The sequence below is a fragment of the Vigna angularis genome, chromosome 11 (genome assembly GCF_016808095.1).
Source record: "Vigna angularis cultivar LongXiaoDou No.4 chromosome 11, ASM1680809v1, whole genome shotgun sequence".
Taxonomy (NCBI): domain Eukaryota; kingdom Viridiplantae; phylum Streptophyta; class Magnoliopsida; order Fabales; family Fabaceae; genus Vigna; species Vigna angularis.
The window spans coordinates 23,157,333-23,301,511 of record NC_068980.1 but is presented as its reverse complement, the minus strand read 5'-3'; the positions used below and the strand labels follow the sequence as shown (position 1 = coordinate 23,301,511).

Sequence of the window (144,179 nt, the reverse complement as noted above, 5' to 3'; positions counted from 1 at the left end):
AAAATTGACTTGTGTATTACACAAAATAAATATAACGTTCATCTCTTATCGCTTATGTGGTACACAATATTCTATTACCCCATACAAAACTTCCTTATAAACGACACAAAAATAATGATTATTATAGTCACCAAACAATCTATTGTTCTTTTCAATAAATCAGACGCTCGTTCATATAATTAGACCATCTACTAATTAGACTAAAAACACCTAAGTTTAAAAATGTGACCATGGTACGGCTAAAAGGCAGTGAATTAAAGTAGCAAGTGTTTGTCTCAAAAGATACAACATTGGGCAATCATATTTTACATTCACATGGCAAAAATGGGTTAAGATGATAAGTTCATAGAAGTAAGCTAGTTTTGTATAAATGACAGTGTATAAATCCTTATTCTATGTTGTGGAGATGTCCACCATTTCTATCTACCAAATAGATTCGTTTAGAAAAATGATAACTAATATTAAGAATATGAGATAAAAGGCTAAAACGTTTTTTCTTAGACAAAATTTCTAAACTAAACATTCTCAACTTTGGAAGAATTGTCTACTCAATATGATACTACAATTTAAACAAACCAATAAAAAAATTGTTCAAAAAGAAGATAAGTAAGACTAACCCTTGGACTAAAATGAGAATGTCTTCGTGAGGTGATAATCTATTATGTGTATATTTTGTTAGTTAAGCCCTTGTGTTGTCAGATTTTTTTTATGCTTTAGGGTTCAAAAAATCCATACAACTTTGATTGGTTTAGGATCACACTCATTGTGTACATAAATCTAAGACAATGAGTTATTGTTAAGTACAATAATTTCACTATAGTAAATATAAAGACACATTAGATGGATGATATAAATGTTTAACATGTCTTTACCATACACCTCCAATGCATAAAAAACGACAATGTAAAATGGGACATGACATTCATTTCCAAATACTTGAAATTCTCACTATATATCTATTGGTCTTTCAATTCAACTTAGGAAATGTGTTTACAATTCTTGAAAGAGGATTATCCCCTAGTTTTATCATTTCGTCATCTTTATCAATATTAGGGTCGTGCACCTTCGTTTAACAATAGGGGAATTGAAATAAATATATGAAAAAGTTTAGCTTATGTATCTATAAATTATAAAAAAGGTATATGTTAAAGAGTACTTCCTATTATTGTGCAACCAATGGAATTGTTAATCTTCTAGACCAAACAACAAATGTGCATAAGACCTCTCCTACAAATTCCTAAGTATAGACATAAGCTTTTCTTAAAACTTCTACTCTAGAGATGTATTTATTTCACTCATTCTTTGTTCTAGCTTTTCTTCAATTTGCATCTCCATCTTTCTCAAGACATCCTGACTTAAGAATTCTACAGTCTATTATGGTAGACCAGAGTAATCACGAAGTCCGCATAACTAGTAGTGTCATGTACACGAACTAGGTGCTTAAGTCTTCCAATGGTCACATTAAGTATATCGTAGAGGCCATTTGGAACAAACAAACCTTGGGTGTCATGCTCAACTTAGGAATCCTACAAACACATATTCAAGTTTAATCATAAACATATTCATAATGAAATTTGATTTTGGGTTTAGGGTTTGTAATTCAAATTTTTTCAGCTATGACTTGAGAGAAATGTGAACTAATATGCCCATCATATACCTAATTTGAGTACCCTTCCACAACTTGTAGTGAAGAGGTGAATCTACTAGCTTGGGAGATTTCAACCTTGTAGCCTATGCTTTAGACTTCCTAAAATGTTTCTCAAACAAGTGGGGGCATCATTAAGTCTTTTTCTTTGTTGGGATGATTCCCTTTTTTCAACAACACAAAAGAACACAAGATAATAGTTAATAACAATGTATGATTTTAAAATTTGACTACATAAAGCTTATTCCAGACCTCCTTGGTCATCTAGTACTTCAAGCATGAATTATGATTTCTTTCCTACCAAACACATATTATCATGTCAAGTCAATCTTGAAGTCTTTCCAACACTTGACTAGGGCAAACAGAACCTTCTTGAGGATGACCTCAATGTTCAAATGAAGGTCAAAATTTTTTTGCAAAGAAAAAACTTATGACATATTAATAACTTAAGTAAACATATGAAACATGCGATGTTAACATAAAATACATAATTATCAAAATATCTTGCCATAGCAAGTTCTTTTTTACCTCGTCCCATGAGTTAATGAGAATAGAAACATGTTGTTTAGTTAACATACCCACATAGCTACTAAATTTAGTAGCATGTGGGCCAAACAGTTTACCACGTCGAGGATTTATCTCAACCACTATCCTCACACTACCAATTTGTCCAGTAGTGACTTCATGCACCTGGGTCATATATCCATTGGGTTCAATCTTTCCACTTCCTAATTTAGAGCCAAGTATACCTAAAAAATAACATTGTTAGTAAATCACTTTAAAAATCAATCATAACTTACACTATGATTATAAAAAAGGAAAATATAGTAATAAAATCAAGACCTACTAGGATGTTGCTATGTCCTCCCATATCATTTCATATATCATGATTACTCTAAATGGCATGCATGTCGTCAACTATGCTATTGACATCCACTTGGGTTGTTCTTGATGAAAAGGACGTCGTCTCAACTATATCTAGAGAGTCATCATCATGAGTTTCATGTATGGTTCTTCCTCCCAAGACAACTGATCATTTATGATTAGAGAGATTAGTGACAAAATATTTGTCTTGCTTGGTATGTCATAACAAATGGTTCATCTGTGTAACCCTACTTGTTAAGATCAACCAAAGTAAACCCAAACTCATTAGTCTTAATTAACACCCATATTGAAATCAACTCATTTACACTAAAAGACCACACTTTAAATGTCACATAGTAAATTTCTCAAATGTCTTATATCATTCCAAAGTAACTCAGAGTTGTTATTGAAATTTTATCTTTTGAACTAGCAAAATCCATAACATCATTTTGAATGGTAACCTCACTACTTTGAACTCTAATTTTGTCATCTATTTTTAATAGAAATATAAGTTGTTTGAACCAAAATGAAAGTATGTTATTTTAAAAAAGTCTACACTACATAGAAGAATTGAACGTTATAATAACTGCACAACAAAAGTGGAAGAAGCCAATAAAACCACTTCGCATTACTAAAACTACATGTTTAGTATGAGTAGATAAAAATACTTTCAGACCATAAATAAGTCACATTGCTACACATGTGGTCATGCCATCACAGAAAGAAGGACAAAGTCGTCAGTCCTTACCTCTATTCAAGAAATATTCTTCAACCCCTATGTGTCTCCAACACCACAACACACGTTCAACTCCTTTTATGTTTTTTAAAATCTTTTGAAACATAAAATGAAAATCACTTGAATCAACAGTGAATTTTTAAACACTATATTCTAGTAATATTATTCTTTTAACATTAATTTAGTTTTAATATCAAACTAGATATATCAAGAAAGCAAATTATATGCACCAAAAACAAATGCAATATTTTGAGTCCCGATTGATTAATATTCAGAATCAAAACTTTTAAAGATATAGTATATTTTCCTATTCAAAAATTTAAAAGAACAAGAAGGAAAAAAATGTTGTACATTCAGTTTTTATATCGATTCACTTCTCACAAAGTTGCATCCAATTTTCCAATCAACACTAGCTAAGCTTCCACTAAACTCAGTTTTACTAACATGTTGAACCAAGAAATAAACAAGGATACCTTCTTGCAACCTACATGAATTATTCTAACAAGTTATTGATCCACTCTCGAAAACTTTATCCCAAAATAGCTAAACACACCAACAAACAAAGAAAAACTAGAACAATCACACTATAGTAATTTATCACTTGTTGACTTTACACAACAACAAACTTTGACGAACGGTGCAAAGCAAAATTAAGAACCATACTATGACGTCCTAAGCTTAAAGTCAGAAGATAATTTGTGTAAGAAGACTTAATCGACTCCACAAACCAAAACATATATTTTTATAATTATAAATAATGATTTTATTATTTTTTGTTATTAAAATAATAAACACACGTATACAAGGTGCATATGTTTTATGCAGTAAATATAAATCATATTCAATTATAATAGAAACTTAATACTAACTTACAATATTATTAGATATATAAACTTTCAAAGCTAAAAATATTTAGAGTTGGATATTATGGACTTTAAACCCGATGAGTTTATATAATTTTATCTTTAAAGCACATCCTACTAAGTTAAAAGAAAAAAAGAATTATATATATATATATATATATATATATATATATATATATATATATATATATAAACAAATTTTAGTTCCCCTCTAAGTAATATTAAACTTTGGGCATATCGAAACAATCCTATCGTATTCTTTGTTTTGCTTCAAAATCAAATCTGATTTTCCAGGTTGAAAATAAAGCAACACAACGTCGTTTCTACTTCATATGTCGCAACATAATTTGGATTATTCACCTAGCACCAACGCACTTTCGTAGGGGACAACCATGGAAAAAGACAACGCGTACTGTGTTTTAAACTCTTTGCTTGAATTGTTACTCACAATAACGTTAATCACCATAACAACCCTCAAGTAACTAAACTTCAATTTTTTAATACAAACGCTTGACGCGCTTTTGAATCATCAAATCATATATAGTGACACATTTTCTTGGAAGGTACCCATGAAATAGCATCACATGGCATTGTGCATCATGCTTCATCGCCAACTATCATGATAGTGAGTCATGATGGAAACTCTCAATCAGAATTTTCTAGGTCATGTTTTTGCTTCTTTTGTTGTATTTTAAAATTAAAAGAAAATAAAAGAAACTTTCCCTCTTGTAACATTGTTTCTATATACATCCCAACTTTTGTTTTTTTATTTCCTTGCTTCGCTATCTATTCTAAATTAACAATGGGTCTAGGTCACACCTATATAAATCGTTGATAGATATAACTTTAATTACTCGTTCTGGATATTAGAAATGGCTAAATTTCGATTAACATTAACCTTAAATAATATTTGATTCTAATTAAGAGTGTTAAAAGGAGTCAATTCATTTCATATTAAACTAAATCATTACGATTTCATAGAAATGAATAAATCCAATTTGATTCAAGTGAATGAAAAATTCCATAACTTGACTTGATGCATCAGTGTTTATCAGTGTATTAGTGTTTTTCTATGTGTTTTATTTATGTTAGTAAATATATATTATATTAAAAGATACCTAAAGGTTAGGAAAAGACATAGTAAATACTTTTAAGTTTATAATTAATATTTTAGTATAATCAATGTGAAAAATAATTATAGATTTAGAAAACTCGATGTTTAGTGAAAAATTTCAGAAAGACCTTAAGTAACATATTAGCACAATTTTAAATCTGAGTCCTTCCAATAACTTGTCTTATCACCTCTTCCTGCATGTCAACCAAGCTATCAATCCTATGCTTCTTTCCCAGAATATTTTATTCTCAAGAAAAATAAAATCTTTTCTCGAATCTAAGTCATACAATGAGCATTAAATAGATAAGACAAATGATCACCGGCTATGACCAATATTCTTCCCTATTTAAGTTGAGTCGATCCCCCTATTCTCTTACATTTTCACTCTTTCGAGATCTCTCAATCCTCTTCTCTCTTGTAATCTCTCCAATACTCATTGACTCTTCAAGTTCTTAATCATCCAAACAAATGAAACCACATCCTAAACCTCTAGATAAACACAACCATTTTATCCTACTTCTGGATCAAGATGCATATGCCAACAAACACTTCATCTTATCTGATATTAACTTACTTGCCTTATGCGAGTAGTTCTCCTACCAAACCTACAACTTTCACGGTCGGACCTTGCCTTACCACACCACTATTTCCTTCCTTTTTCCTTCAATCTCACCCATTCTTTTCAGACAAATCCTTCCTTGTTTTTCTCATCCATCACTCAACTCTTCCATTTCCATGTCTACCTTTTCTCTTCTAATCCTTCTCCTTTCCTCAACCTTCTCCTCCTCTAACCTTATCATCGCCAAGTTCTAATATGATCTAGCAGCCGAGATGATGATACCCTTCTTCTTCCCCGTCTCTAACTCCGACCGAGTGATGATGTTCTCTTTCTCCTTTGATATCTTTGATGTTTATAAAATAAGGGGGAGAAGAGATAAACGTCAACATCCCTAGGAGCATGTACTTAGGGGGAGTACACTAGACGATAGGCTAGAATAGGATAACATAAAATAAGAGAGAGTCTTTAGGTTCGTAGAAGTCCTCATGCATAATATTGTATACATTTATGTCAATGTATTCTGATAAGTTTAAAGTGTTTGAATATATGTTTTTACATGTGTTTACCATTATTACTTATATATGCTATGATTACTTGTTATATATGCTCTGATTAATTATTACATATGCTTTGATTGATTAATTATTGTTGATAGGGGAGCAAAACCTACCTCTTTATATCTTTGTTTTTTATGATGAACAATAGAATGGTTTTATGGTTTCTTGCACGACATAACAATTGTTTTATATTGATCATGTTTGTGAATTCATTATTGATGAATCAATCATACTTAAAATAGATTGATAATCTCTTTTCTGGTTGAAATAATTGATTAAACATGGTATATAATATGTTAGATATAACCAAATCACTTAGTAAGCTTAACAAGGGCAAATTGTTTTGTAGTAATTGATTATACAGGGTATATAACCGATTAAAATAGAGTATAGGACATAATTTCTTTCATAGGTGAGATAATTTGTTAGAATGAAAATTGGATAGACAATATGTTTAAGTGTTGGAATAATAGATTACATAAGTTTCCCAATCGATTAAATCAGAAAACAGAGTATAATCCTTTGCATTTGTAGCCTGATTTGTTATAACAGTCAAATGAATCAATAATTGGCTTAAGTGTTTAGATAATCGATTATATGCTCAGGATAATATGTTAAAACAGAAGCAAAAGCTTAACAGATTACATAAAAATCCTAATCGATTATAATGCGTCAAGATTTGAAAAATCCTATATATATATATATATATATATATATATATATATATATATATATATATATATATATATATATATATATATATGTATGTATGTGTGTGTGTGTGTCTTGAAACCTGTTTCAAAACAAGAATACATTATCATTTTCAAATACTAATATTTTCATTGAGTTGTGATTACAGGGGCTTTCAAGAAATTTTCTTGGAGAATCAAAGCTTCATTGGTTGATTACCCATCAAGATTCTATCAAGATTGTGTGCTAAAGTTGTTCTTATTCAATCTGTACTAGAGGAGTGTATCTTAAAGATTAGGTTCTTCATAGACAATTTATGTATTGTGTTCCTATGCGGGTTTGCCAAGGGTTATGAGTGTTCTTGTATTGTAAGAGATTGAGGTTGTTCATTTCTGAGGTTGCTGTATTGATTTTGAGTGGTGAGAGGAGAACATTAAGAGGAGTGTCTCTGTATTTTTGTGTATTTTTGTATACTCAATCAATTATAGTGGATTCCCTTCAACTCAAGTTGTTGAAGGAGGACTGAACGTAAGCTTGTGATAGTTGAACCAGTATAGATTGTCTGTGTTGATCTTTCTCTACTCTTTTTCTTTTGTTGATTCATTATTTTTTTATTTATTAATTTCAAGAAAGCAAAAGAAATTAAAAAGATTTTGGAAAGATCATTTAAAAGGGCTAATCCAATTCACCCCCTCTTGGCTTAAGATATAATAAGACCTTATTTTTCTTACAATTATATATGCTTTGATTTTTTGAAAACTAATCCTCATCCATATAAAACTTTGATATTGAATATAAACTAGAAAAGTGTTCAAACGATGTCTGAAAATCATGCTAAAAGCTTTTAAAAAGATTTTCAAATACGAATGCACTTTTGCATTGATTGAAACTATATTGTTTATATGTGTATCTTTTAAACATTAAAAAGGGAAAGATTGTTAAAACAAGATCGTTTATAAGACTAAACTGTCTAAACGTCCTCGTATGTTTTGAAGTTTAACAAACTACAATAAACAAAATGAACATATGACAAAGTGTTATCTTTGTAAAATAATATATAATTGAAAGATAATGGAATCTAAATGTGTTAATGAAAAACATCTCACTAAATGTGCTCTTTAACCAAACGAATAATCACTAGACAAGGTGTTGTTAGGAAAAGTCTTGCAAAGGTTAAATGATACCTTGAGTTGAACGATGTTTTCATCCAACAATGAAACTTTCATAAACCGCTTGGTATCTCTAGTAGCATGCTTAAACGATAAAATCTTGCTCGAGCAGTAGAAAATATTAAAAGCTTATAGTTGTTTTGAACACATATTAAAAAGGATTAAATGCAAAACATTTCAAAACAACAAAAGTGATAAGAAAAGAGACATATTTTCCTACATGCATATCTACTCTACTCTATGTGGATTAGCCATCCACCTGCTCCATTATATACAAGTCAGAAGTAGACATTAGAGACAAAGAAGGAAATCACGAAATGTTCTCTCTATCAAAAGTCGTGCCAAAAATGTTTGAACTATCAACTTTTGATAAACTACTAAAAAAGCATATTGTTTTGACAAGTTTACTTTAACCTATAGCTGCTATCTACGACAAGACAAAGAAAATTCAAAGATCAAAGCAAGTACAATCTAACAAACATTTTCTTGAAGCCTATAAATTAAAGATCTCTCAAGAAAAGAGCAAAAGAACAAGTACATGTATACGAAAAAAATATGAGAAGAAAAGCAAACTCAAAAGAAAACAAAAATGCTATCAAGCTTCATAACTTATTTTTGTAAAAAGAAAGAAAATTCAAAGAGTCTATAAGATCAAATTGTATTTTAAACATATCCTTTCTATGAGAGTAATCATCTAAAGACTTGCAAGTGATCTATTTGACTACATATTCTGAAGAGAATATAAACACTTAACTCAATGGGATTAAACATTAGTTAGATTAGTTTAACTAGTGAAAAGCAAGAGTGAATAAAACTCAACTAAACAGTGTATCAGAAAGATATCAAGACAATCTAAGAATACCAAAAGTGGTGAAAAATATTAGACAACCAAGAATAAGTAAAACTCAACTCTAATCAAAATAAAAATATTACTAAGATTTACTAAGTGATATCAAAAATAGTGCAAATACCAGTTGTAATTTTATTAAAAATTATAGTAAAATCCTATAAGAAATCTTAAAGAAAAACTGAACATAATTCAATAAAATAAACCAATATAAAAATAACTGTATATTTATTACTTTAATTTTACTAAATACAATCACTTATTATCTTAATCATATATCAACACTCTTGTCATCAAACTCTATAATCGGTTACTATCTTAATCACCCAGAACAATTTTAAATAACCAGATAAAGATAAACACACCGCAAGAGAGTATAAAAGAAATTATGCGCTGAATACTTCGAAGGAAAACAAGCCACACAACAGTTCCATTTCCCCATTCTGTATTTCATGAATGTTTTAATATCTTGGTGCCATATTTTACAAGATGAAAGTAGATCAGAAACAAGGATAGCCAATCACAATCACACAAGTCTCTTATATAATAAGACATCGTACAAGAATTAATTATTAAATAGAGAGACCAGAAACTATAACACCGTGGAATCAGTAGGCTCCCATTACTAATTCCACGATACTCCCAAGGAAATTCATATGCCATATCAACAAAATCTCAAACGACGCTACTACTTGTTAGCAAGAATGAGTTTGCTCTAGCAGCCAAGTCCTCTTTTGAATTATAGACTGAATCCCACTTAATAAACGAAGAGGAGTTTAATCACAGAATGGCACAACTCATCACAAGAGACCAATCAAATTCTCTTAAACAGCCATTTACTGAAATCTGAATGCATCATCGTTTTAGACTAGAATCATTGATGAGACCGTTTTGGATGACTCCATTCTCGTTCAGAAATTCCACAAATTCATCAATTAGATATGGCCAGGCACCTTCAGCATCATAATCAGATAAATTTGAACCAACAGTCTGCAAAGAACATGACAAGTATTAGTGGGTATAAAACTGAACAACTTACTATGATAAAAGCACCAGCGTTGTAACTTCCAAAAACAGTACAAGCAAAAAGGAGTTCCTCTAAATCAAGTGGTGGGCGACCAGGAAAAATGAAGATAAAGTTAACACTTAAATGGCTTATAATAATACTAATTTCTCAGCAGTAAAAACTAAACTCAATAGTGGTCATTTATATCCTTCCTACTCTTTCAGGGCTGGGAGTAGAAAGAAGAAGCATTTGTAATACTATTGGAAACATATTTCTGCATATTGGAGTAGAAAAACTCACGTTTCACATTCAACATCTTTACTAAAGAAAACAGATTCCCCATGTATAACTTATCAGATACTAAGAAAAAACTGACATTTGACATTCATTATCTTTCTGTTTTTCAAAAAATTGCAGCAAAACCAAGGATCAACACCAGAAAAATAAAATTTCAACATCGTAGACTTCTTCATGTGGATATTACTACAGCAACAATTGATGTAAAATGCAATAAGATCAGGGTTTCGTTTGAAAAAGTATCGTGAGAACTTTTTGATTTGCCAGTAAAAGAGTTTAACCCTAATAATATTCATCGGAATATTTCATATTCCAGTTTACTTCCTGTTTGCCCCACATTTCCACTTTATTCCCAAAACAAATTAAAACAGGCAATAACCCAGAATAAACCCCCGCAGTCACACTAGAAGAAATAATTTAATGATTCAAGATAAAGTAGCTCGAATACTATGATGTCACCGGAAAATGATCAAACAGACAATGAGAAAGAAGTGCAAAAGACACACCAGATTTCCTTTTCCTTGCCATCATTCTAGACAATTAGTCTAGCTCGGGCAAGCATGATCAACAGTACACAAGTAGAGAGCATTCATTGATATATTCATGCGACAATAAATCCATATCAAGATAAGAAGTTGACATTCACATCATGAGAGCACCTTATAGGTATAACAGTCTATTAGTTTACAGTTTACTTCCTGTTTGCCCCACATGTCCACTTTATTCCCAAAACAATTTAAAAAAAGCAATAACCCTAGAATAAACCCCAGCAATCACACTAGAAGAAATAACTTAATGATTCAAGGTAAAGTAGCTCGAATACAATGATGTCACCGGAAAATGACCAAACAGACAATGAGAAAAAAGTGTAAAAGACACACCAGATTTCCTTTTCCTTGCTATCATTCTAGATAATTAGTCTAGCTCAGGCAAGCATGATCAACAGTACACAAGTAGAGAGCCTTCATTGATATATTCAGGCGACAATAAATCCATATCAAGATAGGAAGTTGACATTCACATCATGAGAGCACGGTATAGGTATAATAGTCTATTAGTTTACCTTAGCAAACTCCAAAAGCTGAGACCATGTGTCCCTAGATATTGCTTTGTTATGTCGAGCCTAAGTAGTATCAAAATTTTCAATTGAAGTAAATGAACAATTATTAGCAGATATTTGATCTACCATAAAAAAAAATAAAAAAAAATAAAAAAGCTTCGAACATACTCAAAAAAGTTAAAATGGTGTATCCATAAAAATTAATTATATTACCTGCAAGAACTGGCACCAATGATCAACCAGTGGCCACTGCTTCTCAGCAAATAATAATTGCCACATACCAATAGCTGTATCCAATGCAAGAGACTTTTGACCCTGCATAAAAGTAACTCGAATATTACTGTTTCCCAGTATTACACATTCAAAAGGAAAGAATCAAAACAGTACTAAATTGAACATTGACTTTACACCCAACCCCGGATGCTCAAGTGTCAGTCATGGGTCTCACATTTGCCAAGGTATAGCAAAGATCATTGGAGGCAAATAGATCATTTGCATCCTACTTTAATGTCCCTTCCTTTCAAGAGTCAGAACATGATGAGATCCAGCCCATAATGAAAAAGGGAAATGCACAGAACACTAGTTGTTAGGCTTTCTGTAATCATAGAAGGAAAAAAGGGCTTTAATCGTCCGAGTTTATTGGATTGCAAAAGAAAAACTCGTACACAGAGGAGTCTACTCCTTTCACACTGGGAATTGTCCAGTTTGATACTATTCAAAATCTTCCCTCCTTTCTAACAAAGGCCAAATTTAAGGGAGACAGATTACAAAACACTAACTAACTAACTATTACAGAAAACCTAACTGACATGTCAAGGGATTAAAAAAGGTTTAATTCCTATTTTTACCCCCTACCTATAATACACTCTTTAAAGTTCTATTTGTATTCTGTTGTCTAACAATAGTTGTGAGGGAATTGACCTAGTTACAGGAAATAGAATATGTATACATGAGTTTGTTATAAGAGAGGAGATATTCATGTGGGGGTCAAGAGTATCATGCTCTAAACTTGCCTTTCAGCCATTCTCTTCTCAATTTGTGCTTGTAGCTACTATTTTTGTTCATTTATAGCTGAGACCTATTATTGATGCTTTCACTGAGAATTCTTGTGATTCCACATGCACACGGGGATGACAACATACCTCAGTACCTTGAATCCATGATCTATGTCATTGAAATCCCATGACCAGATTTTTAAGGACTACTCCACCCAAATGTGCAATGTAGTACCTGGCATTGGTTACCTCCCAAAATCCGTGGTTGATCTCTGTGTTGAGATGCATGAAGGTTGTTAAAGTAGTGAAAACTAGGTGTAGGTTTAATTCCACTTGTGTAGAAAGAAAATACACATATGGGGATATATTTATAATGAAGAAAATATAGGCTAAGCCCAGGTACACATAATATTGTAACTAATGATATCTTAACAATATCTAACACTCCCCTCAAGCTGGTGCATATAAATTATAGTATCAAGCTTGTTACAAATATAATCAATTATAGGTCCCTGTAAAAACTTAGTAAAAATATTTGCTAACTCATCACTTGAGTTAACAAACTCAATTTTGCAAACAAACAAGATCTTTGGTAAAAGAAATAACACAATCAATGGAATGGGGTAGACAACTAATGGATAAGTTAAATGGAGGACATAAAGAACATTATCAATGGACAAAGAAGGAAAAAGATTATCAGTACCAACACCACGGGATAAGACCTTAAATCCATCTGCCATGGTAACCGAAGGCAAATAACCCATAGAACATAGAGAAGAAAAAAGATTTATGACCCATAATATGATCGATGGCACCTGAATCAAGAACCCAAGATCCAAGGATAGTAGTTTGATTTAGGCCAACAAAAGATGTACCCCTGTATGCAACAAAAGTAGTAGAACTAGGTTTCTAACGATCCTTATACCGTTTGTGAAATTCAATGAGAATAGAAGAGTGTACTACAGATGAAATAGGATCCACATTGTTAGTTGAGAGCGAAACAACTTGGACCATGGTTATCAAACTCTCAAGTTAACTCGAGTTTACGTTCCCAGACATGGCTTCCAACTTAACTCGGAAGTAAACTCGTTCTCTGTGTAAACTCGGTAGAATCGACTGTGAAATCGGTAGGATCATGCGGAATCGCGAGTTTGGAGCGATTCTGCAAGCTTGAAAGGGGAAAAAATTAAGAAAAATGAGGTCGTTTGGGGTTTAGGGTTTCATGACCTGATTGTCACTATCTCTCCCCTCTGTCTCTCCACGGTCATCACCATCGCCTCGCCTCCTTCAGGTCGTCATCGCCTCGCCTTCTTCAGGTTGTTGTCGCGTGCGCTCGATTGCACTCTATTCACGCTTCATCTGTGCTCCGTTCATGGTTGTCGTCATGTCTGTTTCGAGCTCGTCGTTGGCCTACCGTCACACTCACCACCGCACATATTGGTCTCGCCTCCTTCCCACTGCGTCACTCACTGTTGTGTGAAGTTTTTTTTTTCTATTATTGGTAATCCAAACTACCAAGCTAATTTGGGGGAGCTTGCCTCTCATTTGTCAACATTTCTTTTCCTATTATGTGCAAGTTACTATTAATTTTTCATTCATTGATAACAAAGACCAATTAGAATACTAACCCAGTTTGCACCTTCACTTCCAAGATCTTGTACAATCAAGTAGAGAATGTTAACATCATTTCTATTATTGGTAGTGGATGAAATAAAAATCCCATGGTCCTCGAACTATTAAGTCATTAATATAGCCTATTCAACATGAAATACATTCTAGAACATGTATATTTCCAGGTAACTAAGTATTCAAAGTTCCTAATACTTGACACGGTAAGTGGGTCCACCAAAAGAATGAAATGCTAAGCTATTAATCATAAACAATAATAATAATAATAAATACTTCAATATTAGTGAAGAACACCAAGCAACCCCAGCATATCCACAACAATTGGATAGGTTTTCATCACTATTAAAAAAAATTCTGCTAATGAATATAACTAATTCCAGTCACCATAAAATGAGCAACGTTGAAAATTTAAATTAAAAATTAGACCTTGCATTTGATACACATTTTTTTTGTTTTGGTCCCAATAATAAAAAATTCTACAATTCAGTTCTTACATGAGAATACATGTTTAAAAATCAGTCCTTTATTAAAATTGTGACAGAAAAGATAGATGTGCTACTGGCTATTTATGTATGACTCACATGAAAAAAACAATATAGTTTGGAGGGACCAAATTTTTATTTTAACAAAAAAAAATCATGTACCAGAGAAGCAGAAAATCTGAGGGGAAATCATAGAAATAAACATTAGACAGCATCTAAAACCTCAGAAGCAAGAAAGAATATCTAAAACCTCAGAAGCAAGAAAGAAGAAAAGGGATCACTAAATAAGTGTGGTTGACTACATAAGAAAGCCTCAAGCCGTGTTCCAAAACTTTGAATGCCATTCAACATACAGCATTTTTAAAAATCTAGACCACGAATTTTAATATAAAGGAACACAAAAAACCAATTTTGAACAACTCAAATTTGTTAATCAATGAATCAAATTTGTTATAATTTGACTCAGTTTCCCAAGATCTTCCCTGTTTCATTACAGTGGTTATCTTAAGTATGATATTGTATTTCGCCCAAAAGCAATTAAGCTAGATTACAGAGTAGAAGAGGGGCCAAGAACACGTCAATCCATACCTTCTCTTTTGCCCATCCAAAAGCAAAGTTATAGATCTCACGGAATTTCTCTGGACAGTGAAAAACAGTGATAATATTTCAGAGACCTTTTAAAAATTGCTGGAGATAATTTCTAGTGACAAATGAATTATAAATTATATGACTAAAACCAATTTTGAAGGGTAAGTTATAGATCTGACAAAATTTCTCTGGAAAGTGAAAAACAGTGATAATATTTCAGGGACTTTTTAAAAATTGCTGGAGATAATTTCTAGTGACAAATGAATTATAAATTATGACTAAAACCAGTTTTGAACGGTGATAAGAATACTATTGCCCATACGTTCATCTTTCAGCTCTGAGCGCATATATGGTATCTTTTCTTGGAACTTCTCCAGAGAATCAATCCTGCAACAAATTTTTAAGGTCTTCAACTGAGACAGGTCTCTTCAGAAAAAAAAAATCATTACAAAATCATAAAACATACATACCCCAAAGATTGTAATCCTTCAATAAACTCCTTCTTCGAAAACTCACACATGGTGCCAGCCTTCATGTGCCATGAAAGAACTAACTGAAAATTTTCAACATTCCTAGTTACCTAACGCATTCTCAAACCATCTACATACACTCATTGTGCAACCAAGTTTGCTTTAACAAATTTAATTCTATTTTCAATAAATATTCATTTTAATTATAAAATTTTCATTTACATGTATTGTATATTTAGTTTCCATCGTACAGGAACCAATCATCACCCAGTTACACAGATCAGCCAGCATTATTATTCTTTGCTTTCTTTCCTTGAAACAGTCTTACCTTGTTCTAGCTAATATTTGTCAGCTCTTAAATTTAGAGCTTTTACATGATGGAAAATAACTGATGGTGAAACAAAACGTAGACATCTCTGCAGAATTTGGATTCTCCTGTGTTTTTGGTGTTGTTCCTCTGTTGTGCCTTCAAAATACACTGATGTACATTGAATTTGATATTTTAAAATATATTAAAAACATTTTTTTATATACTAAACAAAATCTTGATGGGGCAGCAGAGGGACGGCGTCCAAAAACCAGTAGAGAATCTATACTCCATCTCTGCATTCCATCTATCATAACTTATTAGCCATGCACATATAACTAGCAAGAAAATAAAAACCTTGAATAACCATAATTACTTGCAATATTTTCACAATAATCATCCTCATTAAATGAGTGTTTGTAATTTCGATAATCACTCACTATTTAAATAGCAGTCTTTTACAGTTTACATACGATTACAGGAAAAAAACCCAAACAATAAACATGATGCAGAAATGAAATAATGTTTGAATCATATCCATACCATTACTATATCTTGAGGATCCACCTGCAAAGGAAAATTAGACTCAAATATCAATTAGACTTCAAACAAAAACTATCTTAACCTAGTGAATGAATCAAAACTCAAGAACGCTGGAAATTGATAAATCAAGACATTGATAAAATTAATGTGCATTCAGAGGCAGATAACCTGGATATCATTGCACAGGAGAGTGATGCCATCTACCAAAATCATATCAACATATGGATCTGTACAGAAATTAGTGCAGTAAAGGATTAGAAGACAGTCATAATATACAATGCTCTAATAATTGGTAACCATATGCATTTTGGCCAAAATATAAACTGTGTTGACCAAATTCTTTAATGTAAGCTCACGTGCAAAATTTATTGGATCTCATATCCCAATATACTTTATGCTCAGGTAAGGGAACAGCAACATTGGGCAATTGACTCTAATTTCCATTATATACTCTATGAATGCTTCCAAGTTTAATTAAAAACAAGTAATTAACTTTAAATAGGGAGGAAACATTCATGCTTCTCAAAATAACAACAAACTATGTAGCCTAATTTACTTGTTACTCACTAGGTGAAACCTCAAGTAAGAGAAAAATTCTTCATGGTTGATAAGAATTTTATACAAAATACACCATTTTTAGTCATCTTTCATGTTTCCAAACCAAAGGTTGTTGTGCTCTACCAGACTATTTAAAAGCTATCAATGTCTCAAATTTATTTCCGCGTCCATTACTAACCTTTATATCTATTGTATAGCTCCTCTAAGTGTCTAGAATCAGTAAATGTTTTAAGCTGGGGTTGGCTATAAAAGAAATCAAATGCTCCTTCAATATGCCAATCACTAGCCTTGAGAGCCTGCAATGCTGTTTTCTCACTGAAAATGAAAAAGAAAATAGTTCTCAAATATGTTAGAAGTTAGGGATGCAATTGACTTGCATCATATAAATTTCAAAAAGCAATGCCCACAAATAAAAAAAAGTTCATGCTGAAGCAAGAAACAAATAAAGTATAATTGATATAAAACTATGCCCAGAATGATCACAGCTTCCCTGTCAACATCAGACAAAGTAATCAAGCCAAAGAACTTGAAACATTTTCAGATCAAAAACAGAAACATACATATGCCCACTTAGTGTGCTCAAACAAAGATTGAATGCCTATAAGTATGTTTCTGTTTTTTATCTAGAAATGTTTTAGGTTCCTTGGATTGAAAAACCATCACCTACTCCCTAAGGACACATGATATTAAAAGAAGCATAGTTCAATTACACACTAATTCTAAAATCACATCCCAATTGCAATTTAAATTTTTTGAATGAAATAAAAAAAATAAAAAAAAATAAAAAATAAAAAACTGATTGGCAGCTCTAAGATCACCTGGCTCCAGTTATTGTTATGAACTGCTGGAGTTTGTCGCGATGACCTCTCCCCAATTTGTGCTGTAGTTCAAATAAGAACAAATTAGCCTATATTATCATGACCCATATCACAATACATATCATAAACAAGTTCAAATCTAATATCTAAAAGGCAAGAAACAATTTCTACATGAATATATAACCAAAAATAATCATAAACCATGGATAGAGAATTTGTGTAACTATATAGCTAAAAACAAATTGAGACGCAAAAAAACAGAAATCGGAGAAGATAAGGAAAATAGACCATTGCCGATGGTGGAGAAAATCCCAAAACGAAAAGATCTCAGGAGCCCGAGAGAGAAGAAATTAGGGTTTTGGTGGAATTGAAATTTGGTTCGGAATGGGATTTGAAAGAGATGAATGTCAAATGTGAGTTTTGGTTCTCCCTCAGTCAGGAGTGGACCCTACTAACCCCGCGGAGGAGAGAGAATAATGTTGCTAATTGGTGTCCACGGGGTTCCTTCTGAATACAAAGTTTGGAAAATTTTACCCAAATAATACCTTTTCCTAGAAAATTTATATGAAAATACTTGCAGTAATTACCATTTACCTATAATAGAAATTTACCATTTAAAGTATCAACCATTAGTAATCAGAATTTATCATCTATAATAATTAATAATGAAAATCTAAATTTGGAATTATTGTTTGGAATAAAAAATTATCTTCTTTTTACTTTTATATTTATTAATTAAACTTTTAGTTTTTATTACATTAAAAAAAACTACCTAGCAAAATAAAAAGTGTTGTTCATAAGATTTAATAATATAAATAGAATAATTTAACTATTGTTTGATGGACATGTTTTTTACTTTTTTTACTGTTTTGTGCATTTTTGATTTTTTAACAAACACTTTTTATTATTTAAAGAGCCTACCTTAAAAATTTGAAAGTGTTTTTGTTAAATAGTTATAATCATGGTATGTAAAACAAAAAATAAATTATTTATAACTAATATATCATAACTTTATAATTTATTTGGATAAAAATTTATAAATGTTACTATAGCATAATTATAACATTACAAAAATTAATAAAAAATTATATGTATTTTATATATATATATATATATATTATAATTAATATAAATGTTATTGATAGATAGTTTTATTATAAAAATTAATAGTTTATTATATTTTTGTTATCTATATTTATTAATAAAGAGGATTGATTTTTTAAGTGTTTTATAACTATTTTTAGTGTACATATTTTTTTACCAATTTTACTTTTACTAGTATAAAATATTTTACTATTTTATTTTTTAAATTCTATAATTATTTGTTAAAATTTTATTAACTACCTACAAAAAAAACCATATATAATAAAGTAATAAAAATTATTTATTTATTTATTTGTAATAATTATGATAAATTAATTTTGTATTATCATAGTAAAAAAACACATATATACTAATAAAAGATTATTATAAGAAAAGTGATGTAATCCCCTTATTTCTATCTTGATTTTTAAATATATTTTGAAAACAATAATACAAGTATGACATGATTAACACCTTGTAATATATCAATATTTAAAACAATAAGAATTAAAAAAAAATATGATGTTCTGTGCATGGTTCTCCACTTGTAGTAATATTTTGATTTGTCACACATAAGAATTAATGTTTAAAAATAATAATAATAATAATAATTAAACATGAAGTATTGTAATCTCCATGACCACTTACTAATTTCTTTTATTTGTCCCTTATACCAAGTTTTCTAAAGGAAAACAGTAAACATTGTTACCACCTACTAATAATATCAAAAGAGAAAGTTAATAATGAAAATTCAAAAGAAAACAAAAAATTTATAACTTACTTTTCTTTTTCCTTCTCGTACTCACACTATTCTTTTTTCTTTTTTTCTCTTTACACTTGCAATCACCTCCCATCTTTATCTATTTTTAGAAACTAATCCCACCATAGAGACATTATAAACCTATGGAGCATTTTGGACATATCAGTTTGAAGAATAGAGTCACTATTTTAGGGGTGACAATTTTTTTAACAAAGAGAATTGTGAACAAACTGTTTTGAGTTAAGAGAAGTTAAAAATATTAGTTGATACGTATTTAGGTTTTTTTTGGCCTGTTTTGATATATTTGATATATGTATAATAATTAGTATTAATATGGTGTGAAATATCATAGTGTAAATCTTATTTTTATTATATATCTTTTATATTGTATAAATATTTTCATTATCTAAAGTTATGAATTATTTTGAGAACAAAATGTGATAGTAAAATATGTTTAAATATTCGGATGAGTTATTGAGATGAGATCTTAAATATTTAAATCTATGTGATCTTGGTAAAATCTTATATCTTTTATTTTAATAGTTGGATAGAGTTGAATTTTTTACACATAGTCCACAACACATATTTTCTCAATCTGACCATTGCCATTAATAATTAGAGGTTTGTTGTTATGGAAATAACCTTTGCAATCTTGAGAGAAATTTGAATGTCACTTTGTTTCTATTTGTTTTGAATTATCTCGATAAAACTTTGTGTTCTACTTGATTAACCATTGGATTGACTTGAAACTTTTACACATAGTTTACAAGTCATGTTTCTTCAACCCGACCATTGGGATATTCTCTTAGAGGTTTGTGTTTAAAGAAATTGAACATCATATTGAAAAACCTAGATTCCAATTTATTTAACCGTTGGATCGGACTGAAATTTTTCTACATAGTTGTTTACTTTAACCGTTGGGATTGTAAGTTATAGGTCTTTGGTTGGAGATATTTGTCTCGTAATCTTAAGAAATTTTTTGTCAAAACTTAAACGAAGAACTTTTGTTATAAATATTGTGGTAAAGTAAATTATGTGAATCCTTGTTCGGCTATTGATGTGTTAATCTAAGAATGGATGATGAATGTTATTTGTGAAGTAAAGTTAATTGTTTTATTGATTGTGTAAGCTATGAAGATGGTATAATATGTTGGATATTAATTAAAATCGTTGAATCTTTTATTGTTGGAATTATGGACTTTATTCACTATCTTACCCTTGCATGTTTATGGATGTGATTTCTACCTATAATAATCATATAATTTTTATACGTGAGCAGAGAACCAAGTTGAGGTTTCTACAAAAAATCTTGAGAAAGGGTAATGGGACAGTGAAAATAATTTTTATATCATTTTGTAAACATGTATTATGTTGTAAAAATTGGAAATATGTTTATGTATTGAGTGTTAAGACTAACTTGGTTATAAAAGTTATAGATTGGATGTGAAAACTTTCATATGTATTATAAATAGAATGTGTGCTAAGATTTATAAAATGATGTTATTAGTATTATCTACTAATTTGAGTTGTTATAAGTGAAGTATATGTAAGATCTATGTTTTTTTACTAATAAAAGAATAAAAAGGATGTAAGAGAAGAGTGAGTTTAAAAATTAACAAATAAAGATTTAATTAATTTTAAGTTTATGATAATGTAGAACTTTGATTTGATTTTTTTATTAAACTTTTATATTTATTGAGTACTTAAAAAGTTATATTTTCAATTGAGTCCTTGTCTTTTACTTTTTCTGTTAAATGAGTTATGTGATTGTTATTCATGGAAGCAAATGACCTATTGGGAATTATCCATAATTAACGGCGTAAGAACATTATGACTTGTGTGGTATAATGGTAGTGTTTAGCAAGTGAAAAAAGAAATACTTAAATTATGATTATTTCATGACCATCTGATTGAGCTTGCATCTTTAATCGATGTGGAATGTGATTGGAGTGGTGGAAGCACGAGGTTGAAAGGAGAAGATGAAGGTTTGGTTCGGTGGTGTTGATGTCTCAAAGATATGTGAGACCGCCTCTTAAGGAAGGAAGCCTAGAGTAATCTAGAGAGGACATTAGTCTAGAGTGACTCAAGAAAAAGTAATAATGCAATTTCTACAACATTTATTAACTAATTCAAAAGTGATGTTTAAAAGAGGTGATATAATTTATTTATAGGTTTCATGACCAATGCTAGGCTGTAAAAAAGAGAAAAGAAATTTAAATTTGGCTTCTGTGTTTGGCTCTAAAGAAAGTAATGCTTTGGCTCTAAAGAAAGTAATGCCTCAAGTGTGACTACGTCACGTGACACACTCATGCCTTTCACAATAAAGTGAGTAAGCTATTATTCACGCTCTGATACACATAATTGTCTTTGTTGTTCATATTCTTATAAACATGTTTTGCATAAAAGAGTTATATTTTTGTTGTGATACATATGTTGTACACAAATGATTTATGACTTATGGAATTCCTATTTTATGTTAAAATCTTGAATAAAGTGATAATCATATGATTGTACAAATCACATTTGTTGATAATATGTTACTTTGATTATGTTAAACGATATACTTTGATACATGAAAAAGAAAATCTAATGATATATTCTTTTGCTCTGATAAATATCCAATAATTATGTTTCGCTCTAATACTTCTACGCTCTAATATACATCGTGCTTTGATATAATTGTTAAATATTTACACTTTATGCTCTGATATAAATCGTGTCATATAAATGTATAGAATATAGTAAAAAGGAAAATTTTTGATTCATATTTGTTCTCGTACCTTTTACAAAATATTTTGGTAATTTGACACAACATTTTGAAATTCTTTTAGCATGTCTATTTGTTAAACATAAAGAAGGGAGAGATTGTTAAGACAAAATTGTCTAGAGAATAGACTGTCTAAGCAACTCGGGTTTTGAAGTTTAACAAAAAGCATTAAAAGAAATATTGCTTTATATGAAAAGTTATTTTAAAGAAATAGTGTCTAAGAAAGAAATATTTTGTAACATCTGATTTAAATGAAGCCAAGCTTATGAAGAATGTTTTCTAGACCAAATTGTCTAATGAACAAAAGTTATGAACAGTGTCTAAGAAACCTATACTATTCCAATCTATGCTCCATGATGGCTCCAAAGGTGGTCCAAAAGATAAAGTTTAGACCATCTTCATAAATGATTTCAACTCTTATTGTAGATGTTTGACCATGGCTAGGAGTTATGTCATCATCCTCTCCCTCTTGAAAAGGATTTACCCTCAAATCTTCAAATTAAGTTAAAAGGCAAACTTCCCATCTTCTTTGGAGTCGTTATGTCTCTTTTCCACTGGTGTCAAATATGACATTTAATGTTTGCTTAGAATAACAAAGTGTTTTTGAATTTCCTACCATTGAGGTAGCTTTTGACAACTAAGCTTTCCTTTTAAAGATACCAATCGTTAAGTAAATATTTCATTGTTTGGACGAAGTAATGTTTTAGCTTGTGGTATCGTTTAGACAGTATAAACACATCTTGTGATTTTTCCTGTTTAGATAGAAAGCGTTTAACATTGTTTGTGTTATATTTGGTGTTTTAAGTTTTTGTCTTTTAGTGTGTTTTGTCAATGATATTGTCTTTACATTGTTTTTGTTTTTTCCAGAGTTAAACTAAATACCTATAATAAGTTTTATGCATTTAGCTTCAACTCTTTTAAACACTTTTGACTTAATAGTCATTTAGGATTGCATCTAGATGTTTTGACTTAATTGTTTTTCTGTTTCCTTAAATCCTAAATATTTTTCTAAGGTTTTTTGTGTTGGAGATTTTAGTTCTAAGTCTTGTGTTTTCATCCTATGTTGTTTTCAGATTATTATTCCATTTAATGTTATTTGATTAAACTTCAACAGATGAGAGCGTTTAGGCACATAAACGATTTTGTCTTAACAATATTTTGCACAAATGGTTGTGGTTTTAGGTTCTACTTTGTTTTTCATTGGTAATCTTAGCTATGTAGGCAAGGTTAAGAAAGTAAGTGTAATCCTCTTTTGGGTATTTTGTTTTGTACTTGAGTGATTATAAATACAAATTAAGTGTTATGTTTTGTATTCTTAACTCAAATTTTTCATTAGTGAATTTTCTTCGACTAAGATTATTATAGAAGGAAAAGTGAATGTAAACTCATTAAAGAGTTGAACTATGTGTGTTTCTATTATTTACATTTCATCTTACTTTATTCAATTACTTTTATCTAGTGATTTTTAAAATTAAAACTATTTTCAAAACCCAATTCACCCCTGATAACTTGAGGTATAGGACCTGATTTTTAACAAGAATATTAATATATAACAGGATTATTTTTTCAATATTTAAATTAGTGAAAACAGGTTAGTTTGTGTTTGTGTCTCAATTTTAAAAAATGAATCATTACTAAATATTATAATTACAAAATTATAAAAAGAAAAAATTGAGATATATTTTTACTTATATTTTTACTTATATTTTTTATTTATTTGATATCTGAGATATTAAAAATTAAAACTAAATGGATTTTACATTATTCATATGTGCCTCTAACTTGCGGAACAAAACAATATTCAGTTAAGGTTAATATTCATTACCAAAACTATATTTATGTGAACATTTAAAACTAATTAATAAAAAAATTGAATTATTATTAAATATTTTAATTAAATTATAAAATTAAAAATTATTTTAATAAACTTTTATTTATCTTTTCTATTTATTTGATATATGAGATATTCAAAATAAAAACTAAATCAACCTGTTGCAGAAAAATTACAAATTTGAATCTTTATATATATATATATATATATATATATATATATATATATATATATATATATATATATATAATTATTAGAAGTTACTTTTGAAAAAAAAAGAGTTATGTAATTTGGAGAATTTTATCATAGATACATGTGGAAACACATGCACAAGTGTTCACCCTATTTGAATGATAAAAGAAATAAAATATATTAAATTTATTAAAACATTATTTTTATAAAAAATCATTTTTATAAAAAAATCATTTTTATAGTTTTACTATGTATAGTCTTTTTAGTGTGAGTAATTAATTGAATAAAGATTTATATAAACTAAATAAAAAAGAATAATTTCCTTATTAATGTTCTTAATAGATTTTATAAATAAAAAAATAAAAAAATTATTAATAATCTAATAAGAATAGACTAAATATACTCTTATAAGAGATAAGATCTCATCAGGATGATAATTCACCAACTACCCTACATATGCACATATATTCAAATTTGTTTTGTCGCTTGTTAACAGATGAATTTATAAATCTGAATTTATTATGGAATGTTAAAATACTAATAAGAACCATTTTTCTTTTATTTAAATACTGAATAAAGTGATATATACATATATACATACATTATTTTATATATATATATATATATATATATATATATATATATATATATATATATATATATATATATATATATATCTGTGTGTGTGTTTTTTTCAAGTAATCCATGAGAAGGTGTGATGTTTGATTCCTTAAGAAAATAAGTCTTATGAAATAATAACATGAACTTCTAAGTTATTCCCTATGAGGAGAAAGAAATCGTTTAGTAAAAACTGACTCTTAATGAGAACAATTCAGAATGGTGCATAGGATTTATACAAGGAAAACGTATTTTTTATAAAAAAAAATTTGTAACCGTCTATGTAATTATGATTGATTTGTTTGAAATACATGAACTAATAAAATAATAATTCTGTTAAAAAAAGTTGTCAAAAAATAATTATTGAAAAAAGTTGTTAAAATACTGTATTCGTTTATCTAATACACATATTCAGTTCTCCTATTTAAGTACTTCTTGTCACTCTGAGATAAAATCAAGGAAAACGAGGTGGGTCTAAGTGTTGCCACGCGTGCTCTGTAAACTTTTCATCATTATATATCACCGATCTTTTCTTCCTTTCCTATTTCTGTGTAAAACGGTTATCACTCACATTGCATTAACCCAAACCAAAACAGACTCTCAGATAAAGGAATATGGAGGAGAGTGGTGGCGGACCCCGCCCAAGGGAACCGCTTCTGGAGGCGGCGGAGGAAGAGGTTGCAAAAGCTTCGTGGAGACTTAACTTGAAAGAGTTTCGTTTGCCAAGCCAAATAGATGATCATCAACACAAACCATGCTTCACTTTTCAGAGTCTTCTTCGTAAACCAAGTGAGACCATTCTTTCTTCGTGTGGTTTGCTAATGATGGTGTCGTGTTGGATTGTGATGACTCTGGTTTTGTACACTCACTATCTTGCGTGTTGGACTTGTTTTTCTCTCTACTGTTACCATGCATGTATTGAATTCTGCAAATTGAGGCTGTTTTTTTGCTGAGTATGTTTTGTTTTCTATGATGTTTTTGAATTGTGAAAATCGAGGTAGTTTGAGAAGTGGTTTTTGTAATTATTTTTTGTTGGTTATTTATTTTAGGCCATGGTGGGAATCTTTCGATAAAGACACGGTTTTTTCATTGTGAATGTGCATCTTTGGTAGTGCTTGTGTTTGATATCTTTGGCGGTGCTTGTGTTTGATTACTTTGGTGAAATTCCATTTTTTTTATAATAAGTCAAGAGTACTCATGTATTTTTTATTGATAACTATTATTATTATTAGAGATAGATACTCCATTTATCATATCACGTATAATTACTTTCTGATTAGAATATATTTACTTGATTATATCGATAAAAATTACTATTATTAGATATAAATTAGATATAGATACTCCATTCATCATATCTTTTATAATTTCTTTCATGTTAGAATCTCTTGTACTTGATTATTCCACACCTAATCGAAAGTTTCCAAACCAAAAGCAATCATGAATCTTCCTCTCCTTAATGTCTTCTCAAATGACATGAAACTGCTTTCTGTTTGGATTTCAGATCATTCTTTTATACCCTCTGTATTATCTTTTCCCCAAATATTAAATAAGAGTTGAGTTAAATAATTGACAAAAGTTGAAATGTTCACATAATGTTTAAAATTTTAAATCTTTAATTAAAAAGGGCTTAGTAAATGGTGATTTGAAAATGTTGTGACATTATTAAGTTCAGAGAGAATTCATCATCAACATCTTTCAGTTAAATCCATATTCTCTAGTTTATGGATTTGCGAACATACTCCCTAATCTCTCTGTTAATTTGTGTGTTTCAGGGAAGACACGCAGAGTGGCAGAATATTACAAGAAGCAGGAGAGACTCCTTGAAGGATTTACTGAGATGGAGACTATGACTGAAACGGGTGGTTTCCCTGGAGCTCTCTCTCAGGTTTGATTCTTCCATCACTACTATTGATCATTCATTATGTTTTATACATAGAACAGAACTAACCATTTTTTACTATAATCTCAGTGAGTTTATGACTTTCCATTAAACTTGATCATCGCAAACACTTGCTGATAGATTTGGTAAAATATTGGAAGAGAACTCTACTAAATGTGCATTCCAAATGTTTGTCAGGATGAAATGAAGCAACTAGCAAAGAGTGAGAGGATGGCAGTTCATGTCTCAAATATGTGTAACTTGGTGCTGTTTGCAGCAAAGGTTTACGCCTCAATTGCTAGCAGATCATTAGCAGTCATTGCCTCAACCATGGATTCTCTCTTGGATCTCTTGTCAGGGTTCATACTGTGGTTTACTGCTCATGCCATGAAAAACCCAAACCAATATCACTATCCAATTGGAAAGAAACGCATGCAACCATTGGTAACATCTTATTTAAACTGTTTTTCATTAACTGCAACCTTTTATGTATAGTACCATGATATGAAAATAGTGAGAATAGCAATAATTGGTTATATAAGATACTTTGAAAATAGTCCTTGCATGGTTTGTTGATGCAACTACATGCTGATATGATTTCCTGTGCAGGGTATCATTGTCTTTGCATCAGTGATGGCTACCTTGGGGTTGCAGATTTTGATTGAATCTGCCCGGGAACTTATTTCCAAGGTAATTGATATAAATTTTTGTTCTTGTTTGTTCCCAATAATTATTATATCTGACACAATTTTAATTTCCGGTGTCATTCTTGTTCTTAAAGTCTAAGCCTGACATGGATCCAACAAAAGTCCATTGGATGATCGGGATTATGGTGGGTGTGACTATAGTGAAGTTCATTCTGATGGTCTACTGCCGAAGATTTAAAAATGAAATCGTTAGAGCGTATGCACAAGATCACTTTTTTGATGTCATTACTAATTCTGTTGGATTAGCTGCTGCTGTTTTAGCTGTTAAGTTCTACTGGTGGATTGATCCAACAGGAGCTATTATTGTGAGTTTATAACTACATCCTAGTGCTTCTCTTCAGTTTTTATTTTGTTTGGTACTTGGAGCCAACTGCGTGATTGAACTACTAATGATACCATGAATGTGTGTTAACGCAGATAGCATTGTATACAATTAACACATGGGCCAGGACAGTGATTGAGAATGTTTGGTCACTCATTGGAAGGACAGCACCACCTGATTTTCTTGCCAAGTTAACTTACCTCATATGGAATCACCATGAGCAGATCAAGCACATAGATACTGTTAGAGCATACACCTTTGGTGCACATTACTTTGTGGAAGTTGACATTGTCTTGCCAGAAGACATGGTTCTTCATCTAGCACACAACATTGGTGAGACACTCCAAGAGAAGCTAGAGCAACTTCCAGATGTTGAAAGGGCTTTTGTGCACATAGATTTTGAGTTCACTCACAGGCCAGAGCACAAGACCATGGTGTGATGATATGCCATTGAACAATGATGGCATAGCTTAGATTTTCCAAATCTCTTGGTTATTTTATTTTAAGTCAAATAGCATAGTTTTTCTTTCTGATGTTTATAGTTTCTGATTCCTCTAAATCATACTTCCTATGTGGTTCACTCAAAATAACGTAATAACATGTATTTAGTCCTTATACTTGGTCGACTCAAAATAATTAAGAATTTTTTTCACACCACAACTTTTTAGGTGTATGTACAGGTAGGGTGTAGGAATATATAATTTTGAAATATAAATAAAATTAGTGTTGTTAAAATGAATTAGAATCTATGAGCCAATTTGGTCAGGTTCAGATTGGGTTAAGTTTGAAAAAATTAAAAGTTTTTATATAGGTCAATTTTCAATTTGGTTCATGCGGATTGAATTTGTGATGGGTCAGGTCGGGTTCGAATTTTTTTGATTCGCTAAGAAATGAGTCAGACTGCATTAACTCACTAATTCATTGTGGATCAGGCTGAGTGACTTGTTTTAACAACACTAAATAAATCACATTGGTAGTTTGTAGTCAAATGACTTAGTTAATGAATGATTTATTTTCTCTTTTGGAAGATTATTGTTTCTCATACTTAAATTGGCTATCTTATAGGAAACATAGAAAGAACAGAAAGAAAAAGGAAATAATACTTAAACGTAAAGATAAGTTTGAAGAGAGAAATAAACACTAAATAAATCACATTGGTAGTTTGTAGTCAAATGACTTAGTTAATGAATGATTTGTTTTCTCTTTTGGAAGATTATTATTTCTCATACTTAAATTGGCTATATCTTATAGGAAACATAGAAAGAACAAAAAGAAAAAAGAAATAATACTTAAACGTAAAGATAAGTTTGAAGAGAGAAATAAACCGGAGTGTAAGGTTGGATGCAGAAATTAAAATATAAAAGAGTTGTGAAAAGATTTAAATCCTCTAATAAGTTTAATTTAACGAATACATAAATTAAAAAGTAATATAAAATATACTTTAGTTCAAATTAATAATAAATATATCCTAATTTTTGCATACTAAATGAAAATAATAACCTTTTCATCCAAAATCGAATTTTAGCAACGGAGTGCACTGTTTGGTCAAATGTATGGATCATTTTCCGTACACATATGATTCCGTAATAAAGGTGAAATTAATTGATACCTAATGTATTCTGTCATAAAGGGAAATTAATTGATAGCTAAGGTATTCTAAGGTAGTCTGTTATAAAGGTGAAATAACTGATACCTAAAGTATTCTTTTTTTTTTATAAGAGGGCATACGGAAAATACAAACAAAAGAATGTAAACCTTGATAACAGCGTCCTCAGGATTGAAACCTTAATTATAGCATTAGATGAATCGAATTTCTTGTTCTTTTCATATAGAAAATAAACTACATTGAATGTTAAATAATTTTTTTTATAATAAATTATAGTATAATATAGTTAAATTTCTTAATCAAGTTCATATTGAAATATAACACGTGTCATTTTTAACGTTTTGTTAATTCAAACCTCTTCAATTAATTACATATATTATTTGTAGTTTTAAATATTTTTTTTACTACATTTTTGGATTATCACTTTAATTGACTGAACTCTGCATATATTTTATAATTTCAACATCTGTTTTTCTGATTTTCTGTTTTTAAGAATATCTCGATTTTAATTTATATTTTATGTTTTGTACTGCTTTAACAAGCTGACGGTTATATATATTAAAATTAAATAATATTGTTACTTATTCATTGACTCAAATAAGATTAAAAATTGAAAGTTGATATTCAAATATTTATTTATTACTTAACCTCATTAACCAAAAATAAAAAGTTTATAAATGCAAACTAATATAAAAGAAATACTCATTCAATACTTAATTATTTATTAAAAGTACTGAAAAGTATTTTATAAGTGAATTTCTCATCTATCTTTAGAATAAGTCAAAGTTCATTCACAAAACTTTTATTTTTCTTGTGTTGCTCTTCATTAATTGGTTTGGTTTATGATTTCTTTTATTTTAGTTACTTTTATTTTGAAATAACTATTTATTCTTGAGGTTATGGAGTGTATTTGTGACAAGTCCTTTATGTTTTGAATCATTCTTGACAGGAAAGAATTAATGCATGTTTATGTTAGAAGTGTAACATATGCTTGTGTTAGAAGTATTTTACGAAAAAATATATATTTAAGTCATAACTATCTTGTTGAAAGAATACTGAGATAAGTCAAAAGTGGTTGAGTGCTGAAATAATACTTAAATGAGATAAGTCAAAAGTGGTTTAGTGCGGAAAGAATACTTAAGTTAAATCATGAGTGATTTGTTCAAAAAATATCTTAGTTAAACTAAGAATAGCTTGTGAAAGAACACTTGATTGAATTATAAGTTGATTGATTACCAAGGAGTGGCTATGAATCCACATAATACTTACATTGTACTTTTTAGTGTTAACTTACTTAGTGGAACTTAATCAATCGATTGAGAACTGGACCTAACGTGCTTGGTTAGACAAACTACTATAAAAATATAGCGTGTATTATCTCATCTTTCTTTGTTGGAATTTTGTGACTCAAACAACATTTGGTTGAAGGAGTCAAAGCAGTTAAATAAAAATATATTTGTATCTTATTTTTAGGAAGATTTTATGCATTATTTAATTAATTACTTTAGGAGATATTTTTCAAAGTTAGTTACGTAGTATAAATATTTACTGCTTATGCTAAAAAAAAATATTAGTTTTCCTTTCATTCTTTTGCCTCTTATACTTTAAAACCACAACATCTAGTATCAGAGTCCATGGTTCAGGTCAGGTGACCGAAAAAAAAAAAACAAAAAAACTTCACCTATAGGGAGGTAGAAGAACATAACCCTTTGTTTGAGGGAAAGATGTTGGGTACAAACAAAAGTCTCACATCGGATAAAATATAAAATATACATGGGTTTATATACACATAAGATACATCCCTTACTAAGAAAGTTTTTTGGAGTGATACTAAAAACAAATCTGTGAGGGGCTTAACCCAAAGCGGACAACATCTTACCCGTGTGAAGATCTATGGATACATGTGTATATTGAACCTACACAACATCATCCTTGTCTTTTTTTGTTTTATGTTATTTTTATCTATTCTAAAGTTAAAAGGTGAGTCTTCTATACAATCAAAATATTTTATAACAACCAAATAAGTTAAGTTCTAAAGCTTTATTTGATACATTTTATTAGACGGTGTAGACCCTCTATCTACCATCTAACTTCTTCTAATAGTAATGACATGTAATGGGAAATACAACAACCCCAATTAAAAAAATTTATTCAACATGTTGGATATTCTTTAAACATTCACCACCTTCCATGACATATGTTAATATAGTTTTCAACTATATCCTTGTAATCACCGTCATAATATGATTTTACAATCTTCATACTAACAAGTTCCTTACACTTATATTATTTTCCAACTCACCCAATTTTTTTTTCCACATCAAACATGTTTTCCACTTCTAAAAAGACACTTCTCTCATGTCATCTATGAATTATTTTAGATCCATAATACCTCGGCATATGTTTGACACTACTAAAAACTAGGGCATTACCGAAGGCCAGAAGCCCTCGGTAAATGCCACAGGCCGTCGATAATGGGTGTTTACCGAAGGATTATCGACGGCCAAAAATCCTTCGGTAAATCCCTTGTCGCTAACAATTACCGAGGGCTTTTGCCCTTCGGTAATTACCGAGGGCCAAAAGCCTTCGGTAATTACCGAGGGTCAAAAGCCTTCGGTAATTACCGAGGGCCGGAAGCCTTCGGTAATTACCGAAGGGTAGAAGCCCTCGGTAATTACCGAAGGGCAGAAGCCTTCGGTAATGACCTACAGTGGGCATTTACCGAAGGGCAGAAGCCTTCGGTAAATTGCAGTGCAGGTTTCAGAGAAATGGCATTTCTTGTGCAACCCAGACCTGTATATCAAATTTTAATTACAAACAGACCTGCATATCAGTTTTCAAGCACATACAAACATGCATAATGTGCATCTCAAAGATGCAATCAATTATCAATATCCATTGAACATCAATTAATCCATAGAACATCCATTAATGTATAGATAATGTAATTATAGTTCAAATATAGAACAATGTAACAAAAGGATGTTCTAACATCCAAAGTCTGGAAGTAGATCAAATTAACACTGAAATGATATCAAGTCCAAAATGTTCTAATATCTAAATGTTTGTCTAAGTTCTAATAACAAAATGAAACTAATAATGTACATAACTATCATCAGAATGATCTTCATCATCCTGCTCCTCTACTGATGGTTGGACTGGTGTGGGTTGGACTGATGAGGGTTGGACTGATGAGGGTTGGACTGATGTGGGCTGCTGAGTGGCAGCAGGTGATGAGGAGGGTCGTGACTGGGTCGGAGGGATATTTTGTACGTCCTGTGAGGTTTGAGGCAAGACTCTCATGACCAGGGCCTTAAAGTTTGTAAACTCTGCTCTGAGATCAATGATCTCCTGGTCACGTTGATGGAGTTCCTGCCTGAGTTGAAGAACGACCTCGTCAGGAGTACTGGTGGAAGAAGAAGGCTGGTGCTTCAGAGTACCTCCTCTGGATGCTGTATAGTTTGCAGCAAGCTGTCTCGCACCATACACTCGTCCTTTTTTCTTTCCACCAACGATGTCGATCCAGCATTGTGTCCTACGGATGTCATCATCTGCATTACTGGCATCATCCGGTGTAGGAGCTGACTCATGTTCAGATCTAACCTGTGAAAGTCTCGTAGAAAAGTCTTCCTGTTGAAACATTAAAAGCAATGTTAGGGAACGATAGTATAACATAAATGAACAATTAGTAATAGTAATAGTGTTATTTGCTTACATGAGTCTTCCGAGATCTTTCATCAACAAATTCATTAGTTCCCTTCCGAACATGAGTCTGTGCAAAGACCTCATCAACATGGACCGCCCGTCCTAGAGCCTGTGCCTGTAACATAATTAAGAATTACAAGCGTACATATGAAATAGAATATACATAACTTATGTATGAAAGAAAAAGTTATGTAATGAGATTATACCATACGAATGGCATGCTCATGAATGGTGATCGACCCACCAGTATGCAGGGTGCCACCCCTTTCAGACGCTCTGTTCCGCTGGGCTTTGACACACTTATTGCGGAACTCTACTGTATTCCAATGGGCCAGTAAAGAGTTCCAAATGTGTTCACCCAGCCAGTTAGGGCGCTGTCCTGCATTGCGGGCATCCCTAAACATCTCTGACAACCGATGAGATGCTTTCATGTGGAAATTTCTGTGTATCTGACTTTCATGTTCAGGTTTCCACTGCACCTTCATCTGTAACATTAAAGAGAACAAACATTGATTACAAAACATACTAAAATAAGACGGACATTAGTGTAATATATTGGTCACCTGAAAGCGCTGCCAGAATGACTTTCTGTCGTCATCAGGTATTGCTCCCCAAGTAGGCCATGGACTTAAAAACTGTTGCTTAATTGAACGTGTGATGGCCTGGGAAGCAACCCTAGATGGAATAAACCTGCATAACAAAAGTCAGTTCAATTACAATATGGTTTAAACATCAAATGATATCAACAGATTATAAACTTACCCTTTACCATAGGGCTCAATCCATGGTCGATCATGGAGGGGCGGGTCCAGACCTTCACCATCACCACTTGAATATGGATCAGCAAGTGGTGTACCAGTCTCAAAAGGAGGTACAGAAGATGAGGAAGGTATAGAAGTAGGGTCAGGGAGAGGAGTGGGGGTAATAATAATAGGGGGAGGAGCGGGGGTGGCAATAACAGGAGGAGGAAGAGGGTCTGCTGCAGGGATAGTAGAAGGGTGTGCTGCAGGAGGAGGAGAAGGGTCTACTGCACGGGTAGTAGAAGGGTGTGCTGCAGGAGGAGGAGAAGGGTCTGCTGCAGGTGTAGGAGGCTGTATAATAGGGGTAGGAGGAGGCCCCACAGATGATGTACTACCTGCAGCAGTGGTAGGTAGTCTAGCAGGCACCCTAAGTACATACTTTGGTGCCTGCCGTTGCCTCTTTGTAGGCCTTGCTACCCCTTTTCCTTTATCAGGACGCTCTGAACCTTGTCCTGTCATTACTGCATTCAAATGGTTACAAATAAAGCGAAAAATATAAATAAATAAAGAAGGATCAATTGAGGATCAAAGTCAATATATAAGTAATTGCATACAACTTAAAGATGGTATTTTAGATAATGGTAATGAAATGATAGTCCTCTCCCTTGTTAATTGACTTCATTTTTGAACTTTAGGTCCTTTTTTAAGTCCAAGGTGCCCAACCCTACTATTATATGAAGAACACTTTCACTCTTTGGCAGCAAGAAAGCACACACTACATTAAAGACAGCGTCTTCAAATCCGAATATGGAAGGTGAATTCATCTTCCAATTGGTATAATAAGGTAATGTATCTTTATGGATGTCAAAGCAAAGAACCTAACAAGGAAACAACTTAGGTATGCTAGGGTGCAAGGGTCCTATTAGCTGAATGAAATTACTATTTCAAGTGTTTGTTTTACACACAACATATGACCATAATTACTATTTCAATGTCTACCATTTATAGACAACATATGAGCAGAATTAAAGCTAAAAATAGGAAGAACAGTAAAATTTTAAAATATGACATCCAACTAATATTTTCCATGGTTAAATGGTTTAGAACAAGTTCAGAACAAATTCACAAAGCTAAAAATTTAAGCAAAACAGTGAAAACAATATGAAAAATAGCAAAAATGAGGAGTAAAGAGACTTACATATCGACGCGAGACAAATCCAACAGCTGGGTTTTCTTCGATTGTTGCCTCCTTCACGCACCACGAAGCCCCTCCTCACCGTTGTGCCCTCCTCCACGAAGCCCTCCTGACGCACCCACAACAAATTTGTGACGCAGCCCCTGCAACCACAGAACGTTGGGGAATGTTGGTGACTGAGACGACCTCCGACAACAAAACCTCCCAAATTTGGGCAATGTTGGTGACGGTTTGATGGCTGGAAGAAACGAGAAAGCTGGTGAGGGTTTGATGTCTCCGACAAAGGGGGAATGCTGGTGAGGGTTCGAAGAAAGAAACGCAATATTTTGGCTCGAAAAATGAAAGTTAGCAGAGGGAAACCAAGTCCGCTGGGGTTAATTACACGAGCACCTTACCGAGGGTCATATATCCTTCGGTAAGTTAATTCACTAAAGCCAATACCGACGGCCTAAAGACCTTCGAAAAAAAAATCTTCGGTAATGAGTGCATTTCACCATGGCCTTCGGTAATCATCTATGTGACCGTTAGAAACGCATTTTTACCGAAGGGCAAAAGGCCGTCTGTAAAAACCCTTCGGTAATGCCTGAATTTCTTGTAGTGTGATCATGAAAAAAAGAAGGCGAAAAACAAAAATAAAATAAAATAAAGATGATAACAATGATTATGACAATTTTCAAATACAAATTCATACCTAGGTCAAGTCACATAAATGAAAACCTAAAAGTCATGTTGGAACTTGGCAACTAAGGAATTGAAACCCTCACTCGAAGTCCATAAGTACAAAAATAAAGGAGAGGAAGATGGTTAAAAAACTAACTCTTCAAGCCATAACTAGTCATAAAGAAAGAAGTTTGGTCAGAAGAAGGAAAAGAAATTGGCCATAGGAAAGATGGAAATCTCAAGATTTTAAGGACAATAATCAAAAGGGAAATTCCAACTCTAATATTGATAAAGAGTAGAAGTTTGACAAAAAGGAAGGTTAAGTGCTACAATTGTAAAAAGTGGGTCATTATTCCTGAGAGTACTAGGAAAGTAATGGAGCCAAAAACATGAAAGTTCAAGCTCATATTGCACAAGATGAGGAGATATTTTATTATGAGATTGTGATCTTAATGGCGCAAACAGATGCAAAATGTATTGATGATGCATTATGGTATCTTGATTCGAGTTTCTCAACTCACATGATAGGAAAGAAAGATATTGGTTTGTAAGAATTCAAAAAGCTTTGCATGGGAAGACCATGTTTGCTGACAATAGTAGTTTGCAACAAAATGAGTTGGAAGAGTTGTTTTGAGAGCTCTTAATAGTAGGGAAAATATTATTGAGGACGTGTTGTATGTGAAAGAAGATAAGTGATCAGTTCATCCAACAAAAAACATATACCAATTCACAAACATATAGTTAAAAGCAAGCATTCATAAATAAAACAATACCAAATAAAAGAGAGTTTCAAAGGAGTTACATCTCACTTCAACACTTAGAAGATTTAGCTCCTCTTGATAGATGGAAAGAAGGTAATACAAGGAAGGAAATCCATCTCCTAACCCTTTAATAATATTCTTTAAAGTACAAATAATGTATGCGAGAAAACTCTCTAAAACCTCTCTCAAAATTTGTATAGAAGTCCCTTAAAATAGATGAGCAATAATGTTTTTATAAATATTCTAGAGTCTGACTTTAGCAGTAACATCATGGCTCCAATTGCAAGGTTTCCTACCAAGGTGGGTTTCCTCTATGGCTCACGCATTGGGCCTCGCCCTTTTGTGCTAGAGCTCTTGAGATAACTTTTAGGAAAATGATTCTTTATGGCTTCAGACTTAGGTCTAGTTCTTGAGGTTTCCCTCCAAGATGGATTTCTTCATGTGGCTCTAGCTCAAGAGTCACGCTTTAGCCGCACCAAAGTCAATTTGCTAGAATTTGTTTAGAATTCTTCTATTTTCTCCATTTTTGTCCTTTGACTCTATATTCATCAAAATCTACAAAACAAATAAAATTGTGGTGATTTATTTAAATATTTAACAAAATCAAAACAAGATAAGTGTCAAATTGATATCAAAATTAACTCATATTGGACATTTATCATATATGCACCAATTAGAGGTGAAGTTTGCTTTCTTGAATGGATCTCTTAAGGAGGAATATTGTGTTGCAGCCACATGGTTTTGAGATTAAAGGGCAAGAACACAAGGTCTACAAACTCAAGAAAGCCTTGTAAGGCCTAAAGCAAGCTCCAAGAGCTTGGAATCACAGGATTGACAATTTTTTTTATCTGGTAGGCTTTCTAAAGTGTACATTTGAACTTAGGGTATATGTAAAGAAATTAAACAATGGTGAGCAAGCATAAAAATGATTGTTTTATTGTATGTAGATTATCTTCTTGTGAATGGAAGCAGTAAGGAAATGATCATGGAGTTTAAATCTCAAATGTTGAGTGAATTTGGGATGAGTGATATAGGAAAGCTAACTTACTTCCTAGGCATTGAATTTGTAAGAACAAAGCATGAACAATTATGAAACAATCTAAGTATGCTCATGATTTGCTAGATAGGTTTCATATGAGTCTGAGTAACTTTATTGAAACCCTCTCTAAAGTTTTTTTGAGATTGGAGAAGAATTCTATAGGGGAGTTGGTTGATCCTACTACTTATAAGAAAATGGTATGAAGCTTGCATTATTTGTGTCAGACTATGTTTATAGTGTTAGACTAGCATATTCATGCAAGAGCCTAGGCAGTCACACATGATTGCAACTAAAAGGATTTTTAGATATCCACAAGGCATAATTGGTTATGGAATTTTTTTTCCAAAGGATATCTCTGAACATAGCCTAATGTTAATAGGTTATTCAAACTCTAATTGGTGAGAAGATAAGGATGATTATAAGTGCACAATTGAATACATCTTCTTCCTTGGAGGAGCACCAATTTTTTGGAGTTCCATAAAGAACCTATTGTTGCTCTTTTATCATGCCATGCCAAATATATTGTGGCATCATATGCGACATGCAAAGCTGCATGGTTAGGAAATCTAATTAGTGAATTGAAGATTGAAGTTAAAGGAAGACAAAGGTTTTAATGGACCATAAATCAACAATTGATTTGGCTAAACATCTAACTTGTTATGGAAAAAGTAAACACATAGAAACTCAGTTTGCATGAACAAGTAAACATTGAGAAACTAGAAGTTGAATACTACAAATTTAAAGTTCAACTTGCAAATATGTTTACTAAAACCTTAAAATATGTAAGATTTTGAGAGAGTTAATTGGTGTTGTACATATAAACATAAATTTTACTTAAGGATGAGTGTTAAAGCTTTAAGTTAAAGTTTAATATGCTTGTTATTTCAATTTGTTCTGATTTTTCGATACATTATTACATTGATATAGCATTTAAGAAATAAAATGTTGAAATGCTCTTTTTGTGTATGTATGTTCTTCTCTCCTTAGTTTCTATAAGTTAAAAGGAAGTAACAAACTTTTAATACTAACATGCATAATATAATTTATTTTCTCAATTATTTTTATTAAAATCTTATTATTATTTTTTATTTCTCAAATTATATTTAACTAACATCATTAATTTAATTAATTAACCATATGTAAAAGATGGTGTATGTGCTTATAAAGTAAATACAAAACGAAATTAAAAACTACAATCTTATTTTTAATTTTTTGAATAAACAAAACAGCATATTTTTAAATAAAAAAGTGAAAAATAAAAAAATAAAGAGAGAATGTGCTTGTAAGAATGATTTTTTTTTTAAATACAGATAAAGATATACTTTAAAACACGCTTTCATTAGCAAGGAAAAAAATGTTTATAAGCATGATTAAAAACTCGTACGTGAAACTTCTCTTTAAAAAACATGATTTCTTTACTTTTAAATTTAAACTTGTAATTGTTTTTAAAATGTGACGATAAATTGCACTTCTTAAAAACTTAAAATTTCACAATAATTCCATGTTAACTAATTAACACTACTTTTATTGAATTTTTAATAGAAATTTTTCTTACTTAGAATGTGAGTGGCCAAATTTCACAATATGAACAAATCTCTTCTAAGTATTGAAAATGATGTCTTATATTTTGGTTAAACTCCTTCGAAAGTCTCTATTTACGTGGGTTTTTTCTAGTTAGATCCTCGTTTTATTAGTTTTGTCAATTTAGTCTTTAAAAATGAAAAATTGACTCAATTGGATTCCTGTCGTCATTAAATTGATTTAAGAGGATTACATTTTTGATGACCTGGCACGTTGACATGATAAGTTTTTTATATGTGGCACCTTATTAAAACAATAAAGTTTCTAATAAGGTGACTTCACGGTTGCGGCGCAATAAGGTGGTGACAACGAGACTGAAGGCTTCACAGCCATGACGATAGGATTTTTCTTGCGGTGGCTAGGGTTTCATGCTTGAGAGAAATTAGAGTTTTTGCTGAGAAATATGACGCTGACGTGACAGGAATGATGTGATAAAAACTCGCCACGTCAACATCTCAACTCATCAAAAACTTAACTTCGTTAAGCCAATTTAGCTTTAGGGACCCAATTGAATTAATTTTTCATTTTTAAGGTCTAAATTAGCGAAACCAATAAGACGTGAATCTAATTAGGAAAACTCCACGAGACTTCGAGAAGTTTAACCTTTAGATTCTATATAAGAAAAAGTTATGTTATGCCTAAATTGCTTTAACTTATAAAAAAATTATTTTACATTTTTCTCTCGTGAAAGTTTTCCTAGAAATCCTCAGACTCAAACAATCACTATCTTTTTTTAACTAAAAAAACAATTTTATATTTCAACGTTCATTTAGCATTTTCAACTACCTATTTTCTTAGTTGAAGAATTAAAATAAGTGCTAATAAACAATAACATCATCGGTCACCCTTACCTAGATGCAAGCTACTTCTTCTATTTGTTTTTCTTATTCAACCTTAGTAAACCAATCATTTTCGAATCCAAATTATACTTGTGATGTATTTATTTATGTTTTTATTCAGGTAAAGCCTGGGAACTTTCGTTGATAGTCCTATAGGAAAATATTATTTAATAATTAAACAATTAATGAATATTTTTTTCTTTCCTTTTTTGTTCAACAATATTCCATATAAAAATAATTTTTAAAAGAGACTAAATAAGAATATATTTACCTTTAATTCAAAATAATTAAATAGTAAATTATTCATTTTAATTAATAATACATATTCTTGCCTTTTCATGTTCAGCTAACTTTCTAAACTGAAAAATTATACCTTTTTTTTGTCTTTCTTCAAATTTTATTATTCAAATTACATTTTATGTTATGGTATTTTTCGATCTTATCAATATTATTCTTATAGATTAAGTTAACATTGTCTCTTTTTTCAATTTTTGTTAAAATTAAAATGTTCAATGGAGTGTTTTAATTTAACAAGTTTATGTAACGTCAGCTTATTCTGCTTTTTACTCACCAAAAAGTAAGCTTGCCTACATACACTCCACAAACTGAGGGTCCCCCACAAGCTCTGTTCTTTTCCTCTTCCAGGGTGACCCTGTAAACTACGGAAGGCTCTTAACCTTTCATGTTCCAGACAACCACCATGACGGAGAGTTGCGGTGGAAACCGCCGGGGGGAACCACTGCTGGAAACGCAGGAGGAAGAGGTTGCAAAAGCTCCATGGAGACTTAACGTGGAGGAGTTTCGTTTGCCAAACCAAACGCATGATCATCACCATCATCGTTTTTTCTCTTTTGGTGGACTTCTCCGCAAACCCAGTGAGATATCCTCTTTTTTTCCTTTTGTTCTGTTCTAACGCTCCTTTTTTTTTTTGTGATAGTTCGTATATGTGCATTCAGGTGTGCAAACCCAGTAAGCCATTTGCCCCCTCTTCATCTTTATCTTTCCTTGAATGTCGGAAGTTTCTGTTTTGTGCAAGAGTTGTGGTTTGTTTAGAATGATTGTATGTTGAATTATGTGGGTCTAAGAAGTGCCATTGTTGATGCCTTCAATGAGTCTTTTACTGGGTGCACAGTTTAATAAGCGAGTTATTGTAAGCCTTAAAAGGTGGCGTGTGGAATTTTAGGAAACCTGTGTTAGTGTGATTATGTTTTTTCTCTGGACCTTTTGATGTGTCTAGTTTTGTTGTAACTTTGGGAGGGATGGTTGGTCTGTTGGTTTGTGCAAACCCAGTGGTGTGCCTTTGTTTACTCTTTGATGCTAAACGTAGTAATGCATCTATCTCGTGTAGTGGGCCTGTGTTGAAATCGACGAATTCAGACTTCCCTTGTACTTTGAAGTGTTTGATTTGTTTGATGGGTACTTGTTTTTCTCTTCGTGGTAATGCTTTGAATTTTGAAAACTAAAGAAGTTGGAGAGGTGTTGTTATTAGTTTGTTTTATGTTTATCGTAGACCATGCTGGGAATCTTTGCACACAGGCAGATTTTGTGTTGAATGCGGACCATTGGTTCTTGTATTTGATTGATTATGTCGATTTTATTACTTTCTCTCTAATAGTCCCAGTGCTATTCTTTTGATTCAGGGAAGCAACGGAAAGTGGCAGAATATTACAAGCAGCAAGAGAGCCTACTTGAAGGATTTACTGAGATGGAGACTATGACTGAAACGGGTGGTTTCCCAGGAGCTCTCACCGAGGTCATTGTTCTAAGACCATGGAGTAGAAGTAACCAGTTTTGACTTTAATTTCAACTTTATCTTTTCAAACATGGGAAGAAAAAGTATTTGGTCAAATATAGTCTTATGGGAGTAGATTTTAAATCTAACATAATCTCAGGTCTAAAATGATATTTGCACTCATTTATATAATATAATTTGGTCATCTATAGTTTGTGTGAAATCTTCAATATGAGTTAGACTTAAATCTACTTTCTAAGTTGGTATTGAAATTTATTCTAACAAGATTTGTTGGGTTTATTGTGTTATGACCGTCTATAAAGATCATATAATATTGAGATATTCAATTATCCGCATGGAAAGGTATGTTAGAAATTTCACATGGACTAAATATATGATCAAATATAATTACAAGTGAGTTTAAACCTTATCATGTAGAATATAAAAATAGAACTCTACTAAATGTACATGTCAAATCTTTATCAGGATGAAATGAAGCAGCTAGCAAAGAGTGAGAGGATGGCTATTCACGTGTCAAATATATGTAACGTAGTGCTGTTTGCAGCAAAGGTTTATGCCTCAATTGCAAGCAGATCATTAGCAGTCATTGCCTCAACCATGGATTCTCTCTTGGATCTCTTGTCAGGGTTCATATTATGGTTTACTGCACATGCCATGAAAAAGCCAAACCAATATCACTATCCAATTGGAAAGAAACGCATGCAACCGGTGGTAAGAAGTGATTTAAACTGCTTTTCAGGAAAATCAAATCTTTTAGATATTGTGTGATAATGTCCAGGTAGTGAAAATAGCAACAATTGGTTGAATAAGATAGTTGCCAAATAGACATTGCATGATATGACTTGCTGTGCAGGGTATCGTTGTTTTTGCATCAGTCATGGCAACCTTGGGGTTACAGATTTTGATTGAATCTGCCCGGGAACTTATTTCCAAGGTAATTGAGATAAACTTTTGTTCTTGTTTGTTCCTAATAATTATTATATCTGACACAAATTTAACTTCTGGTGTCATTCTTGTTCTTACAGTCTAAGCCTGACATGGATCCAACAAAACTTCATTGGATGATCGGGATTATGGTGGGTGTGACTATAGTGAAATTCATTCTTATGGTCTACTGCCGAAGATTTAAAAATGAAATCGTTAGAGCCTATGCACAAGATCACTTTTTTGATGTCATTACTAATTCTGTTGGATTAGCTGCTGCTGTTTTAGCTGTTAAGTTCTACTGGTGGATTGATCCAACAGGAGCTATTATTGTGAGTTTATAACTACATCCTAATGCTTCTCTTTAGTTTTTATTTGCTTGCTACTGGAGCCAACTGCGTGATTGAACTACTAATGATACCATGAATGTGTGTTAATGCAGATAGCATTGTATACAATTAACACATGGGCCAAGACTGTGATTGAGAATGTTGGTTCACTCATTGGAAGAACAGCACCACCTGATTTTCTGGCCAAGTTAACTTATCTGATATGGAATCACCATGAGCAGATCAAGCACATAGATACTGTTAAAGCATACACCTTAGGTGCAGATTACTTTGTGGAGGTCGACATTGTGTTGCCAGAAGACATGGTTCTCCACGAAGCACACAACATTGGTGAGACACTCCAAGAGAAGCTAGAGCAACTTCCGGAAGTTGAGAGGGCTTTTGTGCACATAGATTTTGAGTTCACCCACAGGCCAGAACACAAGACCACGGTGTGATATGTCACGGAACAATGCTGTCATAGCTTAGTTTTGGTAATTCTCTTGTTTATTTTATGTAAGCCTAATAACGTAATTTCCTTTAGTAGTTTCTGATTCTTCTGAATGATAGATACTTCCTATGTGGTTGATTCAGAGTAATATGGGTTTAGTCCTAAATTTAGTTGTCAAATAGCATCGTTTTGTTATGTCATGGGACAATAATTGTATACCTATCGTGCTTTCTTCTTAGTTATTTTAAACCGAATAGCATAAGATATTTCTACTTGCTATCTCTGAAAAATACTTGCTATGTGTTAATTATTTTTTTAAGGTTTCAACCCTCTGTTGGTCCTCATATTTGTTGGTGAATCTTAAGTGGGTCATTGTTTTTTTTTTGTCTCAATTGGGTCCATATACTTGTAAAATTGAGTTAATTGGATTCATATATTTGAAAAATTAAACCAATTAAGTCCTGTCCGTTAAATTTTCACAAACAGCGTCAGTTTGCTAACGTGGTGCACATATAATATGCTGATTTATAAGAGTTATATTATGTGGAATTTGTTATTTAAATCATTTGTGTTTGACGTGTCACAAGATAAAACCTTTTGATCTTACACCATCGACGCTTCCATCGTCTATGGCCTCTTTGTCGTCGCTCTCCTGCTTCTAAGCCAGGTTGTCTTCTCATTTACTAAACTATCCAGCAGATTATAAAACAAAAGAGATGTAAAGTCAAGGTTCCCTATCACATTCTGATCAACATCCGCTCTCTTGGATAAATTAAAAATTGTTAAGATTGGAAATTGTTTGATTTTTTGTTTGGGCTTTGGGGCTTAGCCGAATCTTGGAGTGGAAGGGGGAAACGATGTGGGAGATATTGGATTCGTTAACGAGGTCGAGATGATGTCTGATGATGCAGGTGGAGAAGCGTTCAAGTCGCGGCTATCGATGGATGCGTTGGAAGAGGAGAAGGGCGTTGTTGGCGGCGGTGGAAGCGGATGTTGGGGGGGTTTTGACGGTGTGCATGTTGTAGGACCAGAGTAGGAATGACCTGAGGGTCTATTAAACTCTTTGGCAAGTGCACCAAATCGTTCATGTAATAAACCGTGGTAAGACCAGGTATCGTTTTCCCAAGAGACTCGTAATACTAGAAAATTGTGCGATTAACAACTCATCTAGACTCAAGAACAACTCATCATTTAAGAATATGTGCAAAAAGATAAATTCACAAGTAATTACAAGGTTGGACTTTGGTATTGAAGGCACTTGGAAATGGAAAAGACTAGAAATGGTATGAAATGACATTGCTAAGGTTAGTTTTCACCAATGCACTCTTGTGTATAACCAATTTCATCTCCTCTCTATCAATTTACTAAAGTCAATCCACTAAAAAACTCTAGCCCTAATCTCTTAGGTGAAAGAGCCTAGGTTTTCCTTATCAAACTCCAATCCCTTGGACAATCTAACAAGCAAACCCGCATTAAGAACTAGGATCTAAGACAACATGTGAATCATATCCCATCCCTAGCTCAATGACCCACAAGGACTCTTGTTTTAGTTCAAGATTTCATATCCCATCCCTGGCTCAATGAAACCCCAAAATCAAGTCATGAACGTCCCCATTACATGCAAGCTTTAAGATCGAAAACAAGAATACTAGTAATAGATAGAAAAGGCATTTATAAATATGAAACAATCATTCATTACACAAGAGTTCATAGGCTACATCTAACCCTAACAAGATGAATTTGCTTCTCCATATCCATGGAGAACCCTAAAGCTTACAAACATGGAAGATGGAAGAAGAAGGAGACCTAAAAGAAGAGGAGGAGATGTTCCCACAAGCTCCTCGCACCCTCCATGAGCTCTAGACGTGAAATCGCGCCTCCAAAGAACCAAAGACCCTTTTTCTTTCTGCCTCGTGAGTATATATACAGCACGAATTCTCGCTTAAGCTAAATTATTCTCGCTTAAGCGAGAATAAACTTCTTGGAGAAGATAGTCATTCTCGCTTAAGCTAAATTATTCTCGCTTAAGCGAAAATGACTTTTAAATCAATGACTTCCTGGATCACCGAGGCTCTTCAATGTAATGGAGGATCTTCCTAACATCGAAATAGATCAAAAAAACAAGGGATTAAAGTATTATTTACGTAATGTAGCTCAAAATATAGATAAATACTAAAACTAAATAAAAGAGAGGATTTAAGTAAGTAATAAGCTAAAGAAGAGTTGATTTTGCTACTAAAATGATGCTTAGATAATGGTAAGAATTAGCATTATTAAACTCCCCAAAACTTACAACTTTGCTTGTCCTCAAGCAAAAGTACTTCACGTAGTAAACGATTCAATCATGACAGTCTAGCAACTCAAGCACAATTTCAATCAAATAAACAAAATCAATCATGCTTGCTCAACTCGGAAATTACATTCAGGAGATAAAATGGCCTTAGCAAGCTAAACTTCAATCATGGTGCTCACAATTTAAAATCACAAGATAGATGTAATTGATAGATCAACAAACGTGGCAAGATGATTTCATTGAATGCATGAAATCATCCTTCACCATAGAAAATGTTTCACTCAAGCACAATGGTGTATAAGGATGTGTGTCTAACTCTCAACTATCACAGTGTTATACAAATTAAATTTGTCGTTCGTTTCATAATATCAAACATATTCACAAGCAAGTTAGCATCACAAGGACTTTTTAAGGCTTGTAATGTGACTGGGCTAAGAAGAAAAATTAGTTTTTCTGGACAACAAAGCACCTTGAGCTAAGAGATAAAACAATTTACTTCATGATATAACATTAGTCTCTCTCTTTGCTTCACAATTGGATAAACCACTTCTCAACTTATTTCCCAATTCTTTTTCAATGAATTCATTTTTCTTTCTCTTCTTCTTCTTTCTTCTTTTTCTTGCTTTTTGACTCATTTTGCTATTTTCTCAATGCTTCCTTATTTCAAAAACTCCCCCAAACTTAAACCATTATCCTCATCCTAACATATATGTTCATCTCAACTCAAGGTAAGGAGGTTAAGGATTTTTCAATAAGCTTAAGGTTCCAGGGGTGAGAAAGTTTTTCTTCAAGGTTCAAGTGTTTTGCATTGGCTTTTAGGCTCAAAAATGTAGAAGAGGTTGAAGAACAAGATGGGCCTTGATCATTTGTAACAAGCAAGCAAATAGTTCAAATAGAGAAACTCAGGCAAAATCAACTGTGATTTCAAAGTGATAACACTCAACAATAAACTCTGGACACAACATCTCACAGGTTTACTCAGGGTTCCAAAGTTTGATAAACATCATGCCAAGAATATTGATCACAATTAAAACCAAGCATCCATCTAACATATACAAGCAACCACAACCTCTATTCAACATACTTAACCACATAATCTCAATTAAATTTTCAAAGAAATTTTCATAGATAAATAGCAAGCACAAAAGATTTGTATTCAATTCAAGCATAACATATAATTCACTCGAATCACCAAACCAATTGCAAAAGAACTATCCACTAGGCAAGTCAAAAAGAAATCAAAAACACAAAAACTGAAAGTAAATAAGAATTGGAAATTAAAACTGAAAAACCGATCAAAATGGACTCTTTGCAGCTCCAACAGTGTAGAACACTAGCTTCACTTTTCATATGTAACATCTTCCTCCTCCAGTAGCTTATACTCCGCAACTGCTCCACCTCCCCCCATCAGTAGGGGCCTGGCTCCCAGGCCATGCTACACGAGCAGCAAAATCTTCAAGCCATACATTGCTCAACTCATGCATGCCTCAAAGGATGACCACTGGTGGTTTTGACACCTTTAAAGTTCTAAGAAAGATGTTATCTTGCACAAAGTGAGCTCAAAGTGAAATTAGTATTCCATAGTCAACAACTGAATAGAAAGGTCCAAAAGCACACTAAAAGGAATGTGTGAAAGAGTGCAAAGAAAAGGAAGCTTAGAATCAACAACAAAAATTAGGTGCAGAATCAGTTTTTAAGGTGTTGGGCGTCATATCAGTTTTTCGCTTAAGCTAAAAATTTTTAGCTTAAGCTAAATTTACAGAAGAATTTTTCGCCCAGGCTAGAAAGTTTTAGCTTAAGTGAAAATGTTCTAGTGGCACCCCAACTTTCAACCTAAATCTCGCCCAAGTGACTTAGTTTTAGCTTAAGCGAAAATATTCCAGATAGCGCTTGAATTTGAAATTCGCTTCTCGCCCAAGCGAGTTAGGTTTCGCCTAAGCTAAAATATCAGCAAAACTTATTTTTTCAGTTTTCTGCATATCTCGCCCAAGCGAGAAAGTTTAGCCTAGACGAAAATAATGCAGATTCTTGTGAGATTGGCCATTCAATCTGTGATTTTTGGTTCCATACCTTCATTCAATGCACTTACACACAAACCAAGCTACAAATAACATAATATACTTATACAAACCACAAAAACAACATTACAACTCAAAAATCACAAACATGCAATAAAATACAAACATGCATAACACAAGTCACTAATTGAAATTGAAACACATATAAGCACATGACACTAAAACAACACAAACACAAGTAAAAAGGGTAAGAAAATTGGGTTGCCTCCCAAAAGCGCTTGTTTAACGTCATTAGCTTGACAGGTGAAACCAATGAAGTGCAGATATTGTTGTTGGTGTGCTCCTTTCACCAACTTTTCTTAAATCACTTTCTAGTCACCAAATCAACTCTCATAGCATAAGAATCTTCATTGTAGCCCTTCCACTACCTTGACATCTTTAAATACTCATCAAATAGTGGTGGTGACTAGTCTTTCTCTTTTGTTTCTCCCTTTCTTCTTCTACTTTCACTTAGTACTTGGAGCATACACAAGAAAGAGAGAATTTGGGGCAGTTTGTGATGCTCAAGCTAGTTGTCTCCTTATGTCCTATAGTTCCTTCACCCTCAGGGTCTACATGATGCTTTGGAGGTTGCAGTCCTTCTTATGTGAACATCTCCCTGCATACACTTAGACACAACTAGGCTAAAGCCACAAATTAGCCCAAATAAAAGTGAAAATCTATTTACAACAAAAGAGTTAGTTCCATATACAAAATCAAGTCTACATAAGTTAGAAACCTCACAAAAGTCTAGTATTGACACGAGTCCCCGACAACGACGCCAAAAACTTGTTAAACTCTTTGGCAAGTGTACCAAATCGTTCAAGTAATAAATCGTGGTAAGACCAGGTATCATTTTCCCAAGACACTTGTAACACTAGAAAATTGTGCGATTAACAACTCATCTAGACTCAAGAACAACTCATCATTTAAGAATATGTGCAAAATTGTCACACAAATGTGTACTACACCAACAAATAGGGGAATAAAACACACAAGGAGTTAAACTTCATGGCACTATTCTCTAACCAATTGTTGGTGTAGTTGGCTTGAGGAGCATTCCACCTTTAATAGACTAATATGTTATTGTCAAATTTGTAAGAGTAGATCAATTTTTGTGAGCAAACATAACTCTAAATTACTATATAAAAATCAATTTTTTATGAGATGTTTTATATATATTTTTCCATAAAACTATAATTTATTTTTAAAGGGAAATATTTATTTTTTAAAATATCGAAATGTTTAAACTTGAAAAAAAAGGATTATCTGGAAAACAAATTTTGAGTTATTAATTAGACTATCACATAGTAATATAACAAATGTACCCGCAAAGTTTCATTATCATTGGTCACATAACTGAAGTTTGATAAATTTTTGTTTTAAAAGGGCACATTTAAAAAATTGAAAACAACTTCAAGATGGGTTGTTTTTGTGCTAGTATCATTTACGTTTGAACTTGTTTTGCATCAAGAGGCCTAAAAATACTTGAATGCAAATGTTTCTTTTTCATGATACCAAAACCAACTAGTCATGACAAACACAAAAAATGATTAATTGGATCAACCTATTTAAGATGGGTAAGTTTTAACTCCAAACTTTTCTAATATAATTAAAAGTCCATTTGAAGTTCTTTAACATCAAGACTACTAAAAGCACAAAAATGACCACTTAGTGAATCAATTCAAGATGCATTGAATTTGACTTCACTCTTTTTCAATAATATTGTGAGTATATTTAATGTTATTTAACATGAAGAGGGCTAGAAACACTAAGTATAAAATTTTGGTGACTTATGACACAAAAAGTGACTTTTTGCGACAAAAACAAAAAATGATTCATGAGATCAATTCACTCGAAATGAGTTAGATTTTGTCATCTAAACCTTCCCAACATAAATAGGGATCAAATTTTTGTAACTCATAAAACAAAACTAACTAGCCAAGACAAAAAATTACTGGATCAACTCATTCAAGTTGGGTTAATTTAACCCCTAAATCTTCCTGTTATCATTGAAAATTCATTTAAAAATGTAAAAAATACTCATTGTATCAACCATCCTAATATCATTAGGGGACTATTTGAGTTTGTTTAATATAAAAAAAAATTAAAACATATATAAAATTTTGCGAATCAACATACATAATCACTAATGACAATAAAAAAAATGAATGAGTGAATCAACCAATCCAAAATTAGTTAGTTTTGCCTCAAACTTCCCATCATTATTTGGAAGCATTTTAAGTGTTTTAACATCAAGAGGGATAAAAAATACTCTAATGCAAAAACTTATAGGTGATTAGCCATAATAAACACAAAAAAACGACTGAATGAAACAATCAACTCATATGTAACTTTAAGATTTAACCGATTATAAAGGCGAAAATGGTTGAAATAAGTTGGTGGAGTGAGCAAGTAATTGCGTAGGGACTGTGCGGGCCGAAAAAAGAGGGCCTATTTTTTGGCCCAAAATAGCGGAAGGACCCATAATGTAATTTCCATCATACTAGAAATTAGGGTTTCACCGTTATTCTCTTCGTTCGCCAACCTCACTACCTATTTAATCCCCCCATCATCTCCACCCTTCAACAGTTCAGATCACAGCTTTCAGTTTTTCGCATATTCGTATTCCGAAGCGCGTCTTTTCCTTATACTCCTTTCGATTTTCTTGTTCAAAGTTTTAATTGTTCGTTGATTTCATCAGTTTTGAGGCAGTGATGACTATTTTATATACCATCAAACTGTGAAAGCTTAATTGAGCTTGTTGATGCCATTTATTTTCTCTGAGCCTTTTCTTTTTCAAAAGTTTTGTTTTCAAACGATTTTCAATGCTTTGTTTATTGCTATTGATTTGAATTTTTGGTGGAAAACGAAGCAAGGCAACAAATTAGAGTCTCTGATTCGCCTAATCCATGACGCTATCAGTGCTGTACGTTGCCGACAACGATTTGGAGCTAATATTCTGGCATTGGCCGTTAACTTTTCCATAGGCTTATGCATTCAAATGTTCCTACATCTTATTTTCTTTTTATTTATTAATTTTTGTTAGGGTTTATTTTGCCATTTCTTGTAGGTTTGGTTCATAGTTTGAATTAGTAATTTTAGTAGGATTTATTTTGCTACTTTTGGTTGGTTTTGTTAAGATAATTTCTATTATTTTTAAAACATTCTTGAATTCGATAAGATATTTTAGTTTAAATTCTTATAATTTATTTTAGTTTTAAGTTATATGGATTAGAGATTTTTAGTTTTATGCTTAATTCATATTAAAACAAATTTATGCGCGTATAAAATATAATAACTAATTTTACTTTTCTCAATTTAATTTAGTGGATTATATATATATATATATATATATATATATATATATATTTCATTTTATAAGTCTAAAATAAATAAAAATTCTTATAAAATAATCATTATTAAATAAAATAATTTATTTACATATCTCAATGAAAAGAATATATAATGAACATCGTGTGAGGTTAAAAGTTGGTGTCACTTAAAATTAAATACGAGGGAGGTCAAAAATACATTTTCTGAAGTCAATCTCTGTCTCATGACAAACATGTTGAATACTAACTTTTCTAAATTACACTTCATTGTTTAAGCATACAATGTTATTGTCAAACTCCTAAAGATTATTAGTAGGTTTTCAACAAATGTGAAAACAAAACAAATTTTTTTTCAAAAGAAAGTAATATTTTGAAAAATGAAATGATAATGGAAATCTTTACAAAAAATAATTAGTCAATTGGAAGGAAAGCTAATCTTTTTAAAAGAGAAAATGAAAATCTTTTTAACAAAATAGGACCCAATGTGTAACACCCAAATATTTTAAAGGGTATTACTGATAGTAGAGACTAAATTAATTTAATATCTCATATAAACAATCAAACTTTATTTCAATTACTCTAAAGTACAATACCAAACATACAAACTTTAAACAATATAGTCTTCACCATTGAAATTTATTCTTTTTACAAAAATTCCTGAAAGTTTTTCCCCGCATCTCTCTCATCTCTAAGCTTTTTCAACCGCATCTGCAACATTATCTAATCACATATAACATGAGTTATATGATCATAGTACAAACAAATAAGGGTAAGGCAACCATATCATAAAATCATTAAACTTGTAATAAAAATATTATAATCATGTATTTTTGCAATTGATAAAATATCATTATTCCGATGTCATTAATTCATCATTATCAAGATCATCTTCCTCATTCCCATAAATCTTACAAGTGTACCATGCTTACTCATGAAGCCTTATGGTCAGACCGCTCTCTGCCTGCTTCCTTAAGTCTCACTTATATACTATGTCTTACTTTCTGAAGCCTTATGGTCAGACCCCTCTCTGTCTGCTTCTATAAACATCAACGTTACTTTGTTCATACCAAACTCTCATGGTATAACTCGATCATACTACTCCCGGTAGTAACATCATTTCATAAGTAATGAATTTCTCATATCCACTCCAACATTTCATAAAACCAACAATTCATACCCTCTTATCCACCTAACTCAATCATGTTCATTCTTTAATCATGAATTCATAATAACTCGTTTTGGTATCAATAAATTAAACATATTGCCAAATATCATGCTTCATATTATAAACTCATTTTGCCCATAACGAGTATAACTCAACATATTTTCACCAAACAAAGATTATGGATCAACAAAAATATATCAACATATCTTAGGAACCACATAATAAAGTCTGGGCTCAATGTAATAACAAATAAAATATATATGAAGTTTTTACCATGATAACGTTATGCATCTACAATTGACTTATTTTATTCTATTTTCATCCTATTAGAGATCTTTCTTTACCCCAATTGGTCACCGGAGAGGACCCAGATGTCTGAACGCATCAAACTCACCTTCGACGCCAGCACATATGACTAGTCACAACTGACTGGACCAGGCCAGGGCTGCTCTATGATCAGGGATGTGCCAACTCAGGTTTTTAAGGTTCCTCTATCCTACCAACAAAGGAAGGCCCTTAATAATTTACAATTTATTTATTTAATTTATCTACCTTGTTCTCTTATGCTCTAAATCTAAAATACCTAATTTTAATATTTTACTTTCTCTCACAACAACCTCAAACAGTATCTGTATATTTAATACCCATATACAAGTTATTACAAAACCCTTTCTCCAAACCTTCCAACAAGATCAATTTCAGCCAACAAACTCATTCAATAAATTCATCACAATAAACATCCATAATAGAATTCATACAAGATAATTATAAATAATTAACAATAATAAAATATTACTATAAATGGTCATAGAAGAATACAATATTTGACAATCATAAAAATAATCTTAATATAAAATTTTATGGGGAAACAAGAAGTTGAATTTGGCAGAGCCGGTTAGACAACTTCTAATCCATCCAACAATACAATATAATTAAATAACAAGAACAATACATGTTTGGGGAAATAAGAAGTTGAATCTGGCAGAGCCGGTTAGACAACTTCTAATCCATCCAACAATACGATATAATTAAATAACAAGAACAATACATGTCTGGGAAATAAGAAGTTGAATCTGGCAGAGCCGGTTAGACAACTTCTAATCCTTCCAAAAATTGCAATAAAGTAAATAAGTAAAGCAATAAATAGTTTGGGGAAACAAGAAGTTGAATCTGGCAGAGCCGGTTAGACAACTTCTAATCCTTCCAAAAATGTAATAAAATAAGTAAGGAAAGAAATAAAAAAAAATTTGGGGAATCAAGAAATTGAATCTGGCAGAGCCGGTTAGATAATTTCTAATCCTTCCAAACTACAATGAAAATAAATAAGGAAAACAATAAAATGTTTGGGGAAACAAGAAATTGAATCTGGCAGAGCCGGTTAGACAATTTCTAATCCTTCCAAATTACAAAAATAAACAACTAATAACATACAAATGGCATAACATATTCAACATCACAATTTACAACTATCATACTCGGATATCAACACAAAAACATACTCTCATTTAAATTCAAGATCATACATAAACAAAATATTCCATATTCAAGATTTAAGATCAAACAAAAGCAAAATATAGCATATTCAAGACTCAAGATAATATAAAAGGAATTACTCAAAGTTAGCTCCCCTTACCTCTATTCCAGACTTAATTTCCTCTTCTCAAACCGTTCTCCGGAAACTTCCAGAATTTCCCCTCTTCAACTAGAATTTCCTCCAACTCTCTTCTCTCAATTTCTCTAGAATTTTGGTGTAAATCTTCAGCCTCCCCCCTTGGCTATTTATAGCCAAAAATTTTACTATTCATTTTTACTATTCATTTTTACTATTCACTTATACTATTCATTTTTACTATTCAAAAATTATTTTTTATTCACCATTCTTATCTCTGAATGATTAATTCTACGTGGAGTGTTCTCTTCCACAATTTATTTTAATAATTTTTTTTTAACCATTCACTATTCACTATTCACTATTTACTATTTACTATTTACTATTTACTATTTACTATTCACTATTCACTTTTCTAAAAAAATCCTAAATAAGTTATCAAAATTTTGAAGCTCTCCCTCTAGAATTACTATAATTTTATATCCAAAAATTTACATTTTTCTATCCATTAAAATTATTATTACTAATAAAATGCTAAAAATTACTATTAGAAATATATATATATTTTTTATGGGTCTTACACAATGCAATGTGGGTACCTCAAGATAAAATTACTTCTCTCGTAGCATGCTTAATCACCACAAGGAAATCCCTATCATGGTACCTGGACAGAGACAAGATAATAGGAGTTGGAAGGATAGGTTTAAGTTCTTCCCCCTCTATTGATAATGATGACCTAAAACATAATATGCTTAGCATAAGTCAATTGTGTGATATCGTATACTATGTTATTTTTTAAAAAGGTCAATGCAAAGTCTTAAATGACCAAGGTCTATTAGTATTTTTTACTAGTAGACAAGGTATCTTGTACAAAATAGATCTAAATTAATTTGCTGCTCAAAGCATTTCATGTTTAGTATCTATAAAAGACGAGGCAATCTTATGGCATAGCAAATGTGGACATGCAAATATGAGATTAATCTCAAAGATTCAATGTCATGACCTAGTAGATGGTTGCCTAAAATATCATTCAATGATACAATCTTTTGTAGTACTTGCATTAAAAGAAAAATTGTGGTTTCTACTGAAAGTCCTCTTGAGCTGCTTCATATAGATTTATTTGGACCTACAAGAATCGCGTCTGTAAGTGGTAAACGCTATGGACTTGTGGTAGTCAATGACTTTTCTAGATGGACATGGGGTATGTTCTTAGTCCATAAGGATGAAGCATTTTGATGCTTTTTATAAACTCTCTAAGAAGATAGAAAATGAAAAAGGCTGTAAGATTATATCAATCAGAAGTGATCATGGTGGAGAATTTGAAAATGAATTTTTTCAAAAATTTCGCGAAAACTTTGACATTAATAAAAAAATTTCTCAACTCCAAGGACACTATAACAAAATGGGGTCATTGGGAGGAAAAATAGATTTTACAAGAAATGGTCAGAATCATGTTAAATGATTTTAATACTCCCAAACACTTATGGGCAGAAGCCGTTAATACAACATGCTATCTTCATAATAGAATTTGTGTAATGCCTATCTTATGCAAAACTCCATATGAATTATGGAAGAACAGGAAACCCAACATTTCATACTTTATCCATTTGGATGTCAATGTTTCATCCTCGATGTTAAGGAAAATTTTTTAAGAGTGATGAGGGAATCATGTTTGATTATTCTAAATATTCTAAAGTGTAAGACCCGTAAAAGAAAAATATATATATATATATATATATATATATATATATATATATATTATATTTATTTATATTAAGATAATTTATTATGATTGTGTTTTTGTGGGTTAAAAAGTGCGGAAGGAGTAAATAAAAAATTAATTATAATTGTTTTAATTAATTTTGTAAAATGTGTGAAGTATATTAAATATTGGTTTAAACCCTCATTTGGTCCTCGTATTTGTGTGACAATCTCAAGTGGGTCATCATTTATCAGTAACGTCGTTTGTTTGTGCTGAGTTGTAATTTGTTTTAGTTGACGAGGCATTGTGTATTAAATTAGATTGGTGTTCTATTGTGTAATTACCTTGCCACGTGTGATGTTGTTAGCCCTAAAACTTAATATTTAAAGCAACCCTGATTTCCAAAGTGTTTAACATGTTCGTGTTGGGGAGGAAGAGTTCTGGAATCACTGTTCAACTCATGAAATGTCTGCTTCATCTTCTTCTTGCAAATGCATGGGTTGGGGCTTTCAACATAGTTCTGCCTGTGGGAGCAGGTTGGGTGTAAAACCCACTTGCTTTTGTGGTCGGCCTGCAGTCTTCCGCATTGCCAGAACCCCTAAAAACAAGGGCAAAAGATTTTGGGGTTGCCCTAATTTCATGGTAAGTTTAATGGAAGCATAATTGTGAGTTTTTGTTTGGTTTTGATTTCCACAGGGTGGGAGTTTTGATTTCGTTGACGAGGGAGTGTGTTTTCTTCTTCCACAGGTTGAAAGTGAAGATTTCGTTGGATGCAACTTCTTTGAGTGGTGCAGTGAAGAAGTAATTCATTCTTGAAATGTGGTGAATGTAGAAGACAGTAGTGCAAGTGCAAGAATTGAAGAAGTAGGTGAAAGTTTGATAAAGATGGAACAAAGTGTGATGAAGATGGAAGAAAAAGATGTTGAAAAGCTGAAAATAGGTTGTTAGGAGAAAAGTGTAGTTATTTTGGAGAAAAGGATGAAGGTTTTAATGGGGATGGTGTTTGTTACATTTGCTTGTAATGTAATTGTGATATCAATGTGGATGAAACTAGGATGAAACTAGGTTGATATCAATGTAATTTGATATTTGGAATGTTATTGTATGTTTTATTTATAAAGGTTACTTCTAATGATGTTTAATACTGTCTTATTTGATTTATTTAATTTCATATGGGCAACATAAGTTAAAGAAAGTGCAAATGTAACATCATAAAGCAATGGTCAATAAAACCTGATAGCAACTTTGTCTTACTCAGTGCATAACATAACAAAAGAAACCTGATATTACTTCATCAGTACAAATTACAGCAAAAGGAAACCTCATAGCAACTTTGTCTTACTCATTGCATAACATAACAAAAGAAACCTCATATTACTTCATTAGTACAAATTACAGCAAAAGAAAACCTCATATGTCTTCATCAATACACATTACATAAAAAAAAGTGATATTACATTCTTCCTTCATCAGTACAGATTACAAGACATTTAAATATGACTTCATTCATCAGAAGGAGACTCAGCAAACTCCTGAGTAATAGGCACTTCTGCTGGCGGAGGTATTGTGAGTTGTGTTTTTTGACTAGGTTGGTCAGCAGGCACATTTGTTGTTGGTGGAGGCACATCTGGTGTTGTAGGTCGTTGTGGACATGATTTTTTGTTGTGTCCAAGTTCTTTGTAGAGAGCATATGTTTTTTTGTTCCCACCCTTTCTTATTTCAGTGTGATTCTTCATCAACTCCCAAGCCTCTAGTCTTCGTTTTTTCTTGGGTCTTCCTGGCATTGTCCTCTTCTTTGGGTATAATACATCAGAATATGAAGTTATGTCCCAGACAAGTTGACCATTAATAGGATAAATGATGGTGTTGTAGGTCTCTTCATAAGTAGACTTCCTAAACCAATGGCCAATGTAGTCTTCTGCATTTAAATTCAAGAATTTCATTGCAGTTATGGCGTGAGTGCAAGGAATGCTAGTAATTAACCACTTTCTACAACTGCACTCCTTGTTTTCAAGATTCACAACAAATTGCTCCCCAAATTGTGAAATGTGTAGGACTTCAAATAATTGATGTGATGACCATCTATCATGAGTACAAAATGACAACACAAATTAATGATGAATAAGCTCTTCTTAATGATGAACACAAATTAATTGTAGGTTTAAAGTTACCTTGGTAACCAATATCTGGTTAACCATGACTGCTTTTGAAATCTGTTCAGAACCTTAGGGCACACAGAACCTTGATATAATGCCATCTTTGTCCTGTTCGTAGCTCATCTCACTAGTGCAGAATTAGCCTTTAAAGTCACCCTGTAGACGTCGATCCCCCAAACAACCAACGTAAATTATTGACCGGTGGCATTTTCGTAAATAAGCGGGCATATAAACGTTCGTTAGGAGGGGCACCGACGTCTATAATATTATAGACGTCGGGGCCCCTCCTAGCGGACGTCTAGATGGCTGAAAAAATAACTTATAAACGTTGGTTAGGTGGGACCCCGACGTCTATAATATTATAGACGTCGGTGCCCCTGCTGACGAACGTCTATATGACTGACAAGGTAGGTGTGAAGTTATTTTTTCAGCCATCTAGACGTCCGTTAGGAGGGGCCCCGACGTCTATAATATTATAGACGTCGGGGCCCCTCCTACCGGACGTCTAGATGTCTGACAAGGTAGGTGAAACGTTCACTTAGACGTCGGGGCCCCTCTAAACCGACGCCTATAATCCCCGTGAATATGAATTTTTAAATAAGAAAAATGTCATATTAGTTAGGGCCCGGACGTCTATACCATTATAGACGGCGGACTCCCTCAGCAACCGACGTCTATAGCCATTTATTATGCAAAACGCGAACCCGTGAGGAGTTACTCTCATTGTTCATCGTCTTCCCCACGTTTTCTCTCTGAGACAATGCATTTGAAGGTGCGTTTCCTCTCTTTTGGACCGTTTAAATTTACTTTTACTCCGACTAAATTACTCTTTGATGAAATATCTTCCATTTGAATCGATTAAAATTCGTTCTCGTTACGTTTTGGTGCAGTTTCTGGCTTGTGCTTGAGCGGCGCTTTTGACTATTTTTGGCCTACGTTATTGGGCCGCGTTACTTCATTTTCCTGCATTGCTTGTTTAATCTGCTAAAAAGGTTAGCTTCTTTATTGATAACTTTTGTTGTATGCATGTTATTGGCTTTTGTGTATGCATGTTATTGGCTTTTGCGATGCATGGTTTTGACGATTAAGTATGCATGTGTTATTGGTTTGAATATGCATGTGATAGTTGTGTTATTATAATTGCCATGTTAGATTATAAGTATCAAATCATTGAGTGAAACTTAGTTCCCGTTTGAAATTTAACACAAACGATTAATCTTTTAATCGTTTGTATTAAATTTTGAATTGTCCGATTGGACATTTGCTGTCCAAGGTAGGGACGACATTCTAACAACGACCATTGGAAAGTCCGAGCACCCAGGACGTGTACGTGGAGTTCCTGGGGCAATTGGTCTTCGTGACTACTTTGGCCCTACACAGAAAAAAAACTCAATCAATGAGTCAGGAGGCACTGAGGTAGATGGATCTTCAGTGGGAGGAAAGACTCAACCAAAGCATGAGATCAATGGAGCAACGATTCATGGAGCAGCTACAAGAACAAAAAGAAATACAAAGAGTGCTTGAAGAGAAGCTGCATTCCATGACGTAAAGCACCATGGGGCCCGCTGAAGCTCCCACACCACCTCGTGTCAGCACTAGAGGATCATGCTCTGCTGTAGAACCTAGTCAGTATAGCGGTCAATATGAGCTGTTGGTTGATGGGGATCCCCCACGCATTGTGGCTGTCGGACGAGTGCTTGAGGGAGGGCAGACTATTCATGGTGTTCCCATATTACCCCACCACGTGCGTGTGATGATTGACGAGGTTCGGGATCCCTAGGCTCAGGTGCCTGTACCCACTCCAGAAATTCATTTTGTGGGGGAGGCCATAGGATCATTTATAGCCTGGCCTAGAGCATTGATCATGTCACACATCGCTACTCCACAGGTATAATGTCTTTGTTATTAGTATTTCTATGTTAAATTTAAAAATATTTGTTGATAACTTTGAAATTCTTATCTTCAGTTCACACGTCCTCAAAAGCAGCCGATTCATGATACAATCATACATGAAGATGGTGACATGGCTGAAGCAGAGGATGATCCTCTATCAAAGCTAATGACAAGATTACCCAGGTTGAAGAGAGCACCATTAGAACTATAATGGGATTTGAGAGTATTTGGTCTCCCACCCCATGTGCCAGTATATATCACATTGACTGATGCATTGGAGGTAATTGGGGAAGACAGGATATTGAATATTTCCATCATTCAACTGTGGTGCATGTAAGATAGTTAATTTTGTCTTCCATGTTAGTTTTATTTAGATTCCTAGTTTCTAACAACTTAACTTTGTTGTTTTAGGTACATGGACACAATCATTGTAGACCAAGGACGGTCTTCCGTGTACGGATTTGTTGAACCTCAGACCATTCAACCTTCTGGTAACACACTTCAAAGCAAACAACATTATTTGCAAACATGGATGGATGAGTCAAAAAGAGACGTATACATTGTGCCATACATTGATGGGTAGGTGTTGTTATATGTAAAAGTTCATTAAAGTTTACTTAATTAGTTAACTAACTATTTGTGATTCGTGATAGGTCGCACTGGCAGTTGATGGTCATCATTCCCAAACAATATAAAATTATATGGTTTTGTTCGCTGCACAGGAAGATGAAAACTGACTTGAGAACCATGCTTCAAGGGTAAGTGTTTCTACACCCTTAATGACTTTGAATTTGATGTTCACCTTAAACTTTTATGATCAATATAGTTATATTAATTTTACTTTGTGTTTTCAATCTAAATAGAGTTATTGGTAAATCTCGAGGTCAACTAGTTCAAATTTTGTATCCAAAGGTTGTAACTCATTTATACTTCTAATTCATTTTCTATGTTATTGAATGATCTAAATTCATGACTATTTAGTTTGTCATTTTAGTGTAACCAGCAGCTAGATTCATGGGAATGAGGCTTCTATGTCATGTGTTGGATTAAGACCATCATTCGAGCTGTCATTACAGATGACTGGAATGAGGTAATGATGCATACCTTGAATACATTACAAATCAAATTCATCTTTAAACATATATGAAACCATAATGAATCTTTCTTCATTTTACAATGCTTCAAGAGTACATCTCCTATACCAGAGGACACAATTAGGCAGATAAGGCAGGAGTGGACAGCTAATCTTCTGCAAAGATGGAGCTAGGATCACTTATATTTCTTGTTGAACATTAGTTTAGTTTAAGTTTATATTTTTATAGTTTTGGTATTTGATTGTTTTTTACATTAAGTAGAACTTTCTTTATATGAAACACACACACACACACACACACACACATATATATATATATATATATCTTATAGTATATTGTTCTGGGACAATTTTCTGTTTTTCAGGTGTGGTTTTATTGCAAAAATAAATCAATTTAAAAAAAAAACACCCAGTAGACGTTGGTTAATGTACTGCCCGACGTCTATAAACGTCTGTCAATGCACACACCGACGTCCAATGAGTTATAGTGAACAAAACGTTTCAGGGCCTATAGACGTCCGATATTCCTACATCCGATGTCTCTATAGACGTTGGATATATCCAATCCGACGTCTATATCGACGTCGTGTATGCCACCTCCAACGTCTACATAGACGTCGGGTATACACTGCCCGACGTCTTATTAACGTCACCCACAAAGACATCGGATACATATCCGACGTTAAAAGACCAAAATAACAGACGTCTAAAGCTCTTTCTGCACTAGTGTCTCTTCATGATGTAAACCCTAATGTCTTCTAACATAGTGATAATTGGCTTACACCTAGTACGAACTAGCACACTGTTGAAGCCCTAACACATGTTGTTGACAAGAGTGTCAGATTGTGATCTAGGGGTGAATCTAGATCTCGACCAAAACTCGGGAGATTTAAATGTCAGTAAATATAACTGTCAAAGTAAATATAACAATAAAATAACAATAACGTTTGGAGATAAGTGAATACATACCTAGGTGGAATTGCAATCAAGTATTTAAATGCCTCTACATTGATCTCTTTAATTTTCCTCATTTCAGCCTCCCATAGTTATGGACATGTGGTTGTTGCTGCCCTCCACATCAGACGTTTAAGGTCTTTTCCAGGATATTTCTTTCTGAAGTTAGAATACAAGTGTCTAACGTAAAATCTTTGCTCTACACTAGGTAGAAGATCTTGAATATCTGGCAGAAGACCCTACAATTTAAAATACTGAAGTCAGTTGAGTTATTTCTGAAGTAGGTTGTAATTAACATTTCTTTTCAGTTACTGACCTTTTGTTGGTCTGAAATAAATGTACATGCTCCACAAACAGCTTCCCCACCAAGGTCTGCAATGAGAAGCTCCAAGAACCAAGTCCACGAGTCTTTGTTTTCTACCTCAACAACAGCATATGCAATGGGCATAATTTGTTCATTTCCATCTCTTCCAACTGCTGTTAGTAACTCCCCTCCATACTTTCCTTTCAAAAAGCATTCATCCAACCCAATGATGGGTCTACAACTAATGAAGCTATCTTTGCATGCTTTCAAGCATACATAAATTCTATTGAATATACACTCATCATTACTATTTTCAACCTTTATTTTGACTGTTGAACCTGGATTTGCTCTGAGAAGCTCATGACCATAATCATAGATTCTTCTATATTGTTCATTGAATGACCCCTCAATATTATCTTTTGCCATGGCTCTTGCCCTAAAAGCCATATTTCTAGAGATTCCTACATTCCATTTCCTACTTACTTTGTCCCTAATGTCCATGACCTTCATATTAGGGTTCTCTCTGACAGATGTTTCCATCCTTTGACTCAACCACTTAGAAGTCATCAACTTCACATTGAAATTTGTACTACAGTTGTGATCATCAATCACTTTTCTTAGCTGCCATGACTTCACACCAGACCTATAGGCACAATAAGCATACCATTTGCATTTCCCCTTGCCCCCCAAACATTTTACAGCAACCCTCTTCTTGTTATTCTTCATGAATTTTCAAATTTCTACCATTACTAAGTGCATAAGTCCTAATGTCCTCTGTGAATTCCTTTTTCTCAGTGAAATAGGTTCCTACTTCCCATTTATAATCCGTCAAACTTTTAGGCATGCTAAATGTGGGAAACAAAGTTCTACAAATGGAATCATCATCCTCGTCACTATTTAGACCACTATCCAACTCATTTGACACCCACTCAATGTTAGACAAGTCACGAACATCATGCATGGATTCATTATCAGTTGTCCTTGAAGACTCACCTACTGGACTGAAAGGTTGTTCTTCCCTCACATTTCCTTTCGAAGTACCAATGTCACACTCAATGGTGACATCAACTAGACTTTCTTCACTCACAGACTCGTCTACATCTTCATCCTGACCATCATCTCCAGCCTCATCCTCAGCCTCATCCTCAACCTCATCCTCAGCCTCATATACATGATCATCCTCATTCTCATCCTCTTCTACATCTTATAGCTCAAAAATCATTTACATCATGTACCTCAACCTCCTCTACATCATATACTTCACCATCCTCAACATGTTCAATCTGTTTAGCAACTTCACTCTCACCCTGCTACATTTCTGCTCCAACTTCAGCCTCACCTTCAACCTCACCCTCATAGTGACCCTCCTCCATTTCTGTTCCAACTTCAACCTAACCCTCATCCTCACCTCAACCTCACCCTGAACCTCACCCTCATCCTCACCGTGAACCTCACCCTCAGCCTCACCCTCCACTTGTCTTCCAACATCACCTTCATCATTAACATCACCATCAACCCAATCAATCATTTCTATTATTTGTGGTTCCATGGTATTATGAACCACGTACAAATGAACTTCATCATTTAACCTTGCAATATTCAGCATATGCATAACACCCCTATCATCAGTCAACAATTCTAACCTATCTGGCACCACTGACTGACCTCCTAAACTGTACCAAAGTTCTTTTATGTCTATATAACCTAAGTCTTTCACTGAAGCTAATATTACAAAATAGCACCACAGGTCTGGATCACAAGACCATTCTGCTATCTCGCCATCAAATTTTAAATTTCCATTGTCATCACTTTTGATAGTGCGATGTAAATGATTTTATGTGATGTTATGTAAAGATGTGTGTAGGTGTATGATGATATGTACTATTCAGAAATACTATTCTAAGTTGATGTTTAATACTTATGTATGTTATATGACTTGTTTCTGTTAGCTCACCCTTGCATGTTGTGGTTTTCACCTGCGATGATCGTACTTGTACGGGAGTAGATATTGTTACAGGTGTAGGTAAAGCGAAGTTGAGCGACGAGATACGTGGGAGAACTATGGGATTTGAATTTCTACACTAATAGTTTTGTAATGAAATTTTATAAACACTTTATAGTTACGTTTGATTTATGAAGTTTTCTAAATTCAGTTAAATAAATAGAAGTTTTTGTACAATCGGTATTTCACAATGGTATCAGAGTTAAGTTTTCAAAAGTTTTTGTAAACTCGTGGCATCTCAGAATTTGGGATGTTACATAAAGCGTTTAAGGGTTTATACTTTGCGGTGAGATTTGGGGTTAAGTGGTTTGACTTCGCAAATATGTGACTGGGTTTTTCTATAGCAGCACGAAGATAGTTGACGGAGGAAGATGGGGTTCTACTAATTTGGGGTTTTTGGGTTTGGAGTTAGGGTTTTCATGATGGTGAAGATCGCAATTGGGTTTTCAGGTTTCGTGATTTTGGTCTCTGGTTTTGGTTGGTGCTTGCAGGTTGTGTCCATGGCAGCACGAATGTCTTGTGGTGGAGGATGATGATTGAACAACAATTTTACAAAAACAATTTTAATTTACCATTGTCACGTCATTTTCACTTAACTTACCACATATATCCAAAGCTGATAGCTCATACAATATTGGCTTAGGTGGACATGACGCCATTAGTGATTTAAATGTCGTCAGCGAAAAAGATCAAAATGAACCCAATTTTACAAAAAATGGACCACTTTGAACGTTTTAAAAACTTGAGAACCACTTTTAACAAAAATGGCTAATATAAAGACCAAAATAAATATTAAATCTAAATAAAACATATTATCTTTAATTAATAAATACTTAATATAATTCCATTATTAAATTTTTCCAAGCCTACTAACCCCTTTCTTCTTTCTTGAGTTATTGATTGATTTTAAGAAAAAAAACATCAATTATTAAAATAATTATTAATCTATTTGAAAAAGTTTCATCATGGTCAAAATCCTCATAAATTTTAGAATATTTTAATTATTTGATAGATTTTACTATGAAATAGTTAAAGTCTAAGCCAAAACTTTAATATCCATTTTACCAACGAAACTTATTGATAAAAACATCCATCAATAACAAAAACTTTAAATATAAATAAATTTTAAATAAATGCATTATCAATGAATATTTTTATCAATGATAATACAAAATCTGTTACTAATAAATATTTCTATCAATAAATAAAATTCTATAATCCATCAATAAAATTTTGTTTTATCAATAATTTTTTTTCTGTGGTTGATAATTTATAGTATAACTATAATTTTACTATTATAAATTATATTATTCTGTCATTATTTTCTGGTCACCATTAAAGAACAATAAAGTACAGTCTGTATATAACCAATAAATATATTATTTAGTATGCAGTACCTAGAAAAGGAATGTGCTCTTTCAATGGAGAAAAGATGCTATTATAGTACGTAGTATATAGAAAACAAATGTGCTCCCTCTTGCTATTGGCTCTTGAAGAAAAATCAAACCTTTGAAGAATATTCTTGTGAGAATTCCTCTTGGGGAAGATCCTCTTTGTATTGTTTCCTCTACTTTACCATTTTATTTTCAACTCCAAGAGCTTTATATAAAGAGGTATAATACTATGACACATTTTTACGTTCATTTAACACAAAATATAAAGATAAAATAGTCATAAAAATGGATAAAATAGTCATAAAAGTATAACAGAATAAAATAAATCCAGAATAATTTTAAGAGATAAAAGAAAGAAGAGAAACTAAAGGATAACAATAGATTAAGAGAAAGAGAAGAGTGCCTAAGTCTGTGTTTGAAATGGATGAAAGCTCTATTTATAGAGCTGGAAAATGAGTGATCCAAGGAAAAATAATTTTGCGGAAGCAGCTGTCCGAAATTGATTCTGTGACTTGCGTGAGGGGATTTGACGGAAGATGTTATTCAAAACCTAACTCCAAGCCTTTCAAGATGGTAACAGTGATAAACAAATATCCCGAGACTTGTGGAATGATATTTGACCCTTATTAGTACAACATGTTTCAATTTCTCTGGTACGATTCTTTTGCAAAATAACAAGTTTTACAATAATTACTATATTCAAAGTCAATTTCCTCACTACCTGATTTTAAATAATTTTGAATTACTTTGGAAATGGTAACAAATAGACTTTTTGTTATCCAAAAGAACCGTTGCCTTGTTAATCAATAGGTTTCAGTAGAAATAAGAACCAAAACATATGATTAAGAACAGGTTTCGGTTATTGTAACAATCAAAACATATTCCTCTACTACTTGGCTTTTAATAATTTTGAATTATTCTTGAAATGGTAATAAAGAGGTTCTTATTCTCTTGTTTCCTGTTTTTAAATAGGCTTCAAATGTCTTGATAACTAAAACATATAATTCAGTTATAAATTTCACTTTTTTTTTTGCTAGAATCCGTACCTATTTTCTTATATTTTTTATTTTAAATATTTTATAAATGTTTTGGACTTTGGTTGTTTTACCAATTTAAGTTAATTTTTGAAATATAGGCTTTTATTAGGAATCAAAACCTAGAACCGGGATGTAACGTACAAAAAACAATGCTAAAGAGCTTTCTCGCATCATTGTCTTCTTCTCTTCTTCTTTTTCTCTTGATGTTTTTCTCTTTTTTTCTCTTTTGTTTCTGTCTTAGAATTTTAATCATATAATTTCACTTAATTAGATCTAGAGTTAAAATTTATGGATTCCTATTTTTCTTAAATATTATTTTATAAATTGTGATAAACTTTATATGAATCCACTCCAATGGTACAAAAACACCTCTTTGGACCTTCCATTTCAATCTTAAGATATCATTTACTTCATTAAGGTAAAGGGTATCAATCACAATCACAATCACTAACTCATTATAGTTTATTACATTTTTCTTTAAATATACAATATGTCCATTTTTACTCAGTATTTATACATACACAATTTGAATTTTTAGAATTAAAAATAAATTCTTTGAGTACGAAAACCTAGGGTTAGGTTCAAAAATCTCCTCATTTAAAATTTTATGCAAAAAGTTATAAATAAAACAAATTTACTGTTCTACTATAAAATATTTAAACAAAAGTTGTAATTTTTTTATTGTTGTTCTAGTTTCAATTTCCTGTACTTACGTTATTTTTTTTACAGAAGCCTTATATGATATTTTAAATTAAGTAAACATGCGAAGGATTCAAATGCATAAGTAAAACACTAAAATATATCGTATATATAATTTGTATTGGTTCTCTTGTAATTTTGATGTTTTAAAATTTTGAGAAACTAAAAATATAGTCGTGATGTCACCAAAATTTTATGAAAAAAATTTAATTTCAAGAATTGTATTGAAATTATTTTTAAAATAATGATTGCATAATAAATAAAATTAAAGATGGAAAAAATAATGTTCATATTTCTTCCATTTTTCAAAAGAAAAAAAATATAACCTACTCTAAGGATAAGGATTAGTGTAAAAACAAATCCTTATAGTCTTTAGGCAATGAGAATATGTATGTAAGAAATTTTATAATGACATGATTATAGCAAGTTAATTTTTTCTTTTCCAAATTTTAAAGTTTTCAAGATGGTAAATTCTAGGTAAACGATAATATTTCATAAAAAAAATTAACATAATTGTAAGAAAAATATATTAGGTAAAGTTAATGTGAATTTTATCCATGTGGTACTTGGTCTTAAAACTAGCAGGATTCTCATGATCTAACATTTGAATAATATTTTTATATTCATAGGTCTTTTACATTGTTTAAGAAAAATAGCTATGAAAGTGTTGAATTTGACCATTTCCAATTCATTTGGCTAAGAAAAAGAAGATAAACAAAACCCTATGTATGTGGGAATGGGATATTAACTTTTTTGGGAAAAAAATATTTTTTTAACAACTTTTTTTAATAATTATTTTACGATATTAACGTGATAGTTTGTAATTGGTGAAATATTTTTTTTAAAATAAATTTAAATAAATCAATAAAATAATGATACATTATTTATTGTAAAAAAATTGTTATAAAAAAATATCAACATAATAACATGAAATTCATATGTCTTGATTTAGACTTAAAAAAGTGGCAATTATGTTTGATGATGTGTATCAACTTTACAACAAAATTGTGTGCTTCAAAATTTATTTCCACCTCTCCTCATTGATTTGTTTATCCACACAACACGAAACCATTAGATTTGAAACAATCGAATTATTTTAATTTCTAAGCGCAAAAGTATCAAAGTCAAGAAATCTAATTGGTCACCTTTGAATAGGAGTGAATAAAATACAAAAAGACTATAAAATAGAAAAGAACTTAAAAATAACTCAAAAGTATTTGTAGTCGGTGGTTTTGACGATTATAGCAAAATATCATCCGTTTTATTTATTATTTTATTAATTTTATTTATCTTAGTCTTCTTTTATTACTATTGTTATTTTATTAAATAACTTTTTATATATTTTTTTTATAAAAACCAATTTATTAAGAATAAATTATATGTTTGTTGGAAGATGATTTTGTATTATCTTATTTATACTAATATCTTTTGTTGCTATATCTTAATAATACTAATAATGTTAATTTGATTGTGTCAACAATGTTATTAATTATTTTAGTGCTTATAATATTTGAAAGGATAAATAATGAAATCATAAATCTACAAAAAAAATTAAAAAAAAAAGTTTTAGAATTTTTTTTAAGAAAATGGTAATTTCTATAAAATTAAACTTGATTAATAAAAAATTCATTTATAATATAGTATTTTAAATAATCAAATTTTATTATTTATTAAAATCACTCCTATTCTTAAATAAAAGAGCACCAAAATTGTGATCTAAATTACAACTTAACCTGAATTTTGAAATAAAATCGACTCATAAAATTATTAAATAAGGTAAGAATGTATATAACTCCGTAGAACAATGCATTTCTAACAAACATTTTTTATTAATTAAAATGTATTAAAAGCTATAAGATTCATGGAGCTAAAACGATGTGAACTCAAATGTATAAATTCATAAATATAATAAATAAGGTGTCAATACTCCCGTACCATTGCAATATATTCTTTTTGAAATAAATTATGAAAAATGTCTTTTTAACAATTTTGTTTAACAAATTGTTTACAACAATTTTACTGGACACTTTATGATTGATCCATGACCAATAAAATAATAACTAATAATTTATAATAAAAAAAAGTTATTATCGTATCATAGTACATAAATTATTACGTTATTACAAAATACGAGGGTGAAAGCGCAAAATCGGCAACATTTGTATTCATCTAAATTTCATGGCTACGTTGGAAGCCACAAACTCCAAAGCAAACTTCGAAATCAACAACAGCCTCAATTTGCAACATCAAACTCACACAAACACAAAAATTTCTCTTCTTTCTCACACACAGCTCACACACAGCTCACACACAGAGAGACAAATGAAAAGCTAATAATATCTTTAGCAACAAAAGCATTGAGAATAACTGAAAGCCATGGCTTTTCTCCTTCCCAACCTTCAACCTTCCCTCTTAGCCCAATCCAAATCCAAAGACAAATCAAACCTTCACCAAAACCAAACCCTTTCACCTCCAAAACCCACTTCTCACTTCCCCTTATCTTCTTCCTCTCTCCATGCTTCCACTGCACAAGTTGCACAGCTCACCACACCACAAGACAATAAGCAGCCAAAGGATGAATTCTACCTCAACCTTGGCCTTGCTGTCAGGACCATACGTGAGGACCTTCCTTTGATCTTCATCAAAGACCTCAACTATGACATTTATAGGTATCTTTCTCACCCCCATCTGCCCTTCTCTTCAATTTCTTTGCTCTCTGTGCTGCTTTTTTCCCCCACTTTCAGACAAGATTCTAATAGAGTATCTCATCCCTTTGTAAATATAATTTTCAATTGAAATTTTCATTCTTTCTTGATATTTATTGTCTTTATATTGCCAGCTAAATTTGGTTTTGGTTAGCCACTTAAAATGCTAAATTTGAAGGATTCTTGAGAGAGGATGAAAGAAGTAATCTCAGTTGCTATAAAAGAATCAGCATCTAATTTTGTGTGGATGTATATAACAAATCCTAAATGCTTTTTTATAAACATTGGAAAGACAACCATGCTTGTTTACTCAGTTTTTTCAGTTTTTAAAATTGGATACAATTATTGTGGTTTTCTTCTCTTGTTTTTTATATATTGAGTAGTTTGTTAGAGCAGGGGTTAAAACTGACCAGTGAAGCGTTTTGCAATGAGTTGAAGGGCAAAGGGTCCAACAAAATGTATACATTAGAAAAGTTATCACAATTATATATATTGCATGCTTGGAAGGGGGAGTTCCTTGTCCAAACTTTTACGGAATTCCCATAGGAATCCAAATATATAGCTAAAATTGTTATAGATGTAATATGGTGTATCTGAGTTATATCCTTTTTCTTCTATTAAATGTTATTACTAATTTAAGGAGGCTTCCACTAAAATTTGATAATTTCAGGGATGACATAACATTCATGGACCCCATGAACAGATTTACAGGGATTGAAAATTATAAATTGATCTTCTGGGCATTGAGGTTTCATGGCAAAATCTTGTTTCGTGAGATTGCACTTGATGTGTACAGGGTGTGGCAGCCTTCAGAGAATGTGATATTGGTGAGGTGGAACCTTAAGGGAGTGCCAAGGGTTCCATGGGAAGCCAAAGGAGAGTTTCAGGGCACTTCAAGGTACAAATTGGACAGAAATGGCAAAATTTATGAACACAAAGTTGATAACTTGGCATTCAATTTCCCACAGAATATTAGACCAGTTTCAGTTTTGGATTTGGTAAGGGCAAGCCCTGCAAGTCCAAATCCTACATATTTGTGGGGTCCTGTTGACGCCTACTCTTCTTCATGGATAGCCTTTTACAAGGCAGTTAGGGAGACATTGGATCAAGAAGGAAGTTTGGTCCTACAAGATGGTCTAGCTACATGCTCATAGCTACGTATGAGCTAGCATTTGATGTTTTATTGGTAATTATGTATACATTAGAGTTTAATAAGTTAGGTATAAATACGATGAATGTGTTCCGCTGCATAAAATGGTTTATCTTCAAGGACAAGAGTGTATATAGATAGGCAGGGATGGAAAAATGAAAACATTGTTGTTTGGAGGAAATGGGGATTCCTATGTTTTCTGAGCTTATACAAATGATGACATATATCTATTGCAGTAATCTTCCGAAATTCTATTTTGTTTTGGACTATTATTGGTCTGATGCATACAGCAGACTTCATTCTCCACGTGAACATAGATCACACTCAGTTCCTTTCACTTGATAAAGAACTCATACACCTACTTTTGACAGTAATATAACCTAAAGCAGTATCCACATTTTTGCAATTGTGTGTTTTCATCTCTGTTGATAACATAATTGTCTATAAGCATATAATTTTACATAACCCATGGCACCAATTTCGTAAATTTTATCTAATGTGCTTCTATCAGCCACTTGCTTCATCATTTCTCGAGCTGTCGTCAAATGAAATTTAATTACTTTCAACATCTGTTTTCTTTTATTCAATTTCATAAGGTGTAGGCTTGATAGTCGTGTGATATGATGTATTATATCACCATTCTGCCAGGGGAAGCCACTTCCCCCATTTGTAAGGTGATTCATTACACATACATCTCAGATAGGTTTCTAGACATCTATTCATAACCTTCTTTTGCCATAGATTTGGAGGCGATAACCTGTGGACAATTAGACCTGCACCCCTTGTATCGCCATAAATTCCTGCCAAAATTGGTTAACAAGCACTAGTTATAGTTTCAGGAAATTCATGTTATTAAAGTTGTGTAATTGGACAAAACTAAAAGGAGTGAATTAGTTTCTTAATAAAAATTGAACTTTTAAAAATTTTCTCTTTCTAAAATTTGACTTCTCTAAAAAAATTTAAGATAACAGTAGATAAATAAAGAGTATAAAAAAAAGAGTTTTGTACAAGTAAACAGTTAATGTTTCTGATGAAAGTTGTCGTTGACGCAATCAAATTAATACTACTAAATTATAACAATTTCAGTATTGCTAAGATAATAGCAAACAAAATAGAAAGAGTAAATTTAACCATAAGTCGTCTCCCAATAAACACAAAATTTATTATTAACAATTTAACAAAATTTATTATTAACAATTTAGTTCTTATAAAAACTATACAAAATAGTTAGTAAAATAATAAAGAAGATAAAGATAAAGAAAAGATTAAAGAACAAAGTAACAAAAGATACAAAGAAAGAAATTTATAAAAAGATTTAAAAAGATAAAAATAATGATAAAGAAAATAAGTTGATTTCAATACTTTTCAAAATAGGGTTCATTGGTTATCTAAATATTATTGTTCAATTAATTGTCTTAGATTTTCAAATTAATCAATGTAAATTCTCAATCAATAAGTAATTAAAAGCAAGAACTTTATAAATTAATCATAGTAAATTTAACCAAAGTATATTTTCAATTAAATATTATTATGTCTAAACTCTTTATATCAAGTAAAAAGCTAATCAACCAAAGTATATTCTTGATTAATTCTTGTAAAGTTTCCACCTCTAATCAAAGTACATTCTCAGTTATTAGAGAAAACTCATCCAATCATGTGAAGGTTTGTAACATTAATCAAAGTACATTCTCAATTAAAATTAAAAACCTTTGGACTCACATGTCTTATGTAGACTTAAAACCATGCTTACTTGCTACAATGTAAAAATCATTACTTTTACTTGATCGAGAAGCAAAAGATATAGATAAAAATAAATCACAACAAGAATAAAAAAGAACAAACAAATTTATTAATCTAACCTCAATCCTGTTAAGAAATTACAACATAATCAACTCCAAAGGCTTAACACTCCACGGAAAGTAAAAATAACATGAAAACAAAATAAGAGAGGGTGGAGAACATGAGAGAAGAGAGAGGACGAAATTTGAACCCCCAAAGGGTTCCTAAGCTCCCATAATATGTTTTCCTAAGTCTTTTTATATAGAAATGGGATTGAGCTTTTTTTCACTCTTTTCTGTTGTTGTAATCTTCTTTATGATAATGTAATCTCATCGAATTATCTTCTAAATAATCCAATATCTTCAAGATATATTTGATTGTTGTGGAGATCTTAAAATATGTGAGAAGATATATGCTAAATTAAAAAAGATTTGGTAAATTTTATCTTTTTATATTTATTGATATAATTAAATAAGGTAATTATTTAAAAATATGAAATAAAATATCTTAAGATATCTTTTCCCTAAATTGTCTTTGATCATAGACATTTATCAATTATCAAAGCCCTTTTAGTAGAAAAAATAGAGAAAACTGCAAGATCTAGTTTTTGTTGCATGTTCCTCTTCTTAGCCAAATTTCTTCACTTTTTCATGTTATACTTGGATTGACTTCTTGTGATCTTGATTAGTTGCTATTATTGGATTTATCTTTAAGGTGTCATGACATTTTACCCAATTTATTTTTATACCTCAACGAACTCAATTTAGTTGCAACTATACTAACACACATCAAAATATCCAAAAAAAACATTCATGCAACTAGAAAACTATTTTTAACATATTTTTGTATCTCATGCTAAATAAACCAAATTATAAATCATAATGTCTACATAGGTGATGTGATGGTGCAGATGAGAAGTGTACATCTTTATTAGAGGTGGAGGGCTTTAGGAGCTATCCCTAAGGGAGCTTTGGGAGAGTAACGAGAAGTGGTGCATCTTGGCCAGAGGTGAGGGGACTTTGGGAGCTGACTCTAAGGGGGCTCTGGGAGTTTATCCAAAGTACTCCAATTGTGGTCTCTAAGAGAGGAACTAAGAATGGTGGACTCAACACATAACTATACGATAGGTGAACTTCGTCGGGGAAACTCTATAGAAGAGTGGTGGAAGTGGCACATGTGTACTTCGCAGTAAGGATCAGGGAGGAGTAGAGGAAGTAAACTTTGTCTATAGACTCTTAGGAAGTAGGAAAGAAGAGTGGTTTTAGCTCTAGAGGTGAGCTGGTTTTGGATGGTAAGCTACATGCGAGGGTTATGTTGATGATTGAACCTCTTGGGCTATGTTTACACGTGAATTCATTATTGTTAGATGGTACAATAATAATTTTTATTTGATTATGTATTATTGTATAAATTAACAAAAGATTGAATTAAGCATGTCATGATATGTTGTTATTATATATTTAATTATTATGTTTTTTTTAAGTAGTTCATTCTTACATGTACGTGGTTGTAGTTTTTACTTAGAATGATCGTATGACTTATGTTATATGTGAACAATAATATTGCATACGATGGTTCAAATACACATCAATGAAAAGCTTGAAGATTGTTTTGAGAATTCATTTTTTTTTCTTTTAAATATATTTTTGATAAATTTTAATTATTGACTATTTTTAAATATTTTTTTATTATTTGAAAATAACTTTAATTGAATGGAACATTTACTTGATCAAATAAATATTTTAATTTTATTTTATGATACAAAATAAATATGTTTAGAATATGTGAAAAAAAAATAACTTTTTAGTAGCATGCTGAAGAGAGGTTACACAGGCTAACAGTGATGTCTTCTCATAAAAGTTGGGTCAAAACAAATTACAAGAAAGTGAAAACAAAAAAAATAAAGACAATGACCTAAAAATACAATGTCCAACACGTGAAAATCCTATACACATTTCTACAATTATTTATGTAGTTAAAAACAAGAGAAAAAAAAAAGCCTTGTCATTAGCCCATGTTGCAACCTCAAAGTGATTTCAATATAGTACTTAACTTTCTTGTTTTTACTTAAGGTGAAAGTTAAACTCACATTTAAATTTCTAACATTATTTAAAATATATAAAATGAAAAAGAAATATAGAAAAATAAAAAATGGATAAATATGGTGAAACAAAATAACATTAGCAAATTCTCTTAAAGTAGAATACGCCTAAAACTAATTTTTCACAACCTTTTAGTAATTACAAAAATATTTATCCTCACTTTCATATCAACCAGAATGGACCAAAAAATTGACATGAAACAACCCGAAACAAGAAATCCGAGTTGTATTCCACTAATAAAACTGCCAAGGAGAATGGTAATTCTAAGAAAGATTAGTTGAAAATGGAAAAAAGAAAGTGCCACGATGTCTACAATAACTTTATTTTTTCTTTAACTGAATAATCAAATCACTAGTTGAAGAAGCTTTATGTAATGGGCAAGAAGCTGAAGTCTTGGAATTGCAAAGACATAATATCGACATAATAGCCAAATTAAGACAAAGAATGAGCGAAATACTAGGTAAATCACACGTAGTAAGGGGTTTGCATGACCACATGTTGTCAACACAAGTTCATATATTATTTTTTAGGTAAGACATCTTTTCCCACTATGGATGCACGTCATTCCATTCTATGAGCTCATTTTTGCTTTTCTGACTCCATCTCTATCTTCATATCGAATGACCTAAATACCCTTTGGTACCATAAAGTGCTTTTGCCATGCCATCCAAAACCACTACAAACTATTCAAATTAGTAATTTCCAACCTGCATAAATTCTCAATCCAGATTGCAGTATCTTTTTGCAGAAATAAAAATTCTTCATAAGGGTAGCGAAATTCGACCCCTTTGGAACAAATTGCATCCATCCCTCTGTGTTTTCTTTGTAAATAAAAGAATTCTGGAAATACCATTTTTGTACAATGTTTGTATATCAATTAATTAGTATTTAATTGTGAAAACATCCAGATCCGGTGTTATTTTACTGTTTTATGTACTGATCATTAATTTCAAATTGTGAGAAGAGAATAGAGATTTTATGATACGATATATTAAAATCATTTTTTATTATTTTAAGTTTGAGAGAAAAAATATAAAATAAATAGTTATTCTTTTAAAGTTTTTTGTAATTTTTAAGGAAGATTGATTTTATTTTTTTCTTAGAGTTAGGGAGAATGGTATTGTAATTTTATCCTTTAATAAAGTTACATTATTATTTATTATTTGTTTTGTTCACTTTTTCATATGTATTTTTTTTTAATTCTCAATTTATTACTCTAGTATCTAATAGTGCTATCACAATTTGGATTTTGATTGTATTTCGTTGTAACTCTTTTAGAATGGTATTGTTGAAAAATCTTAATATCTTGAAAATGAAAAACTTGACCTTTAGTAACTCACGTATCTTTCCTAGGAATCGACTTAAAACACTGGTTCACTATTTATCATTTTTGTTTTAGTAGACAATATTATTATAGTGAAAAATACATAAGTTGATTTTAAAGACACATGTTAACAAAATATGAAATAGAGAAATCGTGAAAATAAAAAAATTAAAACAATTTTTAGAACAAACAATTATGTAGAATATTGATATTGTTATTGCAAATTTGTGTTTAGATATGTCAAATGTGATTTTATATAGCATTATAGATAAGACTACTATGAAGGATACTTGGAACACTCTCATTAAATTGAGGTTAAATCACTTCACATAAGAATATTCACAAAGAGAAAACTCTATATTTTTAAAATGAGTGAGTTCACATCAATGATGGACCACATCCACAATCTAGATACACTATTTGTCCAACTTTCAACAACAAATTTCAACATAATTGAAAATGAATATACAAAATTCAAAGTTTATTTTATTTATATGATCAACCCATCACTAATATTATTGGTGGACACTTACACATTGAGGATTTTGTTGGAACTATTATTGAAGAATAATCCAAACAAAAGTAAGGTAGAAAGGGTGAAAAGTTAAAAGCAAGAAATGACTTTGACAATAAATGCTAGATTAATAGAGTGTAACTCTAGTGAGAATCAAACTCATGGTAGATCAAAGTCTCTAAATAAGAAACATCTCAAATGCTATAATATGGTTAACAGAGAGTTTGCAAAGAAACATTATTGACTTAAGAAAAATAAAAGAAACAAGGTTGTGTAGCAACTACCTTAGAAGATAGAGATATTCTCTGGTGAACAAATAGTAATTAGCTTTAATGATGTAAAACAATTACATTACATATTGATAGTGGATTCAATTGTAACTTAATGCATAAATTCATGTAAAAAATAGGTAGAATACACAAGAAAAGAAAGTTAAATATTGTACCTAATATTTTTGCAATTTTCACAAGATTGATATTTAGTTAAGATAGTCAAACGCAATTTTAAGTAGACAAATGCACTATCAAGATATTTTTATTAATATAGTTTAACAAACTCTCATTCTATAAAGTTAGTTGAGAATCTAGTAACATGCAATCTAAAAGTATTGCAAATCCTTTTCTAGTTCATGTTACATTTGTCTTTGTATACGTTGAGGATTCTATTAAATTCTCTCCATGAAGCACTAAATGCATACATTTACTTGAAAAAATATTTTGATATACTTAACATAGCTTATCAAACATTAGAGTAAAAGAAAGATCATATGATGTGGATGTGTTTCTCATAGGTGTCAGATTTCCTTTCAGTTAGTAAAATAATGTTGTAAATTTTTCTTTTAATAAAATTATCTCTTTTTTTCTTTTTTTTTTATTTTTATTATCAAATCTTATGTTGTTAGTAAAATAATGTTGTGAATTTTTCTTTTAATAAAATTATCTCTTTTTCTTTTTCTGCCATAATTTATTGTATTGCTTACTTTTCTTTGTAAAATATACCAAAATTACTTCATTTTATTTCTAATGTTTTAATGTTTTAAAGAAATAATAATAATTGTTCTTTCAAGGTTCTTCTTGTAGTTGTTTTTTCTATTATTAAAATAAATATTGTTATTTTCTCCTTGGAATTAAAGACAAGAATGTTGTAAATTTTTCTTTTAATAAAATTATATTATCATCTATTGTTTCTCTTTTTTCTTTCTTTTTTTTTATTATCAAATCTTATGTTGTTACTTCATACCTAATACAAAGATGAGTTTGAACAAAAGTTATTAATAAATACATCTTATCAAAATATAATTGAATACAAATTAGTAGTTGAAGACTTTACATATTAAAATATAATCTAATAAGTACAAACTATATTTTTTTGTGTGAATGTGAATTTCATATAGGAGAAAAAAAATATGAGACAATCATATCCGAAGCATAATTAAGCAAGGAAACTCCGAGTTAAAACTGAACACTCCAACCTGCGAGCCATTAATTTTTTTTCAACTGGCTTACTTGTTGGTTCCAATAATTATACTCGCCAAATGATTACAATAACTAAATACAGTTTTTGTCATCTATCATTGCTTAATCCGTAAATTTTGTTTTTTCTTCTTAAAATAGATACATTTAATTTTCTATTTTAAAAAAATGTATAACTTTTGTCAAATTCTTAATTTTGTCTCTTTATTTCTTAAATTTCAATCGATGAAATGCTTTATATAAATATGCTACGTCTGAGGTTCAATTAAATAAGAACAGAATAAATAAAACATTAATAATAATAACTATTATTATTATTATTACTGTAACAATATTGATAATGTCAATAATAATAATAATAATAATAAAACTAATAATAAAAGAAAAATAATACTAATAATAATAATTATTATTATTATTATAATAATAACAATTACATTTGATTATTTTATATTAATTTTAATGATAGAGGTAAAACTGTAATCTAGTCATGGTATCTATTAAATATTTTTTATCTATGAGATCCATCAAATCATTCTTAAATTTTATTTTTAAACACTTTCATTTCTCTATCTTAAAGTAAACAATTTCATATTTTTAGGAGATTCCAAGATTCTCATCTCTATGAATGAAGAGATTAGGAAGAAAAGACAAGTTATAACATGTATTTTTATATGTTTTCTATAACTTTTACATGAATGTCTCCTACTTTTTTTCTTTAATTTTACATATGTTTTCACTGTACTTTTACAAGTGTTATATTATGATGTGTAACCGTTAATTATAATTAGTATTGGCAAATAGTCTGACCCACCACAAATTGGTCATTAAGTAAGTCAATTCAATCCAATTCACTTATTAACAACTCCACAAAATTTTGAATTTGGTCTGACTCACTATGAATTGGTGGATTAAACGAATTGATTCATTCGCTCACTTAATTACAAGTATTTTTTTAATCCCAAAAATATAACAATTGTTTCTAATTGAAATCTAACTAAAGTTTAATCTAAATGATTGTTAATAATATAACTTAAAAATAACAAATTAGGTAAGTTGACTCACCAACCAGACGTGGATTGGTAATCTAAAAAGGTAACAAATTTTGTAATATAATAATATAACAAAAAAAAAATTGGGTGACCAATCCGGTTCACCATGAATTCAATCCAAATTAAACTCAAGTTCTTAATGGGTCGAACTCAAAATTAACTCTATCAAAATTTTGATTTTTTTTAAATCCAATCCAATCTGAACTCGTAGTGAATCGAATGGATTTACGAATTTGAACTTATTTTAACAACACTAATTATAATTATAATAAACAATATTAGTAATCGATAATAATAATTAATAATATAAATTATATTAAAAATAGTAATAATAATAATACTAAAAATAACATCATCAATAGTAATCTTAAATAGTAATGTTAAATTTACAATTAAAACTCTAAAATAATTAATAATAATAACAATATTATTATTATTATTATAACTATGTTGATAATAAGGATAGTGATAATAATACTCAAATTAACAATAATTACTTATTATAATAATAATAATAACATAACATTTGATTTTATATTAATTTTAATTATAAGGATAAGCTATAATAATAATATGAGTAAAATTTGTAAAAGTTAATTAATAATTTGGTGGAGGATGGATAAAAAAAATGTTTTATTAAGTAAAATAGTCAAATTACTTTTTATAGTTAAAATTAATATAAAAGCACACGTATCATCTAAAATCTGTTTATTCATGAAGGGATATGAATGTTGTCTTTAAATTTATGCAGCTAAATCAGTTTAAATCTCTTAAAGAAAAAAAGTAGGCGTTCACCATATTTGTGTTTGACATATTGTGTAATTGGCTGTTCAAGATGCTCACGTTTTTTAGCCTCTGAGAGTGGCTTTTATTTTCTCTCCTTTTGTCTTTTATATACATGCTCAATCTTAGATCCCATCATAATATCACTTTTTCTTGTTTTAAATAAGAATCATTAAAACATCTCAAAGCACCACTGCTTCTTCTTACACTATACCCTCTCTCTTCTTTCAATCCCAATTTCTTTCAAATGATAACTTTTCAACCTTCTTCTTCAACCACCATCTCAAACTTGTTCTTAGTTTCCTGTGCTTTTCTCTTGCCAACCCTGGTTTTAGGAGATTGCACATGTGAGAGAGATGACGCTAAAAGGAGTGACTCAACTGAAGTTCTTCACTACAAACTTGGCTCAATTGCTTCTGTTCTTGTTGCTGGGGCTCTTGGGGTCAGTCTTCCATTGCTGAGCAAGAGAATTCCTGCTCTTAATCCCAAGAATGACATATTCTTCATGGTTAAGGCCTTTGCTGCAGGGGTCATTCTTGCAACTGGGTTTGTCCACATACTTCCTGATGCGTATGAAAGCTTGACTTCACCTTGCCTAAAGGAAAATCCATGGGGAAAGTTTCCCTTCACTGGCTTTGTTGCCATGATCTCTTCAATTGGGACCTTAATGCTCGACTCGTTTGCCACAGGCTTCTACCACAGGCAACATTTTAACCCCTCAAAGCAGGTTCCTGCTGATGAAGAAATTGCCGATGAACATGCTGGTCACATACATGTTCACACTCATGCCACTCATGGCCATGCTCATGGAGCACCTCTGTCCTCTCATGATTCAGAAACATCTGAAGTAATTAGGCAGCGCATCATATCACAAGTAAGATCAACTAGTACATGTTTAAAATTGAATGAGTTTTCATTTTATGAACTGATGAGTTTTGCTGAGATAACTTTCTTTTCAAACTAAGGTTGGAAACAATCTCGATTCACCAGAACATGTCCTTAGTTGTTGATATGCATCCTGTTTTTGTTTGTATATGTTGATTTGGATTGTTGTTTTGTTGAAAATATTGATTATTGGATTGTGTCTCAGGTGTTGGAAATAGGAATTGTGGTCCATTCGGTGATAATTGGATTATCATTGGGAACTGCAGGGAGCATTGATACCGTAAAACCTCTTCTGGTGGCCTTGTCTTTCCATCAATTTTTTGAGGGGATGGGTCTCGGTGGTTGCATATCTCAGGTATTGCAATTTGCTTCATAAATCTTACATGCTCCTTACAAAATGATTAAGACCCTCTTGTCATTTTTTTCTCCCTCTGTTTAAGATTAATCACAAAAATACTGACAAATAAGTATTTTTCTGAGAAAAATGAAACTAGCTGTAAAATGGATTATTTCATGGGGTTTAAGAAAATAAACAGCCGAAAAGAAGCTGAATTGATGAACTGATATGAGAAAATTTTGAAGCAGCAGAGAAAGTGAGTTGCGTGTGGGTTCTTTTGAGTTTGGAAGTTGTAAAATGTTGCCATGATGACAACATCCTCATATTTTCATCTAACCTTTTTAGTTAAAAGAAAAAGAGAAGGACAAAACAGTCACAAGTGAATTAGAGACATGCTTTTAGTTTATCATAACATTAAAGTATTCACGTAGCTTTAAAGTTGGTAACTAGGTTCATCAAAAAATTACCCCTTCGTATTTTCTGTAAGTATTTATTAAGAGTCCAAGTCCTAGGTTGGATGATAAAGATAAAAAAATAAAATATTATATAAAGGTGTCATTAATAGTATGGCTTCCTAATTCTCTTTCTTTTGATAGATCCAAAAGTATTATCCTTCTTTTTAGAACATAATAATAATAATAATAATATTGATATATTAAAAAAAAATATGTTTTGAGATATTAAAATAAAAAAAAGAAATTGATGGTAATTAAATGAACTGTGACAGGCAAAGTTTGAGTCAAGGTCTACAGCAATAATGGCAACATTTTTCTCCCTAACAACTCCTATTGGTATAGCAATTGGAATGGGAGTGTCAAGTGCTTATAAAGAGAATAGCCCAACTGCTTTAACTGTTGAAGGGGTCTTCAATTCTGCTTCTGCTGGGATTTTGATTTACATGGCACTGGTTGATCTTTTAGCAGCAGATTTCATGAACCCAAGATTGCAGAAAAATTTGAAGCTTCAACTAGGCGCAAATATATCCCTTCTTTTAGGCTCAGGCTGCATGTCTCTGTTGGCCAAATGGGCTTAAGCTTTTTGTTTTCCTTTTCATTAATTACTTTCAATTAATAGAACTATTTTCTTTCTTTCTATTTCTTGTTTTAGTGTTGCTACTTCTTTCTTTCAATTAATAGCTTAAATAATATGAATACTATTTGTTGCAATACACTTAATAATCTCACAAGTACCGAATGTTAAAGATAATGTAAACATAATTTTTTCTTTCATTTCTTCAAAATATTTTCCAAGGATAAAATCATTACAGAATTTCAAAAGAGAATTTGAAAAGTAAACTTTAACTAACAAAAGAGAATTTAGAAAGTAAACTTTAACTCTAATTTCACTTTTTAAAATTGACAAAACAAAATTTACCCCTACTTATATATTATAACATATCTATAGTGAGTACAACACTAAACATTAATAATGGTTTGATAGAAATTATATAACATAATAAACCAAACAAATAACAAATTAAAATGATTTATAAATAATCTTTATATCATTTAAAAAAGAAAAACTTTAAATTCAATTCAATATTATAAGCTGACTTTAAGACACTTTATGCCGGTACAATAATTGAAAGAACTAGGTGTAAATGATATCGAAAAGCACTTAGAATTATGTCCTAGATGGTAGTGGTGCGTGAGAAAGGTCAACCAAGGAGAAGTTGTGATAAGCACCCCTCATTCAAAATTGTCTGAAAAAAGATGATACCTAAGGCAATTGCCCATAGTAACCAAAAATGTGCATTAAATGCATGTGAAAATGCTTGATGTCCCTGTTCAGTCACTTTCCTGCAAAATTGATCACAGCCTTAATCCATGATTTGACCAAGGAATTTTCCTTCTGCTTATTCTTCACCCATCTTCTTTGGTGTGGGAGACTATTTAATGCAAATTGTTCCATTTTACAGGCTTTGAGGGTCAAAAACTTGGTCCGTTCCAATGTTCTTCTCATTATGCTTATGTTATTAGAGCCCTTTTTAAAAGTACTTGACTCAAGTTTTGTCCCTGCAATTGGAATATCTTAGGGAAGCATCTTTCTTAGAGAATACCATTCTGTCTCTCAACTCTGATCTGGCAATCCCGTCCATTCAAAACTCCATGTGCACCACTTTTGGTACACCTACATTTCTGTTCATGTATGGCAACCCAAATAATTATACTTATATTTTTTTTAAATAATTATTTTAACAAATTTTACATTTATTTCACGTTATCCTTCCTTACTTTTTATTTCCTTCTTTTTTAAAAAAATACAAAAGTTTACGTTTTTATAACCATTTTACTTTTATACTCTGTGTCAAATGAATGTAAAAGTGTGTCATTATATTATTCTTCTTGTATTTTTTATATCGGAGAGTTTTATTAACTAATCATACTATGTTAGGTTTAAAATTTGGATTCTAAATAATTGACTAGGAAGTTTATTTACTTTTAACTATGATTTTATTTTCTAATTATTTTTAGAAAACTATTTATGAAAGTGTATAAATTTATATATTTAAACAATTAAGTATGGAACTTATATTTGTATGAACAAATGTGTTGAAAATAAATACATTTTATCATATTTTACTTTATGGTGAAATCATTGGTGTGTTGAGATGAGAATAAAAAAAATCAATAACAAATTAAAGAGAAAAAGAAAACTTAAATAAAATAAAAGAAGGGTACAAGGGAAATATATTATCACATCAGTTTCATTAATTGACATTATTACGTGAATTCTTTATTATTTTCATGATATTATCATAATATATTGATATTTTGGGATGATTGTTTATTATGTGTTTTAGAAGTGCATTAACTTTTTTAAATCATGATTATGTTATATGTTTTGTGATAATTTACATCTATCTTGGAATTATATTTACATTTTGGCTAAATTATAGAAAGTTTTTAATGTTGTTTGTTATATCTATTCACTATAGTTCTTTTATGTGTAATTTAATGATAACAAATTAATGTATTAAAATATGTTATTTTGAATAAAAATTCACTGCAAAATTACAAATATATATTAATTATATAAAATATATATTAATTATATATATATATATTTCTCTATAAAACAAAGAAAAACAAATAAAATTTAATCTCTTAATACTTACAAACAGAGCAAACTCCCAATTTGATTTATTCTCAAACTCATTGGTCCTATTTAGCTTTAGGCCAAAACATTTGTCTACAACTATCCAAAAAAGGTCTTGCTAAGTTTAAAAAAAACATCATACTATGTCAAAATGCTTATAAAAGCATAAAACTAAAATAAAAATGCATTGGTATAACTAAACATAGATTGTCTAACAATATACATATATAAACTAATAAGCCATATGTAAAACAAAATGCACCCAAGAACATCAATTATTAGCAAACAAAGCTACCATATTCTTTCACAATATAGAGCGACCATGATATGATTTTTGTAAAATACAATAATAGTAGAGTAAGAAAGTTTCCTTGTTATAGAACAATCTAAGTCTTTTATTAAGAGTTATTCAATACCCCTCAACCATTACATTACGAGGTAGTAGAAAAATTTAGGAATAAAAAATTGATATAATTAATACTAGATTACTCATTTTTCTTTTTCGCCGCGTTATTAAACTCTTTGAAATTGTATACATAATTTGTCATTCTTTTGTTTATATTTGAACTTCTTATTTATATTTTTTTCTTTTCTATGATAGTTACTTGACAAACAAAATAAAAGGAAAATACATAAAATGAAGTAACTACCTTAAACTACCCACCTTGTGTCAGATGTTAAGAAATTGCTACAATTAACACTAGATTAGTCATTTTTCTTTTTCGCGGTGTTATTAAACTCTTTGAAATTGTATCCACAATTTGTCATTCTTTTGTTTACATTTGAACCTCCTATTTATATTTTTTCCTTTTCTATAAATAAACATTAGAAATTAAAAAATAAAAATAAAACACATAAAAAAATTATAACTAATCTATATTCTAAATTCAAAAAATAATTACAATTTTTTTTAAAACCATATTTTTTCTATAAAAAAAGTAAAATATATAAATAAACTAAATTAAAATAAAAAAATACAAAATTTAAATAAACATTACAAATTCAAAACAAAATATTATAAACACATCAAAAACAAAAATAATAAACAATAACAAATTAAAAATATATATATAAATAAAAAAATACAAAAATAAGAACAAATTAAAAAAAATTAAAAAGACACATAAAAAAGAAACACACCGCATTTCAGAACACTGTCAGACCTCAATCGGCATTCGAACGTCAACGAGGCCTTAACCGCACTTCAAAGTACAATTAAGGTTTAACTATACTTCGAAATGCGGTTAAGGCCTCTAAGACTCATCCCCTGCAAATCCATCCACAAAATCATATCAATCTATCATACAAGTGATCTACGACTTCTACCAATCAGTTTCATACAATTTCATACATTCAACCATCCATTATAGAATCCTTAAAGCATGCATCGAGTTGAGGAAAGAATGCACTAACTTGGATGCCAAGCCACGAAAAGACGAAACACACAGGAGGAAGAAACACCACTACATACTAGGGAAGAGCCTCACCACCACTAGATCGAACACGACGGAGGAGCGATGGAGAATGACGATTGTGATGGAGAAGGCAACACCACGAGGGAGAAGGGATAGCACGAGAGGGAACTCAAAAATGAAATACGCAAAAAGAAAATGAAGGACAAAATAAGAGAGAGGAGACGCAGGCAGTATAAAGGTTTCAAATGTGTTTTTTAAAGAGAGAACAAAATCTCACAATCTTCTTTCTCTACTCCTGTTGGGTTTCTGACAAACAGCCTGAGATTGGTGAGATGCAGTGAGAACCACTCTTACGATTAGCTCTAAATATATCATAATCTGAATATCTCAATAGTGAGTAAGTACACAATTAAATTAAAAACCTCCAATAAAACTCAATATTACCAACTTTTTCATGATTTCAATATTAGAATATGAATAAGTTGACGGTCATGCACAAAGATTAATGTTTTGATAACCATGAGATAGATAGACTTTCCCTCTCATTATATATGGACATGCTTAACTTTATTATGTTTAATAAAATAGAAGTGATTGTCTCACTAACGATATTTTCAATGTCATTTTTTTTTTCTCTAAACTATGCTATATATTTATGTTTGATATAAACCAGAGTTTAATCCGGGAGTACAAACATATAAGTAGGCCAGTATGTTACTCTTGTCATATTTTTTAGTAAATTTTAAAAAGATATAATAGTAAAATCCACCTTTTTACTGTATTCAATGAAAAAACTGGGTACAAAATAAAATGTGTTCTGATAACAAAATAAAACATTATGCATCTTTAAATTCATTTTATCTAAATACGCTCTCAGAAAATAACAGAAATTGACACGAGAAAAGTTAGCTCGAGTTCAGAATGTTCTGATTTTTCCAATTTGATGATCAGAAGCAGAGAATAAAAAAAAGTAAGAAAAAAATGGTCTTAAAAAAATAATTTTTTATAGTTTTTCGAAAAAAAGTAGTCTCAAATAAATATAAAAAAATTATGTGTTTCAAATTATATTTTTCTAAATGAAAACGTCCTCCATTCACGTCACATAGAAAGAAGAACACAGGTAATGTCAGGCATCTAAGTGCTAAGTTATGTTTCTAACCACTATGAACAAGCTTGATTGCTCAAGCAAAGAAAGATGCCAAATAATGTTTCTTAAGGTTAATTAGAAAATTATTTTAGGACATCTTTGTTTAAGAACCATTCTGTATTTTTATTTTCTATTGACAATTATAAAAACAATATTACTTTATCTTTACTTTTTTGAAGTTTATACAGAAAATCTCTACAAATATAGGATAAATTTGCAAAACTATTTTCTTGGGCACTGTCAAAATTATATTTTTGTGATTGAAGACGAATACAGACCAAAATCCAGAAAATCCAGAATGAAGAAGAATCACAGATGACATTCAGATTCCAAGAAGAAGCTTTTAATTAAACAGAACCTTTTCCTCCAAGTCACTCTTAGAAGAACATAATTCACCTAATGTTACATTAAGATTTCAAAGATATCATCATAAAGGTGATCAAATAATATTAGTCCTACATAGGTCACATCACCAATCTTTTTTTTTCCTACTAGAGACAATTTCTCTCTTTCCCTTTCCTTGAAAAGATCACCCTCAATTTTAGGCTCTTAACTTGAGACATTGACAATAATGCAATCCCAAATACATGGTAGCCTAAAGCCCCCTTTCCCAAAAGCATCTTAACTAATATACAGAGAGGGAATACCACACCAAAAGAACCATCACTTCCATTTCAGGTTTGACAAATTTGAATGCACTTTACAAAGATGAGTTACTACCAAAGAAAAGATTACAATTTCTGTCATAAGATTAACAGTGTAATTGGTTTAGCACTTTCAAATATGTAAAAAGTAAAAAATACTTTAAGTAATTTTGTGATGTAGCCAATGCCTTATTATTGGTTATTGTTAGTGAGTGGCGAACCTCTTCCTCACGCCACAGCAAGGGAAGAGGTAGTGTTTGCATGAGGGCTTTGAGTAGAAAGCAAGCAAAAGAAAAAGGGTTTATAAAACCAAACATTCATCTTTTCCAATGACGAAGTAAGCATATATACCAACATGAAATGCAGTTATAAAAACTCCCTGAAAAGGACATTGTTGAGCCGGTGAGCCAATTCCCATAAAATACTCGCATTTGTGACAACTTTTCTGCACTTTTGGCATGCCTTCATGCTCACATCTCCAACCAAGGATCACTGTACATCAAAGTTGTGTCACCCAAAGAATCAATCTTTATCCCAAACAGAACCCCCTTGTCTACTCTTCCTTTACTCTCTCTGGCCAATTCTTGAGCCTGCTCCAAGCCTATGTATTCTTTATATAAAAACCTCACATTGTTCCACCTTTGAGTCTTTCACTGCACTGAAATTGGAGTGCAACAGTGGAGCCATAATCAGAAGCCTCTTTCTTCACATCTTGTGGCATTGGAGTAACAAAATCCGCAAGTGGGAGTCATGGCCATGGAAACAACAAGAGTGAGAAAAAGTGTTATGATACTTCTACTCTACCTGACTTTGTCTGCCATTTCTCTAACTCAATGTGGTAAGCCTCATTAACCTCAACACATTTTTCTGTCATTTCAATTACCATATATATATCATCCCAATCATTCGAAAATTTTAAATTGATTTTTAAATATAATTAACACAAGATGAGATTGTGTGAAGCCATTTGCTTGTTAGAATCCATTGACATGAAGCAAATATTGAATGACAACAGATGCAGATAGATCAATGAGGGTATTAAGAGGCCTGAAAGATAAAAGAAATTCAACCAAGAACAAAAACCCAAAGAAGTTGAAAACAGTTAAAAATTTAGTTGAGAATCCAACCGTTTTCTCATCGAACGTAGAACCCTATAGCCTTAGCTCGCCATTCTCTTTGCCCCCTTATGAATCACTGGCTCCAATTCCACTGCCAGAAAACAGCCCTCCATTTTGTGTGTTCCCACCACCAGGCACTCCTCCTTCCACCACCATCCCAACCCCCACAGGCTTTCAACCCACAACGCCGTCACCACCTGACTTTTACACTTCACCAGTTATCCCAACCCAAAACCCCCCTCCAAACCCCCTAATCATAACACCAGGCCCACCCACCATCACCCCGGGCTCGCCTGAGCCCGTGCTCAATCCTCCCATCATTATCCCAAGTCCACCAGATACCTCAATGGGCCCACCTTACTTCGAGCCCAGCCCACCCTACTTTGAGCCCAGCCCACCCTACTTTGAGCCCACCCCACCTTTCATAATCCCTTCCCCCACAGGTGGCATTATCCCAGGCCCACCAAGCACTGTGCCATCCCCAACTGAAGGCAGTGTCCCTGGCCCAGGTGTGTTTCAGCCCCCTGTGGTGTACCCTCCACCAAGTGTGCCACCACCACCGAACTATGCCCCAAGGATCACCTTGTGGTGTGTGGCTAAGCCCTCAGTCCCAGACCCAATCATCCAAGAGGCCATGAACTATGCCTGCTGGTCTGGAGCAGATTGCACCTCAATTCAGCCCAATGGGCCCTGCTATGAGCCCAATACTGTTTATGCACATGCTTCATATGCTTTCAATAGTTATTGGCAACGGACTAAAGGTGCTGGAGGCAATTGCGAGTTTGGAGGGACAGCCATGCTAGTTGCTGTTGACCCCAGTGAGTACAAAAATCATAAAACATTTTTATGCAACTATTCTATAAATTTTTGTATTTCAAATTATTATATAAATTGTATAATCTCAAATATATTAATTTTTTTTATGTTTTGCAATATATAATTTAAAATATAAAAAGTTATGTTTCAGAATATAAAAAGTTTATAGAAGCATAAATTGAAGATATTCTTTTTCTTGTGAACAGGCTTCGATGGGTGTCACTTCATCTACAACTGATAGATGTGTTTTTGCCCTAACAATGCAACTTTTGAATCCCCCAATGTTTGAAGAGTGAAGACTCTCTTTTCATAATCTCCTTTTTTTGCTGTGCTAATAAGTTACATATGTATGAATGTTACAGTGAATTAAACGCAGAGATTTTGCATTTTGTAAGTAATGTATATCACATTGTAATTTCTCCTCACCGTTTGATTAAATTAACTCCTTTACTACCACCAAAAAGATAACCTTGTACAACAAATACGTATATTATGTTATATTGTGTATTTACTCTTTCTTTTCTACCTATCATATCTCTGTAGTTTTATATCAATTTAAGAGTAGAAATAAAAATAATTTAAATATATTTTTTTAAAATAAAATCATGATAATAATTTCAAATTTCAAAATAGGTAATGTCTTATATATGTTATTTCAATAATTAATTTGACATGAGAACATATAAAATTATCTAATCTAATATATTTGGTGTGAATTTTTTCATTTGCTCTCTGTCAAGTTAATATTTTCGGATAAATTTTGAAAGGTCATACACATACAATTATATTATGGTAAATTTTTTAAAAAGTATTTTTAATCCCATAAATTTAGATATATTTAGTTTTATCATCTGAACTTAACTTGTTTTTAGTTTATAAATTTCGAAGATTATCTTCTCAGTCTTTCCGTGATTATTATCAGTGTATCAAACAATTGACTTTTAATTTGAAGCCGTTTGAAATCGTCTGGTTGAATAAAATTTAAATTTTAAAAGTATAAATTTTTGTCATTTTTAACTAAACAATGCATAGATTTCGTTTCATTTTCTAATACCAGGAATTATTGGGTGTTGCTTCCTCCACCACCAGACCTTTCTCCCTCCACCTCTCCTTTATTATTTTGTCTCTCAATAAAATTTTATTTTTAGGTTTATTATTTTTTAATTTTACCCATTCACAACCTATTTCACTAATAACCTATTCTAGTCCCGTACATGAGTAAAATACTTTTCTTTCATTTTAACATTATATTTCTTCCTCTCTTTCTTTTATCGTTGTGAGATACTACAAGTTGCAAAGGTTGGTGGTGGTGGAAAGAATTATCAAGCAGTCTCCCTCTCGTGGTGCAGTGTCGCTCTCATGGTGTAGTACGTGGAGTCTCGTGGTGCAGTGTCGCTCTCATGGTGTAGTACGTGGAGTGGTGCAGTGCGTGGAGTGCTTCCTCGTATTCGAATAAACCTTAAAATAAAACCCTAAAATAAAAAACGTAACCTTTAAACGGAGGTGACATCTTTCAACGGATGTCAACATCCTTCAACGGATGTCAACATCCTTCAACGGATGTCAACATCAAACGGATGTCAACATCCGTTTAAGGAAAAACGGATGTCGACATCCGTTTTAGGGTTTCAAATTATTTAAAATAGGGTAAAAGTAAAAATCTTTTTAACTTAAGGATATAATTGTATTTAAAATAATGTGGGAAGGTGGAGGAAGTATAGGATGATGGTGGAAGGAGCAACACCCGGAATTATTCATTTTATATAATGAGAAATCATCAACTTTTTTGTCCATGTTGTAACAGCCCAGAATAAAAAAATAAAGAATACTATAATAATTTTAATTATTGACTCCGTCACTAATTAAATATTAATTCAATATAGTAATTAAAAACTAGTATAGTAATCCATGCATGAACTTTTAAAAAATAATGTATTTGTAATAAAACAAAATTATAATAATTAATTTATATTTTGTATAGCAAAAAATATACGGTTTAAATTTTGATTTTAAAATATGATTTTTTCCATATATATATATATATATATATATATATATATATATATATATATATATATATATATATATATATATATATATATATTAAGATCTAAGTTGCTCCAACTAAACTTAAACTCAATCATTAGCATCAATATAAATAAAAAAGTATATGATTCCAATTAGGAAATCGGATTTTCAAGTCTTTCTCGTTTGGTGGTACGAGTTATTTGGCAGGAATTAAGTTGTTGTGAATCTTGAATTTGGGTTTTGAACATCAGTTTTAAACGTTTTTTAGGTCATTTAGGGGGTTTTGGATCCTTCCGAAAATGTTGGTGAAGGTTTCTAAGTTGTTTTCCTTGTCTAGTGTGTATGTCGAGCTAATATGAAGAAAATTTATGTTATTATATGGTTTTGATTTTCAAAATATTATAAATGATTTTATACTTGAAATACTTTGAGTATGCCATGATAATGATGATTGTTATGAGGTGGTTAATTGAGATGTGTATATGTATATTTATGTTTTGTGAACATGTTTATGTGTATGTTTATGGTTGATGAATATGATGATGATGAGTATGTCATGAAAATGAAAGATGGGTGTTGTGAGAAGAATCTCAATGAGAGATTCTATGTTCAAGTAAGTTGTGGTGAATGTTTGATAGTAAGACTTTGGAGAGAATGTATCTTGATATTCTATCGACCATTCAACTTATGTCGAGTGAATGGGGTGGCAGAGAAAATGGTAGGAGGTCTTTACCCTGATCCTTTGGGTTGTGAAAGGAAGATTAACTTCATAGGAAAGTAGGTCGAGTTACCCTTGTTTATGACTGTGTAGAGTATAAATAATACCATAGGTGCAAACCTTCAGCGTAGTCTATGTCAACATTGGATCCAGATCATTGAGTGAAGAGGTTAAATTGTGATATGATCAAGTGTTTGATGAATTGTTCTAAATGTTGATTTATAATTTGTTATATTAAATTATGACATGTTATTTTATTTGTATACTAACTTATCTTTGCTTTTGTGTTGTCTGTTTGTGTTGCTACAATCTCTTTTGCAATGATGAGTAGAGGATGTTGTAAGTATTAGCCTGCCATTGATGGATCTAGAAGATAATATTCAGAGTTTATTATATATATATATACACTTAGACATTTTCTATAACACTTCACCTCTTTTGAAATACTCTCGGGTGTAGAAGATCTATTAAATATGTATTTTTATTGATATAGTTATTATTTTAAATAATTATAACAATAGTTATATGCTATGTGTTTCAGTAGGGATGTGGAGACCGAGATATGAACCTAACAAATCTGGACTGCTCCTTCCTGTGATGCTCTCATTGTGCTATTTCTCTCTCTGTACTCTGCTCTCTCAGGGAAGATGGGCTGGGTACCTGCAAAAGCACTCCGACGCTCAAGTCAAAATGGGGATGTATGATCGATCCGGAAAAGAATAATTTCTCCTCTTCTTTCTTTAGGGAAAAACGTACCTTTTTTCTGGTGTGCTTTGCATATTTAAAACAGTAAAATAAACCGTTTACCTGAAAATCCGGTCAGTTACTGAAATTGACTATTTGGAAGTTATAACTGCTAGGTCGTGTTTGATACTGAGTGATACGACTGTCGCGGTCATACAAATTTGATACACGAAATTAATGTAGTACAGGACTAGGAAGTGACTCCTAGGTCGTCTCTCAAGGACCAATTTGTGTCGGTTTAGTTTCAGATTTTTTTTTACGAAAGGGGGGGTTTAAAGGTTGTTGTGCAGAAAAATTAAATACTGAAAATAGTAAAATTAATTGACTGTAAAAACAAGATTAAGCAGTAAAATTCTGAAAACGGTAAAAACGAAATTTTAACAGAATTAAAATTGCAAATCTGAAATTCATGAACTAAAAATAATTGCATTTAAAATCTTAAACGTGAAAACGGATGTAGTGTAAATGAAAATCAAATCCAACATCACCATAATTCAATACATGCAAGTGAAAATTAAATCAAATCCAAAACCTCCCTCAAAGGGGAGGAGAAAACCCAGCCAGCCAGAACGTAACTCCTAATTCCTACTCCTAAAATCTAATGGTTTTTTCTCTTCTCTGCCTGCTGCCATTTTATAGCCAAAGCTCAGAACAATTCCCATAGGATGCTCTCTCATTCAACTTGGTTCCTTGCACAAATTTCTGAGCAATAGCTTCTGCTCGTGAGAAAATAGGGTGAGGGCCCCTTCATTTTTGCACCTACTCTTGTCATCTTGTTCACCACTTTGCCGTGAACATTCTTCTTTTACGAAGATGGTTTTCATGGCTCCCATTCCAAGTTGTGGGCTCCTTTCTCCATTCATTCTACTTCCATCAGATCGTCTTTGTGGCTGCTCAAAGCTGGATGTCTTTCTTTGCTGGGGAACGCGAAGATAGCTGGACGTGGAGGTGGTGCTGTTGCAGCTGTCCGAGAGTTTCTCTTCCGTGTGCGTGATGGTGCTGGAGCTGGACCAGCTACTGCTTCTTCCATTGTGATCCTCCTTCAAACGTTGCCGCCCTTGCTGCCAAGACCGTGAAGCACCTTGCTGCTGGATGCTTGAAATTGCTGTCATGGCTTTGCTGGACCATGACACCTCTTCTCCTCCACATAGTGGACGTCAAAGTGCTACCCCTTCATGTGTGCATGCAGCGGTTGCTTCCCTTCTTCCAGCTCTACTCTCATGTGCTCACCAAAGCTAAGTCTTAATTGATTCTCCATGCTCATAGTGCAGCCATGGGCTTCAAAAACTCTGGACTGGGAAACTGGGAGAGGCGGCTGGAGCTTGAAGCTTGCTGGACTACACCCAAGCGCTGCTGCTTCTGCTTCTTGCCATGACCGTGGCTGCTTCTGGATGAGAGGTCGTTGCTGCCGGATTCCTTCAACGTGGCCCTTCTTCTTCATGAGAATATTATTTTCTAAGTGGTGAACGGATCTTTGCCGTGAGCTTCCTGATGGCTGCTGGTAGATACTGGATTGGCTCCTTTGGACGTGCTGGACTTCAGGTGCTAATGGTCCGTGGATTTCTTTCTCTGTTGCCAGCTGCTGGATGCATTGAAGGACCGAAAACTGCTTCTATTTTTGGTGGACAATCCATTCACTTCTTCCCAGCTGGAGTAAGAACGTGCACACCAATACTTTTCATTTTTGGAAGACGTAACAGTACCTTTTTTTGAATGTAGATTGATTTCATTTAAGTGGTGGTTGTTGTTCTCTTTCCGTGTAGATGTTTCTCTTCTCAAATGAAAAAAAAATCATTTTCCAAGTGATGGATGGACCCCATAGGTTGAAACATGTTCCTTGTGATTTTCTCCAATTGCTTAGTCACGTTTCCAGCTGCCAAAATAAGTTGTCCTATGTGTAATGGAAAATCTACACATTAGCCAAAGTGAATGGACTGTAACACCACTTTTATTAATTCAATAAAAATTTAGCACTTCATTTTGGAGTTCCTCCCAACTAAACCTTGACTTTCAATAGGTGGTGGCTCCCACTTTCTAAGAAATTTCTCCATTGAATATTTTTCCAGAACAACCTCCACTATAATGTTGTCTCCACAATATTAAAATAAAGGAAACATTGGTTGCCACTTCCAAGGTACACACTCAATCATGGCCGTGAGATGCATTAGGAAACCATCAAAGAATTAAGTTGCTCTCTTCTACTCATTTAGCCAATTCGGTGCTCTTTCAAGTATTCCAAAATATTATTCAATATTTTCCCTGCAATTACTTATACAAATAATTAGCTCAGATAATTCAAATTAGTTAAAATAAGAATTACTGGTTAATTTAAGCACAATTAGTAAAAACGGGAAAATAGTTGACAATTAAGCACAATTCCCTGATTAATTTTAGCACAATAAACTAAGTGAAATGTAAAAAATATTGATTCATCAAAATAGACCACACTTAGTCTTTTGCACTCCTGGGCAAAATTAAGACTGAAATCAGGGAATGGTTCAAAGGACTTTCAGGGTGACACAAAACTCAGCAGACAGAAAAAAAAAAAAAAAAAAAAAAAAAAAAAAAAAAAAAAAACCTCGCAAGAAAATAAAAAGAATTTACAGAATTCTCAAGAAGTCTGGACAGAGAAAAGAAGTAGAAATTATCCAACACAAATCAAATAAAGCAGATACTTACAGAAATCTTCCAAGCAATTCAATACACGGAAAAATAATCAATCAGCTTAAGAGGTGATTTAAAAATAACAAAACCTCACAGATGCACTCACAGTGTTTCTCTCAAGTGTTTAAGGTAAATAATTTCAACTCGATGTACTCAAGAAAACAAACACAAGTAGACTTGGCAAGTTTCTAATATCAATACTTAAAACATACGCATGTTCAGATCTAAAGGTCTTTCAGGATTGTAATGGGGCCAAGGTCAGGGGAGGATAAATATGGATAAGTAGGTATAGCCCAAAAGAAATAGAGGAGCAATGGGGAATAAGTGGAAATACAGTAAAATTTCACCCAACCTCTAATTCGATCCTCTTCTCGACTCCATTATTCACAAAATTATATAATTTTTTTTTTTATCATTTTTTTTTTCTTTCTCATCATTTTTTTTTCTTCATCCTGTCTCTTTTTTTCTTTTCTCTCTCTACACACAACAGGATATAATTTATATTTTCAGAACATGATGAGGAACCAACTAGCCAATTCATCAAAATTCCCAAGGAGACCACACTTATTCACAAAACATTTTTATAGCTCCAGACTTTCCTAAGGTTAAGATAATCATGGTTTTTCACTTAGGGTCAGTGTATGAGCTTCAACACAAAGAAATATATACAGTATAGGCTCAAAGGGGTTATCAAAGGATAATAACAAGGTAGGCTTATTTGGCTAAAGAGGCTCAAGAAATAAAATGCCTTTATCATTTCTAAACATGCATATCAATCAAGTATTATCAAAAAGAATCAAGCCAAGGCATATGTGCAAGCAATCAAGATACATATCACACACAAGAAAGAAGATTAAGTGGCTCAAATCTCACACAGGGTATTCGTCACAATCAAATCAACCTCTTAAACACATAATCATCTTTTCAGGCAGAGAAAAACAAGGATTTTAAACCATAAGTATTAATGAAGTGAAGGAAAAATCTACAACTTAGAAATCATCCAGAAATCAAGAGAAAAATGTAAAATTTATTTCACACAAAAATAATCGTGAAACAGAAAAAATTTAACACTCAAAAACAAAAAATTTAACACACAAAATACATACTAACAGAAACTAACAGAAAAATCAGAATTTCTTCCCAGTAGAGCACACTTAAATCACACAATGTCCTCAGTGTGTTACAATCCTCAGATTATCAATTTCAGAGCAGTCAAATAATATAGACAAGTGCAATAAAAAGTAGGAAAAAGGGAAGAAATTTTCAGTAACATCCATCAGTAGATGTTATCATTGACATCCATCAGCAGATGTCGAAATCACTTAGCACCCATCAGCAGATGCTAATATTTTTTTTTTTTTTTTTTTTTGAAAAAGGAGAAGACCGGCACTGTGACAACAGTTTCGGTGGCAATGACCGGAACTGTTGCTACAGTGGCAGAATTTTTGGCTATAAAAGGGTACCTCCTCAGCGTCGAGCGACATTTCTGACCTCCCACACTCTCTCTGCTCCTGTCTTCTCTCTCTACTCTCTCACTCTCTCCTCCGAGCGTCTGGAGTCTGCACGGAGCCTCTGCCTCAGCGTGCCTTCGGAGCTTCTGAGATCTGCGTCAAGCTGCTGTAAGTCCTACTACTCCAGGTAAGTTCTCTGCACCTTGATCTCTATTTCTTCCTTTTCTGCTTCTCTTAAGTTTCCAGATCTTTTCCTTTCTGTATTTCCTTTATTTTTCATCTCTGCCCTGCTCTCTTTACTTTTCTCTGCTTGTTCTTTTTCCCTCTCCCTTGTCCTGCTTTCCTGTTATTTATTTTTTTTTACTGCTTTTCCATTTTTTTCTTCTCTGACCTCTTGCCTGCTCTCCCTTTTTTCCATTTTCCTGCTTTCCTTTATTTTTATTCTTCTGCCGATTATTATTTGTCCTCTCTCCCTGCCCCCTTTTCCTGCTTTATTTTTTTTTATATTATTTTTTTTTTAAAGAAAAACACATAAAACACAACTGTCAAAAAAAACTTAAGGGGTATATCGGCTGGAAACCAGACGTTAATCTCCCTTCGATTGAAGGTATGGCAGAGACAATCGGGTAGAACAACGCCACGTACCCCACTAAAAATAAATAAATAAATAAATAAAACACAGAAACTGAATATACATGAACAATATGGACAAGGACAACTGGACGTAGATCCGTTTAAGACCCTTTTGCAAGGACCGTGAAACAGATCTGAGACCAAATACAGAAACAATCAAGGACAGACAGGACAAAGTAAACAAGAAATAATAAAGAAAACACAGAACTAAGAATCTAATGTTTTTTATGCTTTTTATTTTTCTGTTTTTTTTTTTTATTTTTTATTGTTTTTTTTTTTATGTTTTAGAATATGATGAGCGAGATGGAAATCGAGAGATACACGAGTCAGCGGTGGCGCCCAACAGATGATCAGGTCAAGATGATGACCAACATCTTCAACTATGGGGTCACTCATCCAAGCCGAGCGCAAGTCGTCGAGATCACGTCTCGACTAAGGACCTACGGAGATGCCAGCGAATACAACGTGCACTGCTGGTTCAACAACCACGGCAATCGGGTCAGGCGCTGGCAAGCGGAGATAGACCCCAGTGGCACTCAGTTTTCACAACTGCCGCTGTACATGTACGGTAAGAGCTCTCATCAGATCTCACTTTTTATTGATAAATTTTTTTTTTTTTTTTTTATTATTATTAACAATTTTTTTTTTGTTTGAAAGAAAATGGCTGGGTGGTAATGAGGGCACCGAGGCTGTTGGACCTCTTCCCCATTCCTATCATAATCGATCCAGAAACAGAGATTCCTCCGCCTCCGCTCGTGACATTTCGTACCAGAGCTCCCTCAACGGAGCTCTCCCTTAGACCACCACAACCAGCTCGAGAATACTTCCATTTTTAATGCTTCATTTATTTTTATATTTTTTTTATGATTATGGTCTGTAATATTAATGATTAGAAATGATCGAACCCCGAACATCTTTATTATGCTTTTTATGTATTAATTTTTATTATTATTATTTTTTTTTGTTGGACTGTAATCCTTAACGATCATTACTGATCGATCACAACCCATGTTTTATTATGTTTTTTTTTTTTTATTATTATTATAATTAACAGAGTAAGACAATATATTTTCGGTGAATTCGGTTTAATTTCAATAAATGCACTCATATTAAATCTGCTCAGACTACACCTCTCTGCCTTAGATGTTAATGATGCACTCTGTTAATATTTTTTTTTTTTTAACAAAAACTAAATAAAAACAGAACACATATTAACGAAACAAAATACCAAATAACGAACACAAAATATCAAAGCAGACAGAACACAAATGTCAAAAACAGCAGACAAAACATATATTTACAAAACATACATTAACAAAATAACAGACTTGAAACACAACACAAAATAATTTTTTTTTTTAAAGAAAAGAAAGAAAAAAAAAATCGTAAACCAAGAAAATCAGAATTCTCCCCTAATTCGCGAATTAAGAAAATTAAGGGAAGAAGGGATAGGAAAACTCCCCTGGTTATGGTGGTAGCTGCCAAATTTGGACAATCAGGGATATGCTTTCCATCACATGATTCAGCAGAGAAATTTTTAAGAGGAAATGCTTCATCAGTATAGCTTTATCATCCATAGCAAGATGTTTCTTCTTTCTTCTCACAGCAAACTGTTGCAGCAGTATCTCTTCGTCATTAATCATGCATTCCTTCATGTCAGCACCTGCATTCTTTTTGAACTCTGCATCCTTGTCATCAAACTCACAATTAATAGCATCTGTAATAAACTTAGAGTTTGGCTGTAACGCATAATCAATTTCAGCACAAATGGAGCAAGAACCAGATTCGCAATCACATTCAAAATTTTCAGAAAACTGTGTTAAATCAAAGTTTAGTCTTAACTCTATAAAATCATCAGAATGCACAGTTTCTCTTTCAAAATCAATATTGACGCTACTTTCACTAATGGGTTCAATGGTTGACACTGAATTAAAAATTTTAGAATGGTCAATCAAATTTGTATCAGTATCAGTCATAAACCCTATAGAATTAGTGTGCGTCAAATCACATGCATTTGAATGTGTCTGCAAATCGGGTAAAATTGGAATCTCATGTTCAGAATAAACCTGTTTTTGCTCACTGAGAAGTTTCTTACCAAACTCCAAGTTATCAGCTGCATCCTCAGGGCTATCAGTGTCAGAATCCAGAACAAGCTGATCAGGTTCTTCCTTTGCTACCTCAATTGGACTTTCACCAGCCAGCTTGCAGAGCAACTTCCTCGCTTCTGTTGGGGTTATATCCATCCAACATCCACCAATAGCTGCATCCACAAGTATCCTTTCATTGTCCAGGAGCCCTTCATAAAAATAAGTCAAGAGCAAATGCTCTGGAATTTGGTGGTTTGGACAAGTTGTGCAGAGCCTGTTAAACCTCTCCCAATAATCTGCCAGGCTTTTTTCTTGAAACTGCTCAATGGCAGTGATCTTCATCCTAATGCTGGTCACCTTTGCTGCTGGAAAGAACTTGTCGAAGAATTTTTGTTGTGTTTCCTGCCAACTATTAAAAGGATACTGGTATATGAACCAGTCTCTTGCTTCATCTTGAAGGGACATGGGAAACATTTTTATCAACACTGTTTCCTTTGAAACACCAGCAGGCCTCATAGACAAACACACCAAGCTAAACTCTTTGAGGTGCCTGTATGGATCTTCATGTGCCAACCCAAGGAATTTGGGAAGACACTTGACTAAATCATACATCCAGTCTTGAGAATCTGTCATCTCCTCTAGTGTAGTGCAAAACATGTCTCAGACTTGGACTTCCTCTTCAACAAAGATTAAGCCAAACATATAGAAACATAACATGGGGAAAACCAATATTTACATCAATTGAAATTTCCAAAAACAACCACTAAACAAAACACATTTATACATGTTACACGCACACAAAAGACAGAACATAATAATTTTTTTTTTTAATTTTTTTTTAATTTTTTTATTTAACAGATAAAACACACACGACACACATACAGAAAATAGAATATCACATCACAACAAAATAAAATAAAATAAAATAAAATAAAATACAACACAATTAACATGCTACAGGCACAAACAAGACATAACAATTTTTATTATTTTTTTTTATCTAACAACTAAATACACAACATAGCACAATAAAAATATAAAAGACAAAACATAGATTACAACCATGTAATAAAACAAAAACAGTAAAAATCTAAAACAAGAACCTGGACTGAAGTGACAACGCCGCCAAAATTTGCTGAAGGTATCGTTGTCGCCTACAAAAATATACAAGACAAAACACACAAAACAAATATATTAACAAAACAAAATTTTACACAACAAAAATCTAAAACCAAACCTTCATTGTTCCCCGGCAGCGGCGCCAAAATTTGATACGACTGTCGCGGTCATACAAATTTGATACACGAAATTAATGTAGTACAGGACTAGGAAGTGACTCCTAGGTCGTCTCTCAAGGACCAATTTGTGTCGGTTTAGTTTCAGATTTTTTTTTACGAAAGGGGGGGTTTAAAGGTTGTTGTGCAGAAAAATTAAATACTGAAAATAGTAAAATTAATTGACTGTAAAAACAAGATTAAGCAGTAAAATTCTGAAAACGGTAAAAACGAAATTTTAACAGAATTAAAATTGCAAATCTGAAATTCATGAACTAAAAATAATTGCATTTAAAATCTTAAACGTGAAAACGGATGTAGTGTAAATGAAAATCAAATCCAACATCACCATAATTCAATACATGCAAGTGAAAATTAAATCAAATCCAAAACCTCCCTCAAAGGGGAGGAGAAAACCCAGCCAGCCAGAACGTAACTCCTAATTCCTACTCCTAAAATCTAATGGTTTTTTCTCTTCTCTGCCTGCTGCCATTTTATAGCCAAAGCTCAGAACAATTCCCATAGGATGCTCTCTCATTCAACTTGGTTCCTTGCACAAATTTCTGAGCAATAGCTTCTGCTCGTGAGAAAATAGGGTGAGGGCCCCTTCATTTTTGCACCTACTCTTGTCATCTTGTTCACCACTTTGCCGTGAACATTCTTCTTTTACGAAGATGGTTTTCATGGCTCCCATTCCAAGTTGTGGGCTCCTTTCTCCATTCATTCTACTTCCATCAGATCGTCTTTGTGGCTGCTCAAAGCTGGATGTCTTTCTTTGCTGGGGAACGCGAAGATAGCTGGACGTGGAGGTGGTGCTGTTGCAGCTGTCCGAGAGTTTCTCTTCCGTGTGCGTGATGGTGCTGGAGCTGGACCAGCTACTGCTTCTTCCATTGTGATCCTCCTTCAAACGTTGCCGCCCTTGCTGCCAAGACCGTGAAGCACCTTGCTGCTGGATGCTTGAAATTGCTGTCATGGCTTTGCTGGACCATGACACCTCTTCTCCTCCACATAGTGGACGTCAAAGTGCTACCCCTTCATGTGTGCATGCAGCGGTTGCTTCCCTTCTTCCAGCTCTACTCTCATGTGCTCACCAAAGCTAAGTCTTAATTGATTCTCCATGCTCATAGTGCAGCCATGGGCTTCAAAAACTCTGGACTGGGAAACTGGGAGAGGCGGTTGGAGCTTGAAGCTTGCTGGACTACACCCAAGCGCTGCTGCTTCTGCTTCTTGCCATGACCGTGGCTGCTTCTGGATGAGAGGTCGTTGCTGCCGGATTCCTTCAACGTGGCCCTTCTTCTTCATGAGAATATTATTTTCTAAGTGGTGAACGGATCTTTGCCGTGAGCTTCCTGATGGCTGCTGGTAGATACTGGATTGGCTCCTTTGGACGTGCTGGACTTCAGGTGCTAATGGTCCGTGGATTTCTTTCTCTGTTGCCAGCTGCTGGATGCATTGAAGGACCGAAAACTGCTTCTATTTTTGGTGGACAATCCATTCACTTCTTCCCAGCTGGAGTAAGAACGTGCACACCAATACTTTTCATTTTTGGAAGACGTAACAGTACCTTTTTTTGAATGTAGATTGATTTCATTTAAGTGGTGGTTGTTGTTCTCTTTCCGTGTAGATGTTTCTCTTCTCAAATGAAAAAAAAATCATTTTCCAAGTGATGGATGGACCCCATAGGTTGAAACATGTTCCTTGTGATTTTCTCCAATTGCTTAGTCACGTTTCCAGCTGCCAAAATAAGTTGTCCTATGTGTAATGGAAAATCTACACATTAGCCAAAGTGAATGGACTGTAACACCACTTTTATTAATTCAATAAAAATTTAGCACTTCATTTTGGAGTTCCTCCCAACTAAACCTTGACTTTCAATAGGTGGTGGCTCCCACTTTCTAAGAAATTTCTCCATTGAATATTTTTCCAGAACAACCTCCACTATAATGTTGTCTCCACAATATTAAAATAAAGGAAACATTGGTTGCCACTTCCAAGGTACACACTCAATCATTGCCGTGAGATGCATTAGGAAACCATCAAAGAATTAAGTTGCTCTCTTCTACTCATTTAGCCAATTCGGTGCTCTTTCAAGTATTCCAAAATATTATTCAATATTTTCCCTGCAATTACTTATACAAATAATTAGCTCAGATAATTCAAATTAGTTAAAATAAGAATTACTGGTTAATTTAAGCACAATTAGTAAAAACGGGAAAATACTTGACAATTAAGCACAATTCCCTGATTAATTTTAGCACAATAAACTAAGTGAAATGTAAAAAATATTGATTCATCACTGAGTCAACTACTTCCGTGATTCGTGGCGTTAGCTAATATTCGTAGCTGTTTATTCTTAACTGCTAAACCGTATACTACGATATCGCGCTCTGTATGTCGATCGTCTTGTGTATCGACATAAATAGGCGACTTGTCGCGCGAACGCTATATGTCGCGACATCACTGTTTGGATGTCGATCACCAAGTGGTCGACATCAACATGTAATCGTGTGACATTACGACCGTGAGAAGGCTTTGCATTGCATATCTTTATTATTAGTTTTAACCGTCGCCAGGGCGCCCGGGTTACCGATCGACCGTTGGTGGATTAGGTATCCTATAGTACATGCCCCCCGAGTCCGAGTAAACGAGCATAGCTTTGGCTTGCGAATTTACTAAAGGACGTTGAATGTTGTTTTATTGGGGAGACGATGCGCACCGTTTTGACGTTACGATTTTTAGGGTTTTCCCGCTTGTTTGGGGAAACGAAGAGACGCGAATTGGCAGCCGTTGGATTAAAAAGGATCCTACGGCGGCTGAGGATTAAACTTCTTTCCTTCTTCAACACGATTCAGAAAGGAGTTTTTCATTTTTGCGGAAGAACAGAAGTTGACATCGTGTGCTGTGAGCGAAATCGTCTCCTCTTCGTCGTCATCGCTTACGCTGCTACAAGAATTTACTAGGTAACCCTTATATCTCCTTCGTCTTAGTGTGTTTACTGCTGGCAATGGAAGAAAAGGGGCATAACACCGGTGGCGATATGCCGGGGCCGTCATCAACGGCGGAATGCCCTGAAGTTACCACTATACCTTATGGTGATGACGCTTTTGTGTATGGAAATGTATGTGGTGAGGGTCCAGAGGAACGTGTAATGTCTCCGATTAGCGGGGATGAGTACGCCTGGGCGGCGTGTGAGGTGAAGGAACTTAGAAGTCAGTTCAGGAGTAGGGCAGTTATAGCCAACTGGATTGAGAATAGTTGCATTCTGAGGACCCTAGGGTATCGAACATGTATTAAGTTAATAGCTTGCCGGGATGATGAGAGGGTATGTTACGGTAGGGAGAATGCTTCTAGTGACTTTTTCTACTGTTATGCTTCGCCATTCTACGACTTGTACCTGAGATTCCCATTCACAACCTTTCAAATGGATGTGCTGCGCACCCTGAATGTCGCGCCTAGTCAGTTGCATCCCAAGAGTTGGGGGTATGTGCAGGCGTTTGCGGTGTTGTGTCGGGCGTTAGCGATTAGGCCCACCGTAGGATTGTTTCTGTTTTTCTTTAGATGTCGACCGGTCGCGAAGAAGGGATGGGTGTCGTTGATCTCTGAGCCGGGTAATGCGCTTTTAGAACTTTACCTACAGTCGTATAGGGGTTTCAAGGAAAAGTTCTTTAAGGTGTCGATCACTGAAGACGGGCAGAGATACTTTTTCAGTGGTGAGGGGAACCCCAAATTTCCATTGTATTGGACGCAGGATCCCTTGAAGTTCACCTTTTGGCCTGAAGATAAGCTGACAATTGAAGAGTTAAAGGCTCTGAGTGTGTTGACCTCGTTGCCACGCCCCTTTTCTTCCCGTCAGCTTATAAACTGCCTTGAGTTCAATGACACTGAGGCGAGGGTGTTTGGTATGTGTCTTTGCTTGTTGTTTTTGTGAATTGCTTTGTTGTTGCTGATTGTTCTTGGATGACTTTTGGTTTGACAGAGATAATGGGGAGAAAGGGAAGTGGCAGAAACTGGTTTCAGTCCATCGGCAATGAGAGGGCTGAAGTTAACCGACCGGGGCCATCCGCTGGACGTGCAGTTGGTCAACAACGTCCACAAGTGCAACCAACTGGTTCAGCTCCAATTGTTCTTTCTGCGTCGACTGACGAGACTGCGGCTATTGAAGAGCAGCTGGTGCGGAAAAGGAAGATGAAGGCAGTCGACACCAGTGGTGATGTGTCGAAGAAGAGAAAAGAGGTAGCCGGGGAGATAGAGCGTCCCCTCCCACTCGGCGTATGGGACCCCGCCTTTACGCTGGGTCACAAGGTCGAACTTAACATGGACAGCTCGGAGAAGAAGGTTGTAGAAAACATGACCGAGCAAGAAATTGCCGATGCCATGCTAGAGATGACAACACGGGCGCAAATGTTGGCTTGGCACATGGCTTATGCCTCTGATAGAGGTACAGTCCGGGTTGAGTTGGAGAAGACACGGACTCAGCTGAAAGAACTCACTGAGGTTCATGCTGCCTGTGACGCAAAGCAGAAACGTTCAAAGCAACTCTTGAGAGAGGCTGAAGCGCTGTTGAACGACATCCGGGATGCTTGCGTGACCTTCAAAAGGGAGCGCGATCAAGTGTCGAGTGAGCTGGAGCAGGCCAAGAGGGCAATGGTAGCATTGGCCAAAGAGAGGAACGACTTGCGGGCGGAGGCCTTGGAAAGGAACGAGCTAGTAGAAGAGCTGAAGGATGCGATAATGGTTGAACACACTAGGGGTTTCCAGAAGGCTCTGAGGCAGGTCGGCCATTTACTCGAGGTGTCAACTGAGGGGGTGGAGTTTGATATTCAGAAGGACGTGCACGAGGATGAATTGAAACCTCTGAGTGAAATTCCTGAAGACGCCTTCTTGGAAGCAGAAAAGGGTGAAGAGGCGGTCGCCAACAATGAGCAGGATGAAGCGGTCGTGGAGACTGGCGGGAACGGTGCTGGCGGCACGCCTAATATTGTAATAGACTAGGGTTTTCTTATGTGGATGTACATATAAACATAAATTTTTGTTCGAATATAGAACCTGGATATGCTGAAGTACGAATGACTGTGCATGCTGAAGGTTGAAAATTGTTTGAGTGTTTGCGGATGTTGTGAACTTTTTCTTAAGTGTCGATGTCGAGGGTGACAGTCGAATATGGGAATATTGGGTGTTCTCGGGAGAACATCTACCAGAGGGAGTGTATCCCAAGGGGACTGGGTGTTCGAGGGTGAACATCTACCAGTGGGAGTGTATCTCGAATGGACTGAGTGTTCCCAATTCGTTTGAGTGTGGACGTGCCTGAGACGACGACCCTGGGACTTGACATTGGAGATATTATAAATGACACTAAATAATTATCATAGTGAAAGGTATTCTGTATTTGAAAATGGAGTTGAATAATGTTTCACAAATAAAAAGCAGAAAATGAACGTTAACTAAAGTAATATTTAAGATGAGTGGCGTTCTAGGTGTTGGGAACGGGATGTCCGTCAAGGAGCTGGAGGCGATATGCACCGTTCGACATGTCCTCTATAATGCGGAATGGTCCCTCCTAGTTGGCTGCAAGCTTGCCGTGCGCGCGATTTTTCCTAGCCTCTCCCCGTTTTCGCCATACCAGATCACCGCTTTTGAAGGCTCTGGGTTTGACCTTGGTGTTGTATCGGCGAGATAACATTCGCTTCTGTGCTTCTGCACGGATGGTGGCGACTTCTCGACGCTCAGGAAGGACATCGAGATTCATCCGCAACTGTTCTTCATTAAGCGACATATCAGTGATATGCCGCCTTAACGAAGGTTCGCCCACCTCGACTGGGAGCATGGCGTCAGTGCCGTAAGTTAGGTTGAATGGTGTGTCCCTTGTCGATCCGTGAGGAGTGCATCTGTACACCCACAAAACCTCTGGTAGTTCCTCTACCCACAAACCTTTGGCTTCACCGAGTCGCTTTTTAAGCTCCGTCAGTATGGCTTTGTTTGCGGCCTCTGCTTGGTCGTTCGTCTGAGGATGCTCGACGGACGAGGTGACATGTTTGATGCCCAAATTGCTAAGGAAATCTTCTAGCTTGCGCTCGATGAATTGGCGACCGTTGTCAGTAATGATCTTCTGAGGGAGGCCGAACCGACAGATGAGGCGCCAGATGAACTGCTGCACTCGTTGGGCAGTAATGACGGACAACGGCTCGGCTTCTATCCATTTTGTGAAGTAGTCGACCGCCACGAGAAGGAACTTGTTTTGCGCTTTGGCGATCGGTAACGGTCCCACTATATTGAGGCCCCACTGAGCGAACGGCCAGGGGGAAACAATACTATGTAAATCTTCGGGAGGTGCATGGATGTCGTGACCGTGGGCCTGACAGGAGATACATTTCTTGACAAATGTCTCACAATCGTGGTCGAGTGTAGGCCAGTAATATCCTGCGCGGAGAATGCGTGCCCTCAATGTGCTCTTACCAGAATGAAATCCGCATATGCCGGTGTGCAATCCGCGCAGTACGTAGTCTGCTTCTTCCTCTGATATGCATTTCAACAGAGGAGTACCGTGGCCGCGGCGGTAAAGGTCGTCGCCTATGCATACGAAACGTGCAATACGTTTGGAATCGGTCACAGTAATGCTCTCCCCTTGGTCTTGTTTCTCCATGAGATCCTTGATCTTCTGGCGCCAGTCTGTTATGGGTGTCGACACGTTGGTGACGAAAGCTTCCACGACAGGACGGTCGAGCGTCATCTTAATGATCGAGGATAGTTGCGCTCGTTCCTTAGAATGAGTTAACTTAGACAAGAGATCTGCTCTTGCGTTCTGCTCCCTGGGTACATGGATGACGCTAACCTTGACGAAGTTTTGAAATAAGGTTTGAGCTTTGTGGAAATAGCGGAGCAAGTGATTATCCTTGACTTGATAAGTTCCGTTCACGTGGCCGACTACCAACTTTGAATCCATTCGACACTCAAGACGATTTATCGTGAACTCTCTGGCCAAGGACAGGCCAGCTATTAAGGCTTCGTACTCGGCCTGGTTGTTGCTAGCTGGAAACTTGAATGTGATGGCTTGCTCTATGACTAAACCACCCGGTCCTTCTAGGACGACACCGGCTCCTCCTCCCCTTTTGTCTGAGGAACCATCCACACTGAGGATCCACTTTGGGGTCGAGTCCTCTAGTGCAGGTATCAACTCAGCTGCAAAGTCTGCTAAATGTTGACCCTTGATGGACCTGCGTGACTCGTAACGGAGTCCGAACTTTGACAGCTCCACGGACCAGGAAACCATCCGTCTTGCCAAGTCTGGTTTGCGGAGGATCTTGGCTATGGGGTGATCTGTGCGGACTACTACCTGATGGCTCTGGAAATATGGTCGAAGTCGACGAGAAGCTGTGAGCAGGGCCAGGGCAATTTTCTCAATTCGAGAATATCGTTCTTTGGCCCCCTGCAGTGTACGACTGATGAAGTATATCAGCTTGAGGGAGGGCACCTCCTGTATCAAGGCCGCACTGACAGCGTGGTGGGATGCTGCGATATACAGCTGCAAGTCGGACCCATCGTCCGGTCGAGCCATAATTGGAGGACTGGTGAGAATGTGTTTGACGGTGTTGAATGCTGTTTCACAATCATCGTCCCAGTGCCGTGTGGTGCCCTTTTTCAAATTCTTCAGGATGGGCTTGATGTGCTCAGCTAACTTCGGAATGAATCGGGACAAGGCTGTGAGCCGACCCACTAGACGTTGCACCTCCCTTAGAGTTTTTGGAGCAGCCATTTCGAGTACAGCTTTGCACTTGTCTAGATTAGCTTCGATGCCTCGATGTGTAAGCATGAAGCCCAAGAACTTACCCGCCGGGACACCGAAAGTACACTTGGAAGGATTAAGGCGCATGCTGTACCGTCGGAGTTGGCCGAAAACTTCCTTTAAATCCTGCAGGTGTTGCTCCACAGAATTGCTGCGAATAACCATATCGTCGACATATACATCCATGCATCGTCCTATTTGATGATAGAAGATTTTATCCATGAGGCGTTGATAAGTGGCCCCAGCATTCTTCAAACCGAACGGCATTACTTCATAACAGTAATTAGCATGTTCGGTAATGAAGGCTGTTTTGCTCTGATCAGGCTCGTACATTGGAATTTGGTTGTATCTCGAGTAGGCGTCGAGAAAGCTGAGTATAACATGACCCGAAGCTCCATCTACCAAACGATCGATGCTAGGTAGGGGATACGAATCTTTGGGACACGCTTTGTTGAGATCGGTGAAGTCGACACACATTCTCCACTGGCCGTTGGACTTCTTGACCATGACTACGTTCGACAACCACGTAGTGTAAGTTAACTCCCTGATGAACTGGGCGTTCATCAACTTCTCGACTTCGACTTGAATGGCGTTGCGCTTCTCTTCTCCGAACCGTCACTTCTTCTGAGCGACCGGTCGTGCCTCTCGGAAGATGGACAATTTGTGGGCCATGACCCCGGGATGGATTCCTGGCATGTCGGCGGCCGTCCACGCGAACAAGTCTGCATTATGCCGCAGTATACGTCCCAAATCATGTTCTTCACTCGAAGTGAGATTCCCGCCTATGTTGGTGGTTTTGGACGCGTCTGCCGTCAATGAAAGGAGTTTGACTTCGCCTTGCGGATGAAGACGTTCGTCTACATCGGTTCGGGGGTCCAAGTCGACCGCCGCTGCCTCAGCTCCTTTCGCCCTTCTAGTTGGTATAAAAGGGGTGACCTTTAGCCCGGCCACATAACACTGTCGGGCTGTTCGCTGATCCACCCTCACGGTACAAATAGTACCACGCTCTGTCGAAAACTTCATGGCGAGGTGGGGGGTAGACACAATTGCTCTAAACGCATTCAGACAAGGTCGTCCTAGCAAGGCGTTGTACGATGTATTTGCCTCGACCAACAGGAATCGAACTCTGAGCTCAGGTGCCTCCTGACTTGTTCCGAGCCGAGTTCGCAGGTCAAGGTATCCTCTGGTGTCTACTCTTTCCCCTGAGAAACCTACGATTTGTTCGTTAAAAGGGGCGATGAGGTCCTCAGATAGGTCCATCTTCTTGAAAGTGGACCAATATAAAATGTTGACCGAACTCCCCTGATCGACGAGAACCTTGCTGACATCATATCGAGCTATATTAGCAGTGATGACCATGGGATCATCATGATCAGGGTCGAGTGCATGGAAGTCTGCGTTCGTGAATGTGATATCAGGGATTGACCGAGGTTGTCGATCAATCATATGAACCGACTTTAATTGTCTCAGATGTCGTTTCCTGGCGGAAGATGACACTCCCCCCCGGCGAAACCACCAGATATTGTGTCGATTCGGCCTCGGACTGAACGCGCCCTCTCTATCCGTCGGGGCGGGCTGCGCGATCGCCTGCGGTGTCGCTCGTCTCTAGTAGGCGATCGTTCGGGACTCCGCCTAGAAGGATCCTTTCGGCGAGGAGTCACGACTCTAGTTGAGACTCTATCCTTGATATAATTCTGGAGGTAGCCTGCACGGATGAGTCGCTCCAGTTCATCCTTCACCATGTTACATTCCTCCGTGTCATGCCCATGGTTCATGTGGAACCGGCAGGTTTTGCTATTATCTGCGTTTTTTGGAGTAGCCTTTCGCCGCACGGTTAAGAGTTCGGCGTGCAAGGCCTCTTCGAGCACTCTTGCTCTCGGTGCATTGAGGGTCGTGTAACGATCATACTTAGACGTCCACCCCGACTCTTTCTGGGGTGCTCGCTCTGATTTATAGTCGTTGGTCGATCGCTTGGCGAGTTTCTTCGTATCATGGTTAGAGGCATCCTGCTGCTGCTTCCTCCTAGAGTTCCGGATATCCTCGATGCGGATGAATTTAGCAATTGTGGATTGCAGCTCTTCCATAGTTGATGGAGGGTCAGCATACAACTGTTCCGCAAAATACCCCGGCCTCAAGCACGACGGTAGATTGCTGATGATGAAGGTGTGACTGATATCCTTCACGCGTCGGGCCGTCTCAGTGTACCGTTGCATGAAAGCTTTCAGGGTTTCGTCCTTTTCCTACTTGGTATTTACAAGCTCCGCAGCAGTCATCGCCGTTTTTTTATTGGTCGCGTACTGCTTTCGGAATAGGGATTCGATTGTCGCGAAACAATCTACTGAATTCCGTGGAAGAGTGTGGAACCATTCTAGGGCTTCATCCTTAAGAGATAAGGAAAAAGCTCTGCATATTACAGGGTCATTGTCAGTATAGAACGCCATGGCATCTATAAAATTACGCAGGTGGTTGTCGGGGTCGTCGGAGCCATTGTAGCGTTCTAAGGCTGAGGGAGGTTTATCTGGCATATTCGCTTGCATAATGGCCTCTGTGAACGGGAGCAAATTGGTGAGGCGCATGGAAGTAGGCCCCTTCCTGCCCCCGCCAAAAGGATCAGATGCTCCTCCATGATGGCTTCTTTCGTTATCATCCTGTCTGTTCGAGGCAGACAACTCTGGTGGTGGGCGTTGTGCCCTCAGTGCCGCCATCTCCTCCGCCTGTTTGCGTTGGGTTTCTTGCTGCTCTCTTATAGTTTGTGCTTGTGCCTCAATCTGAGCCTGCAGCTGCTTGATCAATTCGCGAGTGTTGAAGTCTTCTATCGCTCCGGTGGTCGTTGTTGGGATAACAAATCTCGGGTCCCACGGTGGACGCCAAAAATGTTTCAGTAGGGATGTGGAGACCGAGATATGAACCTAATAAATCTGGACTGCTCCTTCCTGTGATGCTCTCACTGTGCTATTTCTCTCTCTGTACTCTGCTATCAGGGAAGATGGGCTAATATTAAACATCTAATATTTTTTAAGTAGATTACATTGAATTGAATGAAATGTTACAATTTTCTTCTTTCATTGAATTTTTATACAATCAATTACAATCATAATTTTTATTTTAAATTAACTTACAAAAATTCAAATTTGAATTATAGTCCCCATTTTCTATAATTTATTTAGATTTAAATTATTTTTTACTTTTTCCTTCTCCCATCTCATATTAAAATCAATTTAATTATTTTTAATTATCTGTTTTAATTTTATTTGTTCATTTTACATTTTTTTTCTCTTTCCTTTCTTTTTCCCAGATTTTAGGAAAAAAAAAAGAAAAATCTTATCAAAATTGAGCTCCTTGGAGAATATTGACCAGTTTTCTAGTATGGGCATCCCTGATTCACGTAGGGAATTTGGCTCTTCTGATACTAAATTCTAAATAATGCGAAAACCGAACCATTTTCATTTTGTTTTTTCGTGAAAAAGATATATTGTGGGAAAAAAAATCCGTATTTGTTTTGTTCTTTTGATTCATGCAGTGGCCGGTCATTAATATGATACGACAAAACCACCTTGTAGATAGTGATTAACTATTAAGTAAATTGTCTCTTTAATACATTTATAGTATTTAAGTTTTTGTTTGTGTGTGATTTTAGTTTTTCTAAAATTATTATTTGCTTAGTTTTTATAACTTTTTAATTGATTCGTAGATGAATAATGTTAATAATTAACATTAAACTTCGTCAAGTAATTAATGAAAATACAGCGTAACTATGATTAATATAAATTGACAAAAAGAAACATACGTAAAATATTTAAATAAAAAAAAAACTGAGTTCACTCTCTCCCCGATCTCTAACCATGAAGTCCATTATTTTGGTTTTCATGCTTGATCACGCATTTTATGTAGATTTTCTAATTTCTATAAAATAATTCTCTTTGCTATATTTTATTTATTAGTTCTATGATTTTAACAAGATTTGTCGAATGATATATTTATCAGAAAATCTCGTTTAATTCTTGTGATTATAGAAGTGTGTTATAATAACCATAATTACAATATTAAAGACAAAGTTAATTTTCATAACGTAGCAAGACAAAAAGAAATATTAATTATTAAAATAAAGATACAGTAAGTAACTTAATTCTAATACCGGATATATAAATTAATTATAAAATAGAAAATTAATTGACAAAAAAAGTATAAATTATTAAATAAAGTTACATGTAAGAAACTTAATTTTAAGGCTTAATATCACTTTTCGCTTTTATTTTTGTCAATTTTATTTATATGAAATTCATTTTTTTTTCGAATGTTTAATATAGTCTTTTATATCATAATTTATGTTTAAGAGTGATGTCTCACTCATTATTGTTGTAGACATTTTTTTATTAACGATTTAAATTTTGTTAACGACAAAATTGAATATAAATTATGATATAAAAGATTACATTGAACATTCGAAAAAAATAAGTCTCATGTCAACATAATTTTAATAATGAATATATAAATTAATTATAAATTCAAATATTAAACAAAGTAGAATTAATTGATGAAAATATTACACCAATATCCCATTTTAGCAAAATGGCTAAAGTAGCTTTGTAACTTTATTGTTGGCATGAAAGCAAAAGTATCTTTGGTTGATAACTCCAAACACAAACTACGTGTTAGACTTAAACAAACTCTAACGTTGATAACCTTTTCGTCTAAACAAAGTTTTAATATTACTTTATTGTGCTTGGATTTAAAAAGTATAAACGTCGAATCATTTCACCGTTGGATGAGGTGGAATAGCATTACTTTACCTCACATCTTAATTCGATTAATTCTTATAGCATTGTATGGACAAATTTTTTATTTAAATGTGTAAACTTAAATTAAAGACAAATTATTGACAAAAGAGGATCATGATACGTAATGGACGTTTTCTTACTTTTAAAAACTGCAATTGCTTTTTCTACAATAAATTTTTGTCATTGATGGTAAACGAAAATGCTCTTGTTACAACATAAAATTCCAAAAATGATAAATAAAAATTTGTGATGATTAATTATAAATATAGATTAGAAATATGAAAGTCTACCCATATTGAAATAAGTTATTTATTTGAAGGTTAAAGAAACAAAAATTTATATTTGAAATTTCGTTTTCATTTATACATAATGTTTTATTTTAAGTCTGTTGAGATATATTATTATAATTAATTATTGTTTTTGACGTATCATTCTCTTTTGAAACTTGAAACTTTGTCATAATTTTTTTTTTTAAGTTTCGAAGATTAAAAAGAGAAAAATATATTTAAATATCTTTGGTCTAAACTTATAAGTAATGTAAGATTATTGGTATATCAAAATAAACCTCCCAATCAAGATTATGGAAGGAAGCAAAAAATTATCTATTGACTCTCATACCATCCATTACCTTTTGTTGTAACATGTTCTTAAAAAGGTCTAGATGAACTTGTGTTTCCTGTATATCTTTCATTTCTCTAAGCTAATGGGTCTTCAAACGTTCTTGTTTGTATATTTTATTTCGATCTAGTCGTAAAAGTCCATAAGTAGAGAGTCTGCAAAGACACTCTGACACTCAAGTCAGCAATGTATCACGGATAGTATATGTTGTATTAAAAAAAGTCTACTAATATACCTCGTGAATAATGACTATTGTACATACAACATCCATACTTCTAATAAACTATATTATATATTTTAAAGATAAGAGTTAGAAAATCTTGTGTTTTAAATCTAAATGTATTATGAACATTAAAAGAATAATAAATCAAGTAGTTTTAAGGAATATTATTATTAAGTAAAATGAAAATAATAATAAAAATAAATAATATGAAGAAAAAAAACTAATAAAAAATATTAAGTAAAAATATATATTAATTAAAATAATATTAAATATGTGTGTTAAAAAAATATTATATTTAAATTATCTCTAGTTACCTACTTATCTTATTTATTTATTTAATTTAATTTATCGAGCTAATCATGTTTATTTATTTTAATTATTTCTAGTTACACATTGTTCTTGTTTATCTATTTCATTTCATTTATTTCTAATTACGTATTAATTCTGTTTATTTATTTAATCTCATTTATCTTTACCACATATTCTTTATATTAATTTATATTTTTTTATTACATTTACTTATAACATTCTAATCCATATATAATTATTCATTTAAAATTTTTCGATTCTTATTTTATTTTGTATTATTTTATAATTTGAATATATATATATATATATATATATATATATATATATATATATATATATATATATATATATATATATATATATATATATATATATATAAAGAGTATAACTTACTTGCTCTAGATTAAAAACTGATAGGTAAGGATTGGAGAGTTTACTACCGTGATCTCCTAGACACCTATTGATCGTTAAACAGATGATTCAGTAAGAAGTTGTAGAGAAAAGGGAGAAGAAACTCAGATAAAGAGTTTTAGAAAAATGGTAAGTGATTTTTATAATAAGACGAGTTTATCAAATTTTATTTATATTATTAAATTATTTTAACATTAAAATATTTGATCTCATTATTTTAAAACACTTATAAACTCTAATACTCTATTTTCTAGATTCTTATGGAACACGTAAGACGAGTTTATGAAATTTTATTTATCTTATTAAATTATTTTAACATTAAAATATTTGATCTCATTATTTTAAAACACTTATTAACTATATTTTCGATTTTCTAAATTCTTACTTAACACATATAAAAAATTAAATTTGATCTTAATTTAAAAAATAACAAACTTGTTTAATTTTTGGGTTAAATATGTTTTTCGTCCCTTAAGTATCACACGATTTTGGGTTTAGTCCCTACTCGAAACTTTGATGGCTTTTAGTCCTCATAGTTTTGAAACTCTTACTATTAGTCCTTAAAAATGAACAGAGTTAACTTTTGTGTGATGTGGCAAACAGCGAGGACACTCTTATGCCAGCTTCCATCTTCACTCTCTGCCACGTTGGTTGTTTAATTTTTGAAATGAGATTAAGTATGTTTAATTTGGAGGGATCGAGCTCTGGATCAACCAAAGGGGAGAGAAAACCAATCAAGAGATTGAGGAGGTAGATTCCGAGGCCGTAAGAGACAACATAAAACCCCTGCATGTAAATAATACGCAAGACGTAGATGGATGCCATGACCAATGTCCCAAGCGTAATGCGGGGGGAGGGGGGTAGATTTGTCGAGATAGTACTGAAACAGCTTAGAGAACTCCTGCAAATATTGCTTCACCGGCCGAGACGACGGAGCAGCACCACCGCCACTTCCCTCCATTCCAACGGATTCTGACGCTTCAAATTTAGAATCCCAACAAACGAAAGCAATCGTTCACTGGTAATGTTATTTATCAAGGTTTAAGAAATAAGGGGAAAGGAGATCTGGGAGGGTGGTGAGGTTCACGTTTCTATAATTGTTTCCAAAATGAAATAATAAAAAAATAAGGGTTTTCTGATGTTGGGATTATGAGTATCGCCTCTACCTTGACCGAGAATTCATGGATGGAATTTTCCGAGACTGATTCCGCAACACCCAAACCCTATATCCCCAATCTTTATATTCACACGAAGAAGAGCAAAACAAAACCTATCAACTTACCTCTTCAAGAAGACGACCTCAGATGTATCTCCTCAGCTTTCTTTGCCCCCAACTGCAATGATGAAGAAGAACCCAACTTCTTAAAATTTCATTTATAAGAGATGACGAAGTAAGGTTCAACCAAATTAAACATACTTAATCTCATTTCAAAAATTAAACAACCAAAGTGGTAGAGCGTGAAGATGGAAGCTGGCATAAGAGTGTCCTCGTCGTTTGCCACATCACACAAAAGTTAGCTCCGTTCATTTTTAAGGACTAATAGTAAGAGTTTCAAAACTATTGAACTAAAAGCCATCAAAGTTTCGAGTAGGGACTAAACCCAAAATCGTGTGATACTTAAGGGACGAAAAACATATTTAACCCTTAATTTTTTAAATGGAATTCAACAAAAATAAGAAATATAAAAAATGAATTAAAAAATAAAAATAATTAAAAAAAAATATTAAGAAAGAAAACCAGCTAAACCCGTATTATACATTGTTTAGGTATGGATTTCGTGGACTAAGAGACGTACCTTTCTGACGTGACTTTGTCGCTCGCTCTCCTGCAATATAGAACGCACGCTCGTCCTTCGATGGGTCGCTCGCGCTCCTTTGGTTCGCACCATTCGCTCTCCTTCACTAGCAGAGGGGGTAGGTACCTACAAAAGGCACTCTGATGCTCAAGTTAGGTGTGTGTTGGAAGAACTTATGCTCACAATAGAATATTCAGTGAATTGTTATCACTATTGAGTATTTGGATCTCATAGAGTGTGAGTTGAACATATTGACCCTGTATTTATAGGTTATCACAAGCCTAATAAAATATGAACAGACTTACCTTAAAATCCGGGCGGTTGCTAATAAAATATGAACAGACTTCTGGATTATTAGTCCAATAACTTAAATGTTGGTTCAATTGTGACCCAACATCTTTTAACATGGTTTGACCTGGTTGACGAGCGTTGTTCACGTTTGACCTTGTTGACGAGCGTTGCTATAATAGATAGACGATCGATCTTGGATACTAACCGTCGACCTAGATAAAAACTGAATTGAAAAATAAAATAAAAAATATTAAGAAAGAACCCGTATTATACATTATTTACATATCGTTACTTATTTAAATAATATTGCTCAAAATAACTTAATTAAACAAACGTTAATGAAAATTTAATTGAAAAAATAAAAATAAAATCAAGTTAAAAAATTAAACGAAAACATAGACGAAAGTAGTATATAAGTTTAATAACTAATATATCATTATATATATCTTATAATTGGGAGAAAAGGTGTTTAGGGAAGGCTACATAATAAATAATAACATTGTTACTATTAGGAATTATATTTGAATTTTATGATAGATCTTCATCCTTCCAAACCTTCATTGAATTTTCATCTATGTTGGAATGAAATTCTTTTCTCACTAAAGTCCACAACTAAACTTATAAAGATGAAATGTTCAACTCCAAGAGTAGTTTGGCTGGTGATAATATCTAATGTTAAGAATAGTTATAATATTTAAAATTAAATTTTAACAACTATAATATGTATTTAGTGGTTATAATTATCAAAGATAACGTGATTTTATTTTTCTTCAAAGACTATAAATGTTTTTTCTTAAATTTGAACTAACAATATTTAACCTTTTTTAAAAATTATAATAGCATTTTAAATATCTTTAAGGATTAAAATATATTTTTAGTAATAATCAATGAAACCCTATTATGAAATAATTTGAAGTGAAAAGGTAACGAGAAACAGAAAAAAAATATATAAAGTTTAATAAGGATAATTAATTACAAAATTAAGAACTTTAATTATAATTAATTTTAGATTTGATTAACTATACATTTAATTTTATTGTAATTTAAAATTACTAAGGACTTTCCCACATTAAATTATGAATAAATTCAATATGTATTCAACTTAATTGTTTTTAATAAGATTTCAAATTAAGGTTCAGGGATGAGAACGACCTTCTCTTTAGAAATGAGAAAATTAGTCATGAATATTTTCATAAATACATTTTTATAATTAAAAGTAAAATTGAAGAAATAAAAATTTTAAGTAAACTAATTAATATTTTTGGTGAACACGACAAAATAAAATACGAATGAAATTTTACAATTGGATAAGAACGTACTTTTGAATAATTTTTTATCTTATCTCTTTGTTTTCTTTCGGCTATAAATTCATTGAGTACACGTCCTCTCCAGCTCATTGACAACATAATCCTGTCTTTTAATATTTTAGGTAAACCATTTCAATATTTATTATTTTATTATTTTCTTTCGTTTTTCTTTAAATTTTCTTTAAATACTAACGGTAAACCCTAAACCCTCTTTCCGGCAGCCCCAATGGACTTCACTCCACCGCCGATCGAGGACGGTTTCACCGCCGAGAAGCTCTTCTCGCAAGGCTTCTCCTACACTTACGATGACGTCATCTTCCTGCCCCACTACATCGACTTCGCCGCCGACGCCGTCGACCTCTCCACGCGCCTCACGCGCCGGCTCCCCCTCGCCGTCCCCCTCGTTGCCTCCCCCATGGACACAGTATCCGAGTCCGCCATGGCCAGTGCCATGGCCTCCCTCGGTGGCATCGCCATCGTGCACTCCAACGTTCCGGCAGCCGCCCAGGCCGCACTCCTACGCGCGGCCAAGTCCCGCCGCGTCCCCATCCTATCCGACCCCGCCTTCGCGGCCCCCTCCGCTGTCATCGAGCACGAGGACGACTTTGCGGGCTCCCCCTTTCTCCTCGTCACAGACACAGGCGCCGCCGGCGGGAAGCTCCTCGGCTATGTCTCGAAGCGCGACTGGACCAATCAAAACGACAAAAGCTTAAGGGTGGGCGACTACATGACGCCTCCGCCCCGGCGCGCGCCGTGGAACGCAGACCTGAACAAAATTCATGAGATCATGGAGAATGAGAGGAGTGGTGCAGTGGCTTTGGAGAGGAACGGTGAAGTGGTGGATTTGGTGGTGAGAGAGGAGGTGGAGAGGGTGAAGGGGTACCCCAAATTGGTGGCGTCGGCGACGGTGGGGTCAGATGGGGAGTTTATGGTGGGGGCAGCGATGGGGACGAGGGAGGATGATAAGGAGAGGCTGAAGCATTTGGTAAAGGCTGGGGTGAATGTTGTTGTGTTGGATAGTTCTCAAGGGAACTCAATTTATCAGTTGGAGATGGTGAAGTATGTGAAGAGGGTCTACCCTGAGCTTGATGTGATTGGTGGGAATGTTGTGACCATGTACCAGGCTGAGAATTTGATTCAGGCTGGGGTTGATGGGTTGAGGGTTGGAATGGGGTCTGGGTCCATTTGTACCACCCAGGAGGTTTGTGCTGTGGGACGTGGTCAGGTATATCTGATTCCTTAATTGATCACTGATTGATTGGTTATTGGTTGAACATTGATTGAATGATTGTTGATTATTGATTGAATCTGTTCACCCTTAGCGTCAAATATACTTTTTGGTTCATGGACATGATTCATAACTATTAAGGCTTATCCTAAAAATCAATTCCGAGGTAAGTGAAGTCTGAACAAATACTACTGTTTTTTTTCCAAGGAACAAACCCGGCAAGTGCTGTAACAGTTTAACTTTGGGTTCAGTATATTAACCACTTGAAACCAACTCATTAGTTCCCTTAACATCAAATTTAAGCGTGTGATTTGTTTTTAGGCTTTAAATCGTTGTGGATGCTGTTTAGCTGCTTAGAGACTCCGAAGTTCTTGATTTTGTAGACAGAATTGTGTCATGGATGGGTTTTTAGAACCTTGGTCTGCTGTGTTGAGTTGTGATAAGATTTTTGTGTTGGTTGGATTCTAGGATCAATGAATCCTTTTGAGGATTGGGTCAACTTTTGATATTGATAATGTTTGATAATTGGCGATGGTCTTTTGTCAGGAGTTTAGGGTGTCTATACTTAGCGACTTGACTCTTGATGGGGCTTGTGCGTCATGCCTAATCCTTGGAGTTCTCTAAAGGGCTTTCTCTGTACCGATTTTTTAAATGTGTTCCTTGTATTGAATATTTGTGAAACTACTTTTACTGTTTCTTGAAAAGATGTTTGAAAACAGGAAATGGGGTAAAAGTGGGTTAGTGTTATGTTTTACTTTTTGATAACAAATATTAAAAATAAGGTATTCAATTCCTCAATTCTTAATATTGACTATTTGAGTTTATGCATTTCAGGCAACTGCTGTTTACAAGGTCTCATCCATTGCATATAAAAATGGTGTTCCTGTCATTGCCGATGGTGGCATCTCAAACTCTGGTCATATTGTTAAGGCTTTGTCATTGGGAGCGTCAACTGTTATGATGGGAAGCTTCTTGGCTGGTAGCCATGAGGCTCCGGGAGCTTATGTATATCAGGTATTTATGAAGGCCTATTGTGAAGTTTTTGGTTTCCTTTGTGTGTTCATTCCCTAAATATATTCTCAGCATATGTGTAAGTTATAGTGTTATAAAGAAAATCTCTTTAGAAATAGAGAACAGGGGAACACTTTTAGGAACTGTATGTTAGATTTTTATATTTCTGAAAATGTGTTATATCTCTCTCACACTGGCTCTCTCTGTGATTCCTTTTCTTTCCTATCTCTTAGTTTCTATAAATTTTCCATTCCTCTTTCTTTTGCTGATGACTTGTTACATACTTAAACAAGAATAAATATGGTATTTATATCTATTACTAACTACCATTTATGCATCAGAATGGTCAACGTGTCAAAAAGTATAGAGGTATGGGTTCCCTAGAAGCTATGACTAAAGGGAGTGATGCAAGGTACTTGGGTGATACAGCAAAGCTAAAAATTGCTCAGGGGGTTGTTGGAGCTGTCAAGGATAAGGGTTCTGTCTTGAACTTCATACCATACACCTTGCAAGCAGTCAGGCAAGGGTTCCAGGATATCGGCGCCTCTTCTCTAGAGTCTGCTCATGACCTTCTAAGGTCCAGGGTGTTAAGACTGGAGGTATGGTTAAGCCACTTTTAATTATTTATTTCTTATTCTGGCTATTAACATTAGATATCAATAAAGTTTCTTTATTTGCACAACAAAAAAGGTGATGCTAGTTGTTAATTGACTCCCCTTTTCCTATGGAAACCATTTATTTGGCTTTGTTCAAAAGCTAGGATACCGTAGTTCTAAAAGGAATACCCTTTTGTTTACCATTGTATTCTTAAACTAATAAAGCTAGATAAGTAGTAAAAGAAATTGCGGCAATTTGTTAGGATGGATTAGAAAGGATTAATCTAATAGAAGTCAGGACTCAAATAGGTCTATTTTCTTGATTCTAAATACACCTTGAGTTTAACAACAAACTATTATTGTTTCCTTAAAATTTTAGGTCACCTGAATGGATTGCATTGATTTAAAAACAAAATGTAAACAATTTATTTGCATCAGTGTAAGACTGTGTACAATGAGCCTTTCTCAACCGGGGTATGTTTGTTAATTGTGGTTTGTCTAGGGGTAAACTCTTGTGTTTGTATTGAGTCTGCAATTTGCTGTGTTTACAAGCCACAATTGTTTTGCATCAACAAAACTTTGATGTATATGTTCTGTTCTTCCCAGGTCCGGAGTGGAGCAGCACAGGTTGAAGGTGGAATTCATGGGCTCTTTTCTTATGAAAAGAAATACTATTGATGTGTGAAACAATCCATCCCAAATCATAAGCGGTGCTATAATCCTTTGTTGCAGTAAACCATAAAAGAAGGGAACATGTTGCTGCTGTGTCAAGCGAATTGAAGTCTATACCTCTAATAGAACATCATGGAAATTTTTTCCTGAGGTTCTGAAAGAAGAACACTGATTTCGTGGGAGTTTTTATCAAATGTCATGGACTTACCTTAATATATTTTGCATGTTTTCATAAACATTATGGTTATCCGTAGTGCCGCAAAAACTTTTGGTTTGGATTGGAATAATAAAATGTGCCTGTGGCCTGTAGTGCCCTAACCCAGTGGCATATCGAGTCTATTTGAATACTTGTTTACATTTATTCCTAACAAAAGTAAGACCCTAAAAGTATTTATTTTAATCTCTCATGTTGATATGATAATAGTAAATTTGGGTAAAATTTAACACATGAACTAATTTAAAAATCTTTAAAAATTGAATTGTTTCGTTTACCTGTTTAAAGATGTTAAACGTTGAGCTTGGTTCCATATATTCATTTGTAGAATATTGATGATTTAAATGTTTTGATCTTTTAAATTGTTTTCTTAATATTAGTTTAAGTTATAAAAATATTCCGTGTTAATAAAAAGGGTTTGATATTTAATAGATTCAATTTGATTTATAAAAATTAGTTTGATTTGCTCTAATCTACTATGGACTTGGATCAATTATACAATTTGTATACTTTGATTTACAGACATCCATTCGGGTGAATTAAAATTTTCTGTGCAGAAGCCATTTATATCTTTCTTTAAGAGCATTACAAGTACATAAACAAAAGGCTATTACTTCCTGTACCATATCCCAAAACTCCATCATGTCGGAATTCATTTTCCTGGAACAAAAGGCTATTACCCCATTTCTAGTAAGGAAATAAATTTTCTTGGAGACTTTTTCATGGGGTGTACCAAGAAATTTGATAGGGTGCATGAAGTTGAACAAAAATAAAGGATAGGGAAAAGACCAAATAGCCATAGATATATATTGAAATGGAAGGAACAAAAATGGTTAATCTTTAGTATTTTTCAAGATGCCATTGCAGAATCTTAAACCAGTGTTGGATCTTGATCACTAATTTTATAGAGCCAAAATAAGATTTAAAATTTATGTTTTATCATTACCATTAATATAGCAAAAATAATATCTAATATAAAGTAATACAGTTATAAAAAAATGCATATATTTAATAGGTTTTTCTTTGTATTTTCAAATTATTGAGTTTATAATTAAATCAAATCTAAAATTTTCAACTATTTTTTTAATATAAATAATTACATTGCGCGGAAGAAATTTATCTCATTTTATTTTTCACTATTGTTTTGATAAATTATTACAGAAAAAAATCTTTATGTATAAGTAAAATGTAATTTCAATTTTTAATAAAGATTGACATAATTTAAATATAATTGATAATTTTTTTAAATTTGGATGATTAAGAATATCTACAATAAAATAGTGAAGTTGAATTTTTAAAATAGTTTTCTTTTGAATATGATATTGGAAAATTAGTAAACAAATTATTAATTGATAGCAAGTGAACAAGTAAAAAAGTCACGATAAATATAATTTTTTTTTCATGTTTTCAAATTCAATAATTATTTGAGTTTTATTTCTATGAAAACTAAGTTTTTGAATATTTATATTTTAAAATAATGAGAATATTTCAATCAAAAAAGGATTGGCCACTGCCTTAGACCATGAAAGGTGGAGTTGGGAATGTATTTGGTCGAATATTGCATAAAAAGTTCTGAGTTTTCATTGTGCTGACCCTCTTCTGTTATATCTGATTGTTTAGAGAAGCAGACAGTTTATTTATTTTTATATAAATAGGTGTCAAATTTTGGGTTTTATTTATTTTTATATAAAAGTAATAATACAATGTTTAGGATACAATTATGTATAGAGATGACTAGTGAGGCGACGTATTTTTGATATTTTTTTTTCTTTTTTTTTATGCTAGTACTGGAGATAAAACATTTAGAAAAATAGCTGAATTAATTCGATTATAATTTTTTTGGACTTGTTTAAATGTTCTTTTAACTAGCCCACTCATAAATGAGGCAAGCTTTATTTTTTATGCGAAATAGTCAATTTTCAATTTTGGAGAATTTGAAACATAAGATATGGTTCAATTAATTGACAATTTCAATCAATACTTTTTTTATTTATTTCTCTCGTTATCATCATAATTTGTGACGAGATCCTGAATGAAGAAAAATCTATGTTAAAAGATAATGGAGTTAATACAAAAGCAAAATGGAGAAATAATAAAGAATAAAAACTTAAAAGATAGTAGTAAAATTGTAGAGGAAAATTCATAAGAGGAATGCATATATGAGAATATAAAAAAAATATTTCTCTCAATATTTCCTTAATTCTCTTTATAAATAAAACATAAAAAATATTTATTTTATTTCAAAGGTTTAATCCTTTTCGATATCCCTATTTGTGTAGGATTGTCTCAAACAGGTCCTCATATTTTAAAGTCTCTTGGTTAGGTCCTTAATTGTTAAAATTTGAATCAAATTAAACATTGCCGTTAAATTAGGTAGACCACTTAAAAAGAACTTATTCGTGGCTTAATGACTTGACTGAGTGTTGTTGATGTGACACATATTGGTTACGTGAGTTGGCTTTTTTTTTTATTTATTCATTTAAAAAAAATTAACTTTAATCAAAACGCAACGTTTTGTCTACAAAAAATTTATTTTTTAATTGAGTGAAGAACGTTTTAATTATTTGGGGGAATTTGGAAAATTAAAAGGGATTTGAATAAAACCCTAAATTGGAAGACTGAAATCCCATAAATGAAATGTCTGCCTGAGGAGAGCAAGAACGAAAGAAGCTTTCACATCTCCACCAGCGAGAACCAAAGGAAGTCGCTCCTCCATGGAAGCACCGGAGAAGAAAGAAAGCAACCAGAAAAAGGAATTTCATGGAGCACTACTTATGAATGCTGAAGAGCATGACGGTTTGAATTTGACTGACGTGCTTGATTTTGAAGAGATATTAGTCAGAAAAAAAAAGGAAACATAATATTTTGCAACGTGAACAAATGGTTTTTGCAGCGTGAATGCGATACCAGATCTGCGAGTGAAAGGGTTTTGCCATTGCCTGCATCTGTATGAGCTGAACCTGGGAAAAGAAGAAGCTTCTCGATGTGGTTCTCCCACACATAGAAGAAGGAAACCTAGAAAATTGATAACTAATTTAGGGTTCTCTGCAAATTTTAAATTAGGGTTCTAAATGGATTCTGATTTAGGAAAGGTTTAATCATTTGTTAATTGTTTTTTATTTAAACGTTCATTTCTTCAATTTAGGGATTCCTTCATTTAAAACGTTCATCTATTCTGTTAAAAATCAAAACGTTGCGTTTTGATTTAAAAATTTAACTTTTTTAAATATAAAAACTCACCATTAAGCCAGGTCAACAACAGTACTGTGCCACATCAGTACCATTTAGTCATCTCAACAACCCACACATCATTTTCTTTAACGCTGTCCAGCCAACTTAACGGGAAGGTCTCCATTGATTTCAATTTCCAAAATTAAGGACCATTTTGACACACTTTAGAAAACGAGGACCTAACTAAGACAATCATGCACAAATAGGGATGTCGAAAAGGATTAAACCTATTTCAAATAAGTTTTATGACATATTAGTTTCTAATAAAGATATTTTTAAAAAGGTCTGATAGTTTCCAATGTCCCTATTTCTTTTAGGAAATTTCAAATTGGTTCTTCAATTTTTTTTAGTTGAGTTTTTATTTTTAGAAAATTGAAATAATTGAATTTTTGTGGATAAATTATCTGAACCACGTTAAAAAGGGATTAACTTGGACCATTGTGATATATTGTTTGAATGATATTAAAAGGATAATGATGCTTTCACAACATTTTTTTGATAACATTTTAACATCATTTACATGTCATTCTATGATTGGTGCATGTTGATATTTATGATTATTATTATTATTGATTGTGAAATAATTTTGGATCAATCATAAAATGACAAATGACACGTAGATAATATTAAAATGTTGTCAAAAATTATCAAAGTATCATTATCCATATTAAAAATATATTGACTTGTCAGTGTATAGTGATGTGAATTTTCATTTATTTAAAATAAAAAATTAGGGAAATGCAACTTGAGGGACCATTCATGAATTAAAATATTTAGGAAAAATGTTGAGAGAAGCTCTACAGACATGAGTAACGGTGCATGGGCAGTGGCAGAAAATGTTGTGGTAGGAAGACATCCCTGGTAGCGACAAACCCTGCATGTGTATATGAAGAGAACCGTGACGAGAAGGATAATGGAAAAGAGTACGATGATGAAGAACCACAAACCACAATTGAAAAAGATAAATGAAGGTTAAAAATGTCATAGTAGATGAACAACCACAATCAACAACATCGAAGAAGAAGTACCAAGTTCCTCAATGTCTAATGAGAAGAAGATCGTGGAAGAAGAAGAACGACAATCATTAGAAACGTCTCCTAAGTAGGGATTCAACAAGATTTTTCCTAATTGTTTATTTTAAATAAATGAAAATTCATGTCATTACCCATTTTAGTGAGCCAAGTCAATTAGAAAAGCCCCATCAGCGTGCCACTTGAATATAATTTTCAAATCGTTCAGAAAATTTAACTGCAGGAGTCTAATTTCTTAAATTTTTCAAAAATAGAAATCCAATTGAGACAAAAAAAAATGAAGGATCGATTTAAGACTTCCTACCTAAAATAAGAACCTCGGGAATGATTAAACCTAAAGTAGAAATTTTGTTTGCAAAGGTGTCTCTATCAACTAAACAATCCCTAAAATCTTTGTATTATAAGACAAAGGTCTTATTTGGAAACATATGTATATCAATTAAACAACTTATAAACCCTTCATATTGTATGGTTAGTCAATATAAGCATGTATCTTATCATTTATAATATAACTTATGAATGAAATTTTGTATATTGAAGAGAATTCTCTCTCATTTCTATGAGTATTTCTAGAAATATTTACCTTTTTTTTAATGAATTTTATCATGTGTTCTCTAAATTCAAGTGAAGTGAAGATTCTTCTTTCTACTTATGTTTCTCATAAAAAAGTGGTATGTTGTTCTTTTTCTTTTCTCTTTTAGCCTTAAATTACAAACATTAGTTTACATAACACACTTTTGTTTGCATGTAAAACTATTAAATGCAAGAAAATTATTAAAAAAATCTCTTTAAGATGAGAATGTAAAGTCAAAGTAAACTTAGAAGTATAATTTTATTCAATTTAAGTGTTTAGGACCAAATGCAAAAAAAAAAAAAACTATTTAAACTAAAGCTAACTCGATTAATACTAAAGTTAACTAAACTAATAATATATTTAACACTTAACTCCTAAGATTATTCCTTAAAAGTTGAAAAAAGAAACATAATAACTCTTAATATTAAGAAAAAATATCATTATTACATTCAATATCATAGTTAATTTGATAAGCTCTTTTGTCTAAAACTTTGTGTGTAATTAATTTGTCGACGGAAGTGTATAAAACTTTTATACTCTGTCTTATGAAGTTGCTCTCTTATAAAAATAATAAACTACAATTTATTTTAATGTGGAACATATGTGGACAAATAAGTTTGTCAATACATAACTCAGAACTTGCACAAGTCAAATTATGGGTCCAACCACAATTTTTTAAAAATCTTGTATTACTATATAAACTGTTCATGTATTAAATATAACTGTATATTTTTATTTAGTATTTCATTAATATAATATATAAACCTATATTTTATTATAAAATTTATTTTAATATTTATTATAATGTTTTATTGTCTATTTGTACTATATAATAAATTACGAAGTATAAATTTTAATTTCATTTTATGGTTTACTTTAATATTTTTTTATAATATGCTTCATTTTTTACATGTAAATAATATTTATGTTTTACTTATACTAAATCCTTATTTCTATAAGTTACCCAAATTAGCAATTAGGAATTAAAGAATTATAAAAAAACTTCTACAATAACTTTTGTTAATTTTTTTTAAAATTTATACTCTTCCCAACCTCAACTTTAATTATTATGCAGGTCTCAAATCAAGAGGGTCAATACAAAGCAATCATAACATGATGTTACAAGACTAAGAATTGTCTTTCATGAGCAAGATTAAAAGAAAGGAAAAAGAAGGAAAAACTAATCAAAACAGTTGAGAAAGATTTGTAAGCACTAAGTGGAATGGGGCATCACATTAGTAGCTTCAACAGAACTAAGCTTCTACCGAGCATGTTCTAACAATTCATCAAAGATGACAGGATCTTTAATCACTGCCTTTAAACTAGAGTACATCTCATTTGAAGTAAACCCATCATCCTTAATGTAAAATAGTTGTAAAACTTTCGTCATTTTCCAAAACAAATCCTTGCAATCTCTGGGAACTACACTTCCTTTTTCCTGCAAAATTAATCTCAGCAGTTCTATTCTCTTCTCCTCAGCAATACCCTTCATTTTTTCCATAGCTTCCTCGGCAGTATTGTCATGAGCAATATACAAAGACAGTGCATTCAATTTCCCTTCCTCAGATTCTCTCTACAACAGAGAGGAAAACATTAGTCACCATAAAATGTGGAATGTAAATAAGGAACACATATGTATTACTTACCTCAAAACCGTAAAGGTCATTACGAAGACGACCGTATGTACTCATGAGCTTATACAGATGGTTCAACTCATAAGTTTCAGCATCTTCATTTGAAAGCTTAGGTCCTAAAAGATAGAGGGCAGGAAGTACAATTGGACCAATGGCAAATGATATGTATGCATTTTCCATATAATCATCAATTGTTGGCACAGTCTTTGTTCGCACCCACTCGGCTTCTTTATACATTGACTGAATCAGATCCAACCACTGTAAAAAGTAAACAAATTCAACCTATTGGTCAAGAAGCTATTTTTACTTGAAGAACTCCAATGTAAATATTCATGCCATTGAAGTAATTTTTTCTTATATAAGAGCCAAACTAATATTTAATTAAAATAAAGAACAAGTCACTGTTAAGGTTTTTCAAGGACAATATTTCAAATGACTGCATTGAAAATCAAAATCAAATGGAGGCACAAACAGGAAGAAATGTCTCACAATCTTGATAACAATGTTTTTCACATTATGTCCTTGTCGTTTGACTGATTTCTCTCCAATCTCACAAACTGTGCCGTGAATTGCGGAAAAAATAATCTTTACTTTCTCAGAACAACAAGCAGTGTTGATATCTACATCCCACCTTCAGTTTAATTGTAATAATATCAATATTTGTGCAGGAAATTTGTGATAGAATTTATATAGAAGTCAAGACATGGCTGTTTCAAATAGTAATAAGAACATACTTCTCAACTAGTTGAATAAGGTCCACTTGTTCCTTTTCAGAACCCCCAACATCAAAGAAATCATCAACAGTTGTTGTGAGCACCCCATTCTTTGCCCAGGATATGCGAGCATCAGAAAGTTCAGGGGGGAAAAGTGTAGCAGCAACAGAGAAGTAACAGTAGGCCAGTTTCTGCCTTGCAAATTGTAGTTGGTCTAATCTGTTCTCAACAACCCATCTGCATATGATAATGTGGTACATTTATATCAAAGTCGAAAAAATGTGATATGACAGTTATGGGATGTGAAGTGTAGTATGAAAGTTAGGTGAGTGTGTGTGTTAAGTAGGTATGACAGTTTTCTGATTCAGTGTGTTAATATGCTGAAGTTTTTCTAAAGGAGGAGACTCCTTGTTTGGGATCAGACGTCACTCAGTATTTGTCCTACAAATTCTGATTCAAATACCAAACTCTTTCAATAAAATATTATAATTGGTGTGTTCAAACATTTGAATTTAACAAGATGAATGTTCCTAAGTCTGAAATGTGAATGTATACTATCTTTATGATGCATATGTGAATAAAATTTCTACACAATTAAGCATAAGTAGTAACATTGACAAAAGAATCCAGTTTCCTCAATGACATCAAGCCAGAAGAGAAAGCATGAATGAGGGAGGAAGATACACTTAACTCCTTGTGGTTAGCAATACCAAACCTTAAGCTATAATGAATTGATTATGATATTTCTCTATGGATATCTGGCTAAATGTAAATCTTTGAAAAATTGAGGAGAGAAAAAGAAAAGAAAGACATGCCTGGAAAGCTGTTTGAACTCTTCAATGTGTATTGATTGGCAGATATTGAAGTCTTCAACTGCTAGCTTTAGAATCTCTTGGTTTGCAAGATTGCATGATCTGGATTATAGTAACAATCAATAAGTTGATCTCCAAAAAGAGAAAGGAACAAACACAGTTTGAGACAATTGAAACAAACTAGCAGAGGACCACCTATACGATGATTTTAAAATTCTTGTTTCTTCTACGTTGTAGTACTCCATTGATCTCCTGTTTAACAACCGCTCCAAATTTGCATGATAAGGAAAATTAAGAACATCTTTGACCTAAAATACAAAAAAAAAAAAAAAACTCACCACTTTAGGAAAAGATTATAAGATTGTACAAAACTAGAAAACTAAAGTTTTTGAAAGAATAAAAGAAGAAACTACCTCTACAAAACTAGAAAACTAAAGTTTTTGAAAGAATAAAAGAAGAAACTACCTCTTGGTCGACGTAACTACGAAGCTTATCAGCATATAATCTGTGAGGGGATGATTCCTGCTTCAGAAGCTGTTTCGTCCACAAACTCTGTCTCACCAAAATTGATTCATCAGGATGTATAATGGCTTGTGAAGCCCTATAAAGCTCTACAACAGCACCAACGTCCTTCAGGTACCCTTTCAAGGAGTCAGCAAATTTATCTTCAGAATATTGATAAAATGGATCTGCGAAGATAAACATACAGATTAGCTTACTTGGTCTTAATCAAAAAGGTAAAAACTTTGAACTGCTTGAATGTTACAAATGATCCAACCTGAAGATACATCATAGCCATTGAGACGCAAGATACGAAATGCCAGTGCACAGGTGGTGGGATCTAAGAATATATCTTCCACTCCTTGCACCCAAAGGCTGTTCATATTTTTCAGAGGGATTCAAGGGATGAAAATGAGAAGTTCATATGCTTCAACAAATGCTTTGAGTGTTTTTAAAACTTACTATCAAAGGATGCTTATTATTTTGAATAGAATGGTATCTCTATGTTTTCATCACATCACATGCTTATAATTTTTTCCCACCTCTCCAGTAACTGACATAATGTTAATAACAGATGCATGCACCTGAAATGGGGTCTTACCTGTATGTATCATCCAATACACTACGAATTTCCTCTTTGAAATGATGATTAATACCCAACCTTTCAAGACTATCAATCATACAGAGACGAGCATATATATCCAGAGGGTGAATTGTCGGAACTGATTTGAAAAAAAAGGGAAGGAATTACCCTACGAAAAATAGTAAATAGACTTAAATTAAGAGAAATACAATTTGCAAACGTACCTGCATTTCCAAATTTTTCTAGTACAGATTGGAGGTAACCAAGACATTCAGCATTTTTAAGACGCTGAAAAACAGCTGCCGTTGTAGCAGGTGAATTAAACAAAGATCCGTTCTTTCTTTGATATTTCAAGATCGTTTTACAATCTTGTGAATGTTGCATTCCTTCTGAAACATATGCTTGATATGCTCTCCACCCTTCTGAATTGCTTTGTTTACCTCTGTGGATGATTACACAACAAAGATGTCAGATTGAGGAAGTTAAGCAAAACGATAAACAGAATGCCTCTACTAAATTTTTGGAATCAAAAAGTTATTTAAAGGATCTCGAAAATGAGAAATATTTTTTAGACAGGAAATAAATCTTGAAAGACATCTAAAATTCTACCTTTGCAGTTCTATTTCTCTCTTTTGGATCATTGTATCCAAGATAGTAGATCCAATTGGAAGATTAACGCCCAAATTTTGTGCATATTCTATTAAAGAAGGAAAATTGATACCAAATCCTATTGGAAGGTGCTGCTTCTCATCCTTGATTGAGGTAATGTTTGACTGAATAAACTGAAGACCTGGAGGAATATCAGGAAACTTCATTTATATAGCAGCAGAGAAAGCAATGGTTAGGAGAAGAGTAAAGTACCCCTGTTAATTTGATCTTCTCCAACACCCCATTGCTTTAGAGCAAGGATGCATGCTAAGGTTGATAAGAGAGCATCATTCATTAGTAATGGATGCCGATCAGGAAGACCCCAGGAACCATCTAAGTGTTGATTAGCCAACAACCAATTTAAGCACTGAGGGAAGAGTGGGCTTTGAGGAGAAGCTGGAGAGGTTATCATTGCCACCCAAGCCGTATCATATGAAGAAATCGATAGTTCAACCTTGTTGAACAATTTCCTGATTCTGTCTTTTGAGTCCACAAGGCTCTGCAAGCAATAAAACAGATATTTTATTCCCGCAAATTTTCCTAAAGGGTCTACTACTGCAAGTGTGGTTTCAATGACAAGGTTTTTGCTGTCTTTTCAACTGTATCATGACCACTATGGCAACTGCAATTTTCATTTTTTGGCAATATTAAGCATCACAATGAAACCTACTATTGCAGAACAAGTTATTCCAAAAAGTAATTCTTCCATAGTGAATCCATGAGTAAGTCCTTTAGACTACACTCGTTATTTTCTTTTAATCTAAGAGATAAAGATAAGTTACTCAATAGAACTATTTGATTGACAAAAATCAAAGGTGAGAATAAGGAGTGATTCTTTTAAAGTTATTCTTAGATTAACCTTATTTCTCCTCTCTTTCTCTATCTATAAATATATAATATAAGCACATGCATGCCATACCCAGGATGTATTCTCCATTTTCTCCTTCACATATGATGCAGTCACCAAAGAATCTGTTGAAAAGGAAATAAATATTAGAGGGAGGAAATGCGCATAGTTTCATATGCAAATAAGACAGGAGCCATCTAAAGTTGAAACAAAAAAAAAAAACAAGAGAGCGAGAGGAGAAAAACAAGTCAAATATTTATTTTTGGATTTAGAATATATGGGTACTGCAACTCGTTGTAAGCAGAAAGGAAACATATGTCCTTTAGGTTTTGTTATATCATTTCCCAATTTTCATTTGAGTATGTATACAAAAAACAAAGAAATTCACTTTTCTGTTTATCCCTTTTCCTTAATTTAACAACGTCATATAACCATTTTCCTCTTCCTACTGAAGAAAACAAACAAAGAATCAACCAAGCAAGCAATAAACTTCCCAATTCCAGCCAGCAATTCACAAACCCAAAATCACATTTGAGAAAGTCTGCCACTAAGATTCAAAAACCTGAGAAATATTTGTTCAATGCAGCAGCTGCTTCAATTCACCGAACTCTTGAAAATAAATTAAACCACAAAGAAAGAAAAAAAAATGGTTCCATAAAAAAGGAGAGTATTTGCATGGCTCTATTGGAACAAAAGAAAGAGAACCTGAAGTTGAAGAACTGCAGCAGAGAGGATTGATGAGGCGTGAGAGAGACATGGCATCCAGTGATTGAAAGGAATGGTGTCGCTGTTGTAAACACCAAAGTGGGGGCATATTTATATACAACTCTGGGAACCAAAGAAGTGCATGTCTTGTGTTCTGTTCTGTAATATAATTAACTACGTAATTAATATTGGAGGAGAGTGTTCAGATACACTTAGTCAAACTTTTTATAAATTCATTTACTCTTACGGAATTCATTAATAATATATTTAAGACTAATACAATTAAGATACATACAATATAATGGTTATAAAAGTATAAATTTTTTTATATTTTTTTTAAAAAGTAAAAAAATAAAAAAGCACAGTATTAAATGAATGTAAAATAATTTAAGTTTGTTAAATATATTTTTCTAGATTTAATTACCTATTTTATCATTCAATTTGTTTCTACAACTTGCCACAACACTGATAACCGTGTAAAATAATATTGGGCACATCTTCACAAACAGTGCAGAAAAAGAAGAGACATTGGGAAGAAGACAAAGATCATTTACCATTATTTGTGAAAAAAATTTAAAAAAATTTGATGCACTGGTTGATGACATGCATTGGTGCAGTAATAACACACCACGCTTTTTTTCAAGATAATTTTTTGGGAACATGGATATGTTCATATTTATCTTCTTTTCTACAATTCCCCTGTACTTAAATAAATTAATATTTCATTGTAATATAATATTTTATTAGAAATAGCAGATGTAAGATGTATCTTATTTATAAAATGAGCCAAAAGGAACTTTTTCCAATTTCTAGAAAATGAACTTTTGTTCGAAATATAATAGTTGGGAGCACTTAAAACATTTTAGTTGAGTATCACCCAATTATATCCATATATAAACTGGTACTTTATTTTTAGATGTGTTTAAAATAATTACTTCTACTTTGAATTTGGACAAGAGATTTCAATAATTTAAAAAAATTAAAATATATAGTATTTTAAATTATTTGTAACTAAATTTTCTTCATTTTCAAAATAATTTATTTGGATGAAGTAATTAAAATATTTTAAATTAATCTTTTTTATAAAACAATTTAATTTATGTTTTTAAGTTAAGCTCAACTTTATTATTGAGTTTAAGTAGAGTTATTTTGATCTTCGATTCGGGACGATTCATCTTGATTTTGGTACATGTCAACTTGGCTCGATATTTAGTTTGGGTCGAGTCAGATTAACATTCGATTTAGATGGACTTGGTTTGACCTTCGATCTTAGTCAACTCAACTCAACCTTCGATCTGGCTAACGATAACATCTATTTTTACATGTTTTTGTATGTGCATTGTCATGAGTAAATCAACTATTTCTTAACTTCAATCTTGTTTTATCCTCAAGTTTAGTGTATTTTGTATTGTTTTGTATTTTAGTTATTTTATGTTAGTTTTACCTCTAATCTCCTTGTTTATAAGTGTAAAAAAAGTTAATAAAATGCTTTTGTGGTGGAGGACAACAAGCTATAACTCAATGGAGCATGTTTTGGACAAGAATTGATCATTTTTTAGCAAATACTCATGTTAAGCGGCACCAAAATTGTGCCCAGCGTTGCAAAATCAGAGAGTAACCAGTGTTGTAGAGGAACTTGGTGTTGAGCGGCACAAAAGTGATGTTGAGCGCCACTTGGTCTCGTAGCACTAGGGCTGAGCGGTGTGAAATTGCGCTGAGCGGTGGTTTGACATAGAGCCCCTTTCGTATTTTAATGGATATTGCATTGAACAATGCTGGTATGGCACCGAGTGACGAATTGCTGACATATTAAAATGGGGTATTTAAGCATGTTTCTCGCGAGCTTTGGAAATTCCTCTTCCTCCCACACTTCACTATCGACCTATCGCGAGAGGCCACTAGAAGTAGTTTAGGGTGCTGGGAAACTTTCTCACTCCTCCTTGGGCCTTCAATCTTCATCCATGATGTTTTCCCCTTCTTAAGGTTGATGAGGGAGATGAGCTACAAGTTAGAAGCGTTGACGCGAAGGGGAGGCAATTGAGACATGTAGCAGTTGTTAAGAACCTTGGGAGAGGGTTTGCATCTTCTCTTTGGTTTCCATTTCTTTCCTATCTCTTCAATTTATAGAACCCTAAGTTCTCCACTGATCTTAACATGCACCAAGTCCTAGGATTAGACCTTGGTTACCACTAGTCTATACTAGTGGGAAACTGAATTTTGTTGACATTTTGTGCGATAGAAAAGCTTTTTCAACCATATCTTCTTCCACTTTAGATGTTTTCGAGCTATAAACCCTGAATGCTTTAGGAGTTTCAAAGTATCCAAGCATAATCTTTTCATCACTTTCAAAATCAAATTTCCCTATAATATCTTTAGTATTTAATATAGAACATTGACAAGCAAAAGAATGGAAATAAGATATATTAGGGTTTTTATTCTTCCATTATTCATATGACGTTTTGCATAAAATTGGTCTAATATAGACTCTATTTTGAATATAGCAAGCTGTATTGATTGCTTCAACCCATAAGTGTTTAGGAAAGTTAAAATCATTTAGCATAGATCTGACCATTTCTTTTAATGATTTATTCTTTCTCTCAATGACTCTATTTTGTTGCAGTGTCTTTGGAGTTAATGTTAGAGTTTTTTTGAAACAGATCATTTTCAAATTCTCCTCCATTATTACTTTTGATTGAAATAAATTTACAACCTTTTTCATTTGCAATTCTTTTACAAAATTTATAGAAAGCCTCAAATGTTGCATCCTTATGGACTGAGAATAAAACCCATGTCCATCTAGAAAAATCATTTACTACTACTAGTTCATAACGTTTACTGCATATCCTTCATTTTCCATTGCTTGCTAGGATCGTTTTCTCAAGTTCTGTTAGGAACTCACTCTTGAGGTAAGTTATGATGCCAACTGAGAATATAGGAAAAATAATAAAGCGGGGGTGAATAGTATTTTCAAAATTCTTTCACAAAGCAACGTCTAATGACTTTTGATAAGAATATATAAAAATTGTAAGATGTTTAGACGCTGGTTTTCATAAGATGAGTAAATGGAAAATGTTTTGAATAACAAAAGCAATGAACCACAGGTTTTTATAATGGTTTACTCAACCTTAGTTATGTTTAGTTCTCCCTTAAGAACTTTTAAGAGGTTCCACGAGTCTTTTTTAAGATTACATGAGGTTTACCTCTCCAAGTTTCAACAAGTATTTTCACCACTTCGGTCTCCTAGCCAACACGACTAGACTTAGTTTGACCACTCCTGGTTTACAACAAGTATTCTCTCCACTCATGGTTTCCTAGTCAACACGACTAGATCGAGTTTAACCACTCTTGGTTTACAATAAGTATTCTTACCACTCCTAGTTTCAAACCTAGATAGCACGTCTAGACAAGTGTTTTAATTCTTTTCATAATTTACAACACAAACAGTGTTAAGTGTAAAGGTACAGATGATAATTCTCAAGGAGAGGATATAAATATTGTGAGGTGTTATGTATTCTTGCTAAGATTTCTCTCTTTAGTAAATATTCAGCTTCAGATGATATATGAGTGCATTAAGATTGAGTTCATTATTCTTTGTATATTGCTCTTTACGTTGTTATTCTTCTTGTCATCTCTTCAAGCTTACTTTTATATATAGTTTTTTTAAAAGATGTTTGTTAGACAAAGAAGTTGACTTCAGGAGAGTAGGTAGCCTTTAGGTGGGAAGTCAAACTTTAGTCTACTTTGTAGGGTTTAGAGTTTTATCATAGTCTTAAACAAAACTGAGCTTGTACGATGTGATATATCATAAGGCTTCAAGGGAAACATTCTCAAAATGTTCTTCTTCTCTCATAACATCTTTTTCTTTAATGTAGTGATTCTGATCATATATTTATGCTTTTGTGATCTGCACAAATATCAAGAACAAAGTATACAAGCATTGAAATACTTTATTGAGCATATATTAAATATTTTGAACGTTGATAAGCATTGGACTGTATTGAGTGTTCAAAACATTTTATCACTTGTCATTTCATTCATAAATGCACCGCTTATAAAGTATACAACATGTGTAATCATCAAATGATATAAAACATTAAATGCTTTTGCAAAGCCTATAGCGTTTAACGGTCATTCATCAAACGATGTTTTCTTTGAAAAGCTTTTACTTGAGATAACACTATATTTGAATAAAAACTTCTTTTAGTCTTAGTGTTATACAAGAGATAGACTTTTGTTTTCATGAGACACTAGCTTGTTTTTGCTCATATAGTCTATTAGATTATTTTAAAGAGAGATGCTTTCTTTTAGTCGTTGTTTCTGATTTTTATAATTCTTTAGGCAACTTAGTCTAGAAAACATTGTTTAAAAGCTTGACTTCAGACGTTACAGAGTATTTCTTCTTTAAACATTATTTCTTAAACAATTTTTCACACACAATAATATTTCGTTTGATGCTTTTTGTTAAACTTCAAAACTTAGGTTGCTTGGACAATCTATTTTCTAGACGATCTTGTCTTAACGTTCTCTCTCCCACCTCCACTAGTGTAGGTAAGGGAAACGACAACGGTTATTTTGGCTCATAGCCAGCGGTTCCTAAACTGAGGCATATACAGGCGAGACAAAAAATCTACCCCTTTTTACCTCAGTTGTGAACTGAGGCAATATTGTGGACTCTACTGCCTCAATTGGGACCTGAACCGAGGCAGTAATGTGTTTTTTTTTGCTTTTGCACCAGCCTTTCTATGCCGTATCTTCCCTCTCCCCAACAATCACTACGCTAAAGCTTGTGTAATCCTCTTCTTCTTCTTCCCCATTCTCCTCCGTGAGCACCAAAACCTTTTCCGATAGCGAATCTGATTGCATTGAGAACGCCAAGATCGAGCAAGTTGCTTTAATTTTTTCTTTCGCCTTTTCAATCCGCGAATTTAACCTAGCGATCAGTTAATCGAATGTCCTATACGAAAATCTAAAAAAAGTGAAAAAGAAGAAGGATGGAGCTCGCTTACCCTTTTCGGTTTAAGAATTGGAATTATAGGAGCGTCGTAACTTTCCCTGAAAGTTGTCAGCCACGTCGACGGACGACGGAGTCGCATGCGTTGCGAGGGAGACGGAGGCGCAGGCACAGGCACGACGACGAAGATGTCGATGCGAGCAAAGAGCAGACGCACAGTGTGAGAGAGGAAGGTTGAGGCGCGAGAGAGGGAGGCAGAGGCGCGGGGCGGCGAAGGAGAAGAAGAAGTACTGTGTTCGTGGAGAGGAAGACCTATCTAGGGGTGTTCGTGGAGAGGAAGGAGATTTCGTGTGAAGAGGAAGAAGAAAATTGTTCATATGAAAAGTCTGAGTTGGCAGAGGGTTATACGCTTCGGTTCCCCTGCATAACCGAGGTAATAGCCCATTTTTGAAAAGTTTGTCAAATGAAAAGTCTTACTTGCAGAAGAGAGAGGAGATTTCTGCAGGGTTATATGTCTCGGTTCCCCCTATAACCGAGGCAATAGCCCTCTTACACTTCGTTCCCCCTCAATCGAGGCATATAAGTTCGCAATAACTATGAAAATGCCACTGCGTTTTGATATGCTTCAATTTTTCTGAAACCAAAGCATATAAGGCGCGTTAAAATCCTCTTTTTTTACTAGTGCTCGTTCCTCTCTATATGAGTTGAATGATTGGTAGTATATCAAGATATCTCCTTACTGAACCCCCAATGTCAATGCATACAAAATCACATCAACACAAAGAATTTCTCCTTGAAATTCTCACAACACCATCACCACACATATCCACAACCATGTTCTTAATCCATAATGCATATTAAACATGCATCATATCCATAGTAATCAATTTTAAACAAATCAAAGCATTAGAAAATTACAACATATATATTGGCACTCAAAAGTGGCCCTTAGCATTGGCGCTTAGCACAAGACTTGTCACAAAAGAAAACACTTAGCGACAATCCTAGCGCTTAATGTCATTCTTCTCGCAAAACGTTTCGTTCAACGACACCATTATTTCGTTGAGTGACCTGGAACTAAATTGTTCGAGACTTACAATGAAAAGTAGCGCTTAGTGGTGCCTTGTCACCGCTTAATGCTAAAGCATTCATAAATATGCATGCTCAAGGACACAAACCTAGCACTCAACGGTCTGGAGCTAAAAATGCACTCAGGCCTGCCCAGGAACGGACACTCAATGTGAGCTGGTCACTACTGAACACCATATCAGAAAATAACATATCCAATTATGTGATTTGGGGAAAAAGGTACTTGTTTGTATGATAAAATTGGTATTCCCTACTTAGTGCTTAGTTAAAAAATAGTCTTCAATATTAAAATGCATATCAACTTGCTCAAATAATCAAATCCTAAGTTTCTCAATTCAACACTAATTCAGACAAGCCAAACAACACACAAACATAGTAACACATTCATATTTCAATAACTTACACCAAATCAACAATTGAACATACTCACATCAATTAGACGTGCAATTTACAATATTCATCACATCTATAACTTTAAAACAACAACTCTCAAGACGCTAACCAGCAAAATTCCTCCCAACTTGTAGAATGTTTTATCTACAGATAGAAACATTACAAGAACAATCGAGACATGTAATTATGATCACTGATCAACAAAGACTCATATTGATTATTTAAAAGACGCATACAAGTAGAACAACACTCACATGCAACAAATAGATGAAAAGACCAAAGAAAAGGGTTGAAACCCAACTTACTCAAATGGAAAAATTGATTGATCCAAATTGAAGAGCTCTCAACTTACTCAAATAGAGAAATTGATAGGTCCAAATTTAAAAGTTTGTCGCAATGATCAATCTTACGGTTTTGGTTCTTTAATCAGACAAATAAAGGATAAAAACTCCCTAAAGAGAAATCATAGACTCTATAAAAATGGTTTCTAGGAAAATTATGTATATTAAATTAATAAAACTTGTTTATAACAAAATTATTTATATTTAAACTTTTTAATATTAAAATAATCTATTGTCACTGTTTTAAACCAACGTCACTTGTATTTTTTTTTTTCATTGAATTTGTTTTCTAATTAAAATATTACATTAGTTTTAATTGACATTATTTACTTCTTTAAATAACCATTGTTATTTAATATAAAATGACAATAATAGTTGTGATGGTTTATCTTAAATCATCATATTATACTTTTTGACGGTAAAAATTACAGTATTTCTAAAATCCATCACTCGAATAAGAATTATAAAAATAATTATTTGTACTTACACATTTTTTTAATAACAAATAAGAAGCTTAGGGTTTACGAAAAGAACACATGTGAATAAGTTTTTTTAAGTATTATTTAGAGTTTTTTAATATAATTAAGATTTTGAATATTAAGCTTGCTTTTTATTTAAAGATATAGTTGTGTTTTATTTTCCTTCCTTCTTTTTGTATTTTTGAATTTTCTTTTAAAATATTTTTAGAAATGACAGGTGTCAAAAATTGTGTCTCCTTCATTTGTTAGCTTTTTTTAGTTAAGTTTTGTTTCTTCTTTGTTTTGATTTATTTTCAAATAATTCTAAACATCTATCAAAACTTGATTTTTGTGTCTCCTTAATTTGTATTATTTATAGATTTAGGACAAAAATCTTCTATTATTTCTTGTCTACTGAACCAAAAGTATTATATTTAAAAAAAAGTAATTATTTTTATTTTCAAAAACTAAAATATAGAAATTTTGTAAAGCATTCTAAAAATATAGAAATTTTATAAAGCATTCTAAAAATAATTTTCTTAATTTAAAAGAAAAATTATGAAACATTTAGTTATGAAAAAATTAGATAGATAAATTTTGATGATTAGATATCAATTATAAATTCTTACGAATCATAAAATTAGATAGTTAGATGTAAAAAAAAAATGGATAGAAGATTTAAAAGTTTTGTCCTACGAGTCTGTGAGCTGTATAAATTGTTGACTTCGTTTGGTGTATTTGTAGTGTTCACTGATTCAAGTAAACCTAACAATTTTAGTAATCAGATCCAGTCAGTAATTTAGCGGTCACACTTAAAATTAAAAACAATTATTGGACACCTTCACAGACCAATAGTTTTATTGTAATAAAAAGTAATTAGTTTTATTATATAATAATTAGTCTTATTTAATTATAAGTTATGATGCATTTTTTAATTAGTGAATGGATATTTTAATAAAGTTCATCTGCTCTAATTTTTTTTCTTAAATAAATGTTTTAATTTTTTATTTTATTACAATTATTTGTGAACTCTTACTCTTTCATTATATAGAGTTAGGTTATTAGAAAAAAATTAATATTTTTTTTGTTAAATAAATATCATCTTATATGTTTTTAGTACGTAAATTAAGTAATAATTGGTATTTATGATGGATAAATATCTTCAAATATTGAAATAATTATTTCGTTGTTACCATGATTTTTTTTTAATTATGATATAAAATTAGAGAAAAATATTAAAAATATAAATTTGAAAAAAATAATAAAATTTTACTCTCTGAATTATGAATTATAATATTGTATGGAAAAATCAAATTAGGAGGAAAAAAGAAAGAAAAATTTCATAAAATAATGTTTTGCATTATTTTAAATGTACACCCTTGTACACTTATTAAAAAAAAGTTAGGTGCCTCTTAAATTACTGTATTACTAACTAAGATACTAACATTTCTTGAATTATTTAAAAAAATATTATCTATATTACAACTACTAACACTTTTAATTGATATGTATGTGGGACCTCGTTTCTTTTGTTAAATTTTGTTGCAATAATTTTTACCTTATCATTAATCATTCAATCAAAAGATATCCTAATACTTTATTAAAGTAACTAATACCTTGGACTATCTTTATCTTTTCAACACCATCATTATTTTAATCATAATAAATAGTCACCTAAAATCATATTAATATCATACAATAATTATTCAGGAATGATGTCTTGTTATAAAATTTCTTATTTTTTTTTATAATCTCAAATTGATCTTTTTAATTGGTGTTGATTGTATTATTTGGTGTAAGTGATTTTGATATGAATATTTTTTTTTATTTTTTTAAAAAAATTAGAAAGAATGAAAAAAATATTGAAAATGAATTTCAGAAATTGGAGATTGAATTTGTTCGAATTAGGGATTGAATTTGTTCGAATTAGGAATTAAACTTATTCAAATTAGGGATTGAATTTCTTTGAATTAAATATTGAATTTGTTCGAATTAGAGATTGAATTTGTTCGAATTAGGGATTGGAAGAAAAGATAGTGAGCAATTAGGGATTGCCAACCACCACCTCGCGCTGTTCATTGCTTCTTCTCCATCTTCATCAACTTGTAGAAGAAAGAAAGAGAAAAACCCAAAAACATATCCAATTGAAACTCAATTCATCCAAGTCGCAACAGTTGTGCGAGCATCAACCACCAGTCCACCATGGAACCCTAATATAGAACTAGATTCGTTCTTCCTCATTCATCTCCATGACAACCTATAGGAAAATCAAGCTAGTAGCCTTCGTGAGCCCTAATCGCGACACCCAAAGAACTCAGATCGCGAACATTTTCGTATCACAATCCCAAATTTTCATAAACCCAATTAAAACTTCAAGTTGCGATCTGTTCCTAGCACTAAAATCACACTACAAGAGCCACCACGAGAAACCCTTTCGTCCTCCATTCTCCACCGCGACGACGTCAACCAAATCGCAACCATGAGAACTTGTAGAGAACCCAATCAGAAACCCAGAAAACAAACAAAGACCTGAATCGTAGCTAGCATCAATTCATCTTCCTCTTGCAAGACAAGCAAATTCAATTCTCAATACATGAGGAAGACGAACATAAGTCATCTTCAAACATCTCTTACTTAAAAAAAAAACGAATACTTTGGAAGAAGAGGTAGAATGAAATTTTCCTCTTTTATTAGGGATTGAAGTAATTAGGAATTTATAAAAAATAAAAATTTTCTCAACTTTTCCTAATTTTTTTATTTGAAAACAACTAAAATCCACATAATACCTTATATAAGCTATGTTATTTAAAAACTAAAATGATCATGCTAGGTCAACTTAATTATAATGTCAATTTAATCCAATTTGAGGCGGAAGACATAATTATTGTAATTTTCATAAAATAAAAATATGATTGAGAAGCCGAAAAAGAAAACCAATTTAATATTCTCATTCAAACAGATACTAATAATTATTAAACCTTCTATTTTTTTTAATATTCAAGTTCTTCCTGTCTAACATCATTCTTCAAAGGGTAACACATTTTGATTTTAATATCAATTTGTTAGAAAGAAAATCATGTACACAAATAAGAAAAATGTAAATTACAAAAATATAATGATCTATATTATTTTATATTACTTTTAAATGCATAGTCTTACACAAATAGAAAATGTCTTCTATACAACTCAGTATAAAAGTTAAATCCTTTCAATTGTTTAACAAACTCATTTCTGTAAATTGAATTATAACTACTTTAG

The 144,179-nt window shown here is 32.9% G+C and overlaps 11 protein-coding genes, 1 long non-coding RNA gene and 1 other non-coding gene across 17 annotated transcripts; 7 read left to right on the top strand and 6 right to left on the bottom strand.

The window, feature by feature from the left end:
• Nucleotides 1-9,445: 9,445 nt before the first annotated feature.
• LOC108334108 (uncharacterized) lies at nucleotides 9,446-18,301 on the bottom strand. The gene is made up of 11 exons (XM_017569753.2): nucleotides 18,086-18,301; nucleotides 17,798-17,859; nucleotides 17,158-17,294; nucleotides 16,590-16,648; nucleotides 16,422-16,445; nucleotides 15,572-15,654; nucleotides 15,424-15,488; nucleotides 15,102-15,151; nucleotides 11,621-11,722; nucleotides 11,411-11,470; nucleotides 9,446-10,034 (listed from the first exon to the last, which is right to left on the bottom strand). The coding sequence occupies exons 1-11, from the start codon at nucleotides 18,086-18,088 to the stop codon at nucleotides 9,900-9,902; spliced, it is 780 nt and encodes a 259-aa protein (XP_017425242.1). The 5' UTR covers nucleotides 18,089-18,301; the 3' UTR covers nucleotides 9,446-9,899.
• A 7,197-nt stretch (nucleotides 18,302-25,498) lies between these two features.
• Nucleotides 25,499-28,574, top strand: LOC108333938 (metal tolerance protein 10). Of its 2 annotated transcripts, none has more exons than XM_017569462.2 (6): nucleotides 25,499-25,837; nucleotides 26,824-26,936; nucleotides 27,129-27,374; nucleotides 27,540-27,620; nucleotides 27,712-27,942; nucleotides 28,055-28,574. In XM_017569462.2, exons 1-6 carry the CDS (start codon nucleotides 25,663-25,665, stop codon nucleotides 28,397-28,399), a joined length of 1,191 nt encoding a protein of 396 aa, XP_017424951.1. In that variant the 5' UTR covers nucleotides 25,499-25,662; the 3' UTR covers nucleotides 28,400-28,574. The 2 variants fall into 2 exon arrangements, with proteins under 2 accessions (XP_017424951.1, XP_052726668.1); XM_052870708.1 differs by lacking the exon at nucleotides 25,499-25,837 and adding an exon at nucleotides 26,188-26,206.
• Nucleotides 28,575-32,325: 3,751 nt separating this feature from the next.
• Nucleotides 32,326-35,610, bottom strand: LOC128194675 (uncharacterized). The gene is made up of 9 exons (XM_052870238.1): nucleotides 35,596-35,610; nucleotides 35,270-35,348; nucleotides 34,230-34,510; nucleotides 34,033-34,130; nucleotides 33,834-33,960; nucleotides 33,477-33,755; nucleotides 33,281-33,385; nucleotides 32,839-33,195; nucleotides 32,326-32,358 (listed from the first exon to the last, which is right to left on the bottom strand). The coding sequence occupies exons 1-9, from the start codon at nucleotides 35,608-35,610 to the stop codon at nucleotides 32,326-32,328; spliced, it is 1,374 nt and encodes a 457-aa protein (XP_052726198.1).
• A 5,052-nt stretch (nucleotides 35,611-40,662) lies between these two features.
• On the top strand, nucleotides 40,663-43,816 carry LOC108333937 (metal tolerance protein 10). Of its 3 annotated transcripts, none has more exons than XM_052870581.1 (7): nucleotides 40,664-40,939; nucleotides 41,023-41,054; nucleotides 41,707-41,838; nucleotides 42,304-42,549; nucleotides 42,692-42,772; nucleotides 42,864-43,094; nucleotides 43,205-43,816. In XM_052870581.1, exons 1-7 carry the CDS (start codon nucleotides 40,768-40,770, stop codon nucleotides 43,547-43,549), a joined length of 1,239 nt encoding a protein of 412 aa, XP_052726541.1. In that variant the 5' UTR covers nucleotides 40,664-40,767; the 3' UTR covers nucleotides 43,550-43,816. The 3 variants fall into 3 exon arrangements, with proteins under 3 accessions (XP_017424950.1, XP_052726541.1, XP_052726542.1); XM_052870582.1 differs by having other exon boundaries at nucleotides 40,666-40,939; nucleotides 41,726-41,838; XM_017569461.2 differs by lacking the exon at nucleotides 41,023-41,054 and having other exon boundaries at nucleotides 40,663-40,960; nucleotides 41,726-41,838.
• A 6,785-nt stretch (nucleotides 43,817-50,601) lies between these two features.
• LOC128194878 (small nucleolar RNA snoR116) lies at nucleotides 50,602-50,683 on the top strand. The gene has a single exon (XR_008246327.1). It is a non-coding gene; the product is annotated as a small nucleolar RNA snoR116 (small nucleolar RNA).
• An 18,735-nt stretch (nucleotides 50,684-69,418) lies between these two features.
• LOC108333940 (uncharacterized) lies at nucleotides 69,419-71,359 on the top strand. 2 transcript variants are annotated; one of them, XM_052870583.1, is made up of 2 exons: nucleotides 69,419-69,904; nucleotides 70,737-71,359. In XM_052870583.1, exons 1-2 carry the CDS (start codon nucleotides 69,612-69,614, stop codon nucleotides 71,092-71,094), a joined length of 651 nt encoding a protein of 216 aa, XP_052726543.1. In that variant the 5' UTR covers nucleotides 69,419-69,611; the 3' UTR covers nucleotides 71,095-71,359. The 2 variants fall into 2 exon arrangements, with proteins under 2 accessions (XP_052726543.1, XP_017424953.1); XM_017569464.2 differs by having other exon boundaries at nucleotides 69,422-69,904; nucleotides 70,611-71,359.
• Nucleotides 71,360-80,160: 8,801 nt separating this feature from the next.
• On the top strand, nucleotides 80,161-82,504 carry LOC108333939 (zinc transporter 1). The gene is made up of 3 exons (XM_017569463.2): nucleotides 80,161-80,990; nucleotides 81,207-81,356; nucleotides 82,066-82,504. The coding sequence occupies exons 1-3, from the start codon at nucleotides 80,364-80,366 to the stop codon at nucleotides 82,369-82,371; spliced, it is 1,083 nt and encodes a 360-aa protein (XP_017424952.1). The 5' UTR covers nucleotides 80,161-80,363; the 3' UTR covers nucleotides 82,372-82,504.
• Nucleotides 82,505-87,712: 5,208 nt separating this feature from the next.
• LOC128194820 (uncharacterized) lies at nucleotides 87,713-88,906 on the bottom strand. The gene is made up of 2 exons (XR_008246226.1): nucleotides 88,771-88,906; nucleotides 87,713-88,510 (listed from the first exon to the last, which is right to left on the bottom strand). It is a non-coding gene; the product is annotated as an uncharacterized LOC128194820 (long non-coding RNA).
• Nucleotides 88,347-90,056, top strand: LOC108333210 (extensin). Its single transcript, XM_017568590.2, has 3 exons — nucleotides 88,347-88,481; nucleotides 88,659-89,579; nucleotides 89,784-90,056. The coding sequence occupies exons 1-3, from the start codon at nucleotides 88,394-88,396 to the stop codon at nucleotides 89,813-89,815; spliced, it is 1,041 nt and encodes a 346-aa protein (XP_017424079.1). The 5' UTR covers nucleotides 88,347-88,393; the 3' UTR covers nucleotides 89,816-90,056.
• A 16,677-nt stretch (nucleotides 90,057-106,733) lies between these two features.
• Nucleotides 106,734-109,463, bottom strand: LOC128194674 (uncharacterized). The gene has a single exon (XM_052870237.1). It carries the CDS (start codon nucleotides 109,461-109,463, stop codon nucleotides 106,734-106,736), a length of 2,730 nt encoding a protein of 909 aa, XP_052726197.1.
• Nucleotides 109,464-110,422: 959 nt separating this feature from the next.
• LOC108332616 (uncharacterized) lies at nucleotides 110,423-111,169 on the bottom strand. Its single transcript, XM_017567938.2, has one exon. The coding sequence runs from the start codon at nucleotides 111,167-111,169 to the stop codon at nucleotides 110,423-110,425; it is 747 nt and encodes a 248-aa protein (XP_017423427.1).
• Nucleotides 111,170-118,741: 7,572 nt separating this feature from the next.
• LOC108334169 (inosine-5'-monophosphate dehydrogenase) lies at nucleotides 118,742-122,524 on the top strand. Its single transcript, XM_017569859.2, has 5 exons — nucleotides 118,742-118,811; nucleotides 118,911-119,914; nucleotides 120,752-120,931; nucleotides 121,270-121,527; nucleotides 122,131-122,524. The coding sequence occupies exons 2-5, from the start codon at nucleotides 118,916-118,918 to the stop codon at nucleotides 122,200-122,202; spliced, it is 1,509 nt and encodes a 502-aa protein (XP_017425348.1). The 5' UTR covers nucleotides 118,742-118,811; nucleotides 118,911-118,915; the 3' UTR covers nucleotides 122,203-122,524.
• Nucleotides 122,525-128,365: 5,841 nt separating this feature from the next.
• LOC108332359 (ent-kaurene synthase TSP4, chloroplastic) lies at nucleotides 128,366-133,835 on the bottom strand. Its single transcript, XM_017567585.2, has 14 exons — nucleotides 133,690-133,835; nucleotides 133,057-133,109; nucleotides 132,351-132,636; nucleotides 132,099-132,279; nucleotides 131,714-131,931; nucleotides 131,508-131,628; nucleotides 131,184-131,281; nucleotides 130,871-131,094; nucleotides 130,601-130,713; nucleotides 130,409-130,507; nucleotides 129,615-129,830; nucleotides 129,370-129,511; nucleotides 128,893-129,138; nucleotides 128,366-128,819 (listed from the first exon to the last, which is right to left on the bottom strand). The coding sequence occupies exons 1-14, from the start codon at nucleotides 133,796-133,798 to the stop codon at nucleotides 128,508-128,510; spliced, it is 2,418 nt and encodes an 805-aa protein (XP_017423074.1). The 5' UTR covers nucleotides 133,799-133,835; the 3' UTR covers nucleotides 128,366-128,507.
• Nucleotides 133,836-144,179: the final 10,344 nt, after the last annotated feature.

What these genes read in the sequence shown, in the direction of transcription:
- LOC108333210 (XM_017568590.2), top strand. Translation starts at nt 88,394, where the DNA reads ATGGCCATGGAAACAACAAGAGTGAGAAAAAGTGTTATGATACTTCTA. An exon ending in CATTTCTCTAACTCAATGTG is followed by an intron (nt 88,482 to 88,658) that starts GTAAGCCTCATT and finishes GAATGACAACAG; the next exon opens with ATGCAGATAGATCAATGAGG. An exon ending in GCTAGTTGCTGTTGACCCCA is followed by an intron (nt 89,580 to 89,783) that starts GTGAGTACAAAA and finishes TCTTGTGAACAG; the next exon opens with GCTTCGATGGGTGTCACTTC.
- LOC108333940 (XM_017569464.2), top strand. Translation starts at nt 69,612, where the DNA reads ATGGCTTTTCTCCTTCCCAACCTTCAACCTTCCCTCTTAGCCCAATCC. An exon ending in CTCAACTATGACATTTATAG is followed by an intron (nt 69,905 to 70,610) that starts GTATCTTTCTCA and finishes TGATAATTTCAG; the next exon opens with GGATGACATAACATTCATGG.
- LOC108332616 (XM_017567938.2), bottom strand. Translation starts at nt 111,169, where the DNA reads ATGCAACGGTACACTGAGACGGCCCGACGCGTGAAGGATATCAGTCAC.
- LOC128194675 (XM_052870238.1), bottom strand. An exon ending in CATTCTGGCAGCGCTTTCAG is followed by an intron (nt 33,756 to 33,833) that starts GTGACCAATATA and finishes TTAATGTTACAG; the next exon opens with ATGAAGGTGCAGTGGAAACC. An exon ending in TGCCTCAAACCTCACAGGAC is followed by an intron (nt 32,359 to 32,838) that starts GTACAAAATATC and finishes TTTGATATACAG; the next exon opens with GTCTGGGTTGCACAAGAAAT.
- LOC108332359 (XM_017567585.2), bottom strand. Translation starts at nt 133,798, where the DNA reads ATGCCCCCACTTTGGTGTTTACAACAGCGACACCATTCCTTTCAATCA. An exon ending in ATTTTAAAATCATCGTATAG is followed by an intron (nt 130,508 to 130,600) that starts GTGGTCCTCTGC and finishes ACTATAATCCAG; the next exon opens with ATCATGCAATCTTGCAAACC. An exon ending in ATGACCTTTACGGTTTTGAG is followed by an intron (nt 128,820 to 128,892) that starts GTAAGTAATACA and finishes TCTCTGTTGTAG; the next exon opens with AGAGAATCTGAGGAAGGGAA.
- LOC108334108 (XM_017569753.2), bottom strand. An exon ending in ATAACAATAACTGGAGCCAG is followed by an intron (nt 17,295 to 17,797) that starts GTGATCTTAGAG and finishes TTTCATTTTCAG; the next exon opens with TGAGAAAACAGCATTGCAGG. An exon ending in GAAGGATTACAATCTTTGGG is followed by an intron (nt 15,489 to 15,571) that starts GTATGTATGTTT and finishes AATTTGTTGCAG; the next exon opens with GATTGATTCTCTGGAGAAGT.
- LOC108333938 (XM_017569462.2), top strand. Translation starts at nt 25,663, where the DNA reads ATGGAGGAGAGTGGTGGCGGACCCCGCCCAAGGGAACCGCTTCTGGAG. An exon ending in AGAAACGCATGCAACCATTG is followed by an intron (nt 27,375 to 27,539) that starts GTAACATCTTAT and finishes TTTCCTGTGCAG; the next exon opens with GGTATCATTGTCTTTGCATC. An exon ending in ATCCAACAGGAGCTATTATT is followed by an intron (nt 27,943 to 28,054) that starts GTGAGTTTATAA and finishes GTGTTAACGCAG; the next exon opens with ATAGCATTGTATACAATTAA.
- LOC108333937 (XM_052870581.1), top strand. Translation starts at nt 40,768, where the DNA reads ATGTTCCAGACAACCACCATGACGGAGAGTTGCGGTGGAAACCGCCGG. An exon ending in TCCCAGGAGCTCTCACCGAG is followed by an intron (nt 41,839 to 42,303) that starts GTCATTGTTCTA and finishes AATCTTTATCAG; the next exon opens with GATGAAATGAAGCAGCTAGC. An exon ending in ATCCAACAGGAGCTATTATT is followed by an intron (nt 43,095 to 43,204) that starts GTGAGTTTATAA and finishes GTGTTAATGCAG; the next exon opens with ATAGCATTGTATACAATTAA.
- LOC108334169 (XM_017569859.2), top strand. Translation starts at nt 118,916, where the DNA reads ATGGACTTCACTCCACCGCCGATCGAGGACGGTTTCACCGCCGAGAAG. An exon ending in GTGCTGTGGGACGTGGTCAG is followed by an intron (nt 119,915 to 120,751) that starts GTATATCTGATT and finishes TATGCATTTCAG; the next exon opens with GCAACTGCTGTTTACAAGGT. An exon ending in CCAGGGTGTTAAGACTGGAG is followed by an intron (nt 121,528 to 122,130) that starts GTATGGTTAAGC and finishes TGTTCTTCCCAG; the next exon opens with GTCCGGAGTGGAGCAGCACA.
- LOC128194674 (XM_052870237.1), bottom strand. Translation starts at nt 109,463, where the DNA reads ATGGTCAAGAAGTCCAACGGCCAGTGGAGAATGTGTGTCGACTTCACC.
- LOC108333939 (XM_017569463.2), top strand. Translation starts at nt 80,364, where the DNA reads ATGATAACTTTTCAACCTTCTTCTTCAACCACCATCTCAAACTTGTTC. An exon ending in GGCAGCGCATCATATCACAA is followed by an intron (nt 80,991 to 81,206) that starts GTAAGATCAACT and finishes ATTGTGTCTCAG; the next exon opens with GTGTTGGAAATAGGAATTGT. An exon ending in TCGGTGGTTGCATATCTCAG is followed by an intron (nt 81,357 to 82,065) that starts GTATTGCAATTT and finishes GAACTGTGACAG; the next exon opens with GCAAAGTTTGAGTCAAGGTC.